Source organism: Gambusia affinis, linkage group LG18, assembly GCF_019740435.1.
Source record: "Gambusia affinis linkage group LG18, SWU_Gaff_1.0, whole genome shotgun sequence".
Classification (NCBI taxonomy): Eukaryota; Metazoa; Chordata; class Actinopteri; order Cyprinodontiformes; family Poeciliidae; genus Gambusia; species Gambusia affinis.
In genome coordinates, this window is record NC_057885.1 from 10913597 (window position 1) to 11028986 (window position 115390).

The window sequence follows — 115390 nt, forward strand, 5'->3', positions numbered from 1 at the left end:
AAGTACAAGAAAGCATTAAAACAGAGGTAAAAGAAAAGTGGAGTGTCAGGAATCAGGACTGAATTACCCTTAATATGTAAATAAATAACAAGTAAATAAAAACAAGCTGTAATTAAGAGCCTCGACATCTTAACCAGTCTAAAAGAGCAGAATATCTTCCTTCTTCTCGATAGCTGACCAGAAACCAGAACTGTTGTGGCTTGAAAATGCTAGCCCGAAATGTCTAACTACGGCCGTTCATGATATTGACCCCACGTCACAGTAAATGAAAATGGAACATTTTTTATTGCTTTTGTGCCAAAAAAGGGACTATTTGAATAAACCTTATACCGACTCGAGCAAACGCATTGACATCCTTTACTTCTCTCCTCACGATTTTATCCAGTTAAATGTGAACAAAACCAAACTGTGACTTAAAACATTAATAGAATAAGTAGAATCGTACAACATTGAAACTGATTTCAAAGACATCATTTGGTTAGTAATAAACAGTAGTGAGTGCCTGCCTCAGTACTAGGCGCTGAGTCTGAATATATCTGGATGATCAAATACAGTAACTATAATTATTAAGAAAACCTCTGGCTACATTATAATACGATCTGTGTTAGTGCTGCACAACATAGTTTGAAGTTATTGTAATGGATAGATAGATTACTCATCATCTGGGGTGCACGGCAGCAGCAGAGTACAAAATGGCATGATTAATGGTTGTACAAAAGACAAACGTTTGTTCCTGATTATTCTGGTTTTCGGTTCTAAGCTGTTGCAGTCTGGTGATGAGGCTTTATAGAAGCAAATATGATGCATTTCCTGTCAAGAAGGCAGCATTCCCTTGATCAGATAATATGCAGCATCTACAGGGGAGAGACGCACCAAGACTTTGGCCAGGCTTTTTTAATAGCTGTTTTGAACTATAGATGATCCATCAAAAGTAGTTTAAAGTTTCGGGTCTTTGAGAGTTGACTAATGGCGTTGCTTGGAGTTTAAAAGCTCTTAGAGATGCGTTCTCTTTCTTAATGTTGGGTTTGTCTTACCTTTACTTTAACTCTCACTGCCAACTTAATTTGGGGTAAGAAAACATTAACCTGCTACTACAAGGAAGCTAAAGTACCATGCTAATGTTACCCGCACAGCAGTTGTTCACCTTGAAGTCCTTTTATTTTCATGACTTGTTTGCATTTGCCAACTTAATTTGGGGGTGAAAACATTAACCTGCAGCTACAAGGAAGCTAAAGTACCATGCAAAAAGCTAAACAGTTGACTTCTGTTCCTGCGGTTATGGGACTTCTGTATTTGTACGCACCTTCCACACACAGGCCCAGCAACCTAGAGATGCCCCGCCTGCTTCAGTATAAGTATATAGCCATTTGACAGGAGTTGTAAGTATTTTGTAAAGAATCGTACAAAATGTAGGTAATTCCGTCAGCATAAATTCTCCTAATAATAAACATTCCTCTGATAAACTTCTAATAAACACTCCTCAGATACACTATCCACCGGATAGTGGAAGCGAGCGAATTTCTGAATAAAACATGCCCACAGTCTTCTGCCCAATCACACAACCCATTGCACAGAGCTCTGAGCGAAGTAGCTTGGCCTTCGCCCGGTGTCCAGAAGGGGGAGGTTGGCACAATTTTTGTCTCGCGACTAAGTCGATGAGAGCTAATTTTGACACTTTGTATTGGCAATCATTTAATCAGATTATGTTCTGCCATCATCTAAAGTCCTGTGTTGGTATTACTGATCATTTGCTCTCATACACTGTAACCGGAATGATTGCTCTCACCCTGAAAACAAGACGCCTAGTGGCTCAAATGAGTTGTGGTGTGCCACAGGCATCAGTCCTTGGTCCCCTTCTGTTTTCCAGTTATATGCTACCTCTTGGATACTGTTTTTTGAGTGCTAGCCACAAAGTTCTTACCTCTACCAGCTAAATATATTCAGTTGCTTTTAGTGATAAATTATATCCTTGATTTCTATTTTAACAATGTTAAGCTAGAACAATTTTATTATCTGTCTAAAACTCTTTTGTGGATAGACAATCTTAATCGCTTTTTGAGCATTCCTGATTTCTTGTCTGATCTGTTTTCAGTTAAGTATCAGCTTTTCCTCTTTGTTCTACATTTTTATTGTCTCTTTGTTCCACATCTCTGGCTCTGAAGCATTTTTTCCTGTTGTGCACCCCTTGTTATTTTCCCAGTCTTTACCTTGATTTTTTTCAGTCTCTTATCAGATTTTGCTTTCTCCTACCATACTCTCGCACACAGTTATTTCTCTCTGTCTCCTCTCTTGGCCTCTGCTGGAAAAATGCCAGTACGTTTTCCCATAACTGGTCCCCTCTCACAGTTTCACCTTTTTTTTTTTCTTCCCTCCGACATCATCAGCCCAATACGCAGCGTATCTCATCTTTGATCAGCAAGCCAGTGTTACAACAGTTTATCTTTCCTCGTGGTGCAAGTGAAAGCCATCTTGCGTTGGTCTATTCCTGGCTTTTTGTTTTGAAACGAGCTCTAAAAATGCCTTCAGAACGCTTTCATGAAAACCCACCAATGTGGGAAACACAGACCCTGCGCTGGTCAGGTGTGTGTCATGCAGAAAGGTGTTCGTTTTCATCTGTGTGTTTCTGTACCCTTATTTGCCTGCGCTTAAAAAAAAAGATGTTTACTCATTGCTGGCCTCGCTTTCTTTCAGTCAACAGTTACGCATTTCTAGGTTTTGCCCTTATTGCAAACACGAATCATGATACTGTATATATTATTGATGTACTGTAATATGCAAGTTTTTTTAAATAAAAACCATAGTAATGTACCCCTGGAAGGCTGCTTATTGTTGCAAAAGCCATGTGATTACCATGTTTAAGTGCACTTATTGTCATATTTTTAAACATAATGTCTCTGTAGAGTTAACATCTGTAAACACAGCAAAGATGGAGATTGTTGAAAAAGTGCTTCCAGCTCAGGCCACATTTACCACAAGCCATGTTCTTCAAAATGTAATGTTTGCGTCTTGCCCAACTACAAATGTTTTTGTTCGCCCAGATAAACATCTAGGAACAGATTGCTGTGTTTTTTTTTCAGTGATTATGGCTGATTTGCTGATTTTCATTTTTGAAAATAGAAAACAAGTATACTGGTTTGAAATGATTCCTTCTCCTAAGCTCCCAACAGCTCACTCGTTTAAATAAGACATTCATTGTCAAGCTAAACCTTAATCTCCCCCAACTGAGGAAACTTAAATTGTTGATACTTTTGTGCGAGTGTGAGGCTTTTTTGTTTGCCCTTTTAGCCGTGGTCTTACTCAATATGAATGTTATGCTTGCAGTGGCTATAAAAGTATTCACGCCTTTGTTGTTTTACCAATTTTATTGCTTTGACAAATCAACAACAAAATTTTTAGATTTTTTTTTTTGACATACTTTGACACTCTCACATGCCTTTTTTTAAACCCATCAAGCCTTGATATGAATTCTCTTCAACAGTAGCTTTCTCATTGTCGCTCTCCCATAAAGCCTTGACTGGCGAAGAACCCAGACTGTTCAGCAGTTGTTGTATGCAGAGTCTTTCCACCTCGTAACTCCTTCAGCATAGTCAAAGCAGGGGTGTCATGGCGTCCTCTCTAGTAAGTCTCCTTCTTACACTGTCACTCAGTGTGTGAGGACGCCCTGATCTAGACAGCTCAGGGCCGTCTTCCTTCCACTTCTTGATGATGGATTTAAGTGAACTCCAGGGGATGTTCAGGGCCTTAAAGATGTTTTTGTATCCATCCCGTGACTTATGGGGTTCTTAGTGTTCTTTTTGTCTTCATGCCGTAATGGTAGCCAGGAATCACCGATTAAGCAGTGAATGGACGTTCAAGATGCAGGTGTCTTTACACTACGACCACTGGAGACACAGTCACTGCACTCTGGAGATCTGTTGTGAGAAAGACAGGGAAACGTGATCTCCATCCACTCAGTGTGAGACTACTAGCATCAACTAGATGGACCTCTGTTGAATTAAGTTAGTCACTTAAACTGAGTGAGCTGCTGGGTAATTATGCACCAATTTTATACTGAATGTTTTTAACTAATTGTGATTGTTCTGTAGAGAACAGTTTTCCATCAAAGTGTTTACTTTTGTATTAAAGGCTGTTTTACCAAAAAAAAACCTTAATTTTGTTGATCAAGATAGGTTTACTACAGCAATAAAAAGGGTAAAACATCCAAGGGGGTTAATAATGCTTGCAGTTGGGTTAGCGTCAGCTTGACTGGCACAAGTGGGTATTATATGTAGAGCTGCAGTTCATCTCTCAGGATAATGGCAGCTGCGTCGGTTCAGTGACAGGATCAGAAACAGTGTCTTTAATTCAAAGATCCCTTTTGCAGAACTTCAAATAAGCCAGGGTCAGTGGCTTATTTGAAGTCTACCATTTGGATATCTCATTCAGCTACCCAAATGGTAGAATTAATATTTACTTAGGATCCAGTTTTTACAAAGACGAAAGACAGGGAAATGTGCTTATCCCAATGTAGCTCTGGTAGACTATTGGACAAATGGACAAGAAGAGGGCATGGAGGTTGGTTTTGTTACCCATGTCATGTGATCACGCTTTGGCTCTCCTGGTCTTCCTCCTAGAAACTAGTGGGTTGATGCAGTGCATTCTGGGATGAACTGTTTTCATACCAGTCTTTTTTGTTCCCTGTATGTAGTAGTTCAGTCCTTCGTGGCCAAACAACAAGGGCTTTCCATCCTAACAACTTAACATTCACTAGATATTTTCTCTTTCTTTGGATCATTCTCTATGAACCTGTAAATGGTTATGCATTAAAATCCCAGTAGATCATCAGTGTCTAAAATGGTGAGGCGATTCCTCCTGGCTCCAACATAAACATTCAAAGTCCCTCTAATCCTCCGTCTTCCCCATTCAGCTGCTCAGTTTGAACAAAAGCAATTTGTCTCCTTCATGTCTGAAAGGAGACAAATTGACTGATCATGTGATTGACTGATTCATGACAACCAACAAATTTGGTTGTCATGAAATGGTGGTCATTTCCATTGAGCCTGGGTCATTATGGAATGAGGGTATTTTTGAAAAAGGTTCGTGAAAATGACATTGAGCACAAAAAAGCTTAAATAAATCAACACTCTTGCCATGTTTTAGGATGACAAAAGTGCCACTGAAATAAAACATACCCGTTGCTTGATTAAAACAATATCTTCGCCTGCAAACACCAGCTTTATAAGTGATTAACACCGTGTGCCGAGTCTCTCAGTGATGTCTTTTAAAGAATAACACACATTGAAAATATAAATATGACTTCTGGTCTCTAGTAATTCAAGAAACCGTGCTGGTCTTCATCTGATCTGATGGATGTTTCTTTTTTCTTTTGGTGCTCCGTCTGTGGAAGGACAGAAAGCAAAGACGTACTGAACCGGCTGACCCGAGCTTGTGTTTCTGTTTCCCCCCTTGCAGTCCTGAACGGGCCTCCCATGTCTGTAAAGAAGGAACGGGAAGCAGAACTGCTGGTGAACCGACGGGAGCAGCGCAGCGGAGAGGTCATCTGTATCGACGACTAGACGACACACACGCCACACTCGCGCTTGCACACCTGAAACCCATTTCCTGCTAGAAAGACACCTTCAATTACTCCTCTACAGAGGAATGGTTTTTGTTTTGTTTTTGTGGGTTTTTTTCTTCCGCAGGAGAAAGCAGCACCACTGAACCGCGCTCTCAGTATTACAACTAACTAACTGACTGTCTGAAGGCAAATGTACCCAAACAATAGTGATTGTAATTGCTTCATTTGAAACAAACATAACTTCAGCCGCACTCTCATCGTCACAGACAGTCCAACCTGCCTCCAACTTTTTGTGACCATTTTACGACTGCCTCAAACCATTATACTCCTCAACGACGGCCTCCTCAAGTGGGCCTCCTCCTCCTTGAGATGCTTCAGACCTCACCTATGCACACACACACGCACATACACAAACATAAAGAAATGCTAAACCCAACCTTACCCCAGAAACCTCCTAGATCTGTCAGTAGACCATGTCCCCTTCCTCCTCTTTCTAAGCTTCTCTCGGAAAGTTGCATGTGAAACTATACTCATTTCTCCCACGGCGCTCCATCCCCTGAAGCATGCTCTTATCACAACAACGCTGTCTTGTGGAATCAGAAAGAAAAGAAAAATGTTATCAAGCTGTGCCTAAACTCGTTTTAATACTATTTTTAATGCTCAGAGAGAGGCTGATTCTCCGGTGTCTGAGTTTAAACAGCTCCAAGCACAGCTCCAGCTATTAGTTTTTTTTCATTTACCTTTTATTTTGCTCTCTCTTTTTTACGGTACGTGTTCAGATAAAACTCATGTGCAAAAGTATGATATAAATATATTCAGGACTTGTCTGACCATAAAGTATTTTCCAGCATCCTTATCTGCTTTTCCTGGTTTGAGTTTATGTACAGAGCTTCGAGGTATTTTGAAGGCGGTTCGTTTAAGGAAAGGCCTCGAAACGTTGCTATTTTTTAGGATTCCCCTACGAATGTTTATAACCTTTCATAAACGAATCAGTGTTATTGAAACCTGTCGACAACCCTCTGCACTGCTCTTACCTTTAATTACCGGCGCTTCAAATCAAGAATTTGATTTTGTGTTTCCTTTTTTTTATTATTATTTCTGTGTCCTTCTACAAAAACCTGTGATATACTTTGCGTATTTAAGCAGCTCATTCGTGTTCTCTTGTATTTTTACTCTCCCAGTTATGAGCGTTGTTGTTGTTGATGTTGCTGTTGTTCTCGCCGTTGCTATTCGAGAGAGAGCTTCTACCAAAAGAGACATATCTTTGTAACTATAAAACGTCAAAAAAAACAAAAAACACAACAGTACACGTGCCACACAATACACAGTTCGTCCATTGTTGCAAGGGAACACAAACGAAGAAGTTGAGCTAACTTCAGAAGTGCATATGTAATACGAGAAAGCAAACTTTCCTTTTAGCTTTGGGGCTTAATTATGTACGTCTGTAGAAACTAGGTCATATGTAACCCTAAATGCTTCTACCAAGATCTTAGTCCATTTCAGCTCCATTAAAAGTACTCAAGAGTTATCCAGAGAATCAGAGAGGGGACTTTTATATATCGCGTCATTTTAAAGCGCCTTAATAAACATAGCTGAACACATGTAAAGTCAATGAAATGCATTTAGAAACTGATGTCAACCTGTAAATTCCAGTATCTTCTGTTTCAAGTGGAAAACTGAAAAGATGGCATATCTTTAAAAACAATGTAGGTCGTCAACTTTTCCCCAGGATTTATACAAATTTCTGTTACTTTTAAACAAATATTCAACAACCCCCAAACTAAAATGTTGAGTTAAAAACAACAAATTATTGCTTTGTCCATTCTTATTTTGTCCTCGTTTCGGGATTTTCGGTTGATTTCCGGGTATCTTGTGTCACTGTGTATGTGGTGGTGCCGATGAACTGACGAGTGGAAGTAAAAACACGTCAATAATGACACTTCTCCTTATTTTCTCTTTTTTTTGTTTGTAATAAAACTGAAAGAAATGATGGAAATACTTACGTGTGGTTTTTTTCAGTCTGCCGGTTCGTCTCTTGCTAGCTTATCCTGGCTAAGCTAATAAGGATAGCTTAGCCAGCAAGCTAGTGTTAGCTTGCTAACTATATCTATTAATCAAGTGGAATGTGAACATTTAGATTTTACTATATTAAAGGAAACATTCTACTTTATTATGTAAAGTTATGTTCAGTTTTTATCAGCAGTATCTTACTAACAGAGTTGTTTTCAACTGAGAATCAAGCTAACAGCTAGTTAGAGGGCAACTATAAATGCCAATTTCAGCCATCTTAAAAGAAAAAATTATAGTTCACAGCTCATCAAACTTTACACCTTTTTCTCAGATTTCTTCAGTTAACTAGTTTTTATTGGCACAAAAGAATTTTTTTTTTTTTTAATTTTCGAGTGAAGAAAAGAACAGTAAATAATGTTTCCTCAACATTCACAAGGAATGAGCTCAGACAGGGCATGCATCCATCATTTATTTTACAAATTTGTTCACAAGACATTCAGCGGTGTTAAATGAAAAAGAAAAAAAAAGTTACAAAAAATTATTCTAGGCAGGGGTGTGTGTTAAACTGTGTGTGGTGATGGGGGAGGGACAAGGCATGTTTTTCCTCAACTATGTGGTTCAGATTCAGATGTAGGAAGTGAAAATATAGATTACCGTGTGTGCGTGTGTGTTATGATGAATGCTGACAGGGAAATATGATGTCCACATGGATGTAGAGAGGGTGTGGGCGGAGGTGGGGGTTACGCAGACGTCAAAAAAAAGGAAAGAGGAAGTACAAGGAATTTATTGTCTAAATTTAAAAAAAAGATTTCCATTTGAAAACATCAACGTTTGAGTCCAATTAGGAACACAACAATCGCTGCCGTAAAGTGCTGAGGAGAAACCAATGCGGTCCGGCCACAAAAACTCCTTATAAACAAGAGTGGGAGTGCTGAATCCCAATGCTAGAAATACACCCTGAAATATAACAGGGAATATTACACAAAGCCGCAGCTTAGGAGACACAGGAGGAAGTTCCATTTGCTAAAATATATATTTTTAAAAGTAACAGAAAAGCAATCTGGTTAAGGCAGGAAAATATTTGATTTATCTTTGCTCAATGGTAAAAAAATAAAACCTTGCATACAAGGTTCAGTTTTGTCATTTTTGCCAAAGCTATCTCTTTTTTTTTTCTTTTTTTTTTTTCAAACCCACAAAAGCAGAATTTTTGTTATTTTTGTTTAGTCTGACATAAACACTAACTCTGTTACGGCTGTTCACAACTTAAGTTGCACAAACACAAAGAAGACAACATCCAGTCATTTTTTTTTTTTTTTTACTTTCCAAGTTAGTGGCGGTTCTTGGATGATTGGTAGTTTGGTTGATTCCCTCCTTCTGATGATCCACACGCCCCCAAAGGCAAACTCGCTCTCCGTATCGAGCCCATTTATAAAATAGATCTACTTTTGATGATGTATCATATCTGAAATATAGAATAAGTAAATCTCAATTTTCTGTTCATTGTAGAAGAAAACAGAAAAGGTCTGATATGTCTGAAGGCTTTGTTGCACTGCAGGGCCCGACCCGACCCGACGTGGGTTCATATCTGGGTTCTGCGTCTTTGCCTTAGCCCTTATGGCCCAGTTCAGCCCACTCTCTGGAGCCCTAAGAGCTGTAGTCCCATTCGGGCCGGACAGACGGGACTGATTAGGAGTCTGCTGCGATTGGTTCTTCAGCCGCAGAGGTTGCGTAAGAGTTTCTCCATGTCCGTCATTTTGACCGACACCGTCAGATAAATCCTGTCATGATCTAGTGATGATCCTTACCCCAGCATTCTGCACCATGGAAACACAACCAGCAGTCCAAAATGGCCTCAAGGATCCATTTTCATTGACTGAACATGCTAACAAGCACCAGTACGCAACTATTTCCCTTGTGCTATGCCGCACTGGGCAGAAAACCGTATTGAAAAACCACCACTGACCCCAGGACATAAAGCTTGAAGTAGCTTCTGATTGTGCCAACAATGTGCTAGTGCTAACATTTAGAGCTATTCTGTAATGCGTTAGCAAGCTAGAAAATGAATATCTGTACTTTTAGTTCTTTGTAAACTTTATAAACCTCATGGACTGATGTCAGGTTGCTGCATATCGACCAATAAAAAGAAAGAGAAGTTTATGGGAGGAGTCTGTGACATAAATGAGCTTTGATCATTAAGATAGTCAGTGAAGTCTAACATTTAAATACAGATATAAAGATAATTAAGTGTTACTCTTAAGCTAATAAAAAAAATGCAATAGTGTCCAACTACTGTAGTGAAAGCGTCTTGATCTACGCTTGTGTGAGCCCTTCATTGTGTTTATTTTAGAATAAAAAAATAATTATGCCAACCTGAAATGTCAACCAAATAGTCGTGTCTGTTTTTGTTTGCGAGAAACCCTGACATTTTGATGGCTACACTTGAGAATCTGTATGGAACCGCCAACAGAGTTCTTACAGCTACTTGTGCTGAAATTCAATGCCAGAACACATCTTGACTCTTGCATATTTGCTTGCTTACTTGAATCAGTCTTTTTTAGTGCTGCTTTGGCTTATAAAAATTTACAAAAAGTGTATGAGTAATAGCCATTGCATCATTAAAACAGAGGAGGAACACCCTGAAAGGAAAAAAAAAGCAGATAAAGCAGAATATACAGCGATTGATTGACTTTTAAACTATACAATCATTTCTCCATAAAAAAAAAAAAAAAACAAGAAGAAGAAATTCACATCCGCATTATTCTAAAAATGTTCCCCCTTTTCTCTGCCAACTCAGGACTTCAGGCACATTCTGTAAAATATGTGACTTATATACAAAACATTTGAAAAAAAAAGAGCAACTTCACACAGACGCCTCGCATCGACGAGATCATACATAAAATCAGCACAAAGTTTTTGAGTCATCAGGGTTCATTTACTCACTCACACACACGCACACACACGCACACAAAGGCAGCATTATTTAAACAGTCAATGCCAACTGGAGAAAGCGTTTATAGAGTCAGACTCTTGCAGATGTGGAAGGTGCACATCTTAAATGTGAGCTTACTGAGAGTTCAGGCGCACTTTATTGCGTTATACAGGGGCTAAGATGGACCTCCAAGGAATTTTCTTATTCTGTGAAGCTCTTTAATCCACAGACGGGCCTCTGTCACATCTGTTCTCTCGGCAGAAGTTCATCAAGGATTTTTTTGATTTTTTTTTTTTTTTTTTTGCGTTCACTGTATGTCTTGGTTTTAATCCAAAACTGAATTCCAAAACAGGCTGCAGTCCAGAGGAAAAAAAAAAAAAGAAAAAAGAAAAATCCTCTACAGCTTCCACAAATGTCAGCTTTGTCTCTCATATGAGCACATGTGGGGAATAGCTGTAGCCTTTTGTTTGGCCTTGTAGGAGAAAAAAAAAAAAGATATTATCCATTTTCAATGCAAACAATTACATTCTGCAGTAGTCCTGCTGGATTTGTGTTACACGAGAATAGTCTGCGACTAAGTTCAGACGAGCGCCGATCCTCAGTTGACTTTGAAGATGCTAAAAACGTGATTGGCCACCGGGTGGAGGCTGAAGGATGGGCCCGTCTGGGCCTGGAGTTCTGTGCCCCTCTCCAGCCACAGGAGGCCAGACACCTGGCAGGGCTTGACGAAGTGGAAGGAGTGCGGCCCTGCGGAGGGCGTGGTCCCGTAGCCGTCCATGCACTGCAGCTTCTGGGGCCGGAGCCCCTTGGTCACCACGTCCAGCTTCACATATTGAGACTGCTGTTCATTGAACAACACCTGAGGAGGGCGGAAAGACGATGGGTGCATTAACAATAGAGTTCTGCGGAAATACAGAAGAGATGACTCTACGAATAATCAGGAATATTAATCACAACAAGCAAATCTCGAGCTTTTGAATACGTTTTTTATATTGAGGTTTCTGTAAATGTTTAAGTCGTAACTTTACACAACATGAAGCTCATTATCCTGAACTCTTGACAGATGAGGGGTTGTTCATCTATCCATTCATCCATCCATCCATCCATTTTCTGTTCACCCTTGTCCCTAATGGGGTCGGGAGATGCTGGTGTCTATCTCCAGCTATGTTCCGGGCGAGAGGCGGGTTTCACCCTGGACAGGTCGCCAGTCTGTCGTAGAGGGGTTGTTCAAACTAACCTTTTTGAGAATTCGTTTAGCGTTGATAATTAACTACCATTGTCCACTTGGCGAGAATGTTCATATTCTGTCAAAACACCTGACAGCTTTATTAAGTTTGATTAGAAACGGTTTATTCCTGAGTGAACGCCTAAAGATCAACCATAGCTGTTGACGAGATCTGAACTATTTCCTATAAACGCTTTCGTATGACGCCAGGGTCTACCAGGACAGACCCTTGTCTTTGACCGTTTCTGCATTGCTGTACCCTTCACTGTCAACACTGAAGGTCAGTGTCTTTACCGTCAAAACAGAAATCTGATGCTGATTTGTAGCTTCTGTCAGGAGCCTGCTCTTGGCAGGGATTCAGTCCATACATCCTCTCTTTCGCATCAAAAGAAACCAAAGAAAGGAAACGGACATAAAAGTTTGAACGATTCTCTCTCACTACTAGGCAGTTAAATATAACCACAATATGCGCATGTTACTTTTTATCTCTGTTTTGCTGTTTTTAATCTTTCTGAAAGGCAGCCAAAATCCTTCTAACCCGGCTATTAGCATGCCAACAGCAGCTCTTAATTCCTGTTCCATGTGGTTGAAGCTTAAAAATAAAATCAAGAAGGAGCTTGGGGAAGAATCTCCTCTGAAAAGTGTTCTTGGGGATGGACACTTTCATGTTTGTTTCTGGGGGCCTCCTGTCTTCTACAAAAACGTGCTGTTAGCAAAGTTAGCGCGCTACAGGAATTCAACCTGCATTTCTTTTACAGTTGACATTATTTAAAAACCAAACAATTGTGAATCACCACAGCTTTCAGTGGCCGCATGACTCTCAAAAAAAAAAAAAAAGTTAATTTATATTTGTGGTCAGTAATTATTTTTTACCTGTAGATGCAGTGTCTGTTCTTGGATTGAACTGTTTTGTTTTTTTTACTGAGATTTGGCAGATTTGATACAACTTGAAGTGATTTTCTGTGACTGATTAGTTGGATTTGTTGACCTTATTGGACTTGGGAGCTGATTTTGATTACAATGAAGCCACAAGCCCATATCTCTTCTCTTTTCTTTATTATAGCACAGTCAGCTTAACTTTAGCATCTGAACCACTACAAACATAGATCAGGTGCAGCCTGTAAGGGCAGTCAAAACCAATCCAACTGGTCAATTTTTTTTAATCAATATGCATTAATCCATGAAACAAACACCGAGTCCAGGTAGTCTTTTGGAATTGCTATATTTTGATAACATTTGTAACTTGAGGCAGAGTGCAGCTCTACTTTGAAGGGTCAGCCAAATGGTTTGAAATTCTTAGTTTTACCCTACTATGATAAAGTTCAGTTGTATTGTGAATTCACAAACTTTAGGTATTTTATATATCCTGATTAGAGGGGTATCACACGACTTTATCCGTACGCCGTTTCACACGATTGCATGTTTGGTCTTCTCGTGCCTATTTTGGGAGGTAAAGACAGTAGTTGTCTGCCACTGAACATTCTGTACCAACCCTGCATAAGTCCGTACCTGCCTTCGGGACGTCTTGTACCAACTTTAACGATCAACAGATTCAAAGAAATACTCAGAAACCTACTGATACTGCAAATCTGGTCCAAAATAAAGAACAAACGGGGGAAAAAAGCTAAACAATTAAACAGCATTTTAACCAGAGTTTGAGCTCTTGTAAGCTTTTCCTTTTTACCAACCATAATTCGCCAAAACACTCCACATTATGGTTTCTTTGAGTGTAGAACAGACGCAATTACATATGTTTTTAGTGTCCCGTTCACAGCCTTTCCAACGGGTTTGCTGTTCAGACTGGACACAAAAAGAATCCTAATAACCATAAATTGGTCACAAGTGAGCAGTTGAGCTGTACTCAGACAGAAAGGCTCCAAAATATGTTTCTCTGCTCAATTATTACAAATATTTACTCGTTTTCAAGTTTGGTACTGCCCTAAAGAATGCTAAGGCGTCAACCCGTTAAAAGGTATTGATACTGTTTTAAAATGAAGAAAATATGTACAGTTCACACTTTGTGAAGCTCACCTGACAGAACAGGAAGTAGACTCCTGCTCTCTCCACCGTGAAGGTGCCTTCCTCCTTGTTGTACCTCACTGCTTTACTCATATTGAGCGTCCTCTCCTCCCAGCCTTTTATCACGCCCCCTTCTCCGACTGAAAGCGACACAAATCAATGCCCTTTTCTTGCTAGCTTGCAAATTGTTAAGAAACATTATTTATTTTTTTAATAAAAAAACATTTCAAGGACTCGTACCTTGCTGAGAGGAGAGTTTGGTTACTGGTGGAAAGTCGGAGACAATGAGGGAGACAGAAAAAGGGGAAAGTCAATTAAGATTTTACGAGTGCAACCGTATAGGGGTATTTGATTCAAAACCACTTCAGCAGATGCTACACGAGACCGTAAGAGGGGATCTGCCAAGCCACTTACTCTCAAAATGAGACGCCGCTTTCCTTCCACTCCCGCTCCTCCCTCGCACCGAGCCCCCTTCAGACACAAAGACAGGCAGAATGTGAGTTTGAAATCAGAAAATTACTTCGGCTGACGTTTTTTTCCTTTCTTTCTTTCTTTCTTTCTTTGATAAAAACAATCACTACCATCTGCATCGCGTTAATAATACGGTGGGTTAATTTGGTGCCGTTTATATTCGGCCCGGCCGGTTTTTTAACGCGGTTAGCAGATGGGCTTAAGGGTTCCCTTTCACGTCTTTCAATATATTTCCTCAAACTGTTATTGTAAGTCAGAAAAGTGCATGTCTCTTTTATTTTCCTTTTAGGCCCGCTGTGGGCTAATTTTAGTGCCAGCTGGTCGCAGTCATCTCGAAGATAGAGACCAGAGAGAAAGGATGGAGGACGGTGGGGCTTGTGTGTCTGGAGGGAGAGTGAAGGGGGGGGGAGGCAATAAAAACAAGATGGACAGTGGAAAAGTGAATAAGAAAGCATTAAAGACAGGCATTCAGAGGCGCAGCTAAGGGGCTCGAAGGCTAAATGAGAAAAATGAAGCACTGGAAAAAGAGAGTCGAAAAGGTCTTTGGCTGCTCCGTGACCCAAAACAGTAGATTAAGAACAGAGTTTAGCAACAGCTACGGCCGCCTTTCCAGACAAATATGACAAATAAAGTAACAACACAGCTGAGGAACTTTCCTTCTCAGCAGCGAAGGTTTATTTTAGCCTGAGGGGATTTCAAACACTGATACAACCTGAGCAGTGTCTGGAAGACGTAGTTTATGTTTCAGGAGGGAGCAGCCAGCCCACCTGACTGCTGCCATTATTCAGAAATACTACAACTCATTGCTAAATGAACTCTCAGGTGGGCGACCCTGAAAGATTTTAGGATTTTGCGAAAGAGCCGAGCATAAAGCCCTGAGGGTGGCCAGGCTTCCCTGACTCGCGCTGTCAGTCACAAGGAGAGAACATTACAGCAGTGTCTTTCCAAAAAAGCTGGACGGCTGCGGTCAAGTTTCCATAAACTGGAAAAAGCTGTTTGGGCATATATTTCCTCCCCCCACCTATTGATATCCATGAAATTCTGCACGGTACCTCAAGCATCTCACGCATAGGGTAAATTTGAGCTGGACACGCTGTTCTTCAAATAATGTTTTGTCACATTTGGATAGAGAATCCCAAAAAACAAAAAAAAAGGAAAAAAAAAACAGACGTAAAGTTTACTCTCGGACAGAAACTGCAGTCCCATGATGGTGATGCAAGCAGATGCTATAAATACAGCAATGAAAGCTCATCAAATATCATCGCTTTCACAACGAAATCGTAGCTGCGTTGGACGTTTGCTCTGGGAGAAAGAGGGTGGGGGGGCGAAATCTATTTCACTGAACCAAAAGCGTGCAGCGAGACCTCTCCCTCCGCCCCTCTCACCCCTCGCCAGCTGGTTTTCTGGGCTTCGAGACCGCTCTGGTCAGACCTGTAATTTCTGAGAGGGTAATCCAGCTGCCTACTTCTTCCTGTGTCAACTTTTAGCAGCGGTAGCTCATGCGGCCTGCAGGGCCTGACCAAAGTGGCATGTGGGTCCAGGCTGGCCAGCGTTTGTGTTAAATGCTCTTCCTAAAAAAACAAGTGAGTTCGCCCGGTATGTGTGTGTTGTGTCTGTCTGTGGCGATCGGAGCGACTGAAAAGCTCAAGTTGGGGGGGCGTGGGGGGTGGCTGAAGTTGAGACAAAGCAGCTTTGGCAGGTTTGTATTACCGTCTCGCTTCACTCGCTCCAGCAGCAGCTCTCTCTTCTCCAGAATGAGCTGAACAATTGCCTTCCTCTGCGTGTTGACCTGTCCTCAAAAAAAAGTAAAAACAGAGAAATAACACAATTAAATAGTCTCCAATTAGTCTCTAAGAGCCTTAATTCAGAACATCATAATCTGGATTAATATTCAGTATTAATACTCCAGATTTGGAGACCAACAGCTAGGCTGGCCAGAGCGGACTTTAAATGCCTTGAAGTTTTTCAGCCTCAAAAACATCAAGGCCTCTGCGTTGGATGGTTATTTTACACAGAAACTGATGATTACTGATACAGGAAATGGAGGTTGGAGGCGGTGCGCCGCCAATGATCTTCCTGCGTGAAACATGTGCTGAGAAAAGAAGCAGATGTTTCCCTCCTTTCAAAGGGATTTTCTGGTTTCAAAAGTCACAAAACAGAGTTGATTTGAACTGCCATGAATATTTTTTTTCCTATGTATATATAAATAGTTTTTTGTTTTTGTTAGACAGTAGTGGTGGGTTCTGTTTGTATCTAGAAGTCTGATTTTCTTTCATCCCAGGGTATAAGTACTGAAGTTGGTATCCTGAAGACTCAATTTAGCACCTGTGCATAAAAAAACGTATATAATAAAGTGTTTATTAACACTTCTGAGTTTTGGTGGAGATAGACAGTCATACAATATATATATTTAAAAAATAACTATTAAGATATGTAGTCTTTTTTTAAACTGGAGTTGTTTTAGTGTACTGTTAGTTCGCTTTGGTTTCACATTTGAAATTTAGGTCTGGTATAAAAACGTCTTGCAAAATTCAGTTGCTTTGATAGCTTAGCACAGAACTCTCCTAGCTCCCACAAATTCAGTATTAATCATTTTTAAAATGCATTAAACCTCTTCATATTTAACCTCCTTTTATTATCTCAAAGCCTAGTTTAAGCTCTATCAAAGAAAACTGTTTCGACATAAATTTTACAAACATCCTCCAGTTCCAACTAGTCTGGATTTGTGCCATAAGTAGACAGCAATAGCGCAGGTATAAAAAAAAATAAAACATACTGACTGCTTACGGTCTTATAACAGAACCGCACGTTCAAAATCCTGAGCTGGCCCTTTAAGAGCGCGTCCCTGCCAGAGAAATGCCTCGGCTCCTGCCATCTTTGCTTTAGAGCGCCCACTTCCTCGAGGAATGATTGCGACACCTAATGCGTGTTTTCACTCCTTTACATTCCTCAAATGTCTGGAAGAAAATGATTTCCAAGCCAGCAGACTTTTTAAATCCTCGACTGAGGCCCCCACTGGAGCCTCGGAGGAGGCCCCCACAAGCAGAGACGTCGAGGAGCTGCTCCAGAGGGGAGGGGGATTAGAAACGAGTGTTTAAATTTACTGCTACTGTTGAAATGGAGGCAGAGAGTCACACTTCTCTCTCCAGACGTTCGCTCGCTCTCATCTGGAGTTGGCAAACAGTCTAACGGACAGAATGGGGCCCCATGGGGAAGGGCTCCAGCATCAACACTCCACGTGTCCAATCTGTGTGTGTGTGTGTGTGTGTGTGTGTGTGCCTGTGCAGGTTTAGTAAACATGCTACATAGTCAATTTCACCCCTCCTCCTCCTCCTCCCCCGCTGATATGAAATCCAGCGGTTTTGTAAAAAGCTCTGAACTCGAAACCAGAAGAATTTATCATCGGCTCCGGTTCTGGCTCGCGTTTTCGCCAATAAATTGTGTTGCACACAACAAAGAGAGCGAGAGAGAGAGAAAAAAGTACATATTTCTTGCTGTTTCTGCAAGTGTACCTCAAATATCGGCTCACGCCGACCCACGCTGCACGAGGGGTTTCGAGGCGGGCTGCGGATGACTTACACTTGCTGCGCCTCGTCCCGCAGCCCGTTCAGCGCCTGAAGCAGCTGAAGCTTTCCAGTAAATTGAGATAAAACTAGAGCTTAACTGGCACCAGGGCGATTAAACAAGTCGGGGTTGGTGGTGGTGGTGGTGGTGGTGGTGGTGGTGGGGGGGGGGGGGGGGATGTGACATAATAATAAAAAGAAAAGTGAGCAGATTCTGTATTAACTGCGTAACTGCTGTGCTTTCTGGACGGAAACTGGATCTAATCTGGGGAACCGTCCGTCGCTCACCAACACGACAGTATATTCTAGAAATTGTGTGTTATGCAGGTGCATCTAAATAAGACTATTAGATAAAATGTGGGGTGTTTTTTTAATATTATTATTATTATATTAGGCATATTGTGCTTTTCTCTTCTTCCAGACTTTCGGATCTAGATTTCCAGATGAAAAGTGAAATTGGCTTGAATCTGAAAAGAGCACCGAACAGAAGCCTACTTTTTTTCTAGCCTAAGTCAGACATCCTGGACGCTGTCTGGTTGTTAAGGACAGCGTCCAAATCCTTCACAATCAACGGTTTGATTCTGACAATCCTCTCCAGGCTGCAGTCCTATGACAACTTTTTCCTTCCACTCAACTTTCCAATAATATTCTTGGACAGACTACTCCCCATCTGGAGCCAAATTCCAATGCGAGCCCATTGGAATTTGGCTCGCAGTCCTCTCTGAAAGGTGCAATTATCCCACTTGTCACACTTTGTCCTTCCACTAAACTTCTCAGCTGCCAGTTTTTGTTGTTTTTGTTTTGTTTTTCAGCAATGACCTTGGTTGCCTTCCCCTACTTCGCGAGGGTGTCGATGACTTCCAAAAAAAAAAAAAGTCTTTTTTTGTGTGAATTGATTTACATTTTATGGTGTCGCCTTTTGCATTTAAAGAATATTAACTCAGTTAAGTTCAGGTGAAGCATAGGAGGAACATGCATTTAGAAACCTGACTTTCTGTGACACCCCGCTGGTGTGTTTGTGTGTTGCTCACGCTTTAACCCAACTCTGGGAAGCACTACACGATCAAATCAGACACAAATCAGCAACAGAGCAGGAAGACACTGGAGTTGAGTGTTTGATTTGCGTTTAGCCACATAGGTGCAATCCCCCCCCCCTTCCCCTCCCCGCCGCTAAAGTCCCGCTAAGCAGCAGCCAGGTCAGATCTTACACAACCCGTAAAATGCCTGTCAAAGTTGCAGCCGAGTGAATATCATCGCTTTGCAAAAGCGCAAACGCCTGCATGCACGCACGCGCTGCCTGGTTTACTTTCAAAAGTGAGACACCGAACCTGCTCGAGTCGGTCCTGCAGGATCTGGAAGGACTGGGACAGGTCCCGCGTCTGTCGCCAGGTCCACGCCGTGAACAGCGCGCTGCAGGCGGCCAGAGACAGAGCCACCAGGGCCAAGGAAGCCCAGACGACCCGCAGCTTGCGCACTCGCCTCCTCTGCAGAATCCGCTGCATGTTTGCTGCACTCCGCTCGGCAGATCGCTCACTCGCCGCCGCAGACCATCTGAAATTCACGCATTAACTCCATTCCAGCAGAGCCTGAAAGTCCACTCGAATGCGTTTCAGTCCAAAGCGTCCCATTTATTTGTAGAGAGAGCAGCGCTTGCTCTCTTTTTCTGTCACTGCCTTGTGGAGGAACAAATATGCAGTTTTCTTTATTTTTTCCTACTTCTTTTTTTTTTTTCTTAAAAAAAGCAATCTAAGATTGGAGCCTTTTCCCCTGATGGATCACAGCCACCATCCTCCTTATGAGCAGAGCGTCTCCAAACGCGAGAAAAACTCTGCACATTTATGCGCACATCAACTGTTGCATCCTTCTGCTTGCGATTCGTTGACTCAGCGCTCTTGTGTTCCCTTTAAACCGCTTGCTGGGGGGTCAGTCTTATTAAACAGACAGCCAGACGGACTGAGCACGCACACACACGCCGCTGTGGGGGGTTTGCGTGACACCATCAAAGGCGTGCGCGTAAAGAAAACGCACAGGAGGCGCACCGGAGCTGCTGCTGCCCGTCAAATCACTTTCATCAAGGGATTTGCCTTATTTATGTGTGGCAGTCGTGTCGGCAGCAGTACCGCTTGTGGCCACCAGGCGGCTGTAGAGGCACTCGGTGGAGGGGTTTTAGTTCGTCTGCACTTTATCAGCAGGTGAAAAATGTCATGAAAGATGAAACTTATACGAGGGACGCAAACAAAAAAAAAAAAGTGCCTGAATGTTTTAGATGGTTTTGAAATATATGTGTATATTTTAAATCCAAGTTCTAACACTGAGCTGTGTTTCAGGAGTTGGGGAAGATGCACCAATAAACAAATGCAAAAGTATGCACACCTCTTCCGGTTTTCCACGTTTTGTGACTTTATGACCAAAACATTCTTTTTTTCTTTTTTCTTTTAATTAGCTAATGTTAGTCTTTTAACTACCTACAGCTAAGAAGACTCGTTTTAGCTACAAGTCTAATTAGCATTTTTGCAAATATCTCTTTAAAAAAAAGCTTTTCACAAGATTTTCCTGTATTTTAGTTCTCCTCTCGCACATCATAATACTGCCACCACCATGTTTCACAGTGGGGATGGTGCACAGCATGTTTTCCTCCATATATACGATACCTCTTGCAAGCTGCGATGGAAACTTAAAATGGACTTTATTATAAATATCCTGTAAATAATTTCAACGCACCAGATGAAAACACAAACAGATACAAACTCATAACAGATATGGAATAAAATAAGCGTAATAAGAGATATCGTCTTATTGATACCTCCCTGAAAAGCTTCATGATTCGGCTCCAACTAAGAGAAAAAGACAAACAAAACACACCGGTTAGTTTTCTAACTGCAGAAGTAGAATTGGATTCTTCAGCATCGGTATCACAGTTAAAGCACTAAAATTGGAAAAACTTGTGCAGTCACCATGAATTACCTTCACCCTCCCACACCCACCCTGAAAAATCCAACCCTTTCTGTTTCCTTCTCTTTTTCTTTTTTTATTCGTTGCATTTCTCCTCCCTTCCTGCGTTGGCTCATGGCCACATCTTTTTTGGTCATGTTTCAGATATAAACAGTTGATTAATGTCAGAGACAGCAAGAGCAGATGTAAGCAAGCTTCCTTTGAGGAAGGTTTAGTTCGATCCCCTTTTGGTTTTATTTCGACGGGGAAATATTCGATCCGTAACCTCTTCAGATACCAGCCGTCTCATAAATCAGACAATTTATTTTATTTATTTTTGTCATTTGAGCGAGATCAAACACATGAAAGGAAGAATCCCTACTCTAAGCACACGTCTGAGCAAAGATCCAAAAGGTGTCACAGAATCACTTCTTGAATTGAAAAACAACCTTTGGGGACTGACTTTATTTGACTCAACAGACGGGCTTCCAGGTCCAAAACTTCCTTCCGGCTTTGTGGAACGGTAGGGGAAGTGTCATGCTTGGGGAAAGCTTTGATGCATCCAGGATTTCTCAGAAAATATGTGAAAATTGATCAATAATTCATGGCGATGGTAGATTTAAAGCATATCGATTAACACTATGGCTTGTGTGTATTTGTTGCTAAATCTGCCATTTTCCGTTAACATCCTTAGTCTTTTATGACATTTTAATAGGTTGGAGCAGAAAACGAAACGTAAATTTTTAATTATTCCTCTAAGCAAATTCTCTTGCATTGATTTTGGTCATTTGTTTATGTCCATTATACTTCCGCTTTACATTTTTCTAGCTAATGATGGCGCTAGGTTTTCATTCAGATAAACTTGTTGTTCAAGGGATTTCAAACGACAAGGACGCCGACAGGGTTCCCAGGGTGTTTGGAAAAGAAACAGCCTCACAGCATCACAGATCCTCCACCGTGCTTCACAGCGGAAATGAGTTGTTTTTCCCCACATCTTCATCTTGACCCACCTGTAATTAGATGCAGAATAGGTCCGCCTTAGGGTTACAGAGTGAAGCCATCTGTCCCAGTTTCAGTCGATCCACACGCTATCTGGTTTTCCTGCCGTGATCCCAAGAAACCGCTCTTTGAGTGTCTGAAGTTTTCCAACTTGTGAGATGAACCTGGGTCGGCCATGTTTATCACAATTCAAGTAGTTTTGAATGTTTCAATTATGAGACGGTTAAGTTAATTAGGCTTCGTTCAAACAGCGAATCATGATGCTCAGTTCTGATTTGGGTTTTTTTGGTGTTTTTTTTGGCTTAAATCCGACTTTTTTTGCGTGGCCTTTCACACTGCTAACTAAACCAAGCTTCTGTTTGCTACCCGAAAGTGACACGCATGTGCACAGCTGCTGCCTACAGACCAACTGTAACAGTTGTTGAGCAGTGGGAGCCAACCGTATCGTCACAATACCTGAACCAGTCGAAGGACGCTAAGAAAAAACAAGTAGCTAAGTGTCGGCGCGGCTTGGTTTGGCTATTGTTTACACCTGGATATACAACATCTGGCTTCTCCTGTTTCAGAATTACGTCAGCGATACACTGTTCAGACTGCAGACGATTTGGAAACTATTGGGCACATATTCAATTTAGTACCACATCTAGAAGTGGCTCAAATTGGATTCATTGGGGTGAGGTTAAAAAATTTTTTTTTTTAAATCGGAAATAGGTTGTTCAAAGTCGGCCACGGGTCGCATTTGCCTGCTGTGTGAACGTAGTTTACATTTTTTTTCTTGTAGCCACTTCTTGACCTATGAAGATCAGCATCCGTTTGCTTCGTTTAACTGGCAGGTTCTTTCCCATTTTGAAGAATGCATCTGTCACATTGCATTTAAATCTCCGGAAAACAAAAGATCATTGACTACAAATTTAAATTGAATAAAAAACAAATCATGTCACACGACTAAAGTATAAAGTAACCAGAGTGTGTCGCACAGAAATTGTGTTAAGTGCCTAAAAGTGTAAACGAAATTGTGTTAACAATTCTTTCTAAACATTTTTTCCCACACTGAATAACTGAATTCAAATTGATCTCAAACTGGAGGCAGATTTTTTCTTACGTCTTCAGATAATGACACTAATAAAATAATAACTAATAATATTGGCAATCAAAGCTCTGTAACACGAGTTTTAAAGGAACCGCTGGTGTTAGTGTGCCCTCTATAGGACGAATGTGACTCCATTTTTATTTAAGATGCACTTTCTTCATTTACTGGACTTTTTTTATTATTATTTTTTTCTTCTCAAAATGAGAAAAATCACCTACTCAAAAAGAAAACCCACAAAGTGAGCAACTGTAAACGTACACGTGCTGAGGTGCTGTGTGTATGTTTTTATTTCTTTGATCGCTGAGAAGAGACGTCCAACACACACAGGAAATAAAAACACAGACTGATTACAAGACCCGTTCATCACGCAAAGCCTGCTAAACACTCCTAAAACAAAACTTTTTTTTTCCCCTCTTGTACAGTCACATAACTGAATACAATGTAGTGTTTTTGTAAAATCACAACAGTTTGATGACTCCAGGATAAAATATATATATTTATATATATGTTCAGGTTTTTATGCTCTGTGTTTCACAGCAGGATGCATCTTAAAACAAAAACCCCAGTCAAGACTCAGTTCAAGCCTGAACGCCACAGTGTCAGCTTTAGACACACATTCCCACCAACCCTCCCTTTAACCTATTATTAAATCAAACGTACATTAAAATGATTTTGCACGCAGTAAGTCACACGTAGAGGACACTTTGACACCGAATTTGGAGCGGGTATACAACGCGCCGGCGTCCTTTCTGAACGCCGAGACACACAAACACGGATGTTTCGTCCACTTATTCTGACAGATACACTGCATAGTTGTTACTCAAACACACAACTATACGACGTAAACCTGAACAAACACCAGTAACGTTCCACCTTGGTGATTTATTGCGGGTATATTAGTAAGAAACAGTGATTTTTAAATTGGGTTGGATTTTTTTATAGATATTTTTATATATGTATATATCTGTATAACTTGCACTCGCAGACTCATGTTGATGGGAAGTTGCACGCTGTAAAAGAATCAAAATTTCTTGTGCTCCCCTCAGTCGTTGCGCCTTGCAGTTTGCAGCAGCAGAATAATGGCCTAAGAAATGCATTCCTGGATGCATTTCCATGCCAGAATGCAAACGTTGCAAAGAAGGGTCAGTGGTTTTTACTTGTCTGAGTGGAACAGAGACAATGCAAATAAAACTTAGCATATTTTCATAAAACTGCAGAAGACCATGCAAAAAAACAAAATCAAGCGAAAAACTCCTGGTTGAGACCAGAATAATGCCACTTTCATTTAAGCATGACAAGCTTAGGGTTGTGCAACCAGCCCACTTTTCAAACTTTGTTTTTTTTTTCTTTTTTGCTAACCCCAAATTCCACTGAGTGGATTGTTTTGGTTTGTTTGAATTTGGGCTTCATCCATTTCCCTGAAAGCTGCACCCCGAGTTTGGCTGCGCAGGAAAAGCTGTGAGCTCTAAACGATTCCTTCAGTGCACAAAGAACACGACGGCGTGAGCACGCAACATCAACTGTGGTCAAACGGTAGACTCATCATCCGCTGGCTTAGCAACAGATAAGTTATGACATACACACCTCTTTGGGAATCAGGATCCTATTTTTAGACTTTTCTCTCCCCAAATCCCACCTTGATTAGTGAGAGTTATTCACAGGATTCACCACGAGGATTAGAATACCGTAAAACCAAATCTATGTTAATAAGACTGATGGGTGGTCTAGTTTGGACAACATAACTAAACAACATTTTTATGACTGGAAATATTGCCAAGCAGCCAAATCAGTGCGGTGAGCAATGGAAGCGTGAAACAGCCTTCTTTTGGCCAGCCGACAGACAGAAGGAGGTTCAGCGCTCCTTCAGAAAGCCTAATTGAAAAAAGAACCTCTGATCTCGCTCGGGTTTTATCCAATAGGAACCCAGTTGAACTACAGCAAAGGCAGGATGGAAAACTTTAGCCGTCAGCCAGAGCTTAATACCCACGTAGTCATAGTTTTCAGGCATTTGACCGTCTTCGGTCGGCAAAGTAATCGCTTCATAACGGCAGCCATCGACGGAGAGTTTGTGTAGAGCAGGAAAAACTGCAGGAAGAAAAGGTTTCCACCTGCATCAAAGCCGAGACGCCTTTCATCTCAGTTTTCCTTGTCGTCTCAAGGAAAACTGAGATATCGAGACAAACTACAAACATTGGAGACTCTGGATCGCTGGAAGAGGCTGCGTCTCTCCCAGAGCTCCAGTTCGGCGTTCAGAGAATTGGAAAATATTTTATTGATCCCAAAGGGAAATCAAATCTTTCCTCATATTTAAATTTCTCATGTTTCAATGCTGCCAGGATGACAGTTTTTAAAAGTACATTTAATCTGGATTAAGGGTATAAGATAGCCAAAAAAAACCCAACCACATAACTAAGTTAGTATTACTGAAAATTTTGACGTCAATATCAGCTACGGTTATAATTACACAAAGTCTCTGCCATTATATGAATTTTAGCATCGCAGCCATTAAAAATCTTCACCAGTTGTGCCGATTAAGCACTTTCACCTTCGCCAGGTCTCACTTTTGCCGGTAAATGTTGGGTGTGTCTCCAACACATAGGTTTTATTCACATGGGCCTTTACAGTAGCATTGATCTGGCACATTAATGTCATGCCCTAAAACGACCGCGTACTTTTTCAGCCACCAACACGTAAACCAGTAAAAGATTAAAGGAGCTAACATTAGCAGAAAACCATAAACTCAGTAAACAAGCTTCATGGCATAAAACTGTACCAATAAAAACACTTTATCAAACATCTTTTATACAAAATAAAAGCCTAAACAATAAAAAACATAACCTGCTTTTACACTAAACGGCGAGTTTCTTTTTCCACAGGAATCCTTTAAAAACTCCCTCCAGGCCTCTGTTTGTGTTGATTAGTGGATCTGAAAGCTGAATTTTGAGAGGACGGCCGAAGGGCAGATTAGTGCTGCTTTGTTGTTTTGCCCTTCAGGTGAGGGTTTTCCAGACGCTCTGCTGCCAAGTGACAACTATGAACACCAACGTTGCCAATTACCGGCCCACAACGACAGCAGTGGGGAACTAGAAAGGAGTTCAACCGAGGAAATGGCAGTAATGGTTCACCATAATGACTTTAGGGTCTATTAACACATAAAAACGCAGCACAGTTATTTTAGAGGAGGTTTTTTTTTAATTTCTAAAACTCTTGACTCTCTAGTTTGAGGTGATATAGTGTTTGACAAAATGAGCAGTGGCTCTCTACAAAGTCTTTGTGCTTTATATTCATGCATGATTTAATCATTTTAATAAGTAATGCGGTGCTAAATAGTTGCTCTAAAAAGAATCCCAATCAGCATGAGTGAATTTCTAAAGCACAGGGCCTTAGATTTATTCTAATGAATCCAGATGTTGGCACAATAGCGAAGGATAAAATCTCTTTCAGGATGTGTCGAACGCTTTTGGATTTTTAGTTAAATTAATTTTAATTAACACAGTGTGCATACAAGGAGGAGGCGAGATGTAATCGGCTAGTAAGCTAATGTTAAATCTACTAGCTTGTCAGGTGCAGAAAAAAAAAAAAAAAAAAAAAAAAAATCAGAGACCTTCAATACAGTCATGAAAAACTAAGTATCGTATTTTTCAGATTATAAGCCGCTACTTTCCCCCCACGCTGTGAACCATCCAGCTTTCAGCCCGGTGCGGCTTTTCTGTGGATTTTACTTCAACCACCAGGGGGCTCTTTAGCAGAAGATTATTGGTGCTGGTGCAGCCTATATATGTACGTTTCCAGTGTTTTTATAAAAAAAAACGCTGTAGATGCGGCTTACAGTGAGGCGCGCTCTATAGTCCGGAAAATACGATACACCCCACATAAATGGGTGCTACTTCCCCTATTAAATCAACAGGGGTGTACTTAGTTTTTATTCTCCATCGCTGTAATCAAGGACAAGGATACCTTTTTTGGTGACACTTTATTTGACGGGGTGTGCACAAGACTGACATGACACTGTCATAAACATGATATAACAACCTGTCATGAACATGGAGGAGTCTTCATGAATGTTTGACTGTTGTCATGAAGTGTAATTTGGTAAATAATGACACTTTTAATGCAAAGTTGCTTTAAAAGTTGCATTAAAAGTCCATTAAAATGGTCAACTTTGCATCAAAAGTGTCATTATTTACCGAATGACACCTCATGACAACAGTCATAAGCATTCATGAAGACTCCTTCATGTTCATAACAGATGTTATGTCATGTTTATGAACATGTCGGTCTTATGCACACCCCGTCAAGTAAAGTGTCACCTTTTCTTCCCATGACATTAAATGTGATTTCTGCATCTAGAAACCTGGATTTTTGTGCATATGAGTGTTCACCCACACTTTTGAGTAAAATTGATTTGACATCAAATCTGTTAAATTGGTTTATGATGGTATATTCTGCCAATATCTTCCAAATATTGCTGTGTTGCTTTAAGAGGATATAATGTGGAGCTTGATTAAAAACACATATTTTCTACCAAAAAGTACCATAAAAATATAGCTGTGGAGTGAAATTTTAAAAAGGCTACCCTGATTTTTATTATCGATACAAAATGATGAAAAAAACTTCACTTGGATATTTTTGCATAACTGTCATGGGCAAATCCAGCCGTAAAATGGCTTCGAGGTCCGACGGATAAATAATTGATAACTTAAGGTGCAAAAGGTTTGGCAAGAAAAAGCCACTGATTTACAAACCATCATGACGTTTTAAACAATGGGCCGTAAAGTGGAGCTCTGCATTGCCTGGACCGACGTCCAGGGTTTCAAAAGTCGCAGCGTTCGGGTTAAGGTTGTGCCAGGTGCTCCAGAGCCTCACCCTCGCAGCGCATGCAGTGGTAGCCCATTTTATCCGTGACATCGAAGCAGCCCTGGCTGAGGTAAAAGTCCACAGATGACTTGTTCCAGTCCAGAACCGTAAAGTTGAGCTGGTTGCATCCAGCGGCCAGACCCAGCTGTCGGACACCAACAGACATTAGCTAAACATTAGCACTTTCTTCTCTTACATGTTTATTTTTTAACGGTGCGCTGATGTCGCTCACCTGTGCTACCTTGCTCATAAGTGCTTTTCCAATTCCCTTCCCTTAAAGGACAGAGATTAAAATTAAGATATATTGATGCGCATTGTTATGTTAACAACAACAATCAGTGAAGAAAATTATTTACCTCGAAATTCTGGCATCACGTACAAGTCCTCCATGTAAATGGCTCTTCCTGCCCAGGAGCTGTAGGAGTAGAAGTAAAGTGCATAGCCAATCTTCGTATGTCCTGAAAGCGAAACGGTGGCTGTTAGACGTGTTCAGGGATTTCTTTACATTCAAACTCTGCTCTCTGAGGTTTTAGCGCTCGTTTCCCCTCATTTGTAATTAACCAAGCCCCCAATATTGAGCTCTATATCAATCCCTTTCCAGCTGTCCTAATAAGAAGATTTCTTGAGATTTATATAAAAAACTCAACAACACTGCAAATGACCAAAAACAGCACTTAGACTTTCAATAGGGTTTAGTACATGTCTAGTGGTTTGGGGTAGGGGGGTATTTTAAGTTACTTTTTTTTTAGCAAACATTTACATTTTGGCATCGTGTCTGTTTAGTAAGGACATAAGATAATTTGAATAACATAGTATAATCTGCTATGTCTAGATTACACAACTAGACAGATTTATCTTATCTGTTCTTAGCAGCTAGAACAGGATCTGAGTCGCTATTTCTCAGAAAATAGTTCCTTTGAAAATGTTTGCAGTATTTAGTTTGTATTAGCTTTATAAATCAATAAAATAAAAAAAATAAAAAATAAAAACAACGAAGAAGAAAGCAAAGATGAATGCTTTGTGTTGAACCTATGAAATTTTCCTTCTAAAAAGACTTTGTCAGTAAAACGTTTTCTGCCTTGGACCAATCATATGCCGTTCTTTAGTTGTGGTTGGTGACCGGGGGGCACACAAAATCTGTCCACAGATGGGCCCCGCACCGCATTTTGAGCATCCCTGGTGTAAATGCTTCACACATTAAACCGTCAGAATCAAACAGAGGGTGTACTTTCTTCTTCCCATGACTGTGTGTGTGTGTTACAGTCTTGGAGGATCTAACGCAGAAGCATGCCGCTCCTCCTGACTGTGCAGTCAGACATCCGAGTCCAGCAGACGGTGATCAGTGATGACTGCATGGAAAAATGTCCAGCTGGGCAGCGGACCATGTACTAACGAGCTCATTACTGCACACAGAGGAAGCAGTGCATCAACTTTATTACGTAAGAGGCGAATGAAGGTAGAGGACACACCAGCAGCATCCTGCAACATTAGGCTACTAACAAGCTAAACACTTACATTAAGAGCACCGAGAAATGACGCAACCTGCCCCGTCACGCTCCCGTATCAGTTCCATTTAGACAACGCTGCTCTGCGATTAGCGGACGCTTGTTCTCACCTTCTTTGGTTTTGTGCTGTTCCGGCACCTCGGCAACGATGCCGTGAAAGAACGGATTCTTGGAGAAGCCGTCTTGCTCCAAGTCTGGGAAAAGTCGACAAAAGAGAAGCCTGAATGTGAGGAAGCTGTGATTTCTCAAAACGAGAGGCGCTGAGTTCTGCTTTTTTTCTGCGATTTTAAATCTGATTGTCGTCGTTGGGAAATGAAAAAGGACGCAACACCTTGAAAACGTGTTCATGCTGTTTATACATTTTGTCACGCTCCAGTCAGAAACTTTGTATGTAACTTATAAAATAGAAGGAAAATTATAACTGACTTTCCTGTTGTTTTTTTTTAAAATTTAAATTAGCATGTATTTTTAATTTAGCAGCCTTTACTATGATTTCCAACCATAATCAAAACAGTCACTCCCCTCAGAAGTTACTGAACAAACTTTTCAGGTTTTTAGGTTTGAAACAGGACCTATCCCTATCTGAACAGTGATACGAATGCACTGTTCAGATGCCGCCTCTGTTTAAATAGCGTCCATGAATATCGATGAAAGCTGTAGCAAAACAGCTTTATGGCTTTCCATCAGTCATTTCCGTCACTGCTAAATACTCCGTTAATCCACATTAATATTGATCTCAGACAGTTTACTCATTTCTATTAGCTGGAGAACCACCATGTGACCTCTGACAGCAAACAATCTCAGTATCTGGATGATTCATTCTCTTATTTTGATTATTGGGGCCTGCCCATAGCAATGCATGGAGGCACCTATTGTTCTACACCCAATAGAATGTCTCTTTAAGTATGAATATTTATTTTTCTTCCGTGACCGTTAATGCGGCTCGTACCGCTGCGAGCCCACCCACAAAAGTGGTATCAAAACGTGCGGCTCGAACCCGGCATTGGAGCTATTGCTTTTGGTGGGATTTGGAGTTACCATGGCGACGTAAAAAGCAAAAAAACGACCCCAAAATCACTAACGAGCTCACCAGGTGCAACTCTCGTCGTCAAGGGGACGAGGCAACCACTAAATCCTAAAAATACCCTATTTTTGAGGATTTTCTGTGCCGTCATAACTTTATGTAGAAACGCCATTCAAACTTCATTTTGTAGATACGTCCGTGATCTCTTTTAAAGTGAAGACAGCACGTCAATATGAATTACGGTTTGTCCACAACTTCTTTCTAAGCGACCCAAAGTTTTTGATTTTTGGAAAAATCACAGTGTGAATGCCGCTCCGCTAGAGTGAGAGTCAGAGTGACATTTTGACCCCAAATCATTTTTTAACTCGCCCTCACGCTCACAAATATTGCATGATTGGTATGAAACTTGGTCATGACATTGATACGCGTGCCTGCTCCGGTCAAATGTTTTCAAACATTATCTAGCGCTTACGGTTTTCTCTCCAGGTGCTTCAGAGCAAAATCATGCGCCAGGGTAGCAGACAGATCTCACTGATTCACTTCCACGTATTTCTGAAAAATGTCAGACCTTGGCACACACTTTTTTTATCTCATTGCTGTTAATACTGCGAGTGAGGTAGAGATATGAATCGCAGGACTATCGGAGATGACAAATCACCCTCTCATATGCTTCAATCGGTTTTCGAATATGTATTACGGTTCCCGAACGGGAAAGAGTTGTTTGCAATGCTTTTTTGGGTCAAACTGGCTGGCTCAAACAGAGAATTGTCTCCCCCTGGATGTCTCACTCACAGCTGGCAGAGAGGATTATTTACCATGGCAACGGAACCCAGAGCAGGGAGAGCTGCTGAGGACTACAAATACGCATCACTGTAGTTCGAACTACTAGTTCAGTTAAAACAGAGGAGGACTGAGCTGGCCTTTAGAACAACTTGCTGCTATGGGCTGTATATAACTCATTTAACCCTGTCACTGTTACACATGGGATGAGTCTAGCCCTTTGAAATGAAGCTTACTGAAAATTTCAAAATAAAAGCCCTTGAAAATTTTTACATCAGGTAATTGCTTTTTTGAGCGTCATATGACTGATTTAATCCAATGACTGTTACACATGGGATGACTTTGACACTTTCAAATAAAGCTTAACAAAAATTTCAAAATAAAAGCCTTGGCAATTTTTACATCATGTGATTGCTCTTTTAGGCCTTATGTGACTGGTTTATCCAAAGCACTCTTACACATTGGATTAGTGTGGGCATTTAATATGAAGCTTACTGCAAATTTCAAAAATAAAAGCCTCAATATGCCCCTCTGGATAGATATCATTCTGCATTATCTGTTTCTCTCAGGTTAGCATTAGCCTTTTAGCTTAAATAAGCTATTTTCTATTTTTATGACTTATTAGCCATGTTTAGTGGAATAGTAAATGACAGTAAACATTCTAATGATACCCCACATGCTACTTAAAGTATTTATGTTTACTTTAGCATTTTGGCTAATTTTAGCTAATACACTTACTTTATCATACTGAATGCTGCACATCCAGCTTACTTAACATTCTTGTAATTCTCCACATGCTATTGATAACATTGCAGATTTCTTTAGCATTGATGCTAATTTTTAGCCTCAGAACGCTGGGTCCAAACCGACGGGCATACTTTGGGCATACATTAAATTTCTTCAGGAATTTTCTAGTTTTAATTATTTTTGATGTATTCTCTTCTTATTGGTCGATAATTAGACATTCTTAGGGGTCTATTTTTTTAATTTTCAGAATTAAATAATTTTTGATTTAGCCGACTGAGGCTCGGTAAACTGGTACCACCTGGGACATTCTTTCATACACCAATTAGTACATATAAAGATGGCCGTCACAGTAAACCCGCTAATATAATTACCTCTCTGAGTGACTTTAACATGATCAGCCATCTTCTCGTACTCTGCCAGCTCCTGGAAGGAGAAACAACTGTTTACATCAGTTGACATCATCATACGTGTCTTTTCAGGTCTGAACTCGGATCCATGAACCCTGCTGGCAACAAAACCCCAGTGCTCCAACCAGCTGTGGTCACATCCAGAAAAAAAAGCATTTACAAGCTTAATAAAACAATATCGCCGGCTGGTTTACAAAAAAAAAATCTCCTGACGTAAGCAGGAGTAATTACGCCGCTGGCTCTGCACGTGTCTTGCTCACCCTGATCATCCGCGCGATGTCCTTGCAGTCCTCCACGTTCGCCGCTCTGATGGAGAAGTCCATGTCCGCAGATGGATGCGCGGAGCTGCTACTGCTGCTGCTCAGGCGGGATTTAACTGGGAAGAGTTCGACTTTGACCCGCAGTCCACCGCTCGACCTCCCTAAGCAGTCTGGAGACGGAACCGATAGCGCTCTCCCCGCCCCCCAGGAAGAAGGAAGGCGCTGGAGGAAGAAGCAGCCCTACTTTCACACTAAAAGATGCTCGTACCTCATCAGAACTAGATTTTTTCTTCTTCTCCTTTGTATTAATGAAGCATAGTCCGAAATAACACGCAGTGAGTCCCTGCTCCTGCTTGAACCTTTATTATTCGCATTTACCCGTCTGTGCTGTTACTTTAACCATCCCGTCTCTTCCTCTTGCAGTGTTCACTTTGATCCTCTAGGTGGTGCTGCGGCCCGGTTTAACTAATCGAAGAAAAAGAATTAATGCAGGACGTATTTCAAAGTAGTAAATGTCCATTTGTACACATGGAGAGCATCTACCAGGACATAAAGCTGGAATTTGTGAAAGGGTTTTAAAAAAATTAATATCTAAATATGTTTAGGAGAACAAAAATAAAACCAATCTGTCAGCTGTTGCTGAACTAGAAAGCTCCGTCAGTGTCGGACTGCTGGATTATAGGTCCCTCCTCCCAGCAGCTGTTGCTCCCGACAGGCAAAAACTCAGTAAATGTTTACACTTCTGCTGTTTTTCTCATTTCAAATAACATCCCGGCTGTTATTTGCAGTTTTATTCAACTTCTGTTTTTTGCACAACTGTAATTTCTTAAAACTACCCTATTCAGGTTCATATTTTTTAGAGTCAGAGTATGGTGTTTTTAATAACTGTCCGGCATTTTCTTATGCTATAAAGTTGCTCTTCCTGTCGTCTGTTGTTCTTAGTCTCTGTTTTTATATTTTTATCATTGTATAAATCTACATGCTCTGATTTGCCTGTGGCTTCGCTGCTGGTACTCTTGAATTTCCTCCACTAGCATACAGTTTAACTCAGTTCAATTAACCCCAAAAGTATCCCCACACCTGGCAGATATAGATTGAAAACTGTACGTGGCAAGTAATGACACAAGCATCTCTCAAAGAATATTGAAGCATGTAAAACAAGTATTAATGTCAAAAGAAATGGGTTTTTTACATTTTATTGAAGATGGCATGTCAAAATATTCATGGTAATTAGTGATGTAACAGTAGGCAACCCCTTCATAATAAAGTTTTTTTTTATTTTGGATATTTTGAGAATATATGATGATGATGTCAAATATCTGAGGCTGAAAGATCTCATTCCCATCATCCTAATCTACAGGTCTCTCCAGATTCCCTGTCAGATTAAAGCTGTCAGACTCTGACCACTCCAAAACCAAATGGTCAATTTGAAAGGTACTCGGATTAGACGTTAGCTTCATCTGACAGATCCGGTTAATCCAGATTTACACTGGATGAAGACACCAGAGGAGTTATAAGCTGCAGGTGAGGTACTAACTCAAAGAACTCATAGATCCTCATTTTACCTCTAATTTAAGTCTTTACTGTCTGTGAGGACAGAGTAACACTTATTGCCTGTAGGGGGCGTAGTTGCCAAATCTGGTTTTGACAAGAGCAGCTTGTTTTCTGAAGCAACATGAACGTAATAACTCATGACAGAGACCTTTGTTGGGAATTAGACCCAAATTATTTCTATAAATATTTGTTAAAGATGACATTTGTCTCTGTTTTTGTTAACAATAATATAGTAAAAGAAAATGTAGCACTGAGTTTGAGACTTTGACTCATTCTTTCACAAATTCCTTTGGGTTTTTTTGTATTTCGCAGTGAATAAATTCAGGCATCGCTCATACTTTGCTTTTTTTAAATTCACCATACCTTGCTGTTTGAATGTTTTAGAAAAGGTTTAATCACAAGTGGGGTCCTGTTTTGGTGAAACAGGCAGGAATGATGACGAACATTGTGGATATGTCATCAAACTGTGAATCCCCAGGACCAAAAATAAGGATGATCTCATTATTTTACACAACTAGAGACAAACCCAAAAGCAGCACTAGGAGCAACTACAGAGATATGCTAGAGGAACTGTGAGCCGTCTGCTGTTTGAACGAAAACATTTTATCAACTCAGTTCATGCTATAATGTTTATTATAGTTTATAAGTTTAGACTTTTCTGGGTGGGTTCTTCACCACACAGCAACAAAATGAGGATGTTGTTCCAATGTCAATTTAGATTATTGAAAAAAACTGTGATCATGGACGGATAGGGTTTTCATTCTACATGAACATTCATGACTTTCTTCCATGAGATCCAAAGTCAAAAGATGTTTGTTTGTCTGACCCAATCACACCGAATGGACGCAAACATTACCTATTGACCAATTCATCTGCATGGGATTAAAATATGATTCTGTTCACGTCAGGAATGAGTCAACTTACAACTAAGAGGAACTTGACTTCCCTTTAGTGTTTTTGTCCGTCAACTTTGTTGACAACAAGTTTAAGTTTGAGCTTAGAAACATAAGAAATACATATTTTATTGCATAAACTCACTCATGTTCTAATTTATGAAATTGAATGTATTGCATGCTTAATACAATTGTTGTACTTGTGTTGGTACAGCTTGTCGTCTATTTTAGTATTGCAGCTTTGTTCTGTTTTTAACAGGCAAGTTATTATTTTTTTAGTTTGTAGCTATGAAACAAATGAATGAAACAAACCTAGATTTCTCTTCGCTAGACAATATCTATCCCTATAGGTTACAAGAAAAAAAAAATCTAACAGTTTCAATAGTGGTTTATCTTCCATATTTCATCAAAGGTTGTCCTTATCTCTAAAATTGCATAAGTTTGCTCATGGAGCCAAAAATAAACATAATTTCTATTCCATCTAAAATGTAACTGTACATCACTGATCAAAAGTATGACGATATGATTTGGTTTAAGTTTTAAAAAACTGCAATCTAAACAACCAATGAACTTTGTTTTCTTTCTAAATTGTACATTATTTCATTAAAACACCAAAGCTCACTTACCCTGTGTAATCATTACATTAAAGTGTGGTGTAAAATCACAGAGAAAGCAGACATTTTACAGAGAAAGCAGACATTTTACAGAGAAAGGAGACATTTTACAGAGAAAGCAGGCTCTTTGGTGAGTAAAATCTGCTGCAGCCTAATAATTAAAGGGTGATTCACAGTTCGGATATGTCTTACACCATCAGGTATGTTAACCTGGTTGCGGTTCACTGCACTAACTGTCTAACTAACATGTCTACCTCGCTGCTTTCCCTTGCAGTGTGCCGATTCTGGGCACATGTTGCAGCATAAATAGGAGGCTCTGGACGCTTGAAGCTAAAAATAACCTCAGTAAGCTATTTGTCACAGTGTACGGCTTTCTGCAGAATCCAGGGTGGGGAGGAAATGAGCAGAGAAAGGGGGAATTTTATTTTTTATTTTTTTTATTTTTTTCTGGGCTCACCTCAAAATGCTTGGTGGCCAGCTTTCAACATTAAAAAAAAAGAAGAGAAAGACAGCCTGTGTGGCTATTAATAGCTCCGGAGAGACGGTGTGTCTCTTTAAGACTGACTAACGGTTCCTTTCATGGGACGCAGGCAGAAAAAGCAGAACATTGCCACCGTTTTCATCAGCGGCCTCTCAGGCACCGCTGATGACGTGCATGAGACGCCCCTGACTGTTTTTACAGACGCACACGGGGCCTCTGAGGCAGCTGGGAGTAGAGACATTGTAGCCAATATTAGTCAGTCGAGTGTGAGTAAGAAACAGCGGGGTCTTGTACTAGCCTACACACATTGCAACAATGCTAGAAATCTCATTAAAAAATTATAGTTTGCGTCCAAATGCTGCGTATTTTCCAGTGTCTCCTCATTCCTTCGTGCCTCTGAATAACGTGGAGGAAAGTGTTACATCCGTAAACCACCGGAATACGTTTGCTTTTCTTCAGCTGAGGTTACGTGGTGACGTGTTGGATTGTTTCTCCGCTGTAGATGGTTCCAGATCAATTTAGCTAATTTTGAGCTCTCTGGAGATTATACCTTCTCCTACATAACCCACTAATCAAGTTGGTCATGTGCCACGCGAGAGCTTTCGAGGAGGCGTGGAGTGGACGTCTTTTGTGCCTTTTCTAACACAAGTATGAGGAATGTCCCATTTCGTAGGGTTAAACACATATTGTAGGTGTTTGCAGCCTTGAGAGTGCTGCTCTGTTCTGCTGCCTCTTCTGATCCACTTGTTCCTCTGGAAGCACAGAAAAAAGAAACCTAATAGAAAGCTCTGGGTCAATCCTTTAAATTTAGTTACTTTGAAGCTCTGCTCTGAATAGCCTCAATTTTCTAATTATTAAAAGAACATTTTGTACGTTGACACACAACCACAGAGTATCAGTGTACGTTTCTTGGTCGTTAAGAGTTTGGATACATTTTTGAGAAGGTGCCTAAAGTTTCGTGGCTAAATAATTTAGCTGAGGTTCTGATGTGTTGGAGTCACATTTTCATGAGTGAAAAGGCCAAAAATGTCCAAACTGAAGCCTCTTCAGGGTCACAGAGCAGACGTTAAGTTTAGCCTCCGTGACATGAATACAGTCTGTTCTTGTTTTTTTTTGGTTTATTTTCCGTTATCTTTGTCCATCTTTGAGTTTCCCATTGTTCTCCCAGTGTAAGTCCTCATTGTTTTCGACCCTGTTTTGTTCTTTGGCTTTTGGATGTGTGCCCACGCCCGCGGCTTTTGGATAAGTTTGTTTGTTTTTGGAACTAACTTCCCAATCTGTGGAATGCCTGAAAGGAGTTTGTCCCCAATCCTGACTTGGACTTTTGTCCCCAAATCTTTCTTCAAATCCGCGTCTCTTGAAATCTTACGCACGAGTTAAACATTTTGCTCTTTTACTTCCTCCTTCCCACAGTCAAGAACAGAAAACGGTTTAGAACATGAATAGATTCGTATTCACAAACAAAGTGAATATGGAGAAGGAAAACTTTCTTAAGATCAGAGGAAAGGGTGTTAAAGACTGCTCAGAATTGATCTAATTTTAAGTTGCAGGTCTCTCACATGAACTCTATCACAATGTTGGTAAATGCCTCATTTGTCCTGACACATTCAGAATAACCTGAACGCTATAAATGGAGAACAATTGTGAAGCAATGGAGACAGATCCACCTACAGTCAGCGTAGGTTTCCTGACTCAATAGAGTCAGTTGTGCATTATGAGTGTGAATTTTATCTCACTTATGTTAGTTTTTAAGTCTTCAGAGGCTTTAAAATAAAAATAAAAATTTAATTGTATGCTCATCATATCTTTATTCAGGAAGTGTTTACTTTTAATATGGCTCACTGCCCAGAGCAACATTGGCTTGTGGGGGCAGCAGCATCAGAAAAAAAAACAAAACCCTACATTTTAGTTTACCAAACAAGTTTTCTATGGCTTATTTGCACATGCAGTCAGTAGGGAGCAGGCAGTCGGCTGTATTGTGTGCTAAAGTTGGTATCTGGATTTTTTTCTGCTTTGCATTTGGTCAGTTGTAGTTCAAAATTCTAAATATGTAAACTTGTTGGACCTGAACTGGGTTTTTCTACACCGATGAGAGATTTAACTTGAAAATTTGAAATACTTTTCAAGGTTTCCCCCAGAAAACTTGCTAAGCGTGGTAGTTGTGGCCCTCGGTCATCCGGCTGACCGCCGTGTTTTTGAGTTAAAGCTTCACGGGAAATTTGAAAAATAATGATAATTGTGATATTGGAAGATTAATACCTGAACACCAACTAAAAAAATCTTAAAAAATGCAAACATGAAAGAAAATTAAATAAATAAGCAACGATTAGCCTGGTGGCCCATCAGGCTTGTAATACACTGAATAAAAGCCTGATTTTATTGTATTTGTGAAAACACACAAACACTAACTTGTGTTTGGCTGTTTGTGGTTCGGTGGGTGGAGGGGTTAAAAACGGGGGTCTCGCCCAAGGCACCGTTCATGCACCAAACACCACTGTTGACAAAATGCAATGATTACAAATGCTCTGAGGGTCCTGGGTTCAAATCCTGGCCTGGAGTCTTTTTCTAGAGACTTTGCGTGTTCTGTAAAAACGTGACACTTATCGCAAGGCGTTTGTCTGCTGAATATGACTAATTAAAGAACGAGCAGTTTCACTAATTGAAATAAAGAAATCCAAAAAGTCAGACACTGAATCTTTGGCAGCGGAATTGTTTTACATATAGATGTACGGTTGATACGAAACAAGAAATAAAGCAACACCATTATGCATATGTACACTATGATTATATTGCAAGAGGAAAACAAAATATCTAAATCTCACAATGACTCCAAGAGGCCGACCTAAGCAACCAAAGTCGCCTCGCTCCTGTTAGAATGCACGAACAGATCTGTTATTACATAACACTGGCGCTGTTCACACCTCAGGATACATGGCTTCCTCTGTGCCAGCTTTAAAAGGTCAGTTTGGAAAAAGCCGCGCAGCCAACTCCTGTTGGTTTCATAAACACAGCCTGATGTGTTTCTCAGTGAGCTCCACCTACTAAACCCGGTTTCTCCAGGCCAGTTACGGTTCTGGTGGAAGCTCTTCTAATGATTACAACCCTTCCAGTAAGAAACGTACTAACCTGAATTATGGAAGCAAGCAGTTTGTTCATTTGAGGGCTTTAATGGTTTATTTGAACCGTTTAGTTTGTTTTAATACGACGGAGATCATTTTAATTTTGTTTCCCTTCAGCTGGAGTAAGTAATAGTAACAGATCAGATTACACGCTGTAATTTGATCCAGCAGTAGCATTCAGATATCCAGTGTGAATCTAAATCCATTCCTACTAACAGTCGGTTGGCAAAACTGCTTGGTATTTGTAATTCCTATCAGATTTAGGTAAAATCCATTCAGTTTGGCTTGTTTCCTGACCCAGCTTTTATGCATTATTCATAAATTTTTATGGATCTTGTTGAGAGTATGGGTAAAATATCATATATTTTACTGTACTTATAGTTACACTGCAGGTACAATATGTATAAAATAGCTGAAACTAGAATTAATAGAATTAATTCTAGTTTCAGTGACAGACTTCACAGGGAAAGTGACATTTTTAACCACTTTGGACATTTAGACTTGCAAGTGATGATGTATAGTGCTCTGAAAACAACACATAACTCATTTTCACCCTTTTTTTCTATGTTTTCAAGCTTTACTTTTGTGCTGAAACTGTTCATTATTAAAAAGCAATTTGAAAAATCTAGGAGTTACACTCATTAGCGATGTATAGCACGGTCTTCTTTTACATTTTCTTGTCCCATGTACTGCCAATTTTACTCCATGCCGATAATTTCTCAGATGTATAGATGTCCTTTTTTTAAAAATAAAAAAAAATCCTAAAAATGGTTTGGTCCAGACCAACCCAGTCTGGACCAAACCAGGTATTTGTTTGCCTGTTTAACTATCAGATTGAAGACTATCAATAAAAGTGCAGCTCCAAACAGGACATTGTGTCTCTTTTTTAATGTTTTTAATCATCTTCAGTTTCACATTTACCGGACAGACTTTCTGTAACTTAAAGCTTCTCAGAAATGCTTGTAACCCATCTGCGAGGCTCCGCTTGGATCCTGAGTCGGCAGAGCTATTGTTTCTGAGAAAGTGGGTCCGACACACTCGCCGCCTGGATGCAGCATGCCTGGTGCTTCTGAGGGCCTTACAGGAAGCCACATCCTCTTCCTGTTTAGTCTGAGCTCTGATTGGTCCCGGGGAACAAGAAAGAAGTTAGCATTTCATTTATCAACTTTTTTTTTTAAAGTACCAAAATAAAAACAGTCAAAACAAAACAGGGAGCCACCTTCACCTCCTCCCACGTCATCCTCCTTAAATCACCTTTTTAGGACTTTCTTTAGCTTTTCATCCATGATATAAAATATGAGAGCAGTATATGTCTGCTTGTAAACGAGTTCATATTTTTAGTCGATTTATGCCAGAAACCTTTAATATAAAAATCCAAGCCAGTTAACATACGAGTGCCGAATGGTTTTCAGATGTTGCAAATAAACGAGGATCTTCCCTCCTGTCTGTCTGCTTGTTCAAGCTCACAGAGATGAGTGAAGGGGACAAAAAAGGGAAATTATCTCATCTGCAGACTGATGCAACTCTCAAGTCAAGATAACTGATGGCGAGGGAAGCAGACATGGTGTCATTCCCTCTGGTCCCATTAACATGCCTTATTAGGACATCTGCAGCTGTGCTTGTATTATGATGCTAGTCATACGGCAGATGTTGAGTTTAGGTTCCCCCCCTCCCCCCTCCTTTCCCTCCTCCAGACAGCCTGAGTCATGTGACTCCCCTGAAGGTCGGGTCACCCTGTGAGGCTCCTGCCGAAGAGGAAGCTGGCAGGAGAAAATTGAACAATAGCTCTGCAGATGCATTTTCGGGAAAAGATAAATAGACAACCGAGTTCTGCGTCCCGGCGCGGCTCCACTGCAGTGTCCACTTTAAACGCTGTTGTGTAAGGTTTCAGTGGAGGGTTTTGTAATCCTTTGGTAAACATCGAATCTGTGCTATCAGTGCGGGCTAAATTACAGCATTCGTGAACTCCTCAAACACACACACACACACACACACACATACAAAAAATGACTCATTTATAAGCGCTGTATTTCCACTCTGGTGATAACAGCTAAGTAAAACCAAGCAGCTTCCCTTTCTGGGTCCAGATTGTTTTGCCTGCAGAAAAAAACCCCCACATCTCCTGTTCCACTTTAAGGCATGAAGGAAGGGTCAAAACTGAGGTCACTCGACGGGAATCATTTACTGACAGACAACAAGTGACGTGGCGAGTCTGTCTCAACGGTAAACAAGCATCGCGGGTGAAAGCGTTCCAGGTAGCCTGGAGCGTCTTTCCGAGCGCGAAGGTGACTGACATGAACTCTATCGTCTCTCCAGACGGGTGAAGACGTCCGACCAAGCAGAACTGCGAAAACGTCTCGACTCATCCACCACTTCGTTAAACTGTCCAAGGAGTCGGACGTCGACCCAAAGGGTTGACTGATTTTGATAAAAAAAATTTCAGTCCAGCTGAACCATTTTCATGTTTCATTCCTATATGACTGATTTATAACGCTAAACTTTTAGTTGCTCTGAGATAAAAGCGCTCTGAATTTACATTCTACAAACAAGCATCATGTCTGACCTCCATCGCTCTACTCCTTATTTACCTTGTGTGTCTCTGATGGTGCTTTATTTGGTGCTTTTGAATGTAACTATGTTTGTAAAACATTTCCACGTTACCCTTTTTGCACATCTGATTTATGCGATTTCCAGATGAGCCACTCTCTTTTCCAACGTGTTTATAACTTTTGAAATATTGTTGGTTTATGTAATTGCTGGGCTTGTAAAATGAAACATTTCACATTAAAATATTTTTTACTTTTGAAATAAAAAGATAAAAAATCACCACAACAGCTCCTGATTAGACATATTACTGATAAGTGTTGTGTTTTCTCGTGAAACAGTCACTCCCTTCTTCATCTTTTTTCTTTTTTGAGCCATTTGAGAATTTCACTTCCTATCTGAACTGTCTCCCAAGAGTTTAACTGGACTTTCATCTAGTGTGAGATAAGAACGCCATTAGTTTTGCTATTCTTTATTGCATAAACCAACACAAATGATATAAAAGTCAAAATTAAAAATAATAAGACAGAAAAGTGTCAATTCTTGCAGCTACTTTGATATTAATTTAATCTCTTACTGCAAACAGAGAAGCCAAAGTGTTCAAAGTTTGTAATGTTTGTCCTGGATCCTATCGAGCCTCCTGAGAATGCTAGGTAGGTTTGTTTATGTAGCACCACAAACTGCTTTACATCAAAAGGAGAGACAAAAACCCCCCCAACAACATAAAACCATTGCATGAAAGAAACAAATGTTTCTAACAATTCATTAGTCAAATAGTTAGGTCAAAAACTGCATGTACTCAAAAATGTTTTCAGTCCTGATTTAAATGAACCAATAGTGTCTCAGGTTTTCAATGACTTTATTACAGAGTTGAAGAGCAGAGGGACTAAATGCAGCTTCACTTTATTTACTTCTGTTCCTGGGAAGAAGTAAGCAGGAAACATGGATCCACATGGTTTGTGTTAGACAAGTAACTCAGGAATACATTTCGGTCCAATGTCTATAGACCGGTAGCAAGAACGAAAGTCAGACATACTACAAATGGAAAACCAAAGCGGCGAGTTTACAAGTAACGTGATTCATTTTCCTGGAGTTGGTCAGGAGTCTGGCAGCAGCGTTTTGGATGAGTTGCGGCTACCAGAATGATTAAAGTAAAAACACGGTGGAAAACACGCAACCTTGTGAAGAAATAAAGCTTGAAATACTTTCAAATGTTTTGTATTTACCTTCCTGGAAGACCTACAGTTTCCTAACTACAATGCAGCTTCACATATGTTCTAATACCGAAATGACAGAAAAAGATGAAACAACTGTATTTTATGTCAGCGGTCACGTACAGGTTGCTTAATTTTTGTCTTTTCAGCACTCATGAACTCTTTATAATTTGAAGTTACAAGTACACCTTCATAACCAAATATTCTTGGTCTGACGTTCCACAAAGAGGAAACACATAATCCCACTTAGTCCGTAGCTGTACGTAAATATCACTGATACACGTAAACATGAAATCACCAGTAAAAGGAGTAGCAGAACCTGCAGCTTGAGTAATGCGCATAGTGTTTTTAAAAGCTCCAAACATACAATAACTCATGCGCTGCTGTGGAAACATCCTGAGGAAACGGTGAGGAGGCATCAAAGCCTGGGACGGAGCCAAAAACTGTTCAAATGAGGCCAGTAAAGTCCAGCCATCAGATAATGAAGTCAATATTTGCAATGTAGTTTTTCAAATCCCAGGCTATATACATATAAATTGATTCTGACACTTTTATCTTTTTTTGATTTATTTCGCCCATATCTGATTCATTTTAATTTCAATAAGAAAGAGGAAAAGTTTACCGTTATTCTAGGACCTTCTGAGAAAGCAGGTTCCCTGAATGAAACAGAATGACTGCTAATCTTACTCAGAAAGATCAGAGAGTGAAAAGCCCAGGATTGATGTTTACAGCTTATTTTGTTGATACTATCACTGGAAAGCATGTAGAGAAACACGGGAATTGGGGAACGTTTTGTACCAAACTGTTTATAGCCGCCTTGGTGACATTTTACTCCTAATTCAGTCATAATCACGCTCTTTTAATGTAATTTCTTTTCTTTTTTTTTTTTTGCTCAGCAGAACCCTTTTACCATTTTATTTCTTTAGCTTTTTAGAAAGTAAAGAAATCCTCTTCCATGAGATACCTCATACCAAACAAAAATTAATTCTCACCCTCCTCGGGGGAATAAAAAAGAAGAAGCTGCCAGTCGGTTCACATCCGTCTTGGAGACGTTTGTACCAACTTATTCGTCACTCCTCACCCGCCCTGGGGACAATCCTTTTACATTACATCATACATAAATTCAAATAATGTCTGGGAATAATGTCTTGTTCCTGCTAGTAAAAGAACTCATTGCTTTGTTTTCCTGGAGCATGTATATAGGCTTTTACAAGCCTTTTGTACCAGCCTTGACAAACAATGATCTGCAGTCATTTTCTACAGTCTACTCATATTTAGCTTAATAGTTATGTCATTATGTGACTATAAATAACGTCTAGGAGCTGAATCTGCCCAGTTCTGTCGTATTTCATGAGAGCTGGCTGGTCTAGTACCATCAGTGGAAACGTGGAGTTAAAACAATCCTCATGCAATAACATATTATTGCATTAAATCCTGTGAGATTTAAGCATTTTAGGGGTCATTCACAACAATCAGTGGATACAAAATGGGGAATCGGCTCAGATCTGGAGCAGAGTTACTTTCACATTTTCTCATATTTCGTAAGAACAGTGTCATTCATTTAGTTTGGCACAGTCATACTCATCATTACAAAGCAAAACCTCGTAATGCCTCGAGGTTATGAAGTGACGAAGCTTTGGAACGCGTAATTCGTAACCTGAAGTTACCCCCCGATCTCAGAGACAGCTGGTCGTACCGGACTCCTGTCAAAACCATACACGGGCAGAAAAAGCAAATGAAACTACTCCCTTTGCGTTTTCTATTGTTGTAATGATGATGCAGCAGAACAGTCAGTGAAGTTATCATTCCTGTTTTCATTATTACTGAGCTGCGTTCAGCTTCCTACCAGGCCAGCCCTGGAAATGCATCACCCCTGTATGTTGTCAATGCGGACACTATATGCAGTTTTAGTTCTTTGAAACAAAGAGGCAAAGAGTAACAAGCTTCTGAAGAGAAAACATCCTACATAACCTATCTTACAAAATAAATGACAGGAGTCTCAGCACTTCAAACCATAAAACGGTGAAGGTTGAATGACGCCCAGTAACTTGAAACTACTTCCTGACATCATCCACAGCCAGATGAGTTTTGATGTAAATACATACATATTTTTTAATCCTTAACAAAGCTAATTTATCTGTAGAGCTGCAAAGAAAACAGCACCAAAACCACTTCTCTGTTTGCGCTCTCTGTGGTCAACTCAACACGTCTGCGATCTCCGTATTTATGAAAAGTCTAAATCATTTTGTTCCCCTTTCTCTTATTATAATATAGCTAATCAAAGAAACGTAAACGCCTCACCCTGGTGAATGTGTGCCGTTTGAGGTTGCGCTGTTCTTAGAAATCTGTAATGTTTTGCACCCGCGATCGGCCTAATTTGGTTGGACTTGAATAGTAATTTCAATCGTTTTTCAGTCCACTGTAGCCACTTTTAGACGTGGAACAAGAGATTGTGGCACACAGCAGGCAAGACACGAGTGAATCGTTTTAAAGTTAAACATGTCAAGAAAAAAGAAAGATCACAAAATGCATACAATTAAAAAAAAAAACGTGACAAAACTTCTCAACATTGATTATTGATTCTCAAAATAACAGCTAGTGATTTGCGGAAAAAAAAGGGATTTTCAGTTGCAAAATCCTGTCTCATTTTTTAACCCAATATGTTGTATTTCATCTCACAAGTTCAACTTACTTTGTGTTTTTTTGTTGCGAATTAAAAGTTTCATCTAATAATTATTCTGAACAAAACATTAAACATATTTAACATAAAACAGCTGATAGATTATTCTGCTGCTTACAAAGCCTAGATTTTATATTTTAGCCGTTTATTCATCTATCACTGAAACATCTTTAAAAAAAACAAAACAAACTGTGACAGTGGAGTGGAGGATAGCTCCCAAAGGTAAATACTCGTGAGTGGATGCACTTCACTTGATTTAGGATGCTTATGAAAAAGAGAACTGGCTGTAAAACTCTTATACAATGAATGGATGAAGGCTGAAATGTAGTGGGGGGTTTTTACTTCCCTAAATGTTATGTTTGCTATGCTTCTAATTATAGGATAGTTACATCCTTGTTCTCAAGATATACTCTGTAAAAAAAAACACACACAAAAAAAACAGGACCTTGCGAACTTAAAGGAAAATCTTTTTTTTTTTTTTTCTTTTTTCCATTTCATTCGGGTCTCAGCTGGATTTGAGTTTCTGACGTTCCTTGCCTTTGAAACAACTTCCAGTTGAGGCCGTTTTTATGTATTTGTAGGGAAAACTGAAACAAAATCTCATCAAGTGTTTCGCTCTTTATTGCCTGTTTTGGTCGCAGAAACATTACTCGCCTCAGACAGAGATCAGCTCAAACAGGAGTAAATGTCACCTTTTTTTTTTGTCACTTTGCTCATTGAGGTTGGAGATTGATGTTGTTTGCCCACAAAGAGTCATGATTGCCTCTTAAGAGGGCTGATAATTTCTGGGTTTCAGTCACAAGCTGTACTCGGGACATTTAAAATGAATAGCTGCCAATTAGCATCAGAACAACAGGGTGTGTCGGTAGCACTTCCATTGTTAATGCTGTTACTCCAAATTGAAAAGAAGTATGAGATCCAGCATGTAGAGTACAGGCTGAAAATTATGTTGGGCGGTTCTGTATCCCTGCTGAGACAGTACAGGCTAATGTTGGACCTCAAGAGGCAGTGAGGATAAATAATGGCCTTCGATCACAAAAGTAGCAGCTGAGAACGATGTCACGCTCAGATTGAGAGTGTTTAAGTTGGGAATTTGCTAATTGTGGAGATGCTAATGGTCAAAGTACAAGTGAAATGTATTTCTTCTTTAGTTTCAGGCAAGAAAATATAAATATCAGGAATTCTCATGAGCAATCTATGTTAGTAATGTTCACACCATTTATGTATGCAGCAGCCATCGTGGAAGGTGAACTCAGAGACACTCAAAGAGCTCAGAAAAAAAAGGTTAGATTTTAGTACAATGCAAGTAAACTGATGCCGTCCTTCTATTCAATCTAATTTGAAGATAGTGCTGGGCATCAGAATGTTTTCTAATCAAGGGTCCAAATGAAGACGTCGCAGCCTTTTAGATTACAGAACCAAAATACCGTGGGTGGTTGGATATTAACAGGTGGTTTGATTCTTGCACCCACTTCCGACTTGATTGCTTGAAAAAATATATATGCTTTATTTGCTGTAAAAAAAAAAATAAAAAAATAAAAAGAAAGAAATAGACAAAATAGTCACTAAAAATCTCTTACAACTTAGTTGAAAAAAAAAAAGTCTAACTTAATGGACGTTTCAAATTCAAAAAGTGGTAAAAAAAAAAAAAAAAAAAAAAAAATTTTTTACAAAAACTGGACATTTGTCCAAACAATAGACTTCCACAGCACACCCAGTCACTTGAGTTAATGGGCGGCTCTAACGGTCACCAAAGTGATCTAAACAATTCCAAATATAAAAATTAATTACAGATTTTGGTTATAAACTAACAACTCTTACCACCCAAAGAAGAACTAAATTTATAGAAATAACAATCTACAAAACTTAACATAAATGGCCACAGCAGACTATTTTCTTCTACTATTTAGCTAGATTAATGTGTAGCGTGTTCCTGAACTGCAGCTTGCAGCTCTACAGAATGTTCTGTGTCTCCAGCTGCAGCCCTGCCTGTGTCACGACTTGGATGCTGACTCTGCCTTCAGTGGTCGTCATATAGGGCAGATCCCATGCGAGATGGTCCATTATGTCAGCAGCGGGCCAATAATAGTTGCAGTGTGCCACGTTTAGCACTGAGGCTAAGTGTGACGTCCAGAACTTAACAGTTGTTGGGCCAAAACCCAGACGGAACAGGGGCCCTACTGTTTCCACCTCAACCAGACACGCCCCAGTCACACAGAACCAGACACGTAAAGACGGATACACACATGGAACCGATTTAAGTTTTCCCTCTGCCACTGTTCAAATGTCCCCAGGACAAACATTACTGAGCCGAGAAGGCTAGCAATCACCATTACGGATGAGATGTGACGCAATGTCCTGATAATGAGACGTAGTGGGTTTCAGATGTTCTCCCACAATGGGGTTCTGCAGATGTTGGCATAAAGAAAGATGAAACCCATCGCTGGGTTTGAAAAATAACCCACGTTTTCCACACAGTGCAGAGCACATTTCAGGACTCAAGCGAAAATATCAGCAAGCAAATACTCACTATGCATCGGTAAAACCAGAACGTTGTTCCTACTGTAAAGTAGACCAAAGAAGAATTAACTGAGATCAGAAAATTTTGTTTGAAGAAGCTATTTGACTAAATCAAGTAGTTACTCTGGACCAGGGGTCTCAAACTCCAGTCCTCGAGGGCCGCTGTCCTGCAGTTTTTAAATGTGCCACAGGTACAAAACACTGGAATGAAATGTCTTAGTTACCTCCTCCTATATTGCAAATAGTCAAATATTCGGCAATCAGTTCTCCAGAGCCTTAATTATTCTATTCAGGTGTGGTGCAGCAGAGGCACATCTAAAAGATGCAGGACAGCGGCCCTCGAGGACTGGAGTTTGAGACCCCTGATCTAGACTTACTGAAACAGTGATCTATGTAAATGATGTCGTAGCAGTTGATAGCGTTCCACTTTCTCTACTCAGCAGATTTTGAATGCCTCCAGCCAAACCTGTCATATATGAGCTATTCTGTAAACCAAAGCTGCATTTCTTTAACCCACTCGGATGTTTTTAAGAGTGCACTTATTTTAGGATAGTAACAATCCTCCTCTGTTTTGGCTCCTAATTGGGATCTATGCATAAGTTATCAGCAAGTGAGATATCATCTCCTTAAAAGCTAAGCAGTGTTGTACCTTAGAAATATTTCAAATTGTTGTGCAGGTGATACTGTGTGAATGGTTTGTTTGCAGCCCAGGATAAAAATATTTTCTGTTTAGTTTTTGTTCAGGTTAAAAAAGTTAATATTCATTCCAGGTTGTCCATCTAAAAGATAAATCAGCAATGTCTAAATATAAGCATGGACAGCTGTTATCTGATGCAAACAGATGGGGCTGAGGATGATTAGATGGAGATAAAAATGAGATATGATGCTTTTTGAACATGCATCTGAAAGGAAGCAAAACAAGAAGACATTGGGGCCTAGAGTGGATGTTTGTATTTGAAAATGCATGTTTTAAATTTTAGGCTCTAGCATTAATTAAGCTGTATCTCAATAGATGACAATATTACAGAACAGTAAACTTATATCACTTTAAAAAAAACTTTTATTCAAAGCATTTCTGATCAACTTTGGTGATTATGGCTTTCAGTTAAGTTACAAAAGCAAAATATGTGCTTTCTCAGAAAATTACAGGCTTACATAAGATCAACAAAAACGGGGGACTATTTCTAACAAACTTTTTTCTTCCACTGAATTTTCCATTAGTATGCTTGGGTGCAACACGTTGTAAACAGCCAGCATCTTCAGCAGCGACTATTTTCTGGCTTACCTTGGATGTTAATGACAATAGTTAAGTCAGAACTCTTCAAGGACATGAAATGTTTTGTATTTTTATCTTATGTAATATTCTAAGATTCTCAAAAACTGAATTTTTAGTTTTAATTAGCTGTGAGTCCTACTCAAAAAATTAGCATTTGAAATATACATATAATATATATGTTAACATAATATATGTTGAATCTCTATAAAAGTAGTTTAAATTTCTTGCTGAATTACCAATAGGCAGTGGCGCTCCCTTGGCCAGACCAAGCCAGAAAAAATTTAGTGTGGCGCAAAATAAAAATTATTTCATTATATAAACTGTAAACTAGGTTAAGGGTTACGGTAGGGTTAGCCCTAACCCTTAACCTTATATATACACATTTAATTAAATTTTCCTTTGGGATCAATAGCATATATTTGAATTAAATTTGAAAAGAAAATAAGTGAACATTTTTGGGAATGATCTAATAATATACTACTATTTTTTTTATACATTTGAATTTGAATATATATTAACTGAAGAAAATGGCTGGACATTTTGGGAATTATCTAATAATACAATACTGTATTTTTTACTTTAATTTGAATTTGAATATATATTAACTGAAGACGATGACAGAACGTTTGGGAATAATCTAATAAAATAATGCTATATTTTCGAATTTAATTTTAATATATATTTACTGAAGAAGATGGGTGAACGTTTTGGGAAGTTAGGGTTAAATCGTTAGGTAACAAATCGTGGCTGCCAGTAAGTGAACCAAACTCAGGTCAATGATTGTCCACGCTGTGGGACAGTAATATCCCTCTCTCTGATGTAAATCATCACCTTTCTGCTCCTGGTCACCTCTTCCTCCTCCTCCTCCTCCTCCTCTTCACATCTGGGCTGGCTTCTTCTCGGATGCTCGTTCGCGTGTGTCGAGCGCGCGCCTGCATCTTTTAAAACAGGTCCTCCCGCGAGCTGCGTGGTTCAGTTGGTTCGGAGCAGCACGCGGGTCCTCAGAGGCGAAAATTAGCTCATTCAGTAGTTTGTCTGTCACTGTCACTCTGTCGTCGTGTTTGCGTCCGAGGAGATCCACGCACATATATGGAAGAGTCTCAGCGCGGTTTTATTAATTTAGCTTCTTCACTCGGGACAAGAAGACGGTTGGCTGTCGGTTTCCAGCTGCCGTTTGGCGTTTTTAAATCTCACAGGACGCGGTGATTCACCTGAAGCTTAGGAGGACGCCGTTTGCATGAAGCTCTACTCCGGTAAGATTAATAAGAATAACACGCTATGCTTATAAATGTACCTTTTAGTTAAACAAAATCCTTAAACGATAGTTTACTCACCAGTACAATGCCTTGCCTTTTAGAAAACTGCGTAAATCGGCGTTCAATGCTTGTATAGAACATTTATTTGACTAATGCAAAAGTCTGATAGAAAACTTACAATTTCACCCGAAGTTTGAAATTTTTTCAAATTCCTTGGTATTCTGAGTCTTTTTAAGTTTATTTATACACCCTTACGCTGTAGCGGTTTATTCGGCTTTGAGAATTGATTATATTGAATTTAAATTATTAATTTTAAATTACTTTTACCATAGCTCAAGAGAATGAATTGCGGACTACTGCCAAGGTATTTATTTGTATAATTGAAATCTTTTTTTTATTTATTTATTTTTTTGTACTTCTGTGCAGACCATGTAGGACAGAGTACAGACTACCTTTCTGCACAGCCTCCTTAGATCCACCCACTTAATAGACTACTCTGATAGTGTTGTGAATGCCACCTTTTTTTTTTAGCCCCCAATAAATGTCAGAAAGGGGTGTCGAGTTGAGATTATCGTCTGTTTTTCAATTTAGGATGCTGATAAGTGTCTGTGATCCCTTGAGGAAATGAAGCGTGTGGAAGCCGTATTTCAGGTTATATCCACTTTTGTTTTAGAAAGTTGAAAAAGCTGCTAGACGTCCTGCAGTTTAGGAAATGCCAAGAGCTCGTTTACGTTTATCACACGTGTTCTTTTAATATTGCAAATATTTACAAAGGCAGAGATCTTCCGTAAGTGCATCAACTGTATAGTCTGACTCTATAAAGCTGTTTGCATGTGTGGAATTTACTGAATTACAAGATTATCCTCATTTATTTATCAATACATTTGACTTGATCTGCCAAGGCCAATCGAGGGATTCAAGATGTTGTCGTTTTAATTTTTTGGTCCATTTTAAACTTCATTCAGAGCATAAAGGTTATGTCTTAACTGTTCTGACGTTTGAATTACGTTTGCTACCTTGTTGACTTTCACGCCTCTGCACAGCGATAAGAGTGTCTCACGTAAGCTTTGTTTTGATGCAAAGCTAGCGGTGCGAGTACTTTTCCATGTTTGTGAGCCATCTGCAACACCATACACGTCTGTTTTGGGTCGGTATACAGGGCTGTGGGTCAGCTTGCATGTCCTTTTGTGGCTTGACGCAGTTTCAGAAACATTTCTATTGTCTGCAGGAGAAATATTTTTTGTGGGTGGGGGGTGTGGATGGGGAATGCAAGGCTGTTTCCTGCACAGGGGGTTTTACTAACAATGGTCACCTCCTCAGAATCCGTTGGTGGTTCTCTCTGAGGTTCTCTCCTGAGGATGGAGCTCGGATGTTAAAAGAATGGCTCAAAAAAACAGATAGAGAGGGAACAAGTAAGGAAAACAATGGGAGACCAGGCAGGTCGAGTGGGACTAAAGTGAGGAAAACAAAGGGAGGTTAGTTATGGTTGCATAACGCTAGAGTTTGAAATGTCTCAGAAGTTTTCGAGTTCAAATTAAACAGAAGTATAAACTTGTTACTTTCGGTTCTTCTAACGTAACCTTCCATTTATTCTTGGCCCGTTTCCAGCCCAATCAATGAGTTTGCTGGTCTGGAACCCAAACTAACCAGTCAGAAAATATTTGATTAGTGTTTACAGGAGATGAATATTTGACTCTGAGCACGTCACATTTGTGACCAATCCTGTTCCGTGGCCTTTAACTGCAAGCTGTTCTGACTTGCAGTTTTTTTTTTTTTTTCTTCCTTCAAAGAAATGAGTGTGACCGCTCAGAAACCATGTCCTGTGCCTTTCGTTCTCAAGCTTCCGTTTCATTTTATGTGACATTTTTGTCGTCTTGTCTGTTTAAAATCTTTTCTGTTGCTTTTTTCCAGATAAAAACACTGGCTCTGACAATGCTACATTCATCGAAGAAAGTTGGATGATTGGAAGAAAGTCAGAAGAAGACAAGCTCAAGTCGAGCAGTTGCACCTTACCCAAAGCTTCTTCCAGACCCAACCTGAAGGGCGCCATGGCTCTCGGTAGTTTGAACCTCATGCAGACCCTCAAAAACTCCCCCGCTGCCTTCCGACGGCGCTTCCGCCGGGACCGGACGGAGCTGCTCTCCCACGGCGACCCTCTGTTCAAAGTCCACTACATGGGCACGGTGAAGATCTTCTCTCTTGACCGAGAGCAAGCCCAGGAGGCCATCTCACACCTGATGGAAGGCATCGCAAACGGGAAGAAGCTGGGCAAAGATCACGCTCTGGTCGTGCGGCCGAGATACGTGGAGGTCAAGGAGCTGAGCACGGGGCGCCAGCTGACCAAGACGTACCTGCAGGACATTGCGTACTGCGCCGCCGACGCCGGCCGACCCAACGTCTTCCTGTACATCTGCAAGCATCAGGGCCAGCAGCTGCAGTGCCGGGTGTTCTGGTGCAGCCGGGCGGAGCGCGCGCGCGACATGACGGCCTGCCTGGCGCACTCCTTCCAGCGGGCGCTGAACGACTGGCAGGACGGCTCGGCCTCTCTGCCGCCGGGAGACGCGAAGGCCAAACGTTTGGAGGAGTCTTGTAACTCTGCATCCAACGCCAAGAGCTCAACGCTGCCGGCTGGGCTGGGAAAAGGTGAGGAGAGGGGAAAACCGTAGCCACCAACAGCGTCGCTACGTCAAGAATTTGTTGCACTACCCTAGTTAGTATAAAAATTAAAAAAAAAGCAAATTTATACCTGAAATTCAAATCATCAATGCCATTTATCTTCTTCTCAGTTCGCTGGAAGAGAACGGGCTCTGTGTCCCGAGGCCCCCTCAAAGGCATCACCAGGAGAGGATCGGCCACCGACAGCTGGAGCTGAACCTCTGATTGGACGAAGGTTCTACGTTGACCTGCTGACGACTTTAAGGGTGGAAGCTCTGCAAGAGGGAAGGAAGGAAGGACATTTGGGAGGGACTGACTTACAAGACAAAGAAGCTCAAGCTGCCAACTTGATCCATATTTGGTGACATAATGACTGCTTGTAAGGGTGTTATCCTCACAACTGACGAGTGTTTGGAGTTAAATGTAAATGACGCGAGAAGGAAACAGGGATGGGGCTTGCAACAGGCAGCTTTAGGACGAGGCTGGGTCCTGAGCAGCCAGAGTGTGTGATGTTGAACGCGAGATAGCTGCTGGCTGAATGATCCATCAGCAAACCTGGGGGTAAAAAGACGAGAGGTGGGATGTTTTAATGTTTATCAGCCAACTTGTACCGGGTCATGTTTTATATTCACGGTGGCATTTCCACGTTTGCTGCTCTATTAAACAGATATTTAGGATTCAGAGGGGAGACTGCTGGCACATCAAGTGAAGTAAAACTGTCTCTACTGTTCATAAAGGTCGTTCCTGTTACTTTCAGAGCACTTTCTATGCTCTCCTGTCAATGAACCTCCTACAGAAACCCAAAGTGTTTTCTGCTCATTGCGAGGACTTCAGTTTCTATGAACTTCATGACAGGTCTGGTAACTGCGCCATCACCACGTTACTGCCAATCATCTTCACTGGATACAAACTGCACATAAAAAGAAACGTCCGTGAGTTTGCACGTACGTCGTAAAGCTCCCGTAGCACTAGCTTGGCTTCAGAACACCAGAGGACATTGTGTTCCCATGCGGAGCCTCGGCGAGGAGTGCGCAGTCATGCACCTGCATTCCACGCCAGGAGAAATCTGAGATCGGGAATCGTCTCAAATAGCTTCAAATTCTTCATGTCCGGCCATAACTGTGCCTCTCCAGCAGCTGCATACTTTTATTTAATCTTTTAACGTACTCCTCGTGATGATTTATGTGTTAGGTTTACAATTGAGACTTGAGGATAAATGGTGTGCCTTTAGCCTACCATCATGTTCTCATTTTTATTATTTCTAAAGTTAAGCTAGAAACTTTGACTTTTTAAGTTTGTTTGTTTGTGTTTTTTGTTTATGTGCCACTATTTTTAAAGTGAATTTTAGGATTTTATGTTGACTGATTCTTACTAAAGGCACAGCTCTATCTGAAAGAAAATATCTGTGCCTGCTTTAAGATGTATTTTATTATTGTACTGTACATATTTATCTAAATATGTATTTTATGGAATATTAAAAGTTTTTATACTGACTTTCCATGTGCATATTTCTTTTAAGTTTCAGTAAGCCATATAAATATTATGCTTGCTTCCAAATGTAAGTTTTGAGAGCTATATTTAGCTTAACGCAAACAAACCTTGTCCTGTCTGTTTATGAAGGAGGAAGGGGATTGAAGAGTTTTGGAGATGTTGGGTCAGGTTTATTAAAAGGGTCCTGGGATTCAAAATAAGTCATGCGAGTCATTTCTCAATGTTGTTTCTCCGTTTCAACTTGTCTCTTTTCACGTGAGTTCCTTCCCACTGCAGATGCAGCTTGACTGGGAATACCCCGACCAAAAGATATGGATGAAATAACTGCATATGTAGCATGAACCCAGATTAAGACTCGGATCAAACCACGAATGAGCTGAAAAGAGATCCTCACTGTTTAACCTTGATTTTTAGAAGCTTTAAATCGGATATTTAGACAAAAAATCTAAAACCAGAGAGGCATAATCGCTTTTTAACCAGAAAAATAACACTGAAGACTTGATAATGAAGCCATCGTTTTAAGCATTTATTACAACAAATCTAAGTGATAAGACAGAATAAACGTACACTAATTGCTCATAGTGACATAATAAGACAAGGTTTTGCCTCAGGCTATCTGCTAGCTAAATGCAGTTTAAAAATGTTATCTTACAAAACATGATATATCATGGCTTTAGTTATGCAGTTGGAGAAGGACGTAAAACCATCAGAACTGTATGATGGAAAATGCAGTTTTGGAACCATAACGTTTAAAAACTGATATAGCTTGATAGGGGTAACCTGCCAAATTCCAGTTTAAACTATTAAGGTATCGAGAACATCGAATCCAATAAAAAGTTAAATATTACTAAGGCTGCACTGATCTGCACTGATTTTCTTACTTTTGGGAAATTGGTGATCAGCCGATACTTACATGAAGCAGAGCTTATCTACCTCAGCAAAGGTCTAAAAATAAACCACTGTCCACTTCTGCTCTGCTGTGAGAGGTTCGGCTGATACACCGACCCACCAGGTCATGTCTGCAAGTTTGCAGTTAACAATAGTGAAATTTCAGACAAAAAAAATAAAAAAAATACTGGTATCGGACAAAATCGGAATCAGTAAGTCAGGCTTTTTAAAGATCGGTAACCGGCGATCGACCGGCAAACTGCAGTCGGTGCACCACTAAACATCACTCAATGAAAAGCCACTTGTTGCACAGAAGGGATTTCATCTTGAAGAGTCCTGCCTTGTGGAGCCACTGGGCTTTTCAGCGCTCTCTCTGAGTCGCTGTAGCTCCAACAGGGCCTGGAAATGCAGATGCCTCAGGGGTTTCACTTCCTCTACCACTGAAAAGAGAAATTCATATAATCAAAAACAAGAACTAACCTTTTCCAGTAGTTTTAATATGTCATATTCAGAAGCCAGAAAAACAACAAGGAAAAACAGATTTGACCTTTCTAATGTTTTTGAAGTTGGTACATAATTTTAAAGTAAATTTGGACTTTTGTGACACAAAAACATCCCTATAAGCCACATCCTCTAAAGAGAAAGGCCTTACCATATATGGATATAACGCCTGCACCGTTTGGAAATCTCTCACAAAATCACAGAACAGATTGTTTTCTTGATAGAAACCAATCTGTTTATTTACAAAGATAATGGTGCAGAAAGTGCAGGTGAGCGCACAGGAAGTAAACACATATAGGGAGGATGGATTTCTTCCCATGAACCAGTCTCTCTGCTGGAACCAACTTTTGTACCCAAGTTATGTTAACTTGGATTAAAGGGAAGAAACAAGCTAAACCTGAGGAAAGAGGACAGAGCCCAGGTAATGCTAAAGCTACACCGGATAGCTCAAGCAGGTACTCGACAACTAGACCAACAAGGCAGCTATAGTTGTTTGTTAGCATAAAGTTGATTAGGTCAAAAAATGCTGTCATTTGCCAATAATTAACTGTGGCAGCAGCATAGGTATTTTTTTTCTCTGTGTCTGAGCCAAATGAAGGAAAGCACATCTAACCAGAGATGCCGTTTTTCAGTGATTATCGTTGTAACCATCTCATCCTGGTGTGTAGCCCTACATATAGAATTAGGTCACAGTATCACAGTAACAATGCTGGTCATAACAGGAGCAGAAATTATGCTTAACTTTTGTTTTGCTGACATAATTTTTTCTTTCTATCACAATCACTTTTTTTTCATCCACAGTAAATTATTGGTATGATGGACTAAAAGAGAAAGATTTAGATCCATAGGAAGATGGCGAGCTGTTCGTTCTCCAGTCTAATAGAATAAAACAGACATTTGGCTGACTTCCTCCTACTTACTAAATAAATATTCCTATAAATATAAATTTTTTTTGGAGACTTTGCTTCTTATTTTGTTTATCCAGATAAAAAAAATAAAAACAATAAACATAAATGAAAAGGAAATGATGATTAACGTACTTAAATGATCTGTGACGAATACTGATTATAATGATAAGGTAGCTAAACAGCACCACCTGCAGACTTTAATAGTAACTATAATATTTTCTTATGAAAAGACACCTTTGTCATAGTGCAGCTCGTCCCGATTCCCGTAAATCAGATAAGTCTCCAGGAAGCTGAGGAGGGCTCCTGTGACTAGGAAGCGGTCGTGCAGGGGAAGGGTTTTGATGTAACGCATGTCCAGGGCGAAGGGGTTGGAGGGAGAGGGAACAGAGCACAGGCACACCAGCTCACTCACAATGTCCCAGACACGAATACCTGCAGAGATAAAAACTTTTATCTCCTGAACATCATTAAAATCATTGGCTTTTAAAGAAAACCTTTTTTTTTTTTAACAACAACAACAATGAGAACAAATACATACCTAAACTGAACTAAACAATCTCAGAAGAGATCCAGAAGCCAACCTCTTCTGGCCCAGCTCATGGAAACTCTGGTAATTATTCCCGAAGCTGTTCACTGAAACAGTAACCTCCTGCAGGTTGGATTCCTCACATTGTTTCCATACCTCTCGTCTGCCAGTCGGTGATGGACTTCAGCTTCATGGGCGTGTCCTTGACCATTGAATCCATGCCACCGATGCTGACCAGCCGCTCGTGATTGGAGCGAATCCAGGCGTACGGGCGTCCGTACTTGACGTAACCGGCCAGGAGAAACAGAGTGCAGTTCACCTCCTGTCGAAGGAGTTCAAGAGTTAACCTCACAGGAGAAACAGAGCAAAACATTAGTGTGTGTCAACATGAACTTACTGGTACGGCTATCTCCCCCTCACTGGGAGAAGCTGGGAGAAGATGCTCCTCACTGTTTGGTTCCCTATGGGCAAGAAAAACAGATCAGCGAGTTAGTGGAGGACCGACATTCAGCATCACGTCAGACATCTGTAAAATCAAACAGAAAAAAAAAAGAAACCCTCTTCTGAAACTAAACACCTACGCCCCAATGTAAGCAGACGCACACAAAGTCACGTCGGTCACCTGTCGGTTTGCGTCGGCGTACTGGAATGAGAGTTCGTCGTCTGGACGTCTGGCGGGCCCCGAGGCTCCCCGGGCAGGGGGGAGCTGCTCCTGCTGTCCAGGCTAGGAGAGCTGCTGCTGGGTGACACGCTGCTGCTGCTGCTGCTGCTGCTGCTGGACGAGTACGACGACACCCTGGAAACCAAAAAACCTGGGGAGCGCCAGCCCTGCAAAGTTGGACAGGAGAGAGACAAAGCTACACTAAATTGGGAAAGAATAGATATTTTTCATATTGTGCCCCTTTTGAAACACAAATATCAATGTATTTTATTGGAATATTTATGATAAACTGCCATAATGAAATGCATAAATTCACCAATACATGAATATTTTAGTATTGCCCTCATAAGTCACCTAAGGTTAAGATAGAAAATATGTCCACAGTTTTATTATTAGTTGAGAACGTTTTGGAAAAATTGGAAAGCAAAGAGTCATATATTTATTTAGGGCACCCAACTAAAGGGGCTGATTACAAATTGATCTTTTAAAAAGAAAGTCAGTTGTTATGTTGGGTTTATCCCAATACACTAGATTGAAGTTTGTGATTGTAATGTGAAAATTACCAGTGGGTTAAAAAAAAAAAATGTAGGGCACTATAATATCTTATTGGATCCAAATAAACTGATCCAAATAGCAAATTAAATAAAAAATATCAGGGCTGTGCTCTGCTATGTAATAAACAGTTTTTCCTTTGTGAGTCTGCACTCCCGGATCAAATGAAACTAACCAGATCCTCATTGACTACAGTCAGCAGCAGCTCTTCTTTTCCTCTCAGCCAGGGCTGGAAGTATTTAAATCCCTGCGGAATAAACAACATGGCGTGTGTGTTTGAGGCGCATGAGCTGTTTCTTATCACCTCTGAATAAACTGTGTGATGATGACCAAACCTGCAACGATCCGAGTAAAGCCAAGTCATTCAAAAAGTGCTGCAGCTTCCGCTTCTGCTCCCTCTCTTTCTTCTGTTCGGACACAAATTAACATGAGGCACAAAGAAAAAACAACAATGCGATCCATCGCACTTCCGAGTGATGCAACCAATAAGAACCCTTCCGGTCTTGTATCTTAGCAACGCCTCCTCACATTTTCCTAGGATCTCCTTTATACATTTAAAAGACGTCTCCTTTAACATGTACAAGATTTCCCATTTAAAAATACGACAAATAAGGCTGTGAAGAAACAGAAAACATTACGTTAGATGCAGCCACCAGCTGCGTAAAAACACACTACTTACACTGGCACTGCTCATCTTATCATAAATCACAGGATTCACCTCTCTTCTAGCAGGCGCTCAACTTATGAATCAACTCGTGTCGTTTTTAAGAACATATTCTCTCCAATTTAGCTATAGCTTGTGTATTTTATAGCTAACTCAGCCTAAACGGAGCTCTCCCCGGGTGTTGTCTGTCAGTATTGGCTGTTGGCAGCAGTGTAACGATGAGGGTGTGCCTCCTCCTAGTGGCCACCAGCGTAAACTGCAACTCCGGTTCAAAGTGAACTAGCCTTACCAACATGGTAGAGCAGATTTTTACTCTCTACCGACAGGGAAAAGTTCGCTCTGTTTACCGTAAATGTATGATTACCCTTCTAATGTAAAACGGCACTTCAACTGTTACACTCATGTACTAACAGGACGTGTAAAAAACAATGTAGCTGCCCACGCGGACCAACTAAATGCCTTCTGGAAATAGGTTTTATTGTTAGAGGAATAACAAAAAGCACTCCATTTAGCAACGCTGGTAAGAAATATGTTTGAAGGAGTCCGTGCAAGGCCTTAAAGCCTAATAGGAATATGTTGAGGGCTCAGTTTGCTGCAACCACTGCTAATGTGTTGCACAAAGGCGGTTGGAGTTATGGAAAGGGACTTACTCCAAATGCTGTTTATTGTCCTTATCCAAAAGGACAACGATCCCAAACACACATCAAAGTCATTAAGCTTCTGGAATTGCCCCAACCTCAGCAACATAAAAAAAATTTGTGGACTGTGTTTAAAAGCTGAATACAATGCCAGGAAACAAACCGCTTAAATGGAACTCGACCCATTTTGCCAAGGGCTGTCAAATATCCAGCCAGAGATTTGCCAAGTGGCAAATGGGGACATTAATCGCAGTGTTAGTAGGAGAGAACTGCAAGGGAGGAGGTTATTGGGAGGCAGGAGGTTATATTCAGTGTGAAAATAACTATTAAACTAAACGAAATATCATAGATAACTTGAGTGAATGCAAAATACAGTTTTCCAATAACGGTTTCATTGATTAAGTGGAAAAAAAATTATTCAACCCGACCTGGCTCTATCTACAAAGCAATTGCCCTTTAAACCTATTAACTGGATGTGCCAGCTTGGGGAACAACAACTTCTATCAGGTATTTGCACCAATAAGCAACGAGTGTTTCATATGGCTTTAAATAAACGTCTGACAAATGTTCTTGCAGAATTGTTCAAATTTCACAATAAAAAATGGCTCCAACTGCACTTCACTGGAGTCCTAAATCTTTAGAAATAACTCTTTCCAGACTGATAGATCAGTGACTTTGTTTCTCATCTGTTATTTAATTTCTTTACATCAGAGTATGAAGTATTGGTTTCAGGGATCTTTCGGTGTACTTCAGGTTGTCATGAGTTCTGTGCAAGTAGTTTCGTGATTCTAGACGTTTGGCATTCAAATTGTTCTGTCTTTATTCAAAGATTTTTTACAACCCATTTGGATTTAGTTTGCGTCACTAGTTGAACAAACTTACCAACATTTGTGACTTCCTCCTCTGTGAGCCGCATAAATCTGACGAGATTTATGTTTGTTGTGGAAAAAAAAAAGAGGACACATTAAAACAAGTGGAAAAGAAATAATCACTTTAATCCGTCTGAGTCACAAGTTCATCCTCCTGCACATCATTCTCCGTTTAGAAAATGACAATCAAAACATTGTGCAAAAACTGCATTGAATCATTGAGCAGCAAACGTATTAAGTCTTCCAAAGTAACATAATTTGTCAAAAGAGCTGAGATCTTCACAGAAGACAGAAGGAGGGTTTGTTTAATCGTTCCTGGAGCTGAAGTGAATGAAGAAGGTCCTGATCTCTTTGGGTGAGATGGTGACGGTGAAATCCTGATTCTTCTTATGTTGGTCATTTTCTAAAACAGAAGGCGAGAAATATTTTTTGTTGAAAAACAAACAAACAAAAAGTCTAATTTCTTTCCTGTCTCATTTGGACCATTCCTCACTTTTCCTGGAGGCGTCTGCAGTTTTCCACCTCCACCTTCGCAGGCTTGTGATATTCCAGGTCCCTGTAAGCGAACGCTCCTCCAGGTCCCGCACTTCCCCCAGCCCCTTCAAAACGTCCTGATCGCACGAGAAGAGTCGGTCAAATAAAGTCCCACCAAAATGCAAAGAAGTTTCTGGTTGCAACATGACAAAGTGTGAATTGTTTTACATCGATGCGTCTACGTTTTATTTGTGTTTTTGCAACCGTACCTTTAGGTTTACTGTGACTGGCTTGGAAAGCTCAGGGTCCTCGTCCTCCTCAAACAGATGCATGACTCTCAGCAGAACCCGATCGTAGTCCGGCTCAGACCGCACCTCCTTTCCTGTTTACATTTCAAACAGCGACGACACAAATGCATGAGAAAAACGTCTGAATGCTAAGACGATCTGCAGATGCATCATTCAGTCACAGAGAACCTGAATGCAGGCGGCTGAGGTGAAGATCGTGGTCGGAGGTGTAGTTCCACCCTGGGATGCTGAGGCTGAGCAGGTGGAGGTTGGGAGGCAGAACAACTGGAGGCACTGGGGAGTTAAATCTGGGCTCTTTGTCCTTCCTGGACTTACCTATTAAAAAAAAGAAAAGACAGCTTTTTAAAACTCAAGCTTACAAGAACATGTTTTTTGTTTTTATGTAAAAATGCACAAAGGCATCAGGTCACTGCAATATGACAATTTTGTTGCTTGATTTGTCCAGATCAGTGACGGGTCAGTCAGAAATGTTTCACCTTTTTCCCCCCAATCGGTGAATGCAAGAACACTTTATTTTCAGATGAGGTGTTTAGACTGGAAGAAAGCACCAAATGTGTAAGAGGCTATTAAAAGGTAAAACACTTTTTTACAGCAAGTCTAAACTTATCTGAGGTTCATTCAGGTAAGAGCGAGCCAGACTTCCAGCAGACAACAGGAAGACTAAAAGGAGTACAATAAACATCGCTCTGTTTTATCCTTATCAGTCTGTTTCATGAAAAAAAACAATGGTTTGCAAATGTTGCCAGCTTTTTTTGAAATTGTAATAGAATTTACATTCTTTAGAAAACGCACACAGAGACTGTCATTCTATCTATGCTATGCTAACGGCGCTAAGATGCTAACGCCAGTGCTCCATTTTTTAAATGATTAAAAATCCTGATTTGCTTCTGATAAGAAATATGATGCCTATTAAAAGCAGCAAGTCTAGAGAAAATGTTCTCACTGTTGTTCTTATATCCTCTTACAGTTGTAACTTTCATACTTTTCAACAGTCATAGACTTCCTTATGTAGTCAAATATTATTATCTTTAATTCATGAAACTCCACAATGCCAAAGTTGGCCTTTCATTTGAAAAAGAATATTTCAAATTTCCCCTTTAATAATAATTATAATGTGACAAACTTGCTGACCCCAGTTTATCCACGTTTGATCTCTGGACAAACTTGCGTCAGCACCATTTAAAAAATATTTAATGCTTTGAGAAATCTGAAATGGCTTATCCTTCAATAAAAACAGATTCTTCAAAGCAGAGTGTGTGATCTGTCTATGGTTTCAATCATGCTTTGACAACAATCTAAATGAGACGTTGCAGTAAGAAAGTACAAACGGTCTATTGTTAAAGATGTTTGGGTTCATCTGCAGGTTCTGTCAGTAAAGTAAAACCCCAAACTATCAACAAGGTAGACAAAAACAGCAATTTAAAAATTAAATGATAAGATACTTTGTAATTATTCATCAATATTAAAACCCTTTACGTTTTACAATAAAATAATTTTGAACTTTCAGACAAAATGTCTTAAAAGACAAATTCAACTCAAAACAGCATCGGCAGATCAGCCGCGTCTCCTTCCTATGAAGATACTTACTAGGCCGGTCTATCGGCATAACGACGGGTCTGTGCTGCAGCTCTACCGCCCCCCTCTGGTACAGCGTGGATGTTGCAGCCACAGAACCAAGGATCATCCACAGGGTGGGCCTCACAACCGAGCTGTCGTTCAGCGTGAGGTTGTAGCCGAGGTTCCACTGCAAGTTGTTCCAAAGTCGGCGATGGAGCATCACCTGAGAGAAAATGAACACTTTGTAAAACACGTCTGTGACTAAAAATCACAAAGCAAGTGGTCGTTAGTGTTTCGTTACCTCTAGCTGTCCGTCCACTTGACTGGAGACACCATGAGCTCTGTCGCCGAGGAGCACCAGGCGGCTGATGTCGTCCTGGATGTAGGCCGTTCGGACCATGGGGAAGTAATTCTGCAGACAGGAAAATGGAGCATATTTACCACCAAACCTGAAAAAACACACAGTTTGTCAACTATCTTACCCTTGCTACAGTGTTATTGGTAAACTTCTTGTAGGTTCTCTTCATCATTTGGTAGCCATTGTCATCCGAGTACAGAGTCCTGTTGTTGTTGAGGGAGGAGCTGGTTCTGAGGACCACCTCTGTGTTGAGGCGCAGGGGGCCCAGAGAGTAGGTCTGCTCCAGCCTGTGGCACCAGGGCCCGGCCTCCGGATACTCTGGGACGCGCGTGGTGATCGAGTAGGCATAGTCCTCATCACCGGCCTCTCTAGAGAGGTCAATTAGAGTTGGTCATCCAGCATAGAAGGAGATGAAATCTTCTTGGTTACACCACAAAAACACAAAGTCTGACCAAGTACTTTTGATCTAGTTTCTAGTGCAAATATCTCAGTACAAAACTAACTTTTCATCAAGAAATAGTCAGGATATTGATAACAAAAAGTACTAGCTCAACTGGAAGAATATTTAACTTAGAACTAGTACTTTAAGCAATTATTTACCTAAAAAGCTCTTATATCTTCCTGGAAAATTGCTTGTAATTAGGTTTGTCCTATTTCAAGTGTACCAAGACTTTTACAGTAGAAACGTGACCAAAAATACTTGGTAGGATTTTGTGTTTTAGCACTGTTGTTCCAATCTCCAGTCACCGACCTGTAGAACCGCTGCCTGATCTCGGTGAGCACCTTTCCCGGGATTATCTCCATTTCCACGGCCTTGTAGGCCCGAACTGCCGACCCGTTAGCGCTGAAGATGTAGTTATCAGAGATGGGTCCTGCTTTCGCATCTCCATTGGCGTCGTATTCCCAGAAATCCTGCGTCATCATAATTCGCCTTTGCTCCTTTCTGCCGGTGAAGAAGCACAAGCCGTTTTCCCAGAGAGTCGTTTAAGTTTATGTTGCTCACTTAGTAATTAATCAGTTAGATTTTCGCATGTTCTTTTATTGTTGAAAATTGTTAACAACAGACGAGCGACAGTGAGCGACAGTGAGCGCCTGCCGCTAATCAGCCGTTACTGCGCCGAATAGCCGTTGGCTCGCTGAGTCAGGAGTGCTCACTGTGTTCTATACGCCCACTGGTGGCGAACTGCTGTAACTACAGTTTAATGCCCCTCAGTCCGAATAGAAGAGCAGCTTTAAAATAATTTCCATAGTCAAACAGAAGTCTTTAAATAAAGTAAGAAAAGGGAGGGGTTGAGTTATTTCTAACGTCCATTCTGTCACATTTATTTTACACAAAAGAACAATCGAGGGAGGTTTGACATACAAATCAAGTAGATTTATTTATTCAGACTCCAGTAGATTTTCCTTCATGACCATATCAACAGACAAACTCTCTGTGCTGGAACTGCATCCTGTTGAAAACGTGTAAAATGTTAAGTGTGTCAATGTGAGAGGAACATCTGGTTGTTTAGGAGGTTTAAAACTCACAGGTAGGTGGCGCTGTGGAGGAGGTTGGTGTCCTGGTCAAACATGAGTTTGTAGCAGCCGTTCATAACGGGCAGAAGCCGCCTTCCAGTTTTCCTCCAGTCCCTCACACGCCGCCGCTCGAACGCAACTCCTTGAGCTTTGTAGGTCCGCTGGCACTTGAACTTCCCAGAACACGGTGTCTCAGAAAACTGGACGGAGTACTTCCTGTGCTGAAGGCCGCCGAGCTGCACCACAAAGAAGAGATCGTAGGAGGTGTTGCACTGTGCCGACCTCTGGATCTGTGACACCAAAGGAGAGAGAGAAAGTTAATTTCAGAAGATGATGGTTGAACTAAATTACCTCAAACAGGAGGAGATTTCATGGACCTGCGCAGGGACGGGCTGTCCGTCGTCGTCATGGACGACTGCGCTCGGGAAGGTTACAGTCATGTTAACGACAGAGGTAATGTTCCACGCTAGCGGGTTGTAAATGATCACGTGTTGCTCCAGAGCCTGACCGGCACCTGAATTAGGAACATAAATAAACATCCACAACTGAATGCTGGAGAAACCCATTTGTTTACTGAACCCCATTTAAGTTCTGTTAAAACAAAGAGGTGATGTCAGAAACACGAGGCACGAAGAAGAAGAAATCGAAAAGTCAGACGCAACAAAAACTTTCTCAGAGTTTCAGCTACAAGGCCGTGGACTTGATTTAAAGTTGAAGAATTCGGAGCTAGCAACTTACTTTTCACTAACCCATCTCCACAGCATGACGCAGCCTCCACCTTACCTCGGTTTGTACAATGTTCTCAGTTACAAGATAAGAGAAAATCCATCAAAAAATGAACCTTGTGCAATGTTTTCTTGGTTTGTCTCTTTCAGAAGTCCACATGCCGAGTTATGTCTAATTCAAAGTTTTATTCCAGTGACAAAGCCTACCTACATGGCGTTAATTATTTATTAGAATAATGCATAAGAAGCCAATTCTGGGGACGCGTCACCTCGGCGTGGACAATTTTTACTTCAAAATTAATCACGATATTTTGTGGTGCTCGTATAATGTCAGTAAAAACGACTTAAAAAGCTATTTATTCCACCTTTTTTAGGTAAAATGTACCTGAAATTTGCTTCCTGAGGATGTCAGTTTCTTAAATCGTACTGCTCACTGTAACTGCATTTGATCATATTTTTAAATTTATTGATATTTATAGATGCTCTCATGGAGCAAATAGTGGAGAAAATAAGTTAAAAATAACAGTTACGATGTTCTTCTTTTCTTTCAAAAATCATGATTCTGAACTTATCGAGTCAACGATAAATCAAAACGATCATGATGAGAAATGTCTCACGCCAAGCGATACAATAAATGTCATCCCAGGAATGTACATTTATAAAAAGGTGGAAGGGTTTCAGCTCGTACCTTTTCCCTGGAAGCTTCTGCTGGGAACGCCGGAGACGTCCAGGTTCTGCGGCAGCAGGAAGAGTGCGGCTAGCAGCTCCTCAGCTCCCATCATGCCTTGCAGCAGGTGCTGCACGTACATTTCCGCCACTTTGGGAGACTCGGTACCAGTGATGCCGTCATGGTGCTGGACCTGGAAAGAATTACAGTACGTATCGATTCCCATTCACTTCTTCATGTTAAATTATATCTTTTCGAGGCGGATTACCTCGGCGACAGCCCAGCGCAGAGCCCTGAGTTTCTCCAGAGCCCAGGCTTTAGCTACCGGTCCGTCTGGGAAGCTGATCCGGTACCGGGTGAAGAGAGTCTCCGCTGCGCGCAGCCGGGAACTGGCCTGCCTCGCCACTCCCTTCAGGACATTTCTAGAAGCGTAAAACCCCGTCCATGCCTGGTAGGGCTCTGGGAAATGTAGCAAAAAACACTTCCTGTATGTGTGCATGTTACTCGCAACTGTCAGGGTTCATGTGGAAATTAAAAACTTTCCCACACTCAAATTTCCAGAGTTTGTAGTCCCAAACGACAGTTTTCAAGATGATAAATACTTCAGTTTACGATAAATTTAGGACAAGGATGGGAACAAAGTCTGGAAAAACAAATATTCTTTCATTTGTGAAAGAATGTCCAACTTCCCATTGTTTACTCTGCGAGAATACACACTGCCTACACACACCTGTCGAATATGGTAGAAAATCCTCACTCCCACGGACATCCCAGGTAACATTTGATTGGTGGACTGACTGGAAGTACTCGCTCAGAGTCGCGTACTGCACCGTTACGCCGAACTCCTTGCTGTTCTGGTTGATGTACGTTAGGAGAGGGTCCATGTTCCTGAACTGCACTGATGAGTTGTAAAACTGTTTGTCACAGCCCTAAAAAAACAAACAAAAAAAACAACAAAGATTCTGAAACTGATTTCAAGACTGAAACCCTTTCCAGGATAAAAGTCATGAAAATGAGAGTTTGCATCCCCCCACCCAAGGCCAGAGCAAATGGTTGGTCCTGAACCACGCAGCCCTCTGCTTGATGTTCTCCGCCATGGTCTGAGCGTACGCGTGCACCGTCTCCTTGGTGACGGGGAGGCTCATGTTGGGGTAGACTCCATCTTTGGGGGGGTCCGGGAACAAAGCGACACCGTTCCAGTAGAAACCGGATCTGAGGTGGAAGAGCAAGCTTTTAGTTATTAAAACTGGAGTAAATTAGGGTTTTGCTATGCTAACAAACAGAACCAGGTTTCTTTTGGAGGTTTGGTTGTGGATGTTGGTTATGCTTAGTACTGACTCAATATGAATGGATGCCACACTTTTTAGAGTTTTATTAGTAAAACCTCTTTGAAAGCCATAGATTCATCTCCCTCCGCTTCTCTATTATTCTCCACTTTGTGTTGGTCCATCGTATTAAATCCCAATAAAATGTAATAAAGAAAAGTTAAAGGGTATAAATCACTTTGTAAAGCACTGTAGTTAGAGAAGGAACTATTAACATAAAGCACCTGTTGGAGAACGGTATGTGAGACGGCGTGCAGTAGCTGTACTGGTCCATGGTGTGTGTGAAGATCTCCTGTTGGGCTTTCAAAGAGGGAGACCCTCTCCACACAAACTGCAGTTTCTGAAGTCAGAAAACAGCCAGTTAGCAAAAAACCTCAATCCGCTTCCTATTGCAGTCTGCAGAGCCGAGGCCACCTTGTTTTTCTGCATGCCGTCTTTGAGGTCGTAGTCGATGCGAGAGATGAGGTGAGCGTTGAACCCGGCCAGGGAGAACAGCACCGGCGTGGTGGCCGAGGCGCCAAACGGATCCACGTGCCAGGAGAACTGCGGACGCACGCCGAACGTTTGGTACAGGAAGCCGTGACCCTCTGAAACAACGGCAGAGTCAGCAGGACGGGTGAGTCTCGACAGCAAACCCCGGGGGGAACGAGAGGAGCAGGAGTAGGGTTACCGGTCAGCTGCAAGATCTCGTCTTCCAGGTCCGTCACGGCCTCATCGTGCATCACTTGGCCTCCGATGATGAACTCCAGGCGACCTTCTTTCACGAGCTGCCGGACCTAGATGGGTGAATTCACAAGATCAGCTTAAATCCTGCAGCAAAGTAACAACAATCACTCACCGGGACAAATAACACTCAAAAGACAAGGTTTTTAAAAAAAATTCATTTAAATTTATTTATTTTTTCCCCTCCAGGGGGTCTTTTGTGGGCTCTAGTGTCCCTTATATGACAGTAGGCTGACAGGAAAGGGGGAGAGAGAGGGGGGAAGACATGCGGCAAATGTCGCCGGGTCCGGGAATCGAACCCGCGACGCCCGCGTCAAGGACTGAAGGCCTCCAAATGTGGGTCGCGCTATCCCCTACGCCACCACAGCACGCCAATTCATTTTAATTTTTAAGGAAATCTTTCAAAGGAAGGTAACTTAATAGCGAGTCAAATGCAGTTTGAAAGTGGTTTAATTCCTTAAGGCCATGTTGTTGCAGTTCTATTTTGTTTCATAAGTTCATGTAAACCAACTATTTTCTAACCAACATTTCAAAGTACTAAAAGATCTTTTAAACTTCTGATGCTGCATTCAATGCTAACTGGGAATTTAGAAGTCAGTTTTGCAGAACAGGTTTATCTGGGGCTATAAATCTCTCTGGTGGTGTGGGAAGGTGCGATCGAGGCGGTAAGCACAAATAGACAGTTAGCCAGGGCATTATTCATCCGAGAACTGCCACTGATCTCAGTCACAGAAAATATATGCTTTGATGGTGTGTAAATAAAAACTCTGGAGCCACATTTCTCTGTTTACATTTTGCCTTCAAGGTGCCAGTCATAGTGCTTTCAATTCATTATAACAAAACAAAACGGCATTTATTGCAAGCAGGTTAGCTTTCAAGAACTGTAGTAAAAGAAAATGATTATAGTATGTCTGCCTTTAACAGTCAGAACCAGAGGTGGGCAGATCGATCCAAAATATCAATACTGACGTGGTGATAAGATTGATATTTTTGTTGATTCCCTCTTGAAACTGTATTTTATTTTTCATTGTAGTTTCTCAACCCTATCATAAAAAGATTCTGGTATGATTTGCTCTCATAGACTAATTTTTTGTACTTTTTTATTTCTTTTTTTTAGAAATTAATCCACACAAATTTGCACTGTTTTTAGATGCTTATTGTGTAAGTATGTCATTTTGTAGACACCTGTCCTAGGTTTTAATAAAAAAATAATAATAATTCAAAGTAAAACTTTGCCTAAAAGTCAGACTTTTGTTTATACACTTAAGTATTGGTACTGGTATCAGTATCAGCGACACCGATACTATATTTACTTGGTATCGGATCAATACCGAAATATGCAGCGTTGCACACGTCTAGTCAGTACAGATAGCTAATCATGTGATTGTAGATGGGTGTCCATACTTGTTTCTTTTGTGTGTCCGAGGCCACTGAGTCCCACCACAGTCTGAAAAACTCCTGCTCCACAGAGATAAACCTGCGCCCCTTCACCTTTGACAGCTCCTCCGTCACGCTGCTGTACACGTTGGCCGCATAGGCGTGCATACTCTCCTGCAGGACACACTCATGTTTAGAATAAAATAAAACAGCACTCTATAGGATGACTGTAGCATGAACACAACAACCTGGATGGTGTACACCCAGCCTACATCCATGTGGCTGTGAGGAATGACAAATGTTTGAATGGGCTCGTCCTCTCCGGAAGTTTTACCGCAACAGAACCAGAAAGCGAACACGATGAGGGATAAAAGATGCATTCTGTCAGCTCAAAAAGGCGACAGGAGCTCTGGCGAAAAGCTCCCTAGCGTTCACCAACACTTCCTCATTTCCTTATTATTGTTTTGTAAAGAGCATGTGACTGGACTCGCCTCCTTTACAGTCAGCTGCCGAATGACGTAGGAGGCAACGTCGAAAAGCGGCGTGGGAGGAGTTTAGCAACTGGAAGAGGTGGACGAAGAGCTTCTTTGTAATTGGTTGAGTGAAATCCATTTAATGAAAGAAGTAGGGATAAAAAGTTAAGGAATACACATGCATAAACAACTCTGCTGTAGTAATCTATTTATTATTATTATTTTATCAACTCTGTTTGTTTTGTCAGTACTGTGTATATCAAAGGTTGTGTGCTTCTAACCTACTTATTTTTAATGCACCTATTCTTTTGTCATTGGTTCAGTAAAATCCATTTATTATAAGTTACTTTTTTTTAAAATATATATCTTTTTAATAATTTTATTGTTACTGTTTTATTTCAATATACTTATTTTCTGTAATTTCTGCACTATTATGTATGGTTATTTTTACATTTCCCTACATGTTCTTGTTATTCCGTCCATTGTTAAATTTTCGAAACTCATTTTTTACAACTACCACATTTAAATGGGTTAACACTTAAACACGGTATTTTTTAAAAGTTTTTTTTTTCCTGTATTTATTCATTTCTTTCTTCTGTTTTATGCTCTTGTTGCTTTTTGTCATTGGTTCAATAAAGTAAACCGGAAAGAAACACACAAAACATTTAGATGCATAGTGCTACTAGTGTATTATTTAATTTATTCTCTCAGTTTTTACAACACTTGTTGTTTTTTTGCTTTTATTATTATTATGTGTTATTATTAATATTTTTAGCGGTAGGTTTGCAATATTGTCTTTACTTGGCACAATTTTAAGAGGCTAACCCCGCCTTCGCCACGCGCCCGTTTGGTTCGCCGGCTACAAAATGTGGCGCAGCCAATCGTGACGACTCATCCGGTACGCTGGCTCTAACCTTTCCCACCGGAAGCAGTCATGTAAAGTAAACCCTGAGAGCTTCTGGAGGTGACAGGGAGCTTCACATGTAACAAAAAGATGTCTAAAAACACTAAAATAGTTCTGGTGTTTGGAGGCTTTATAACGGCGGTGGCCGCTGCGTTTTATCCCATATTTGTCTACCCTCTGACACATAAGGAGGAATACAGTAAGTAACCGCCAAGACTATGTTGTAAATAGAAGTTTGTATCATTTCGACGTCTAATTAAAGTCACAGCTAAAACGCAATGTTGTTTTTTTTCCCCATTTAAATAAAATTAACCAATCAGAATCGACTTTGGGTAATTTCAACAATCGTTTTAATGTTCGACGTCCTCTGGTTTGTCTGGGAGCAACAATAAGAAGTGTTGGTGGGGATGATTTGAATGGATTTGTATATTTTTCTTGTTTGATTACACATTTAACTCAATTCAGAATTACTTTAGTTATCCTAGAGGTAAATTAAATGTTATAAAGGATTATTCAAGTATCTTCACAATGTTGTTGTGAGCTGGAAGAACCTCTGGTAGCAGTCAGCCTTGCAGTGAATCTGAAGAGGCCTCTGACTGAAGACTTGTTAGGAAATAAAAGAATGAGAATTACCTACAATGTGCTAGTGTTTTTCAGCAGTTCATTCATAAAAATATGTGACCGCAGTGGAATATATAACCTACATCCTGTTGTCCTCTGCTAGGAGAAGTCCAGAAGGCGAATCGGGTAGGAATCAACCAGGCCGATATTCAGCCTGCAGGTAAGAAAGCTGCTCAGATTTAAAGTTTTGTCAGCTTTTATTTAACTTAAATGTCACTCCACACTAGAAAAGCTCAAAGCCAAACAGAATCTCTCTCAACCACCCCCCCCCCCCCCTCCCACACACACACACACAAAATTTTCCTTCTTTAAGTAGCAATACTACCAACAATAGTTTCATTAGAAATTAGAAACATAAGTTTCTCATGCACACAGGTGCAGACATCTGGGTTTATATAACCAGTATGGTGCGAGTACTTGTTTAATATTTGATCAGAGCTTATTTACAATAATCTGATCCCACCTGGATCTCCCAAAATGTACACCCATGGCACCTTGTGGAATACCAAGAGAGTATTAATAAAAAATCAGCTAGAAAACTGAAAATCCTTTTCTCAATAGGATAAGGATTTAGAACAACCTATGGATTTAGATCTATAGAACGTCTGAGGGACGAGTTCATTTGAAGAGGAGATCTAACGCAGAGGTCTCAAACTTTTCCGTTCGGCATTTTTTGTTTATATCCCTTCTCCAAAACATAAACTAAATTGTTGAAAAATACTTGATATGCAGTCAATTCTTCAATAGCAAAGGTGTCCAAAGTCAATCGTCAAGACCGTTGCACTGCCTTTTTTAGATGTTGCCAAAGTCGGCACACATGAATCAAAACAATTGATTCTGCTAATGAGCTAGGTAGCATGCCGAGGAGGCGATTAAGTCGTTTGAATCAGCAGTTTTGGAGCTGAAACGCCCCTGAAACCTGCAGAGCACTTACATCTAGGACTAGAGTGAAAAAGAGAGAAGAAGAAAAACAAAGGAAATGCTGTAGAAGAGGAGAAACTCTCTCAGCTAGTTATAACCCAATCATTAATGTCAAGATAATATAATGCTTCAATTGAGAATTATCACTGTTATGGCAAGGTATTCCTGTGTTTTCTGAATTTATGTGTTTTTTTTGTTTGTTTTGTTTTTGTCTGAAGGTGTGAAGATCTGGTCTGATCCGTTCAAGCCTGTAGAGAAATGAAGACGGATGATCCCACAGAAGTCCTGCTCACTGATGCTATTGAAATCATGAATATGTTTTTGGAGTGCTTGGTGTGTGCCTGAGTGAAATACTTACCGATTTCTTTGACTGCTTGGGATGCGTTTCTGTTTAAATAAAGTCAACCAATAAAAATGTAAGAAGTGATCGTGTTTTTGTTGACCACAAGGGGGCGTACTGTCCCCTCCTGTTCTGAAAGGCACCGAAATAGGGAAAGCTTTATTTTAAGGGAGGGTGTTGGGAAGGGAGAATCTTTGTATTTCTAAAAGTCTCACTCTGGTATGCAGTATGTAAGTAATTATAATAAAATGTAAAAGTTTGTTTACATGTCTCCTTTTGAGCCTACTTTGACGTTTTATTTGCTTTTAGATGACGTGGGACTCGTAAAATCACTTCAACAGCAAGAAGGAGCGTAATGTGCAAGATGTTTTTCTTCCCTAAAATGGAAACCCAAGAGCCAACGTTATTCTAAGACAGATTGGTTTGCATTATCATCTCCCCGTCAAGAGACTTTGGGTTCAATACGCATGTAGTATTATCCATGGGCTGAACTGACAGGGCAGACCCACGATGGGCCTTTCAGAAACCCACTCGATGTGGTCCAGACTCCCTTTACGAGACCACTAGTGGTGTAAAAGCAGAGAATTTCTAAACTGATGTTCTTTTTCCTTTTTTTTTCCTTCCCCCCTTTCCTTCTGCACTTTTGTGGTTTCCTGACATTGACCAGCTTCTACTTTAGGAGTTTTGTCCATCAAAGTGCTTCAGGGGGCAAGATGGATTAAGAAAAAGCCAAAGCAAAATGTGTTTATGGTTCTTCACAGATGCGACTTTCCTAAAGAAGCCCCTTAAATCCTTTACGGTCCTCCGTGTGGCCTCCACTTTTTTTCCCCTTTTTTTTTATATTCTTGTTGCCAGTGATCGCCACTCTTCCCTCCGAGCCCCACTCTCCCACCACCAACCAACAACCCCCCCTGTGTTTATGAGAGATTGTTATTGTTGGACGGTGTTCAGAAACAAGAGAAAACTCAAGAGCGCGGCTGCTTGGAGAAATAAGAGAGCCGAGGGGTGAAGGAGCGGATGAAGAGGAGGGAAAGTGGCGGCTGAGGAGAAAACAAAACAAAAAAACACACAAGAAGAAGCAGAAATTCCTCTCATTCCCCGCTGGTGTTTTCCAGATTCCTCAAGCGACAGCTCCGCAACCAGAGGGGAAGCTGAAGCGAACGACGAGCGGAAGAGAAGCGCATTCTTCTAGGGACGCGTCACCTCCACGCAGAATAAAGATACTTGATCTCTGCTGCTGAGCCGGGCAGGCCGTGAGGCGAGGGCCCTCGGCTTTGAGGTCCCCCCCTCTCCCCACTCCTTCTTGAGTGACTGCTGGAGGAGTCGTGCACACCCAAACTCACTCCTTAAATCTCTCTCTCCTCTGAAAGCAGGGGCACCTTGGAGTTGATGGCCGCCTTTTCGTGTCTCTCTCTCTCTCTCTCTCTCTCTCTCTCTCTCTCTCTCTCTCTCTCTCTCTCTCTCTCTCTCTCTGTTGTCTAGTCCTGTTGATGTGCTTCGCATCACATTCAGTTGTATATGGAGGGACAACCATGTCTATAAAACACTGCGAGAGGTCACGGCGCACTTCAAACTAAACGTCAACACAACAATATCGCCACCACAGCTCTTTTTCTTCCCCGACCATTAACCCATCACACAAATCTCTCGCCGCCATTGAGGAAGGTTTGGAAAGTGGCGAGACGTCCTCGGAGCACTCTGTATCTCTTAAAAAAAAAAGCCAATTAGCTGAGGTTTCTTTCTAATTGCCATGGGAACAAGGGTCGGACCTGAAGGAAGGGGAAAGGAGCGAGGCTTTAAGAAGGGATTTGGCTTGTACGGCTATCAAAACACAAAGGGAAATTGATCTACTTGAAAGTAGGAAAAATATCTGAATAAACTGAAAAGTCGCCCTGTTAATCACCAGACTAAGATTTAGTTGTATAACTGAACTGCTTTTGCATAGAGTCAACAAATTCTGGCAACTGTGAGCAGGTATTCAGCCCAGGATGATTGGAGTACCGTCCATACTTCTTCTACGGCAGGTTTTGCCTTAGAAACAGCTTGTTTGATGTTTTCTATTGGATTCAAGACCGAGGATCAGGTCCTGTTGTTTTATTGTTCGTACACCAAGATGCTGCTCACTTACTGGTGAGTATTTTCATTCTCTGTCAAAGTACCTTACCTTTAAAACACTGATAGTACTTTTTGTGACAAACATCAAAAATGTACCTCTGGCCACCTGACCAAATTTCATCAACATGCTCCTTAAGTAAATGTATTAGGGCTCCTCCTCTGCTTCGACAAAAAAAAAAAAAGAAAGATAAATAAAAAATGCAACACAGATGGATTTCCTCTTACAAACCAAGCGGGCCCCAGGTTTGACATCGCCAACATACGGCCTTGTAAAGCTATCTACTGGAGTGCCGTCCTCACTCTGGGATCTCAGCAGGCGCGCGGCTGAGGAAACAGAAGCTTTCTGTCTAAAGCAACGTCGGGAAGAAGGAGAAAGACACCGGCTGGCCACCCAGCAGGCCAGAGAGGTCGATCCCACACACCAATCCCATCATTGGTATGGCCCAGAGTTGGCTGGGCCTGCAGCATCACTAGATGACTAAAATGGCTTAATTGAACTCCAAACACTCCACCTGTCTTGTTTCTTGTTTATATTTTCACACTGTAGCCATTTTCTCTTTTTACAATCTCAATCTTTCATCCAGATTAAAATTTAATAAAGATTTAGTTGTAATTTTAGTGATTTGTATGCATTTTAGTTTCAATATAGATTTAGCTAAAACACGAACGAGTGAAGTCAAGGAGCGTGTTTCCACAATTGGTTTCTCCAAAACTTCCCAGAACCTTTTCACACACCTGGCAGTTTATGTGTGTGTTATGTCCGTTTGTTTGTGATACCTTGTGGAGACCATTTTCCTGACACACACTACGCTGTGGGGACCCAGAAGGGGAAACGCTGTTTTTGGGTCAGGGGTTAGATTTAGGACTAAGTGTTGGGATTAGGGTTAGAATAAGGGTAAGGGTTAGGCCGGGGGTCCCCAAAGTGGGCCCTCGAGGGCCGGCGTCCTGCATGGTTTAGTTCTCTCCCTTGTTTAACACACCTGGATCAAATTATGGCTCTTTAGAAGGCCTAAGAAGAACAATGACATGCTGAAAAGGTTGTTGGTACTTCCAGGGATAGAACTAAAACGTGCAGGATGCCGTCCCTCGAGTACCGACTTTGTGCACCCCTAGTTTAGGCTGCAGAAATGAATGGAAGTCAATGGAAAGTCCTCACAAAGATAGCCATGCAAGCATGTGTGTGCGTGTGCATCTGTGTGTGTGTTATACCACTTCCACTAGGATCTAAAAACCGGACCATTTACGTAGATCATGCCCCATGATGCCGAGCAGGTCTTTCAATCAGCGGAGTTCAGGATGTGTTTAACATTGGTGAAATATGACTAACACCGTATTGTTCTCAGATTATATATTTTTTTTGTTCACGGTGGTTAACAGTCACAGACCACCGTTAAAGACTGCATGGAAATGTATAGTTGGAATGGATTTTAAATAGACTCCAGCGATCCAGATTCCCAGAAATGAGAGCCCTGATCAGGATTCCTACTGGCTACCTAAAGATACAATAGCTTCTGAGAATTTTATCATGGTTAAGTGCCGTTTTCTTGTTAAATTTCTGCTTTTTTTCGGTTTCAGCCTTGGTTTCTACAGTGAAAGCACACATGGGGAGAAAAAAGTACACCAGTAAACGACCCAGATTCCTTAAAAGGTGGAACAGCAACACAGGAACAACCAATTTTTATGATTTTCTTATTCTTATATCTGTAGGTTAAAAAGCATTTCTTTATAGGTAACATATTTAGAATGTGGACTTAGCTTATCATGCAACACATAGATGTACTTTTGTTATTTGAAACTTCAGAGTCTAATTGGCTTATTCTCCAAATCATCCAACCATTCCACATGGATTAAATTTGATCTAATTGCATCTAAATGCCCCCAGAGTTTTCAGTCTGTTTTTATCCATGAACAGTAAAATCAATCATTCTGCATAAGATGCTATGAAAACTGGGACAAAAAATGTTCCAACAACACAACTGGCGGTGGCAGCATCATGCTATGTTTTTTTTGTTTTTTGTTTTTTTTAGAGACTGGAAAAACTTGAGACTCTGGACAACGACACAGAGTACAAGTGCTCATATCAAAGCTGCGGGCCTAGTCAAAGATCTGACCTTCATACAAATTGCAAATCAGAGGTCCAACTTGAAAAGTATTGACAGAACTCTCAACCTCTATTAGTGCAAAAGATTTTCCGCTGTAATTGCAGCACAATGATACAAAAAAGTGGTTGTTTTGTGAGAAGATGTGGAAAAGCTCAGATGGTACCAATGGTTTTGCAAGACACCGAACCTCCCTAATACTCAGAGTATTTATGTTCTGTTTTCAAAACAAATATGATTTTATTTTTTTATAGCATTACACTTGATAAATCTCCCAAAGAAAGGCAAAAACATGTCAGAACAAAGAGGGCTCAGATGCACTCGTGGCTTAACTTAATGAAGCCCCATTTCTTCACGACTCCTCAGGCGCTGAGCGTTATTAAGCAACACTTCTGTGTGAGGTAAGTAGGAAATGTTTAAATATGGCTTCAAGGGTGCCAAAACCTTGTCTGCTTGGCCGCTATCCGCGAGCAGACCTCAGGAGGAAACATTTGAGCAATCAGTTGGAGTTCAAAGTTTTAAAAAGGCCTTAATATTTCCTGTATTTTTATAGGATTTTGTCCCCCTGCCTCTCCCCTCCCATCAACAGGGAGGATAATCTCTCTTATAGGCCGATGTATTTCGGCTTTAACTTGGTTGTCTCTTGTTTGATTGATTTCTTGGAAACAAAATGCTGCAAACCACAATTACATTTCACTTAGGGCTCTCTCTCTCTCTCTCTCTCTCACGCACACACACACACACACACACACACACACACACACACACACACACCCCCACAAGTGAAATATTATCATCACCCATCCCAAGCACACACCACTACATCACGGCCCGCGCGTGTGTGCAGGACTGGCCGTCAATCAGCGGTGTATGGCAGGTTTCCGTTTTACAGACCCATTACGATCTTTAAAACGTCTTTTTGCACCAGAACTGCAGGCCGGCTGTTGATTTAGGCAGGGTTACCGACAACCAGGGCCAGAGCTGTAAGCGATCACGTTATGCTTTTCCAAAAGCTCTCGAAAGAAGCCAGGAAGAGAGAAGAGTGGAGGGAGAAGTGGACATGATTCATCTGCCACCTTAATGCCTGACACATGCATTCGCTTAAACGACTCTGCAGCCTATCAAAGTCATCACTCACTTAAGAGAAAATGTGGAAAGCTCTCAAAACTACTTTTATTATTATTATTATTATTGTTATTATTCTTAGTGGAGCTGTTTTCATTCATATTTCCTGGCAGGACTTTTATTTTTCCTTCTTCCATTCAGTTTGAGGGACTCCTTCAATACAGGGCCTAAGAATTATATTAGCAGCACAACATAATGTCCGGCGTTTCACAGAGCTCGTTAACAGTGTGTTGTGCCATAAAAAAACCCCAAAACGGTCAAATGTGCGACGAGGATGATCTAATGTGACATACAGAGTCATGTTTTAGTTTAGCTCAGTGTGCAACAGGACTGAATGAGTCACAGTGTTTTCATCTGGCTTCACGGGTTGTTGTTGCGGTCGGGTTTAAGTAGAAAGACGATCAAACATTTGGCTTTGCGTGATTCACATTTCGTATGTCACATCGTTGCAACAGACTTCAGTGGGTTTTATCTGACTGACCGACACAGAGGGGAGGACAACTCCTCAGCGGATGGGAAACAATCCATGCTTCTCTGTTTTGATTTTGATTTATTTATTTTTTTTTGTAAATGCAAATTCGAAAACAACGGCATGCATCTGATTCAGCCCCATTTACTCTAATGACCATAAATAAAATCGAGAACAGTAAGTTCCCTTCTGATGTCATCTGACTATTAGACGACCGCACAAGTACCAAGACATGATCGTCCATCTGAACTGAAAGGTTGGGCACAGAGAGCTTTAATCAGAGAAATAGGATCAGGTATGAAGGTTCACGCAAGTTTGTAAAGTGAAAAAAGAAATTCTAAAAAAACAAGATTAACAATATCAACTGTAATAATAATAATAATAATAATAATAATAATAATAATAATAATAATAATAATAATAATAATAATAATAATAATAATAATAATAATAATAATAATATACTGTGTAGTCATTAGAACTATTGAACTCACGATCCAGGGAATGTGGAACTAAGTTAAAATAAAAATATTACAATGTCCTAGTCAAAGTCCAGTCCTAAATCTGATTGAGAATTTGTCAGAAATACTTTTCTTTTAGTCTAAAAAGAACCCAAATGCGAAAAAAATAATAATAAATCAGCCTCCGCCTCTTCCATACTGCCAGAAAAATAATGCAGAAGAAGATTAGCTAGAAGAGGCAGAATAAATATACACTCCAGATTTTCATTTATATACAATTTTGAAATCCACGTGTCATTTCCCACCTGCGTTTATGAGATACTTTATCATTCTGCCATCTAAAACCCAAAGCAGTTCCATACATCGAAGTTTGTGGATGTGCCGTTACAAAACGTTTGCAAAAGTAGAAGGAGATTTAATCGTCCTTGTATTGAGCCAGCTTTACAACTGTTGCGTGTTGAGCTGCATTTAACTTCGTGTTGTATTTTCAAGCAAACGCCGGGGCGGTTGAGCGCCTGCACGTTCCACGTGAGTTTTCATCAGGGCCTCGAGGATATGACAACCGAATGGATGACTTGGTTCTGAGAGGGAATTCTGGGAAAGTTGAGGAATTTTGGACGCCTTGACGGAAGACAGACTGTCCTCTCCTGGCTGTTTCCCCGCCGAGCAAGAGGAGGAGGAAGAAGAGGAAGTGTGCAGTACTGCAGTGTGTCCATGCAGTGGGAGTTAAGGGCGTCCTGAGGGAGCTGACCCAGAACAATGACAGGTTTTGCAGTGCTAGAGCCAAGCATGTGACCCCTAAATGTGGATAACATCAAACTTAAACCAGCACTGAGTCTAGCTGGCGTCCAGATTTAATTCAACAAAGTCGATTTAATTTCAAGTAGTCTAAAAAAAAAAATCACTAACAATCTCATGTTGGTAATTTGTAAGGAATCACTTATTGTCATGCATGTTGGATCAACTGGGTTGTGTTTTTTTTTTTTTCTGACAGCTGTAAGACAGAGCAGGAGGACTGAAAATTATCCAGACAGTGTGTGTGGTGTTCAGGGTGCAGCTGTTAGTCCGGCTTGCCAGCAAAAAATAAATGAATAAACATATTTCATCATTAGCGATTCTGTCACAGAGATATGCTCATATTTTAAATATATATATATTTTACAGTTATAGGACATTTTTTTTTCAGATAATGCTCAAAAAAAGAGAAAATGTTTCAAATTGGCAGAGGCTTGGATAGTGTGGAAAGCAGAGTGAAGCTGAATGAAAGTGAAGATGATGACTGGTTGCTTTATGACTTGGCTCCCCAAAGGTTCGCCTTCATCGGAGACTCGCAGATGAGATTTCAATATCTGACCTCATCTGGTACTGGAACAATGCGATAATGAAGCAGTGATTCAAGAATCTTTCGTTTCAGTTTTTCACTGAAGTTTAATGCGCGGGATCGGCCATATGAAAAGCTTATTGGTGTTTTTAAAAAGTTTCTTTAGCAGAAATATTGATGGAAGTTCAAATCGTCACAGTCTGTGGTTGAACGGGCCTGGAAACAAAAAGGTTTAATGACTAATCCAAGGCTGAGAGACGAAAACAAACACGACCAGCTAATATTCCAAGAGGAAAAGAGAAATGATCACAGCGAATGATGCTGTGACATTCAAAAGATACATTATTCTGCACAGATAATCAGGATCACAATCAATCTTTTTAATCCAACAAAAAAATACTATCTAACGGATGATTTATGATTATCACACTAATTTATATTCGCTATCGATTTTAACTGAGTTGAGAGACACGCAAAGACAGTACAAAGATAATTCTGCGTGCTACTAAAGCTTCCCCACTGAGCAACAGACTTTATTTTCCTGCTAAGGTTAAACTTCATTTAGACATGAGTGAATGGTAAGTCTATCTATAACAATGGTGAAGATTTGATCTAAACTTTGCTTTAACTGCCACTAAATTTAGCCTAGAAAACAGGAGAATATCAAAGAGAGACTCAATAATTTCATTAAAAATTAATTTTGTCTTTCCTGTTTTTGGTATTGCTCTAATAATATTAATGAGAATAAAGATTCAAACAAAATCTGTGCATGGACTTTGGACAAATACTAAACAAATGTTCCAATAGTGCGTGAGTTTTAGGAAGGAGGCATCAAGAGAGCCTGATCAGCCAATCGGAGGCCTTCTTCAAGAACACTGGGATAAACAGCCATTGAGAAAAATGGATTCTACTACTTATTCTGCCACGTTCTTTAGAAATAGATCGAGAAAGAACATGAGCAAATTATTCAGTTGGACAAACCTTCCTCCTTCCTGGAGCTGTTTCATTCTTTCTATTCAATAAAAAGATTTTACAAGTAACTAATTATGGATTGTTTAAAAAAAAAAAAATCCAAATCTAAAAAAAAAAAGACTAAGAAAAAAACCATAATTAATATAAGAAACATAAAAGCAATACAAAACCGATGTGCTTACAAAGATTCGGACTCTTTCAACATAACATTTTAGAGCCATAAAAACAAAGGTTCAGGACGGCTGTCAGCATTGTGGCTAAACCGGCGAGTCTGTTCACACGTGACCTGGACAGGAAGCAGTTCTTGCCCGTGATTGGTCAGATCTGATGCTCACGAACACGACAAAGCACCAAGAGGTATCTGCTATTGAACAAAGGATAATAGCTCAGCACCAACCAGATGTTGAACTGTGACATTGTCAAATAAAATCTGAGTGGAACAAGTTAATTGCGAATAGAAAAAAACAAAAACAAAAAACAGGGAACAATTTCCGCACCAACACCGATCCCCAAACATGTCAGACGCAGACTCATTGCAGGAACAAAGTTTTAGTTGCTTTTCCCTGTCTGCCTCTGACCGCTGTATTTGTTTCAGTTGAAAGTTTTCTTTGCCAGGTTGTTAATGTCAGTGGTTGTGCTGGCAGTAGCAGGCGATGGAGGAATGTCTACAAACGAGAGGAGAAAATGACTCTCGATTCTGGATTTGTAACCAGTGGCTGACATCTGTTTCAGCCGTACGGGAACAACTGCATCAATCTTGGAAGAAAACAGAGTTTGTTTTTTTTACCCCCCTTTCTTTTTCTAACATATCTGTCAGACACCTAAAAGAACGCTTCAATTATCTATAAAGCAGCAGAACAGAGCAGCTCTTATTATGTTACGCAAGCAAAGCTCACAAGCCTTTCTGTAGCTACATATTTAGGAGAGAACAGTGTAAGTGTGGAACGATAATATGTTTTAGTTAAACGCAAGAAAAAACAAGCATTTTGCTCTTTTTTCAAATTAAAACATGACAATCACAAGCTTTTGGGTGTATTTCTACAAGTTGTTTTTATTGTTTAGACTGGAATTTAACAAGGGGAAAAAAGGGAAAAATGTTGAAGAAAGAAATCTAAACATTTCTTGGAGGATAAAGCTGGAATGTAGGGAGAACATTTGAACACAGGAACATGCTTCGACTGATCTCTGGGTGAATGTTTAGGGTTGTTGGGGTTTTTCATCGTCAGAAAAAGTTAGCTTGTCAGAAACTGCTGCCCACCACAGCCCACTGGACACAATGTTGGTGGGTTATAAACTAGTGACCAGGAAACAGGCAAATATAGAGGATTGGTGTCAAAAAAGAAAGCAAAAACTTACAGACAATTGCGCCAGGAGTCCTTTAAATGCCTGATCAGCAGAAGAAATTTGTGATTGGAGGGTTCTACCACCAGGCTTGGTTTCTTCTGAAGTTTAATTGAGTTCTGGTCAACTGTCTTTTCCTTGAAATCATACAATCCATGAAGGCCAGGACAGAAAAATAAACCTTTTAAAAATTATTATTCTTGTAAGACTACGGCCCTCATAAAATTGGTGCTCTTATTCTGCCACCAGCAAGTAGATACCTTGGCATACAACAATAACTGCATCATCCACACTATTATACATATTTGGAAACAGATACAATCCCAGTTTGGAATTGAATCTATATCTACCTTATTACCAATGACAAAGAATCCCTCATTTGTCCCTTCCACTTTAGATTTTGGTTTGGCATATTCAAAACTTTACCAGATACGTTTTGTACAGAGTTGAAGCTGGACCCACTGCTGATTGTACTCGGCGTTTCTGTTTAGCTTTCTCAATTTAATAAATACCAACGACAATTATTATTGTCATTGTCATAGGAAAAAAGCTAGAGTTGATGTTCTGGTAAAAATTAGTGGTTCCATCGGTTAACATGTGGCTGGGGGAACTGGTGAGGCTCTCACATCTGGAAAGAATACGGTTCTCATTAGCAAATAATTTAAAACGATTCAATAGAACTTGGCAACCCCTTCGGCAATATATTGATAACTATTTGAAGAGAATTTGATCTGATTCTGGGTGTGATCAGATGTAAATCCTAGGGAAATGGGAGGAGGGTGGATCTTGAGATTTATTTATGTAACTTTTGTTTTGTTTTGATTTTGTATTGACTTTAAGTTTTATGCTCACATAAAAGAGGACAAATTTATATTGCTGATGTTTCAATTTTCATGTCTGATTCCTCAATAAAACTGTTTGACAACAAGTTATTATTCTTGGACCAGTAGCACAGGTGCTAACTATTGGAACCACGTTCCTGGTTCTGACCACCAAATATCTGTTCATTGCCAAACCATCGGTGTTTGTTTTCTCCTCTCAAATTGGAAGTAATACGTCTGTTCAGTGGCTGAAGGTCGGCAATATTTGTAACATCATCTTGTCCTATTTAAAGTGGCGTGCTGCTGTCGGTGATGTGAACCCGAGCCAGTTTTAGGATTGCGTTGCAAGACTAAGCTGTATTTACTCCTGCTGGCGTAGCGTCGAGTTCTTCTGAAGAACTTGAGATTTAATTAGTGAGCTGTTTGATCTGATTGACTCGATACTGGGCTTGTCTCGGATTTCCTTCTACCTGGTTCCTGCGCTTCTCAAAGAGGCTGTAACTAAAACTGGCTTCGCAAAACATGAGACTTCCTTTGGTCCTATCTCAGATGACTCGAGACCTGACCTGAACCCGCCTTTCAGGACACAAGACGTTTTACTATAACTTTATTTGTTCTCATTTTGTAGATTTGTTTTGTTTTTTTGTTGTTGTTTTTTTTTACTTCGTTTGGGTTACGTAGAGTCATTATTGGTAGATGAGCTAAAGTAAAACTTGAGGTTCATGAAACTTTTGTTTTATTAGTAAAAACTTCAAAAGGAAGCATTTTTACAATTTTTCAACATCAACATTACATTAGATAAAGACAAGCATAAAAACCAAACATATAGAGCAGAGAAGTTATTCAACACTGATCAGAGATTTTGTAAAGCACGGGATGGGATTTACAAAATCATAACTTTTTTTTAGCGAGAATGTTTAGTTTTCTAAAAAAAAATTTTAAAAAGCTTCTTAAAATCTTCTTTTAATCTCAATACATGTTTGTCCTGAATAATGCTGAAAACTCAACATTAAGTGTGGCTGGTTAGCTCAGCTGGTCAGCGTGTGTTGCTTATAATGCCAAGGTCATGGGTTCAATTCCCCCACTGGCCAACAGAAATATAAAGTTTTAATAAAATCAATTCTTCAAAATAGCAGAAGGCTGTATATTTAACCATTTTGAACATTGATTTTGAAAAACAATAGAATATGAGCTCTTTAATCAAATCTTCATTGTGGTAAGATCATGCAAGTTTTCTTAAATCCATGGAAACTCAACATTATGAGTCACCATGTGTTAAAGGAAACTGTCGAGCTGAGCTAATCTCAGCTGGACAAGGTGTGGTGCTAATAATGCTGAGGTAAATGGTTCAATCCCAATACTGGTCAATGGAAATCTAAAGTCTTTCAGACAAACAATACTTCAAAATAAAAAAGGGTGGAAAATAAAATCAATACTTCAAAATAAAATATTGCTGGAAAACACAACTTTAAGCATGTTGATTTTGAAAAACATAACAGCATTTCTTCAAATCTTCATTGTAGTAAGATCATGTACATTTTTCTTATATTGACGAAGACACAAGCTCATGTGTGGCTGGTTAGCTCAGTTGGTCGGAGCGTGGTCCTCATAAAGACAAGGTCATGGGTTCAATCCCCACATTGGCCAATGGAAACATAAAGTGTTTCATAAAGTCAACTCTTCAAGATAGCAGGATGCTTCAAATTAAACCAGAATTCATGTTGATTTTGATAAACTTTAGAATTTCACTGCTTTTGTCAAGATTATGTTAGTTTTTCCAACATTGATGAAAACTCACCATTATGTGTGGCTGGTTAGCTCAGCTGGTCAGAGTAGGGTACTTATAAATCCAAGGTCATGGGTTCAATCCCCCCACTGGCCAACAGAAATATAAAGTCTTAATAAAATCAATTCTTCAAAATAACAGCAGGCTGCATATTTAACCATTTTGAACATTGATTTTGGAAAAACAATCGAATATGAGCTCTTTAATCAAATCTTCATAAGGGTTCATATCTTCATTTTGTCGCTGTTTTAGTATACTCCTGCTAATTAATACTCTACACAACCAATCTTCAAGGAAAGAATAAAACATCCTTTTGAAATTTACTTCCAAATCAACTGAGGCCACAATTTAAAACTGATTTTCAGCTACTGCTAAAGCCTCACCTGCGTCTGGGTTTGGACTTGTCCTTGAAAACATAACTTAACGGATCAACCTACTCTTAAAAAGAGCTGCAGAGGACAGGTTCATAAATCACTCTAAGGAAATCCTTCTATTTTATCCATCTGTATTGCTTTAAAGTCTTGGAAGAAGATCCACTGCTCCACCGCTGCTGAAATCTTCATTATTTCCTCCATTTATTGCCTTTACGTGCAGCCTTGCGTTAAAAATAAACCTTGGTCATGTCATGTGCATAACCCGAAACCTAACCGCGGGATTAAATAGCACCCATATGCCCTGATGTCAGGAGGAAATTTGCAAAAACGATTGAGTTGCACATTTAAACCTCATCCTTACATTTTGTCCTACGCTTCCACTGTTTAATGCCTTTCCACAGGAGAAAGCCACCGCAAGATGAAAGCGCCATCATATCCCACCTGAGCTGCAAAAGGATCTCTTCCTTTTGGGCTTACTTTGTGATCTCCCTTCTTCCCCGCTCCCTGGTCTCCTCATCCATCCATCCCTCGGTTTGAGCTCCAGTCAGAAGAGGGAGAGGAAGAGAGAAGCAAACCACATGTTTCAGGGAGGATTCCTCTGCGGGCAGAATCCAAGACCAAAGTACCCCCAGCTCTCCTGCCCCCCTGGCATCACTTAGCTGTACCCTGTCATTAGGAACAAGGATGGCTGATTTGTGTTGGAACGGGGGCCTTTATTAGAGCAGGATGGCTGCAGACAGGGAGGAAGGAGTTGGGGGGGAGGAGGAAGGGGAAGCACACTGGAATGATGTCATCCCAACCCAGGTCTGGGGCTTGAAGCAGATCAAGATCTGCGGTGCGGTGGATGGGTGTTGTGTTTGGGCCTCGCTTTAGGAAAAGACAGAGCATGTGTCTGTGTGGATGGAGACAAAACGATGAACAAGACTTTGTGTAATACAATACGTGTGCGCACGTAATCTGTATCCGGATGAGTATATACAGCACGCGTGTGTGCGTGTGTGTGTGTGTGTGTGTGTGTGTGTGTGTGTGCGCGTGGCAGAGAGGGATCTCGACCGTGTGGTTTGAAAAGTATAAGCTAGGTATACTGCTCTCTCTCTTTGTTTCAGTTTTCGTTTGTGGGTGGATGGTTGACTGGATCATTTGGAGAGAGGCCGAGTCTCAGACAGAGTGGTTTGGCTTTGGGGAAGGCGAGGAGGAAGAAAACCAACTTGTACTTGTGGCTTCTGGATTTCTACAGCACAGTGATGTCCATCTGCCATTGCTACCACCGGTATGCAATGTGGAACGTGTCAAATATAGCAAAGTATTTTGTTGCATGGGGTACCTTCATTTGACCCTCTTTAACCTCGTCTCGCATGAGGATTCGTCCTGTTTGTCACTAAACACTGGGGAGACATAAAGTCAGTGGGACATTATGCAAGGTAATTATACTCCAGATTGAGTCGGTCCTTTGTCTAACGCGTGAACCTGGTTTCAATCAGAAGCTCTTTCAATGTTTTTCTCTGGGTTTTGGCTGCTTTTTAATTACCATTTGACCAAAGCGATGTCTTCTGGAAGCTGTGTTTAAGTAGTGCCATTAAGACAGAGACAAAGAATCCAGAAAAAAACAACAACCCTTAAACAGATTGTTTTGTAACCCAGATGATAATCTACCGTATGCCAGGTTTTCAGCCAAGAACTCGTTGGGACTTAGTAGGGCCTGAAATACCCTCACGTGTCAAATTTTACTTTTTATAGTTTCAAATGAAAGAAATGGAATTAGCAGTACTTTTTTGACAGACTGCTTGCTTGATCGGGTTTCTGCCCCCTTGTGGTCATTGTAGGGTGTAAAAACTGTAATCTGCAGTAAGCTTACTGAAACAACAATAAAGTATTATCTTTGCTCAACCAAGATGCTCTAAAAACTGAATCTCCACTTTTTGTCCAAGCTAGCAATCCGGATAGCGTACTGGTATCACAAGTAGCCGCTGCAGGAAGTTAGAAAAGGATTGGCTCAAAACGTCTGTACCGTCTGTCTTCTAAAGTTGACGCATTGTTTAGAGTCATTAATCGATTCTTATAACGTAAAAGCTACATGTCGTACTCACTGTGAAAAAGTTGATGGATCGTTTAAAAGCTTTTAGTCACTTTCACCGACCATTGACGTCGGCCATGCTAAGCTTTCACCTTCACTCAACTTTGTGCTTTTGCACTTTTGAGCCAACAGCTACATGTGGACACTTCTCAAGTTAACAGAAATTTATGCTGCCAAAGTCGAGAGCACGCTGAGCTTCCCCAGTGTTATTCCACATATTTGTTGCAGCTAATTATCATATCTATTTCTAATAATATTTAGCTGGAAGGAGACCGATAGGAGCAGGTTTCCAATGATACAGATTAGGTTCTCTGGGGGTTGATTGTGCAGCATTTTTGAGGAGAGAAGGGTCTCCCTAAGTAAACGAGGCCCGCCGCTGAGGAACTGCACTCTGGAACGCGGTTGGTGTAACCAGAGATCAAGTTTGGGAATAGCCCAGGGGAACCGGGCTCAGTTTTCCAAAAAACCCTCTATCTCGAGAGATATGTCGAGAGATTTGAGGGGGAGTAGTGTGTGCATCGGTGTGTGTGTGAGTTTATAAGTAGGGAAATGGATGAGGGGGCTAACAGGAGCCCTAAGTCAGAAAAACAAGTCTCAGGAAACCTTACACCTCACTCTGGCACCGACACAGACCTTCTTTCTTTGTGCCGGCCGGCCTGTACTGCTGCCACTTTCTGCACCGCAGAAATGGAAGTGAAAACAACAGCAAAACAAAAGCTTGTCGTCACATTACTGTTGTTAAGGTTCATATGTATAAAGAGCTAGCTCTTTCTTATTCTTCTTTGCTGATTTGTAATGCACTTCAATTAATTTTATGTAGTCATTTGCACTGCTTAAGACTCTGCGGAAGGTAATGAGTCTCCTTTAGCCCAACTTTTAAAGCACAAGAAGCAGATGTTCAGAGTAATCTTACCGGTGACCTCATTAAGTAAAACATCGAGACTGTGTGTGTTAATAATAAATCTCCTTGACTGATTTAATTCAGAGCCAAAAGCTACAAATGCTACGAGTTTTCAGCGCCACGTTGAAGCTTGTCTGAAAAGAGAAAGCGCTCCTCCAGTTGGTTTTAGTGCGCTTGGTAAAAGTTCAACAGCTTCGTTATTTGTCGACAGACTTGGTTGGAGGTCATGCTATGTGAATTTGAGTGCAATTTGGACACTGGTGAAGTCTGGATGAGAAAAGCCTCTTTGAGGCCAATAGCCATAATTTAATAAATCTGTTCAGATAACCGGTTTTGTAGTGGAAATCCGTCTTTGAGCAAAGCTTACTGGGCTTTCTGTCAACGATCACATCCTGATGGGGGGGCTTATTTTTCAAACGATGTGCTAAAACAAATGTTTTGCTTCTTCAAGATTGTCACCTTAAGTTTGGTTCAGTGACACCTAGTGGAAAGCTCGCAGACTGCATTCAAGCAGCTTACCCGTTGCTTCATTTCTTATTTATAGGCCCTTTGAGGAAACTATAATGACTGCTAAAGCTCTCCTGTTTGCTATTTGTCTGTTAAGGTGGAAACAATGATACCATGGCAACGCGAATGTGACCTCAGCAGAGACTTTCATCCACGTCACTGCTCCACATAGCACCGCACTGACACACGGTGGTAACATTTAACCTGGTTTCAAACAGTGAAAATCATTTGAAACTAAAGGCTGCTGGGGTTGATGGTGATCGACGTGGCTTGAAAACTAAGTCAGAGGAGTATTTAGACATTAAACGCTGGCTAGAAATTTTTTTGACTAAGAAAAGAGCCACTTCTTGTGGAGACCATGTATATATATATATATATATATATATATATATATATATATATATATATATATATATATATATATATATATATATATATATATATATATATATATATATATATATATATATATATATATATATATATTGGCCAGACAAGATCCATGCCTACTGGCTAAAGAAACCGACTGCCCTACATGAGCGACTGGCAGACCAAATGAACCAGCTGCTACAGAACGGGAACCACCCTGAATGGTTAACTGAAGGGCGCACAATCCTGATCCAGAAGGATCCAACAAAGGGCCCGGTCCCATCTAACTACCGACCAATAACCTGTCTCTCCACAACCTGGAAGCTCATGTCAGGCATCATAGCGGCTAAGATAAGCAAACACATGGATCAATACATGAGCACGACACAGAAGGGCATTGGGGTAAATAGCAGAGGAGCCAAACACCAACTCCTTGTAGACCACACAGTTGCCAGAGACTGCAAAACCCGACACACCAACCTGTGCACGGCTTGGATTGATTACAAGAAAGCCTATGACTCAATGCCACACACTTGGATCATCGAATGCTTAGAGATGTACAACATCAACAGGACCTTGAGAGCCTTCATTGCAAACTCAGTGGGGCTGTGGAAGACCACCCTTGAAGCCAACTGCAAGCCACTTGCACAAGTATCCATCAAATGTGGCATATACCAAGGAGATGCGCTGTCCCCGCTACTGTTCTGCATAGGCCTGAACCCCCTCAGCCAAATCATCAACAAGACTGGCTACGGATACCGACTCAAGAATATCACAAGCAAATGGCAACCTTGATGAGATCACAAGAAAAAGAGCCACAACCAAATATCTCCAACGAATAAGACAAGTCCTGAGAAGCCAGCTCAATGGCAAGAACAAGATCCGTGCAATAAACAGCTATGCCCTACCAGTAATCAGATACCCGGCAGGAATAATTAGCTGGCCAAAGGAGGAGATACAGGCCACAGATGTTAAGACCCGGAAACTACTAACAATGCATGGAGGGTTCCACCCCAAATCCAGCACCCTGAGACTCTACACGAACCGCAAAGAAGGAGGCAGAGGACTAGTGAGCGTGAGAACCACTATCCAAGACGAGACATCCAAGATCCATAGATACATCAGGGACAAAGCCTCAACAGACAATGTGCTCAGTGAATGTCTCAAACAATGGGGAACAGAAGCTGAGGTGCCGGAGGAACCATCATGGGAAGACAAGCCCCTGCATGGGATGTACCACCGCAACAAATAAGAAGTGGCTGACATCAGAAAGTCCTACCAATGGCTGGAAAAAGCTGGACTGAAGGACAGCACAGAGGCCCTCATCCTGGCCGCCCAGGAACAGGCCCTAAACACCAGAGCAATTGAGGCCCAGATCTACCACACCAGACAAGACCCAAGGTGTAGGTTGTGCAAGGAGGCCCCTGAGACAGTCCAACACATAACAGCAGGGTGCAAGATACTGGCAGGGAAAGAATACATGGAACGACACAACCAAGTGGCAGGCATAGTGTACAGAAACATCTGTGCAGAATATGGACTGGAACCCCCAAGATCAAAGTGGGAAACACCTCCGAAGGTAGTGGAGAATGACCGAGCTAAGATCCTGTGGGACTTCCAGATCCAGACAGACAAAATGGTGAGGGCGAACCAACCAGACATAGTCGTGGTGGATAAACAACAGAGGAAAGCCGTTGTGGTGGATGTGGCAATACCAAGTGACTGCAACATCAGGAAAAAAGAGCATGAGAAACTAGAGAAATACCAGGGCCTAAGGGAGGAACTGGAGAGGGACTGGAAGGTGAAGACCACAGTGGTGCCTGTGGTCATCGGGACCCTCGGGGCAGTCACCCCCAAACTGGAACAGTGGCTACAACAGATCCCAGGAACAACATCAGACATCTCAGTCCAGAAATGTGCAGTCCTAGGCACAGCCAAGATACTGCGCAGAACCCTCAAGCTCCCAGGCCTCTGGTAGAGGACCCGAGCTAAGAGGAAGAAGAATCACCACCCGCGGTGGGTGAGAAGGGAATTTTTATTATTATTTTATATATATATATATATATATATATATATATATATATATATATATATATATATATATATATATGTATATTATTGCAATAGTATTGTTTCTAACTGAAACCTTTTGAAAACTTCATGCTTTAATACTTAATTATTAATCAGTCATTTTTCCAGAAATAAACATTCCTGGCACCATTCCTTAATCAATAACATTTGCTATTGTGAGAGAACCAGAGCAGGAACTTTTCCTCAGTTAGGGCATCTTGTTTCCCAAGGGGATAAATATGTTGTGACATAGAGACTAACTTGAAAGAAAGAGATCCTCTGTCCTATACCATCACCTTGATGGATTCTTGACCTGTCCAGGGTGTACCCAGCCTGTTGCCCAATGGTTGCTGGAGGAAGGCGCCAGTTACTGGAGTCACATCTGAAAACTTAGAGGGTTTTGTGAGATGACTGGTGGCATTCTAAGGTCTTTTTGCTAAGACGTATGTAGCATGCATTGCAATAATCCATCTGATAGTGAGGCCTGCAGTGCTTTTGATGTCATTCTGGTTTCTTTCCTGACCTCCTGGATGTTCCTTGCCTGGAGTAATTTTAGTCGTTCAGCCACTCCTGGAAATTTCTCCAATGTTCCATGCTTACTTTATTGGTGGATAATGTCTCTCTCTCTCTGTGGTCTAGTGGAGTCACAAAGCCCTAGAAATGGGTTTGTAACCAATTTCAGACTGATTGTACATTAAAAAAATATATATATCACATTTAGTTTTAGCGTCTGAAACATTTGGGTGTGAAAACAAAGCAAAAGTAGAAATCTCCAGGGAGGCAAAGACTTTTCCACATCTTCGTACACAAGATACAACAAGTGCAAAAGCAACGCAGTGACCATCTTGTTGAAAACACACTGCTCTGCCTCTTTTATGTTTTTGATCTGCTGGTCAGTTCAAATTAAAAGATACTTTGTAAATGTTAAAACCACCGAATGTAAATCCGATTAGTTGTCATTCTGTTGCTCTTTGTCTTGCTGTCTTTTGTCCTCGCTGCCTCTTTGACACAAACACTTCCCCCTGCCTGCACTTCTTTATCTCATCCATTTTCCACCATCCCTGAAGAAACTCTTTCCTCTTAACGCTACTTTTCCATGACTTCCTCCATCTCCTCTCGTTCCCTCTGTTTTTGCAGCTCTCTGCCCTGACACACCAGCTCACAATGTTCCCAGCTCTTTTCCGCACGTTTACCGCCACATCGTTCTGTCCTTCGTCATTCTGTTTCGGGGCATCCATCCCTATCAGCCTGTTCCCACCTTATCTGCACGTCCTCTTCCTGCTGCATTTCTCTCTTCCCCTCGACTTACACTTCACCCCTTTCTCTTTGAGTCTGCCTCGGAGTTTCTGTGGGAGCGGCGAGTGGTCAGATCGCCTGCAGGCATTAACTGCAGAGGGCACAGCGCCGCAGGCTGTGTGTTTCTGTGTGTGCATGTGTGTGTGTGTGTGTGAAGCTGATTGGCGCAGAGCCCTGACCGACCTCCTGTGGCGAAGCTCTCTCCTTTCTCCTTCTCTTTCCTACCCACTCTGACCCTTGTAGACGCTCTCACAGATTGGCTGTCAGGTAGGAAGAAGGGCCGTCAAGGAAAGCACATAGGCAACCTTCTGGATGTATTTTATTTTTAAAAATATCCGCAGACAGAATAGACTCAGAGAGCTGAAGCTCTTGTGAAATCTGTTCTCCAGGTATGAAAACCTGATTTAAAGTCCCGACAACTACCTTCATAAATAAAGATGTTGACGCTGACTGATATGAGCAAAATCTCACTAGCTTCTGTTCTACCTTCCTGTCAATGTTCCATTGCTTTTTATGCACATGCAGTCGATTGGGGAGTTGCTGTGACTTGCTGCTGACAGTGGAGAGGCTATTTGATGTCCATCCTGCTGGGCAGAAATGCATTTATCCCGACCCAAAACTGCATTTTAATGAAATGCAGAACAAGGCAAGATCCATCGCTATCAATGATCATCCCAATGCAGCTTCTGGAGATTTCATGTATTTCTATTTAAATAGTCAACTACACATTTCTTTTAATCGGAGATTGCTAATTTTTAATAACTGTACAATGTGGAGTATTTTATTTTTTTTAAGTTTTGAATTTACCTTTTCTCTCTTATATAGTCTTATTTTTGTTCTTTTGATATTTTTTTAACCTCAGTTTGAATTAGGGGTGCACCGATTGCAGTTCTTAGGCGGATCCCCAGTTACCAACCTGTAAAAAGTCTGACTTGCCTATTCAGATTTGGGCCGATACCATTTTTTTTTTTTTTTTTGGCTGAAATGTCGCTAAATATAGGTAACAGTGACTGTTGTTAACTGAAAACGTGCAGACATGACCTGGTGGGCAGGTCAAAACTCTCACGGGAGAGCAAAGGAGGCCTGTGGTTGATTTGGTTGAGGTAGATCGTTGGATGAGATTTTCCGATCACAGGTCGCCCAAGATTAAGAAAATCTGATAAATCAGTTGGCCAATCAGTGCACCCCTACTTTGAATATGCATGCTTCTACTACCTTTAACTTGCTGCTGGTATTTTATAATCTTCTATTCTATTAATTTCTTTTCACTTAAAACCTTACCTGGTCAACCGCTAGCAGTTCTGTTATTTCCTTTTCAGAAGTTGCTGTTTCTTTTCTTGTGGTTGGTTGCGGTCAAACCACAGTGTGGGGTCAGAGTTTTTCTCTGCGAGTGTTTGTTGACATGAAAGAAGCAGAAATGCAGACTTTTCAGTGGTTGTTTATGAAGTGAGACCCTACATTCATCTCAACCCTTTGTTTGCCGGTAGCAGAAGAAAAACAGTCCACTAATGGCAGGAGTGATCCTGTTTCACTCTGGGTGCATGTTTAAAACGCACCTAGCTGTGTCTGATTAAACGTGCAGCTGCATCCTGTGCGACACGTATTCATGTTGGTGTTATAATGGAAGCGGACAGAAATTAAATTTAGCGTAACTGGATAGCAGCTACTTTCAAGTTACAACTCATGCAAGATTGTAATCGCAAACAAACTGCTTTGATGCAACATCTGTTGGAAACACAACCAATCCTACAAAATCCCCACCAGGAATAAGATGAATTTACTTTATTTTATTTTATTCTACTATTCAATGTTTATGAACGATAACGAGAAAATGAGGCTGATCAAAGTGTTGATCAGCCTTTGTTGTTCATAGCTGATAAATGCACCTTACTTCATTCAAAAAGGAAAAAAAAAAAACAGAAGAAAGCACTGTTTTCATGGTCTTGTCAAAAAAACTAGCATGTAGTTTTTATCATCCATGGATTCTTATTTTTATGATTTCTCACCAACCTTCCTTTACTGTACGTCATAGTTTCTATGTGTCCGCTTTAACATCAACGACACCTCCTGCATCGCACGTCTTCACATCGAAATCTGGCACAATGTTAAATTTAAAGTCGAGCTAAAAATTTCTGAGTACAATGGAAATCAGGGGCCCGGCCCCCTGACAAGTGGACTAAAACCAGTTTGTGTTAAGATTTCCTCCTCAGCATGGAGCGGATGAATTACCTGGGAAAGTTCTTTGAGCGGCTTGTCTTTATCAGCCCTCTGCCACTTGTTGCACTGCCGCGTCATACTTTTCAAGTCTGTAGCAACTAGTCTGTGGATCCCAGCCTCCACCAGCTCATTTCTGCTCTGTGAGTCCTTCGAGACGAATATTAAAGTGTGAGGAGTGAATGTATGGAGTGAAAATAGTCTCAAAATATCTGTGCCTGTGTAAAAGTAGCTGTCTGTGTGTCAATATATTTGTGCATGTGCAATGCTGGATTTGTAACTCATGTAAGCATGTGTAAGCATGTGGATAGTTGTGTCTGTGAAACATGATTTGTAAACCTTAAAAATAAAATAAACCTTCTCCTACACCTACAAATGTTGAAAAAGGACACACAAGTCACCTGGTACACGCACACAAAACTGCATTTACGCACAGATCCGATTTATGAGTGCATGAGTATTTTTGAAACTCATTTCACACTTCGGGAGCTCCCAAATCTGTGTGTAGATGGTGCGTTTACAACCAATACAAAGCTGGGTCATCAGAGTTTTGCTCTGAGTCTAGTGTTTTTGTCCTCTAAACGTTTCTCACTGTGCTTGTGCCGAAGTGGCGAATACATTAGATCGGTGGAAAACGGTATGTCTCAGCTCTTCCTTATAATATCCCAAAGTTCTTTTCAGACATATTGTGCATTTTCGAGCAGTACAGGAGACAACGTGGTCTATGGCCCAAACAAAGTCCAAACCAAAATCCAAATGAGAGTCAGAGGCAAAATTGGAACATTTGGGTTCAGATTGTCTCCATCTAATCTTACTGAGTTTGAACTGTACACTAGTCTTAAAGCATGCACCACACGAGATTTAAAGCTGCAGTTGTGCTGCTCATGTTGTTGCTAATTCTTCTGATTTGTTGCATTTGTAGACATTTACCATCATTTTTACATTTTTTGGTTGCATGTTTGAAAAAACTCTAAATTTGGATGCTGTACAGCTGGAAGGATTTTGACTCTTATTGTTTTGTTGTTTTTGGGTTTTTTCTTTTTAACTTTCGGACAGTTGTTATGACGCATAACCAGGGAAGCAGGGTATTGTTTTTACAACTGGGAGCAGCTGATTAGCATCTCAAAAGCTCAAATAATAACTGAACTACGACCCCAAGTCTCAGAGGAGTGGAAGCGGAGGCCACATGGATGCAGAGGAAGGAAACGTCTTTTTCACTGATCTCTCAGCCGACCTTCTAACCAGACGGTCAAAAGAGAAGCAGCAAAAGCAAATGAAGTGGATTAGCAGTGGTGACCAACCATTCGCTATGGTCTCTTTGAAGATACTTGGACAACAAAACATTTAATTTCCCTTTCAGGGCATAGAAAGTATTTTTGAAGTAAATTGAATTGTAACAAAACCTGGTTTCACGCAGCAGTTACTTAGATTTTTATTTGTAAAAAAAAAACAACAACAAAAAAACATCCATCCTTTCACTTCTTCATGATTATGCTCTATATTCTCTTAGATAAAAACATTAACAGCAAAATGCTCAAGTGTGTGAATTCCTTTACAAGGCACCATGTGACCGTAAGCACACGACTGGTCTCGTATCCCTTCCCCAGGCGCGATGCAGTTGCCGGCCAGCGTCCGGCTGCTCCACTCTGACACTTGGACGGCAGCTCCTGCGTGGTTCCAGCCAATGAGCTCACCCCCTTCTTGAAAATAACATTGGTGACATCACCGCATTTGGCCCGACGGTGTCTCCCACCCCAGAGAGGAGTTGGAGGTAGCCCACAGGGCACAAAGCGAGAAGCTTAAAATCGAATAGGAAAAAAAGGGGGAAAATATGGGGCTTTTTTTTTTCAAGGTAATAAGGGTGGTTTATAGGCGGAAGGAGGTCAAGTTAAAATAGAGCTTTTCTGGCTTTAAAGGACTATTTCCAATATTTCTGGTTTTGTGTCTAGACAAGCGAGGCTTGTCTCTCTTCTGATTTTCCACTCAAAGGTTGTCAGCTGACATAGCAGCTGTCGCTAAGGCCACAGGCCGACATCGACCTTTTGACCTTTCTAACACTGACCTCTGCTGGAGCGCCACCTCCTCCTCTTTGCGCTCGTGTTTGGTTTAACAGTCCCAAACCTCATTTACGCCACCTGACACTCAGCCAATGGGACATAAACACATGCAAACACATGCAGCACTTTATTAAATGGAGAAATTACTTTCTATACCCACACAACACAAAAAAAAGACTTGAGGGATCTTTATTATTCTGTCATTTAAGAGCCAAAAAGTAAAGATTATTTAAGCCTTTATTGGTTTTAACAGTCAAAAACAACTAATTAAGTCAAGAAATCCTATTTTAATAGGGGGTTTTTCAAAATCATTATTATTTTAAATGGTGTCAGCCATGGTTCAGTGGTGCAGTAAAAGCGATGATCAGTCCTCAACCCGTTCAATGTCTTAAAATAAATGGAAACCCTGCTGAACTCCATCTTTCTTCTCATTCTTTTCAGTGTATGACAGTCAAGAAAAAGAGCATCATATGCATACATTTGCTAAAACGTGCCAAATAAAGTATTTCCCACATCGTTCACACCTTGCCAGAACTATTTGAATTCTTGGTTATTGATTTCACAAAGCGTCAGAAACATTCCTTGCATATTTTGGTTCATATCGACGTGACAACATCATGCAGTTGAAGCAGGTTTGTCAACTGCACCACCATGATGAATCTCCTGTTCAACACTCGATGTAATCAGTTCATGTTCACTACATTTTTGGCACAAATTCTTAGATAATAACATTTCAGCCTGCTCAGTTCTGCCTGTTTTGAGTTCCTTTCAAAATGAGCTGTTTCAGGGCCTCTTGTCACTTTAAATCCTAATAAGCTGCTGCTGGCCAGGCCTCCAAACCCCCAACTAAACATTTGCACTCACACTTGAAAATGGCTGCTAACAGCCATTATGCAACCGTACATATTTGAAAAGCAGAAGTAGAGCCTCCTGCACAACAAACAAGAATGCAGCAAGTGGTTTCTGGATGGCAAGTCAACAACAAAACATTTGTCTTTTCCAGCAGCCATTGTACATACAGCAGTAAAATCAGCTGAGCAGACAGGCCATGCTCCAGTTAGGTTGCTAGGTTACCGACTAGGCTTCGTTGAGGCTACCTGCTGAACCTCATTCTGGAGGTTTTTGAAGATGAAACATTAGCTTATTGACAAAAAATGGCTGGATGTTTTTTTCTCAAGTGCTTGGGCTGTTTTTGGAAGCAGTTTGGACCCAACTGGAAGTACAAAATTGTGCATAATGTGAATTTTATCCTGGACCAAGAGTGAGCTTCCACTCCAGAGCTAATGGGTAATTTATTTCAATCCTGTTTCCTTCAACCTAAAGGTTATAAAGACAAGTAGTGAGGCCATGAATGAAGCACAACCTGGAGGTGAGGAGCCCCTGCAAAGTGTATAAAACCAGAAAATGCAGACTGTGCCTTTCTTGAGCAAAATTTTCATGCGCGTTGTGAGGGTTTTTTTGTCCGGTTGATGTCTGTTGATTCTATTTTTGGCTTCACGTCGACCTCTCAGGCCAGCATCGGCGGAGCTTGCAATGACTGAAAACTCTGAAACTGCTTTGATGAAACCAGCAAGACTCCAAAGCGTGCATCGCATCCAGCCGCATTTTGCAGGAAGCATCTTTGGAAAAGCTGAACAAAAACGGATCTTCTGTCCACATTCATGCGGCGTGACTGGATGATAGCGAGCGACTGGGGCCGAGCCAGCAGCACCGTACAAGAGCGAACCGAGGAGGGCCGGATGCTCGGACAAGCGAGCGGGTGTGCAGCTAAAGGGCCGCGTGAACAGACGGGTGAGGAAACGGGATGGCAGGCATTCAGCGGGGGAGCTTTAGAAACGCAGGTGCCTTAATTGTCCTCCAATAAAGCCTCGGCGAGTGGGGAAACCTGTGAATGAGTTGCTGTAAAAAGAGGGTGGTGAATGAGATGCACGTGAATAAATGAATGAGTGAATGAATGAGCAAACGAGTGCCTGGAAATGTAAGGACTCCACAACCCGAAGGCCAGGTTGTGGAAATAGCAGGGGATGGATGGGGTGGGGTGCGACTGGGCGACGTTTTATAGGAGAAACTGGAAAAACGGTGAAGAGATGACGAGGCAAAGATGTTGGGAAGGAAGGCAGGAGATGAAGGAGTAAGAGAGCGGGGCAAGCAGGGGGGGTTAAAAATCAGGAAAGAAGTGGAGCCATGAGAGGGTGGGGGTTGGGGGGTTAGTGGAGGGCGGGGGGTTTAGTCAGGCCTGTCTCAGACAATGTGACACGGCACACGCTATTAATTCTGGCTCAGTGGAGAGACCCTGCCTCGCCATCTGCTCAGGGTCAGGGGCATTGGCTGGGGTCGGCGTCACATCCACCCCCACCAACCCACCCGTCTACACACACACACACACACACACACAGAAACCCCCCCTCCACTCCCGTCCCACCCTCCACCCGCTCTTCCATCCTCGCCTGACAGACACCCGGCCCGGCCCGGCCCGGCCCGCGCGCATTTCCATAAAACAATTGCAGGCCAACCTGCTCCCGTGTCGGGTGGGTGGGGTCAAGAGGGGAGTGGAACGCTGGCGAGCTTTCCTTAACAATGGCCCGTCAGATGAAAAAGGCCCTTAGTGAACTTGATATACATTACAAAAGAGCCAACACCACAGTAGTCCCCGGTCTCAGTCTCGTCCGCCTGCGGTTAGATTTGATGTTTGGCGTTCCTTTTTTTTTTTATTTAGTTGCAGTTTGTGCACATGCTCCCCCCCCCCTCCATCTCCGTTGCACCACCCACTCACTCCTCCACCTCCTCGTGCCTTGCCCAATTCTACCTCTTTTCCTCTTAACCCCCTTAGAATTACATCCAAACTCGCATGTGCGCGTGGCGGCCTGCTGCTGAGGCTGATGGAGCTTTGTAGTGGTTCATTCATCAAAACCCAGTGTGACAATACAAAAGACCAGCAAATTGTGTAGTTAGTGTAGGATCAGAATTTTAATAAATCTGAGCTGACAATTTTATACAAAAGAAAATGACCCTTTTATTAACTGTAAACGGAAAATCTGACTGAAGGCAATTAGACCGTTTGTATTTCTGTTTTTGCTTTATGAGAAAATAGAAATACAAATCTTAAAAGGGGGGGGATGATGTGTTTTCCAGGCATGTTGTGTCATTTTATAGTACAATCAAGAAACCATGTTATTTTCAGTTGTTATAAAACTGTTGTATATACATCAAATATGACTTAAAAGACGCTTCTCTTCTGAGTTTGACGCTTTGAAATTGGCCTCCGTCTCTTTAAGAAGCTCTTTCCAACACTCCACCTTCAGCACGTCATCATAACAGTGCTTCTCTGTTCGCAACCATTCTGGGGAGATTTGGACTGAGAAGTAGTTCTTGTAGTGAGCTCAGCAGACTCGCAGTTCCACCAGGTGTTTGCAAATTGCTGCTGCCGCTAGTCTAGAGGAGGCAGGAGGAGCTCAGTTGAAGACTCCGGCTCAGAGGAAGAGCTTTGGGAAAAAGGAGGGCAGAAGTTCTGGGACTGCTCGGTTTCTTCAGGACTTACTAAACTTGTTGTAATTGATGGACTCATAAATTTCTACTGTCTACTTACAAAATCCTGAAGGTAAATATTCATACTTAAGTCAATGACCTTAGGATCAACCCCACTTAGGTTATGCATCAGGGCAACGATCCCCGCAACAACAGCAAATCCACTTCTGATTGGATTAAGAAAAGTAAATGAAGGTCATTCAAGTCAAGTTTTGGACTTGAATGTGATCAAGAATTCTTCAATATGGTGGAATTGGCAAAATTCAGTGAAAACAAGTGAGCCAGAATTTCTCCACTGTGATGTTTAGCACAACCGTCTCTTAGAGGGGAATTACTTTCCACAACAGGCCATGCTGGTCTGGACAGTTTTAGTGAAATCATCTTCTGAAAACTGCTTTTTTCAGGTAATCCCTTTATCTTTATCTTGCTTCTTTAATACATGCAGCGTATATGTTATCATTTTAAGTCTGTTCATACACTTTAGCTCAAGCAGCATGAATTTCTATAAATAAAATCTGATGTGTCTTTTTTGTTTTACCTTCTGAGGTCATCCCTGATGTGTTCAGTGTGTACGACGACGCAGAAAGATCCTGATGTACAATTAGTTTCAGTATTGACCATGTATCTCTTCCCACTGCCTCTTTCTAGCTTAAAAGAAACCTTTTCTTGTTTGACTTCCTCATTAGGGATTCATGTGGATGGCCAAAGAGTTCATTCCTGAGCCACCACCCCGCCGATAGCCCAATCCTTTAATCTGCTCTCAGACACGTCTAGAGGGCAAAACAAACAAATAGGATCGCACCCCCCATCCCCCTGCCTCACGTCTCCAATCACACACATACGGATCCCAACGCCCCCCTGCCCTGAGGCCACATCCTAGAACATGGCATCGCCAGGAGGAGAGGGTGACAGCAGCCTTCTTCCTGTTAATAAGGCAGCGCTGACGGCGGAACAGTTACCGACTTACACTCCCGTCCTCAAGGTTCCCCAAAATCCACTGTGCTCGTTCTTAGCTTCAAACGAGCTACGAGTCATACCGCCGACAAACGTCCTAACTACTGAATTACAACCAGGAAAATACATTTGACACAATACATATTCTCAAAATGATTTTTTTTTTTTTTTAAAACACACCAATTTTATTTACATTTTATTTAATCTTATTAAAATATTCAGCGTTTCTGCCCTCAGGTCTGTCGGAAGACACATGTTCAGACCTGAGGCAGTAACATTGATTAGAGCCTGCTAAGACGGAAAAACAAACCCTTACCTATTTTCTTTTAGTGTTAAATATCCATCCCTTCGTCCGTCCAGCTGTCCATCAATAAAACGTGGATCTTTTGTTGGCAAATAGATATGAACAACAAAATTACTGTGTTTTTCTAACCCCTTTCTCAACTAGGAATCAATCATTTTTGCAGAGTTAACTTGTCAAGAACTTCACCAGTAGGCTAGTTATGCACAGACGATATGCACACTACCAAATCTATACACTGAGCCTGCCATTGTGAGACAGCATTAAGAAGAAACTAGAACATATAAAATGGTTATTAGATGTTCTGTCCTCCTCCCATTCTCCATAGTTTTGCTCATTGGAGTAATTGGGAATAATATATTTACCAAAATTGTTTTCTCATGTGAACATGCTTTTGATGTTCATGGACAAGAAACAATTGGGTCTGCTGAGAGAATCATCTAGACTGACTTTTCAGTCATTTAAGGCTTGTACAGGTCTACAGTCAGATAAAGGGAAGGTATAACTCCTGCAGACCCCACATATCCTGGACACAAACCTTTAAGACTATTCAATTTAGGTCAGAACTATAGAGTGCTATTTTTAAAAACAAGTCTCCACAGAGACAATATTGTTCTTCAAGACTGTCTGTCTGATAAACTGTTAGCAGTCAGTATCCAAATTAATGCCACAAACATTTAAAGTAATTCAACCTCATCTTTCTCTTATGTAAAGAGAAAGATTTACATATAAATACATGTACGTATTTACAAAATTAGAAATTTCAATTAATTTAAATGACCTCTAAAGGTAATTGAATAGGCTTTTAGAAAACACTTAATTATTTACTTAGAAAAAGAAGCTGATTACAAAGGCATGTTGCAGTTTTCATTTTGTTTTTAAAAGTAGTACTACTTTATAATTTTCCTTTTCCTTCACGGTTATGTCCCACTTTTCATTTAAGGTGATTCTTCATTTTATTTTCTGTCGTATTCACTCAGTAATAATTCATGCAACAACTAAAAAAAAAGTAATAAAGCACAAATAAGTATAAGCTTATCATATCTGGCTCCTAGTCACACAAAAGAAAATTAGCCATTCGTCCCTGAAGTCTATTCTAGACATTTTCAATGATCAAAAAACATACAACCAAACACTGCGTTATTCAGTGTCACATTGCTTCATCATAATGGGTTCCACATTTCTTTTAAATGCAGAACGAGATTTAGGTTCTTTGTCTCACTGTCAAGATCGCCTTATAAACTGACAACCTTAACTGAAATGCATCTTTCCATTAACGTTGTTCTACATCTACATTTTTTTTAAAAAACCTCAGTTCCTGTTAAGCCTTCTTTGCTTTCACTTTTGCAGATCTGTCTGGACTATTGCTTTGTAAAAAAAATAACTGTATGCATTTTGTACATGCATTTTAAAATATTGTACTCTATCAATTCATGAAGTTTCAATAAGTTGACTTTGTGTTTGTCTGTCTCATAAAATACCAAGGACAACCAGTGAAGTTTCTGAAAAAGCTCAAGGGGCATGAAAACGTTTGCAAGCATGCTGTAGTAAATTAAACGTTGTTCTGTCCAGTGGCTGTTCACTTCACTTAATTTAGACCAAAGCTGCACTGCACAACTTTAATTACAGACCGACAGCGTCCGGGCAGCCAAGCCTGGGTTAAATATCCCATCAATCTGTGTTGTGCGTGTGAGTGAGTGCGGATGTCCACTATCTGCTGTGTGGGTGTGGAAACATCACAAACACATGCAGGGCCTCCCTCTGTTCCCTCCTGGAGCGGCGGTCTGGCTGCCAGGAACGGGACAGAGGGTCAGGGATGTGCTCACCCCTCCTGTTGTCCCCCCCCTCCGTTCCCCCTCACCTCCCAAATCCTAATCACCCGTCCTCTTCCTGCCCCTCGCGGACCCCAGCCTCCCTGCTCTTCTATCGGCCCACAGACAGATAGCCCATGAGGAGGAGCCGGGAAGGGGGCGCGGGGGGTCACGGCCTCAGCGGCGCAGCCACTTGGCCAGAGAGTGTTTGTGTGAGTGTTTGCGAGCTCCATGTGTGGGCGTCTGTGTGTGTGTGGGTGTGTGTGTGTGTGTATCCAAAAAAACTCTATCAACTTTTTTGCTTTTCTGTGTCAAAGTGTTTTACATCTTTATTTATTTATTTATTTTCTGATAGGGAAACGCTGCAAAATGTATTTGTGTTGTCCGAGGACACATTCATGTCTGCGTGTGTGAGTGTGTGTGTGTGTGTTCTTGCCGAGACAGACAGAGAGAGAACGATTGAAAAAGTGTGTGTGGGCGTTAAAGAGGCAAAGGTCAAGGTTTGAGAGGTTCACTCGGCTGAGGCTTTTTCCCTCTAAACCCCCAGCAGCCAAATATGCCAGAGAGAGGCTGTCCATTTTGAACACTAACTCTTAAAGTAAATGCAATAGCAAGAAGAGGTTGTGCAAAAAATTACATAAATATACAATCATATCATGTTTTAGAGGTTCATGAGTGCAGCAAAAGGAGGGAAAACTGAGAACAGATTCTTAATATTGGTTTAATGATCTCGAGAGGGATTTTTAGTTTTCGTTTTACCAAAGTAATTTCTTGGAGAAACAAATACGCATTCTTTTTGTGGCTTAGGGATAAGTGGACCAAAGCACTTTCTGCCCACAAATAGCTACACATCAATCTTTTTGTCATGATATAATAAAGCCTGTCAATAGCTCTTGTAGAAAAAAAACAAAACATAAGAATAAGACACTGACATTCTGCGTTGTGATCTTATGAGCTAGCTTCCGCTATCAGCCTTTACCACTCTTTGTCTCGTCTGACTGAGACGGGCAAGCCAAGCTAAACGAGTTACGCTCCCAGTTTACCGAATGCGAACATCCTGACAGGTGGAAAGCTTTTCTTGAGTTGGAGGAAAACTTTTGCTGTGACATTTTTTGACCTCATGCCTGATTAGTCTCTGACAGATATGAATTTTGAAAAATGTTTGGCTGCGTTTTCCCTGGCGCTGGCTTTCAGGTCTGAACGACCGCCGCGCTCCAGCTTCAAGGCTCAGAAGATGATGTTTCAATCACAGTCTGACAAAAAAAACCCAAAAAAAAAAACCCCACAATACAACTTGTGTTGAGGTTAGGAGATTCTTTACATATGTTTGTATGTAAAGAATACAGATGTATGTAAAAGTACAAATCATGAGCTGGGCTTCACGTAGCAACCTAAATAAGGATTTTCTCAAATGGGACGTGTGGATGTCATTCACTATATCATGAAGGCATTCTTTAGCTCCAACAGCTAGCTCCAACAGCTAGCTACGGGTAGTTGACATTAGGATTAAAAGTTGCTTCTTGCCCTTCAGAGAAATTCAGTGAAGTGACTAATATGTGTGTATTTTAGACGTTTGCTGGAGAAAAAAAAAAGTAGAAGTCACTGTTTCTCCGTTTAGCTAATTACGCAACATGGCAACCAACACTTTGAACAATAACAGCGCTGGTCTTTACTGAGCGAACAAAACAAAACAAAAGTCGTGGATCGCATTTTAATTGCAGAGAAAAAAAAACGTCCCTTCTCCCTAGTAAATACTGAACTTGATGAAACTCTTGTGTGGTTTTTTGAACCATGACTAAAGCAAAGATTTGTGGTAACTTCATTTTAATTTAATTTAATTAGTTTATTTGGTAGGGACAGACATTCAGCGACGTAGACAAACAGAAAGAAAACAGCAGTCCCATGTTTACGTCATAGTGCAATAGCAAAAGTTAATTCGCAGCACTTGTCCCTAGATGGGCTTTTAAAAAATACCTCTAAAAGTAATAATCAAACAAACAGTAAAACATAAAACATCAAAAGCGGGTACAGTTCTGTTTTTGACATAACCAGAGTTTTGTTTGCTTCGTAAACATATTAAAACTGGTTACAGACTAACATCACTAGTGTTGCCTATAAATAATTATAAGGAAGTAGCCAAAGGAGACAAACTTCCTCCAGTAGAGATGGGTAGTTAACGCAGCATTTATCGTTCTTGTGAATTTCTTCTATTGTCTTCAGAGCTTTTATTTTTTTATCATTGCAATGATGAATTCTACGTGATCCTGTTTCCTTGTCCCCAAAAACCAAAAGTATTCTTACTTTTGTAGTTTTTTTCTGCTGTTGGTTTTATGTGAGCAGGAATAAATATTGATCTTGCTTGTCCTTGAGCGGTCGTTGGGGGCTTGGTGGTAACAATTGATGACCGAATTTTCTTTTTTTTTAGTGATGGTAAATCGTTGGTATATAATGTGCTCCGATTACATAAAAAGCACCATTTTCCGTCGAAGACCACAGTTTTGGGATCTCTCTTCTTCCTTGTCGGTGTCACATGTTTTTTTTGTTGTTTTTTTTCCAGGGAACAATTCTCTATAAAGACGAAGGCGTCAATTTTCTTCCCTCTTTCCTTTTCTCTTTTAACTTTTCATAAAATAACACATCTGACATATTTTCAGGGCCCTGCGTTTTGAATCAGAGCACAATGGCCCAGAGGCAGATGCTAATTTTAAAAGATTGGCGAGCAGAAACAAAGCCAAGTCAGCCCAGGCTGGGGCTCGTATAACTTTTTATGGAAGCGCTTCTCTCTAGTGAAAACAGGAATGAAATGTGCAGCCCTCAGTCCCCACCAGGGCTGTTCGAATGGTGCTCAGGTTGTAGAGACGACAGTCCGGTGACTTATTTTATGACTTTATCTGTTTTTGTTGATTTTGCTGAAAACCAGGAAGCAAAAAATATTTATGACTCTTTTAGACTGTGCCATGCTTGTGCCATACTTGCAAAATCATGCAGTCAAACTGTGCCGCTGAGACACAATAAGGCGATGACTCACAGTCCGTGGATTAATTGCTCTTTAGTGCTAATTTAGAGACTAGTGTCATTTTTCATGTCTTGCTAAAGTATTCACAGCCCATGAACATTTCAACATTCTGACTTTGTCACGTTTTACAGCCACAAGCTGCAGTGCAACTTTACTGGGGGATTTTATATGACAGACCAACACAAAGTGGATGGAAAGAGATGCAAAGATCCAAATTTCTTAAGAAATGTAAGATCGAAGAAGCATTTGTGCATTACTGTTCGTCCCCCATGGATCGCACTCTGGCTGCAATTCTAGGTGCAAATTTAAAACCCCTTGTTACACAGTCATTTTTTTCCCTCACTTTTTTAGCAAAACAACTAAAGCTCAATTAGGTATGTTTGTTGGAGACCACCTTTGAAAATCAATTTCCTCAATCAGGTTTAGGTCTGGACTTTGACTGGGCCGTCCTAACACAGGAATATTTGGACCAGGCCATTCAGTCAAAGTTCCTCATAACGTCTAGGGTTGTTGTTGTCGTTTCATCTGAGCTGTGGATCTCTGAAGCTCCTCCAGAATCACCGTGGGCCTCTCAGTTGCTTCTCTTTTCATTTCAGGCCTTTTAGTTTACGTAGGCAGCCAGGTCTTTGCTGGATTGCATATATTCCACGCAGAGGTTTGACTTTACCACTGGACTACATGGAAGTAAAAAGGTGACTTCTGTACTGGGCCGGATTTTAGCAGGGGCTTACCGGGGCTATAGCCCGGGGCCCCGGCATTTCGGGGGCCCCGAAGGATGTTTTATATTATTGTGAATGGATAGTGTCAGAATTTAATCAATGACTACCATGATTTTGACAGCACCGATGAAAAATGTTCCCATTTGTTCTGGCAAACGTCCATCTTGAATGCTTGCTTGTTATTACGCATTGGGGAGGAGGAGCGTCAAGGGAATATTATTTTACAATGGCGGACAACAGGAAATATGACAGCGGAGCGCAGAAAAGAAGGAAGAGAAAAGAAAAAGAGCATCGCGCCAAAGAGGCGACAAACAAAATGCCTAAACTGACAGGCTTTTTTAAACCTGTTAGCGGAGATGGAGCAGAAACATTATTATCCCCCGCTCCTCAAACCCTTAGCTATGCTAACACCGGCACTAAGATCCCGCCAGAACCTATAACCGTGACTGAGTCGGTGGCTGGACTGGCGTCTCTGGAGTCAGAGTTGGTGGAAGCGGGATCTTCTTCCGCAGATGGAAAGACGACTGTGGATCCGTACAGTACCGATCCGGCGCATTGGGGGGAAATTGACGAGTCCGTGCGAGCTTACTGGGCTGAGCGAGGACCGGAGAGCTGTCAAAATATGAATGTTGGCTTTCAAGCATCAGAACGGGTGTACAAGCATCAAAAGCGTCATTCTCCAAATCTCACTTTAAAAGCAAGATGTTAAATGGTGAGGCGAAAGACCGTGGCTGCTCTACTCTCCATCCACGGAGCTGCATTTTGTTTTGCATGCATTTTCAGAAATGCTAATACTCAGTCAAACTTTGAAACTGGTTTCAGTGACTGGAAGCACGCAACTGAACGCAAATGCCTAAACTTTAAAAATCCTTCAGAGGGCAGCACTTTGGACTTACCTGGGTCAGGATATTTTCTGAAAACTACAGTATGCCTGATCTCTTTTTTCCAGAAGATATTGTTTATATCCATGTTCTGTCTGACTGGCAGAGAAGCACTTTTTTGACATTTATTTCCTCCACTATTTACCAAGAACTTTAAAACCAAAGAAAAAGTTTGAGTTTTGATATATTCCACTTGTACTTATATGAACTTGTAAATGCTGGGGATATTTGTATAAATATTGTTTTACTCGCTTTGCTTTGTAAACGTATATTTGAGCATTGCACTTTCTTGCACTCAATCTGTTTTATAGTTTGTGTTGAAGTCCAGGCAACAATAACTATTCAGTGATTTTATTTTGTGATGCAAGCATCATATTCTAGTTTCAACCCCAACATGTGGTTTAGTCTTTATAGAAAAGAGTTCAGAGTTGTTTGTAGTTTGACAACTGGCTTATTGTCATTTTCTGTTCATCCTCTAAAACAAAACAAACACATACATATACATATATATATATATATACTGACTCTAGCTCAGGGGCCCCCATCCTGACTCCAGCCCAGGGGCCCCCATCCTCCTAAATCCGGCCCTGCTTCTGTAGGTGGCTGGATGTTGTTAATTTCATGTAGGTGTGTCAGAGTTAAAGGGGCTGAAGACCAAACTTTGAAATCACTTTTAGTTTTGGTCCACTTCGTGTTGGTTCGTCATAAAATCACATAAGAGCACATAGGTTTTGTCATCGCGGCCAAAAGGTGAAAGGTTCAAGGCCTCTGAGTGTTTTTCCAAGGCGACTGTCTCAGACAAACTGCAGATCATCGAGAAACTGCAGATCATCGAGGCTTTCACCGGAGCCTCGAGCCAGGGACTCTGTTTCTAAATGCAGACGCGTCAGATGCATAGCGGGACGAAGCTGTCATGTTCGTGCCCCATCAAACAGCGTGCATGAGCAGATCGCACTTCACATGCAATCTGGCAGCTTGAACTCGTCGTGAACCGCTGAAGTCCAGGAAAGAGGAAACATCTCTTTCCTCGTGCCTCCTGTTCGTCTCTCTTTCAAAAGAGCGCGCTTGCAAAACAGGCGGCGGCGGCATCTCCCCCGACAGTCTGCAAACTTATCACCCTGTCAGTTTTTTTCTTTTCTTTTCTCTTTTTGTTTATGGGATGTCTTTGGAAGGTAATTGGAATGACAGTCATGTGATCAGACCGGGAGGCTTTGAAAAGCAAAGCCGTGTCCCTCTCAAGACTCCTCTTCGTTTGTCAAACCGGTCCGCTCTCGTCCACCCCTTGGTACTCTCTGGAGGCCAGGGAAGCGAGACCGATGGCAGGACGGACAGACGGACCAGTAACTTGACTTCTTTGTTACACTTAAAATGCCCCTCGAGGCGACGAGGCTTTTTAAAAGAACTTGGGCTTGAAAGGAGAAGTTTTCTGTCCGTAAGTGGACGCCGTGCCAAACTTTGACTTCCCGTCGCCGTCTGGAGGGACTGGGCCTATCTTTCACATCAACATTTGTCAGCTCGTCTGTTGCTCTCGCCAGGCTTACACTTGACCTACTGTCTCCAAACGCCACTGCCTGTCTTGCTTGGACACGGCCTCTGCTCGTTTCGGGAACTTTCACCCTCCCTCAGGACGTATCGAGTGACTTTGACTCAGAAGAGCTGCTAACAGTGGAAGCTCGAACCTGCACTTGTTTTAATTGGTTTGCTCTCGCCTTTGTTGAAAATTTGCACCAGTCGTCAACCCCACCGATAGAACCAATGTTCCCAATTAAGCTTAGTGAGATAAACTGGATACGTGGAGCGCCACTGTTTAACCAAACTGGCTGAAATCTATTCAAAGACAACCCAGATGGGGTGATGTACCAGTCAGTGAAAGGCGCTTCCACAAGGGGAAGAGAATTTTTCTTTCTTTTGTCTCAATCTTTCCTCCATTCTGAGCTGCGAGCTTAAGCAGTCAAGTGAGTGGATTTATAGACCTGAGGCTTATGGCTTAGAGATGATTGCTTGCGTTGGCTCTGCCTCTGTGAAAATAAACGGTTTTTACTTCTAAAGAGAGAGTCAGATTAAGATGATAAAAGAAAAAAAAATTAAAAGCAAGGCACTGAGAATGAGGAGGGAGGAGGGGGTGGAAAAAGCTTTACAAATAAATCATGTGGGTGACTTCTAATCGGGTCACGTTCTACAATTACCCCCCCCCCCCCCTCCAAAAAAAGAAGAAGGTCAGAGTTTGCATTTTGCAGTTTTAAAATGACCAGCGTGTCTTCTCCAAAAGTAAAAACAGGACCAGCTCCTTCTGCTTTTGTATTTTGGTAACCAGTTTCACCGAAAAGCAGTTGCACTTGTGTTGCCGCTCCTTTTTTTTTTTTTCTCTCTCTCTTTTTTCCCCCCCTTTTTTTAAAATACTGTGTTCAGCTGTAAAACATTTGGGGAAACTTTATGCCTCCCTGTTCGGCTCTAAGTGTATCTGGAGGCTCTCCGCCGACTATAAAAAAGAGGTGGAAAGGAAAAGTGGTTGAGGGCAGGATGAGGTCCTCGTCTCTGCGTCTTCACCGCCCCGGGCTGCTTTCCAGGCACGCTCTCTGCAGCTCCTTTCTGTCCTTTTTTTCTCTCTCTTTTTTTTCTTTGGTGTTCCTCCTCTCTTGGCAGGACAGAATTGCGCTGTAAAAATGAGTTATGCGTCTGAAAAGCCTAAAAATGTGCTGATTTATACTGCGTAAACCTACTAACGATGTGATTCCACCCTGCCACTGTGGCACTTTCATTGTTTTGTTTTGCTTCTGATTTATATTTTTGCTCTTCACACCAAAGTGAAATTAGAAAGAAGACGTGTTTCAAGGCAGTAGATGCACTCTCTCTCACACACACAGGAATGGGATTTGATGTCGATGACCAGAAGTACCAGAGTCAATAATCTGTTAAATATATTATTAAAATAATAAATGTAAATGGTTTTTTGCTATTTGAGCAAACCCTTTAATTCATAAATTCCATATTTTATTGTCAACCTCAAGCCTGAGGTTAATGCAAACCAAGCCTCTCCTGTTTTACATCAATTAATTTGCTGAATGGTAAGACATTTTTAAAGCGGATTTTGTCTATTAACTTTCTTCAAATTCAGAGGTTATAACAATTACCATAATTTTAATTTTTATTTGGAAGAACTGTCTTTTAAACTCCATTACTTGGGCCAACAACTTGGGTACCTTTCCAAAAGCTTCTCACAACACGTCTCTAGGTAGGAACACCTCAAACAGCATGTCCTGGAGTCTTGGCCTTTGTCCTGGAAACGCCTCATTATATAAACTGTCAGCATTGGAAATCATGAATCAGGCCAAAATATGCTGAGCATCTTTCACGTCTCGCATGACTCAAAGCAGAAAATGTTTAACTGTTTCCTGCTTCTCCTCTTATCAAGCCACTGATTTCAAAAGAGGGAGAAAGGGGAAAAGAAAAAAGGCACTGAGATCCTACAACAGCTTAACAAACGGTTTGTTCATCATTGTCTGAGGAATTGTAACCAGATATTAGCACACACTTTATACGACACATAACTCAACATGTCTTGTTCAAGGTCAGCTAGGACCAAACTTTTTCTATTGGCTAAATCCCAAAATAGTGAGATAATTCCTTCACACTATGGTTTGCTGGAAGTTTTGCCCATTCCTCGTGGACGGACTTGTGTAGAACTGAGTCAGAACTGTAAGCTGCCTTGTTCGCACACATTTTCTGCCCAGAAAGGTTCTGTGACGCCAGGGTTTTGAGGTGGTCACCCCAAAACAGTGACTTTGTTGTCTTTAAGTCTTTTTGTAACCACTTTGGTGCGTGTCCAGTTGGAAGACTGATTTGCACTGGTTATGTAACTTCCTGGGTGATGCATTTCTTGAAATGCTGCCCTAACATTTTTACATATTTCTTCACTCCGCCATGTTTTTTATAAAGTGCACCAATTCTTCCTGCAACCAATGTTGCTGCTACCCCAACTGCTTCACAGTCCATTTTTCCTCCCAATGCAACATTGGTCAATATGGCCAAACAATTCAATTTCAGACTACAGAATGGGTCCCATTTGTAATCTGCAGTCAGACTTTTTAGATTGCCTTTGGAATGATGGCTTCTTCCTTACTGAGTGGATTGGATGATGATGTGCGCATTTATGATTTATGCTAATTCTTAGCATAAAGTGGACCAAAACGCATTCATCTCTGGGACACAGAATGGTACAAAGACTCAACAATCCCATGGTGTTTATATTTACATGTAACGGGTGAAGGTGGCGCCATCAGGTATTTACAGATTTAACCAAAGATGAACCAGAATTGTGGAATGTGATAATCACGATTCTCTCCTTTGTCTTGGATGGTTTTCTTTTTTTTCTTTCTCTCATAATTATGGAATTCAGCAAATAGAAATTGTCTTTTAATCCTAACTGACCTGAAACATGAAAACTTGAGCCTGATTCATTGTCAGAGAGTGACAAAAGGAGGTTGTGAGACTTTTTTATAAAGTGTATGGGGACATCTGGTTTCAGAAATACAATTGCTTAATAGTTTCTTCCTGTAACAAGGGTCATTTTCCAGTACTGAGTTCCAGTCTGACATTTCATTAATATCAATACTTGGGAATCAATTCAAAAAATGTCTCAATCCAATACTTTGGATTGGATCGGGAAGCTGATTAAATTGGTATACAGCGTTAAACCCACATGCTTCCAGTTAATGAAGTAATATATTTAAATTCTGAGGAATATTTCCACATACCTATTTATTTACAGAATTTCTGACATGTGTAATCAATTGAAGATGAAGGACTTCTTGTATTTTGTCCTCATTTTGTTTTAAGGATACGTAAATACGTAATTATATTAAGACGTTATTCAACGGCCTGCGTCACTTTTAGCAGAAAAATTATACTTGGCTCTTTGACTTGTAGCACGTTAAAACGGTTATGCTCTGTTACACAAAATAAATAACTTTTGCTCCAGCGTGTGGCACAGAGTTTCCATTGAATCTCTAACACCACGTATTTAAACAAAAGTGTGCTTACGTTCTTTTTTTTTTTCTTCTTTTTCATCTGAGCCAATAAGCAGGTCACACACTCTACAACTAACAAACGAACACCCGGTCCTTCCATCAGTGTGGTCCCACAGGCTTTTCTTTCTTCTTTGAAGTCTGAAAATCTCCAACCAGAAGTCACTTGTTAGGTGAACAAAGATGGCAAACAAATTTAAATGAAGGCCATGGACCTACATGAAGGTTTACGACTCGCCGGCCCCTCCCAGATAAACAAGAATGGCCTGACCTGTTTGTTGTGGGGATGATTTAACGCACTTACTTTTGGGAATGTAGGCAGACACACACAGAGGAAGGCTTATAACATCTATGCCACATTTCCAAGCATGATTATTCTAAATAATAGGCTCCTTGTACTTTTAGCTGAAGTTTGGTGTGGAGGGTAGTCATGGGACTCCCCAATGTGATGGCAATGCACTAATCTGCCTTGTATGGCCCCCTTCACATGTGTTCACACCATTGTTTCCACAGTCTAAACAGGGAGCGCAATGTTACCCAGGGGAATTGTAAATGGGCCGGGTAGAAATCCCTCCATTAATTTCCAGTCTTATTTAGAGTCAACAGTCTAAGTCTGGTTTTCATGTTAGTTTACATCGCCCTCTTCGTTTCTGGGGCAACACAAAATATAGAAAGAAACAAAACAAAACAAAAAAAAAAAAACAAAACACGAAGGAGGAAAGAGCTGGAAATTCATAGAATATTTGTATCTTACACAAAATCTGGCTCTATCTGACTGCTAATGCAGATGGCCACTGTTGTGAAAGAGTCACATCTCAGCTTTTTCAAAGTGAGAGAAGTGCTGCGGAGACTAGAGTTCACTGCAAAGGTTGCCTGAGGTTGCAGCTGTAGAACAGTAGAGTACACTGTAAAGAAATGAAATGTTTCTCTTTAGTGAAAACAGATGACTAAGAAAAGAAAAACAAAAAAATTGCCCTATAACAAACAAACAAAAAAAAGCAAACATTAAAACTGATAATAATGATAATAAATGTACAACTGTAATTCCCTTTTCTGTGTCTTTTGAGGGTGTTATTTTCAGAGGATTCTAGCTTTTTCATTAATTTCTGCCCCATTGTTCTACCTGACCAGGACTGCTCATTTTGTAGTGTGTACTTAAAAATTGCCAGACAAGCGGAAGACAAAAGACCCAAGAGAGAGGGGGTGGGGGATGGAGGGCACTCTGCTTCAGCTGGGCATTTCCTATTCCTATTATACTTTACAGACTCAGAGTTAGGTGACTCAACAATGGAAGTGAATGGATGAATTAATCTCTGCATGAATACTCTTAGGATAATTGACAATTGCCGAGGTTGGCAGAACCAAATCTCAGAACTCAAATATATTTTTACCTTTCACTTTTTTGTGAAGAAAAACAACATAGTTGTGATCATCAACATTGTTGTGCACTATTACTTTCGTAATCAGCTGCAATAATTATTACATTGCTGTTTCAAGTATATTAAGCATAGTCTTGCTTTCGATTTTAAGAGTAGATGTCATTACAAGGTTATTGTATTGTGAGAATTCCTAGTTCAGTGTGTGAAATAATACCACATTGGCTTTACCAACATGATAATAT

General features: G+C 40.9%; 6 protein-coding genes across 6 annotated transcripts; 2 read left to right on the plus strand and 4 right to left on the minus strand.

Moving 5' to 3' along the window:
* Positions 1–8022: 8022 nt before the first annotated feature.
* tnfsf12 (TNF superfamily member 12) lies at positions 8023–19849 on the minus strand. Its single transcript, XM_044097279.1, has 6 exons — positions 19103–19849; positions 15922–16000; positions 14155–14211; positions 13981–14004; positions 13753–13880; positions 8023–11355 (listed from the first exon to the last, which is right to left on the minus strand). The coding sequence occupies exons 1-6, from the start codon at positions 19274–19276 to the stop codon at positions 11095–11097; spliced, it is 723 nt and encodes a 240-aa protein (XP_043953214.1). The 5' UTR covers positions 19277–19849; the 3' UTR covers positions 8023–11094.
* A 7196-nt stretch (positions 19850–27045) lies between these two features.
* Positions 27046–32800, minus strand: LOC122820103 (thialysine N-epsilon-acetyltransferase-like). The gene is made up of 6 exons (XM_044097280.1): positions 32375–32800; positions 32079–32130; positions 29267–29350; positions 28008–28109; positions 27884–27924; positions 27046–27796 (listed from the first exon to the last, which is right to left on the minus strand). Exons 1-6 carry the CDS (start codon positions 32435–32437, stop codon positions 27629–27631), a joined length of 510 nt encoding a protein of 169 aa, XP_043953215.1. The 5' UTR covers positions 32438–32800; the 3' UTR covers positions 27046–27628.
* A 17364-nt stretch (positions 32801–50164) lies between these two features.
* Positions 50165–54674, plus strand: si:dkey-19b23.8. The gene is made up of 3 exons (XM_044097281.1): positions 50165–50522; positions 52437–53168; positions 53312–54674. The coding sequence occupies exons 1-3, from the start codon at positions 50507–50509 to the stop codon at positions 53395–53397; spliced, it is 834 nt and encodes a 277-aa protein (XP_043953216.1). The 5' UTR covers positions 50165–50506; the 3' UTR covers positions 53398–54674.
* A 498-nt stretch (positions 54675–55172) lies between these two features.
* Positions 55173–59575, minus strand: si:dkey-19b23.7. The gene is made up of 8 exons (XM_044097282.1): positions 59387–59575; positions 59043–59114; positions 58883–58954; positions 58117–58322; positions 57892–57955; positions 57651–57816; positions 57203–57400; positions 55173–55999 (listed from the first exon to the last, which is right to left on the minus strand). The coding sequence occupies exons 1-8, from the start codon at positions 59399–59401 to the stop codon at positions 55881–55883; spliced, it is 912 nt and encodes a 303-aa protein (XP_043953217.1). The 5' UTR covers positions 59402–59575; the 3' UTR covers positions 55173–55880.
* Positions 59576–60983: 1408 nt separating this feature from the next.
* Positions 60984–70375, minus strand: man2b2 (mannosidase, alpha, class 2B, member 2). Its single transcript, XM_044097283.1, has 19 exons — positions 70156–70375; positions 69935–70081; positions 68478–68583; positions 68222–68394; positions 68032–68147; positions 67517–67694; positions 67213–67411; positions 66751–66941; positions 66504–66675; positions 65468–65604; positions 65103–65380; positions 64327–64518; positions 63700–63943; positions 63519–63629; positions 63248–63440; positions 61829–61975; positions 61622–61734; positions 61372–61489; positions 60984–61281 (listed from the first exon to the last, which is right to left on the minus strand). Exons 1-19 carry the CDS (start codon positions 70285–70287, stop codon positions 61184–61186), a joined length of 3045 nt encoding a protein of 1014 aa, XP_043953218.1. The 5' UTR covers positions 70288–70375; the 3' UTR covers positions 60984–61183.
* A 914-nt stretch (positions 70376–71289) lies between these two features.
* Positions 71290–73439, plus strand: smim20 (small integral membrane protein 20). Its single transcript, XM_044097284.1, has 3 exons — positions 71290–71483; positions 72009–72065; positions 73045–73439. Exons 1-3 carry the CDS (start codon positions 71375–71377, stop codon positions 73086–73088), a joined length of 210 nt encoding a protein of 69 aa, XP_043953219.1. The 5' UTR covers positions 71290–71374; the 3' UTR covers positions 73089–73439.
* The last annotated feature ends 41951 nt before the right edge of the window (positions 73440–115390 follow it).

Excerpts from the sequence above, each read along its gene's own strand:
- LOC122820103 (XM_044097280.1), bottom strand. The coding sequence starts at position 32,437 with ATGGACTTCTCCATCAGAGCGGCGAACGTGGAGGACTGCAAGGACATC. Across the intron at positions 32,131-32,374 it reads ACATCGCGCGGATGATCAGG|GAGCTGGCAGAGTACGAGAA; the intron begins GTGAGCAAGACA and ends TTCTCCTTCCAG. Across the intron at positions 28,110-29,266 it reads ACAGCACAAAACCAAAGAAG|GACATACGAAGATTGGCTAT; the intron begins GTGAGAACAAGC and ends TTTCGCTTTCAG.
- si:dkey-19b23.7 (XM_044097282.1), bottom strand. Across the intron at positions 58,955-59,042 it reads CTTTACTCGGATCGTTGCAG|GGATTTAAATACTTCCAGCC; the intron begins GTTTGGTCATCA and ends TTTATTCCGCAG. Across the intron at positions 57,956-58,116 it reads ACGCCGACGCAAACCGACAG|GGAACCAAACAGTGAGGAGC; the intron begins GTGACCGACGTG and ends TCTTGCCCATAG.
- si:dkey-19b23.8 (XM_044097281.1), top strand. Across the intron at positions 53,169-53,311 it reads GCCGGCTGGGCTGGGAAAAG|TTCGCTGGAAGAGAACGGGC; the intron begins GTGAGGAGAGGG and ends TCTTCTTCTCAG.
- man2b2 (XM_044097283.1), bottom strand. The coding sequence starts at position 70,287 with ATGCATCTTTTATCCCTCATCGTGTTCGCTTTCTGGTTCTGTTGCGGT. Across the intron at positions 68,148-68,221 it reads ACGGCATGCAGAAAAACAAG|AAACTGCAGTTTGTGTGGAG; the intron begins GTGGCCTCGGCT and ends TTCTGACTTCAG. Across the intron at positions 61,490-61,621 it reads CAGTCACAGTAAACCTAAAG|GACGTTTTGAAGGGGCTGGG; the intron begins GTACGGTTGCAA and ends TCGTGCGATCAG.
- smim20 (XM_044097284.1), top strand. The coding sequence starts at position 71,375 with ATGTCTAAAAACACTAAAATAGTTCTGGTGTTTGGAGGCTTTATAACG. Across the intron at positions 71,484-72,008 it reads GACACATAAGGAGGAATACA|GAGAAGTCCAGAAGGCGAAT; the intron begins GTAAGTAACCGC and ends GTCCTCTGCTAG. Across the intron at positions 72,066-73,044 it reads GGCCGATATTCAGCCTGCAG|GTGTGAAGATCTGGTCTGAT; the intron begins GTAAGAAAGCTG and ends TTTTGTCTGAAG.
- tnfsf12 (XM_044097279.1), bottom strand. The coding sequence starts at position 19,276 with ATGCAGCGGATTCTGCAGAGGAGGCGAGTGCGCAAGCTGCGGGTCGTC. Across the intron at positions 14,005-14,154 it reads AGCGGCGTCTCATTTTGAGA|TAACCAAACTCTCCTCTCAG; the intron begins GTAAGTGGCTTG and ends ACTTTCCACCAG. Across the intron at positions 13,881-13,980 it reads CAAACTCTCCTCTCAGCAAG|TCGGAGAAGGGGGCGTGATA; the intron begins GTACGAGTCCTT and ends TGTCGCTTTCAG.